This window comes from Parambassis ranga, chromosome 4 (assembly GCF_900634625.1).
Source record: "Parambassis ranga chromosome 4, fParRan2.1, whole genome shotgun sequence".
Lineage (NCBI taxonomy): Eukaryota > Metazoa > Chordata > Actinopteri > Ambassidae > Parambassis > Parambassis ranga.
The window spans coordinates 18,984,631-19,096,773 of NC_041025.1; the positions used below are offsets into that span (position 1 = coordinate 18,984,631).

Here is a 112,143-nt window from a genome sequence, read left to right on the forward strand (position 1 = left end):
CTCCCTCGCATGTCGTCTTGTGTAATGAGATAGTCACAGTAATCCTGATTAATGATTAGAGTTAGAAAGTGTCAGGAGGTCGTGGATCCTGCAGGCTATATCTAAAGACAAACAGATGAGCAGAACAATATATTATGTGAGTGTTTTCACACGGAGAGAACCATGTTTGAGACTGCAGGTGCTGGACTGGTGTCACTTTCACAAAACTCATATTTGCTGTCATTTAGTAAATTGGAGTAGGAATCAGGTGCACAGCGCATTTGATCACATGAAATTGAAAATTAGCCTCAATCACAAATCACATATTTTACACCAATTTCTGTCAACATTCTAACACGATTGGCTGTACCTGTTTGGACCAAACACTTAAAAGTTCCTGAGCTGGAACTAAAAGACCACTCTGAAAAGTTTGATGTATGATGACAGCAGACTATTATTGCTAATTTATATTTCCTGTAATTTCACAGACTCAAGCTTTGGGACATATTCCACAACAGTCAAATTTGAAATTCATGCTTCTAATCTTTTATCTGTGTTTACGTTACGATTGCCGTTAGAGCTTTTAAGGCCGATCGGGAGCCTTCAAACGTGCCGTCTGGTGCATTTGGGATGTATAACTGTGCTAAACAGTTCCTCTCTATTCCCTGAGGAGGGGTGGAAACCTTGTCATGCTGCATTGTTCAGACCCTGTCAGACTGACATAGTGCAATGCATAATGTGTTCCTCTTGTTTGGCTGGTAATGGCTTACAGGCTGTATTTGAATTGGCTGTCATTACATCAGGTAATCACAATAAGGCTTACATTAAGCTGGCCTGGTCTACAGCTATTAGATGTCCAAATGGCTTTCTGTGGAGCTGGCATGGAGCCCTGTGTTTTTTAGAGTAGTCTGTTCATTGCTCTCTTGCAGGAAGAGGGCAACACGGCAGACAAAGACATCATTCTCAAAGTCTTCAAAGTAAGGAGTAAGGAAGGCAGTGAGGTTTGACTCCTCTGGTTCTTGTGGTTCTGTTTCTGTTGACAACATGTATGATGAAGTGTTACGAAAAAGGAAGTGTTCATAACACCAGACTGTAGGAAACAATTTTCTTCTGGTCTGTCTCTTCCAAACTAATGATTAAATTCCCATTTAACATTGTTGTGTACAAACCTTGGTCTGTCATTTTTACGTTTTATGTTTAAGATTCTGGATTTTATAGTTGATACATTTAAATGTCTGTATAAAGTCTTTTGTGTGGAAATGGATAAAAGGCCTTTTGTTGGATATATTACAGTGTCTACTGAAGTAATTAAAGCTATAAAACACGTTCTTCTCACAGGGTAAGGCAAGATTCTTCAAGCAGCTTTCCTGGTGCACTAGTGGGGTATAAAAACCTGGAGATTCATTCTGTTTTCATTCATTCATCCGTTTTTATGTAGCCTTGCTGAGGGACTAAAGCCCCAGGCTGCAGCCCTGTCCTTTGACCATTTAATAAGTTATATGATGCACAAAAAAGCTTAAAATTCATTCCTGTATTTATTTTTTTTCCCTGAAAAAGGTTAAATTATCCTTCATTCATGTACAAATTGTAAACCTGAACTAGAAAAGAAAAAAAGTTTGATTGCTGCACCTGAAGCATTGCTTTGAACGCTGATGTGAAGGATTGCTCTGAATTGCTGGAGAATCTGCAATCTGAATTTAATTTGCTGAAACACGGTTAAGAATTTGAAAAGATGATGCTCTTATTTTGAAAAGAAGAAAATATTAATATGAAGATATGAAACAGACACTGCTGAAGAACAGTATGAAGTCATGACCTTAAAGAATAGCCTGTGAATATACCATATGAAAGGTCAGAGGCTGGAGTAATACCATAAGATTATAAGAAGCACAGGTGCAGGCCTGAGCGCAGGTTAGAGAGATTTTTTTAGGCATCTTCTCAGCCTCTCTCCACTCTGAGTGATGACATCATCCACTCTGCCTTTGATCATTCCACGCAATACACACTAATGTTAAACTCAGAGGAGACCTCAAAAACCACTCCAACTTTCAGAGCCTGGCGTGCGGAAACGATTCGGAATTAGACAATTATGAATACAAGTTTGATAGAGCAGGATCTCATGAGCGTTTTAAGACTAAAATGGAGTCTGTAGCTTGAAATTTGTAGGAGGAGATACATTTGGCAGATGACCCTCGTTGAAGGGCTCTCTCATAGACTTCAATGTTAAATGGCTTTTGAATTTTTATTAATATTTTGAAAACGAAACATATTTGAACAAATCTGAATTCAATAGCCCTTGAAGAGCTGAACAGAGTGATGTTTGAATGGTTTCTGTAGCTGAAAGCATGTGGAACTAGTTACATGTCAAAGTTGAAGGTGGTTTTGAAGGCTCCTCCATAGACTCCCATGTTAAAAATGGCACAGAAAATGCTTAATATTTGAAAAATTATAATTTTTTGAGAAAAACTTCAAGTTGACACAGAATGTCCTATGTGAGATGAACATTTTGATAGATGAATGGCTGAAATCAGTGAATGTATGCTGAAGATACGCTGCGCCAAAAAACATACGGAAGAATAAGAAAGAAGCCTTGCAGCAATCAAACTAATGATGCCAAAAGCAATAAAACAAGATATCCAAACTCTATTGTTAAACTCATTAACTAGATGTGAACAAGCTTTGACAAGTTGTGTTAAAAAAAAAAAAAATCATGGACAATTAAAAAAAAAAATCTGGCAGAGGCACCACATGAGTCACTGCCATCTTTACGCTCTCAGTTTTCTGGCTCTGGAGACGAAGCAGCACAGGATGATGTGTGAGGTCATAAAAAAGTGTTCAAGAACAGGACAAGATGGACTAAAACATTTCTGAGCACGCAGTTAAACCAGGCGGTGTGGAATACAGGCTGAACTGAGTCCAGTGTCCTCCTTCATGTTATCGTAGCTCTCAAAAACAAACTCTCCAGGAGACACTACACTTACATGGCCCATTATCTTGTGAAGTGGATGTTTGATGAAGAGTTCTGGACCAATACTAAAAGAAAAAGTGGACATTTACAGAAGTACAATATGTGTTTTTTACTGTTTTAGTTTGATTTATCAGCATTTATTTTTCATGACACTATATCTGCTCCAAAATACAAACAAACATTTTATTTTATGCACTATATGCATTCAGCAACTCTCTGTTTATTATTATTATTGTTGCAGGAGTTCATACTAGATAAGCTCCCTGCAATTGACTCCAGTACATCCAAACTCTAGTAATCAATATTGAGGGTTGTGCTATAGAAACAATATGCTATTATATCATGTCAGCTGTTTAAGGATGTCTAAACTGTGGCTGAGTACTGGTATGTCTGTGTGCTGACACATTTTCAAAGTAATTATTAGTGTCATGAGGATATGAAAGAAAAAGAGAGATTTTCCTTCCATCAGTCTCATCCTTTCATTCTCTTTTATTGACCCATACGTCATTGCCAACTCTGTAACAAAGAGTCTCCCTGTCCATGTGCTGTGGCCACAGCAGAAAGCCTCAGGGATCTTCTCTTCAAAGAGACCTTCAGAAGCCAATCCACTCCAACATGAAAGTTAGATGACTTTCACCCTGCATGGTTGCAATTTTAATCATCTTATCCAACTTTAGGCAAAATGAAGTTGATAGACATCAAGGAGGAGAAACTAGGCCGATGTCAGAAATAATCTGACTACGTGATTGGCTCAGTGGTGAGTGGTGAGGTCTCTTACAGAGAAAAACCACCTGAAACACACACTCTGGTTAAATTCATCTGGCTGCCTAAACAGAAAACCTGAAAGGGTGCTTCAGAGGGAAACAGAGCTCACATGTGATGTACATCACCTCACACGTTCATCCAGACGATAATCAGTCATGCCCAATTTCTCCTGGTTTGACAGTTATTTAGAGTTACTTTGTTTGAATTTGCTCTCCGTGTGATATTACTGAAGCACAAAAGCCCCCTTTGTTGTGTTAATTGAAATGTTATGTGAAATCATGCACATGAGAACACCCACAGTTTTGGTATGTCTATTTTTTTTTCTCCATGTGGTCACCAAGAAGCTGTGATACAGAAGTACCATAGGCACTCAAAGGGTGTACATTCCCTTACAATTAAAGCCACAGTGACAGTGAAGGTAAATACACACTGAGAGGTCAAATCCGCTGATGATTCACCAGCTCACATCACAGAATTGTGGTTTTGAATAATATGAGAGAAATAACAGTCAGTTCTGTAGCTTCTCTGATCAACAGTTCAGCTGTGCTAACATAATTTCACAGGAGTTTTCTAATCATCAATTAGCCTTTTTAACACGATTAGCTAACACAATGTACCATTAGAACACAGGAGTGATGGTTGCTGGAAAAGGGCCTCTGTATACCTTTGTATATATTCCATTAAAAATCAGCCTTTTCTAACTAGAATAGTCATTTAACACATTACCATGTATGTCTGATTACTTTAATGTTATCTTCATTGAAAAAAAAACATTTTTTTTTAAAAAGTGACCCCAAACTTTTGAATGGTAGTGTAAATGTATGTCGTTCAGCAACAGACTCCAACTCCCACGATGCACCACTGGGAGTCACAGGAAGTCATTCCTGCCTGTCTCAATCAAACTACTGAACTCTAAACTGTAACAGTCACTCAGACATTCATACTAGTACATTCACGTCATGCTCTTTGCTATGTAAAGGTTTTATGCAGTAGTAAATATGTTTCTTCTTCTTTAGACACAACTCAGGGATTTAAATGCTATCTAGGTATTTAGATATTTATTATATATTTCAATTTCATACTTCAATTTATCTTTAATTTCTATTGTCTGTAACAAAAAAGAATTTCCCCTCAGGGATAAATAAAGTAATTCTGATTCTGATTCTGATTACTCACCACTAGTGTAGCTCCTCTTCTCTGTAGAGCACTGAAATAAGCTCTCCAAAGAAAAACAGAGGAAGGTCACAAATGATCCTGCTTTCAGTAGAGAGGTTGGTAATTGGTAACATTTACTGCTCATAAATAACTGATCATTGGACCTGGACCACCTTCTTCCTCTAAAAGCCAAGATTCATTTTCTTTAATTATCTGGAGCATCAGAAACTTTTCTTGGATGTGTCCTAGATTTTCCATCAGAGGCTCCTTGTTTCTCTAGTCCACTGTGTCTCTGTCGCTATGGTTACTCCACCTCCTTAGCTCTGGCGAACCAGTGATTGCTGGTTAACATAAACACTGTTTGTCAGTCACCACAGATGCCAGATTTGAAACTTTGGTTTACAGTGGTTCAGCAAGGGTTTGAACGTTTTTACATGTAAATGTCGTGCACTGTAGCTTTAAATCAAGAAATAATCACTTCTCCAAACTTTTTCACTTCTTCCCCAAACTCTGGCATAGAAGAATCATGTCCATTGTGTTAAAGTGAGACCGAGCATTCACTCATCATTAGCAAATGAACTGCAGTCTGTATTTATATTTTAAATTGACCACAGCCCTGGGTTTGATCAGAGCTTTTGGCAGCTTACTCTGCCTGCTGCTTTGTATCCCTCAACCCTCATAATCACCATATTCTTAATTTCCTCAGCCACTCGAGTAACGGCAAACACTGTGCTGCAGAGATGTGCTGACATACAGCGTACAGTATTAGAGGAATTCAGCACAGGAGACTGTTGAATGAAATGTACACACCCTTTACACTGTTTTGTAGTTTACAGGAAGCTTGGGCAGCGTTATCTCCAGACTCTCTCCAGGGATGGGTATGGAGGAAGAGGAAGGGGAAGGGAACACTATGAGTTATCCCTGGACCATGGCCTGGACTCCTGGGCCTGATGAAGACCAGAGAGGGATATCAGAGGTGAAGCTCTGATGCCCGTGAGCAACCCGCTTTACATTCTCTCGGGTCTTCAATTTAAAATAATCCAGTCTGGAGAATTATTCATGCAGCCTGTTCCTTTACTCTGTAACAGTTAAATCAAAACATACTTCAGGGAGGATGATGTTTCCCTCTAATGAGCAGAGGTAGGTCACAATATGGTGGAACCGGAGATGCTAAATTGCTACCATTCTTTTCCTCCCCCCCCCTCCATTATTAGTCTTTTAAAGTGCTCTGTGTGTTCATGACATACACGCAGAGACAAAGCATGTGTCAAAATCCAGAAGTGAGGTAAAATGAAACAAGGTGTGGAGTTACAGAGGAGAAGCGTGGTGGGTTCAAAATACTGTACACCTCTGGAGTTAATAATTGTGTTAAGGTGTGTGTTGCTGCACAAGAGACCTTTGTCTTTTCTTTTCATGTTTCCTCCTTCCTTCCTTCATCTGTCTTTGTAACGCATAGAGGCTCACCAGGTTAAACATTTGGACATGCTCTTACTCCATCTTGATAAAAAGAAAGTTTCTGCTAGACAGGACCAGATGGATCATTATCAGATAATCCAGAGAGGTCAGCTCAGATCCATCAGCCAGTGTTTATTATTTCACTTTATCAGTATTTTATATTTGCTTAGGTAGCAGCATAGGTTGACTGATGCACAGTTTTCTGACAGTCCATTTAGAACATCACACAGGGGGAAACACATGAGAACTATTATGTATGTGCAAAAACAAAATGGCTGCCCAGTGTTGCCCAGCCTGTGGCGGAGCTAAAAAGGCTTAATTTAGGTTACTACATTCATATTTGTCCATAAATTAGGTATGTATTCAGAGGTGAGATCAGTCAAGCTAGAGCTGTTGCTCCTACACAGTTAGACGAGCCAGCCGATGTGGTTCAGGCACCTGATGATGATGATGATGATGCCCCATGGGGGCAGAGGCACCTGGAATGAGGTCTGTTACTAACTGAACTGTAGCTAAAGGATGAGATTGAAAATTACCTTTTGACCTTTGACCTGACGTGAAAAGTGCAAATCATGCAGCCTCAGACGGGGACAAGGTCGTGAATTTCATGCATCTTAAAAATTCCTATTAAACAAATTTTGCAATAATTAAATTAAAAGTTGAAGACACACACGTCCTTATGACGTGTGCAACAGAAACTTTAAGTGCAAAGCCTCTTCCGGGCCCGTGTAAGTTCCTGAAGTGAACACACGGTGGCGACACTTAGCCAATCAGAGCCATGTGGTTCCTGTGGGCACAAGCCTTGCAGTGAAGTTTGCAGGAAGGATTGTGCGCTCAGTTAGGACCAAGAGAGACAGAAGAGGGGCAAAGTAAACTGGGTTCAAGCGAGGAGGACGGAGACAGAAGCAGCCAGCAAAGACGGAGACAGCATTCAAGACTCTTTTTTTAAACGTGAGTTTAGGTGCGCTTTGAAAGAGGGCGCACAATTTATCAAGGCACTGTGCGCTTTTTGGAGGGGCTCGAAATTAAACTCTGCGTGTAGTGGATGTGAGCAGCGGGCAGACGGTTATCACAGAGCCGGAGGAATGTATCCATCTCGGGCAGCGGCGAGCCAGCGTCTCTGGAGATGTCCAGCCTGCGCTCTGTGGTGGATTGCCCTGCTGCTCCAAAGTGTCCTGGACATCAACGCGTCTGGTGAGTCCTGATAATTTTTTTTTTCTTCCTCCCCTTGAAAACTATTCCAATGTTTGCCTTGCTTTCCTGTTGGCTTGACTCACTTGCGGTTCATCCCCACACATGCGTAAATTCCACTCTGTAATCTGTCAACGGTGACGAAAAAATACTGTATGAACTTTCAGCAGTGCTCAATTTATTGCACTTTAAAGCATGTTTAAAGCTATGCTTAAAGTTATATTGGCTAAGTGTGTTTTTTTTCATCTCATTACTGTCCTCACACTGTTGTTCCATCTTTAATGCAGAGCTGCAGGCCATCACTCAGCCTCTCCTCTCATGCAAATGATCTTTGGTTTTTAGATTATCGTCCTATTGTCATTGTGAAGCCTCAGCACGGGTGAAGACTTGACTCCACTGACAGACAATGGGGGGTTCTTAACTAGTCAGCTGGATATCCATTGTAAACCTCCACCCACAGCCCTGTGGATCAATTTAAAGATAGGGCTTATTTAACATCTATTAAGCTGTTGACGAGGATGCATGGGTTACATGGACTTTATGGAAAAGTTTATTTGCATTTTGCACAAACACTGAAATAACTCCTCATTTAATTTGTATGTGCACTTTAGTTTGCTTCACTGTTCCTATTGCTTTTTACTGCAGCCTGTGTGGTATTAACTTCTTAAGGAGAAGATGGCCTGCTGGTGTATGTTACTGGCTTTTGGTTGACTAATATAAGTATGATTGAATTCAGTTTGAATTCAATTTGAATTGTTTATGAGGTGGCTTATGGAAGGCTTTCTTATTTTTTTTTGCCATTGCCTCTGAGTGCAACACCCCTCCCTATACAAACTGGTAGTGATGAATTATCTTCGGAAGGTTCTGCAGGTTTTGTTTGGATTATCTCTGTCCTCCTTAAATGCTTTTTGCCTTTTATTTACAGCAGAGATGTACAATATATTCTGTTTTTTTTCTTTTGCCATTTCCTCATTCTCTGTATCTGTGAGCTCGTCTCTTTCTTTGCTCTGAGGCAGGGAGAAATTACTTAACTGGATGAGTTAGCTATGACTTCTTCAAGTCTTCATGGAGTTTAATGGTTGAATATGGAGTGGAGGGGAGCCAAGCCCCTGTTTCTGCAGCTATAGAGACTCAGTGGCTATGACTGCATCAGTTTTTTCTACATCAGCCGCAAAGCTAAGAGGTAAAATCCACCCAGAAAATTAAATTTCATATGCTAATAGTGTTATTCACGAAGCAAAACTGATTCGCTTTGCACTACCGCTGGTGGAAACTATAAATCTGCTGCACGAGAAGCTTCAGTATGTCAGAGACGTGCTGCAGCTGCTGTGTAATGAGTTTTATTTGACTTTCTCTGTATGTCCAAACAAACATAGCCTCCCAGTTAACGTAATCATTACGGACACGAAAACGTCTTCCTCCTCCTTCGTGTCTACAAACTTGACCGATTTTTCACCTCCTACTGAGCAGTCCCAGGATGGTGTTTGTAGATGATAACACTGAGAGACTTGTCTCCTAACTGGCTCTCTGTAATGGGACAAGTCAGAGAGGAACAACAGTGTGGTTCAGCTGTAATCAAATGTGAGGGAGAAGAGCAACCTGTGATCAGCAGCCAGTGACTGTAAGATGGAAGCAAGTGAGCAAAAAGAACACACTGATTGTGTGTCTTTATTTGCTGCTGTCTGGTTTGTTGGTCAGTGTGTGTATGTGTGTGTGTGTGTGTGCTTCCGGTCAGAGGTCAGAGGTCACCAGTCTGTCACTGTGGTTTAGATGCCAGCCTTTCCAGGAACAATCAGGGTTTCCCCTGGACACAGCAAGGGAATGCGGTTTATATGGCCGACATGACAAATGATACGTCAATTAACAACGAAAACATACGCTGACTGTGCTTTTTTTGACGTGTCCCAAGTTGTCTGATCTCACTTTGTGCGTTTCTGTCCACCCCTCTTTTCTCCCCTCTCTTTGATAGTGTTGGCATCACTATCAGTCTTCTAGATGCTAGGATGGAATTAGGTGGAACAGATCTTGAGATTTTATTCTAGGAGACATTGCCTCACTTCACAACTATCATCATGCCAGCTGGGTTTATTCACACTCATTTAACCTGGCATTGAACCCAGCGTGGAAATCAGATTTTAGAGAACAATCAGATCACAAGTTGCATCTTCTCTCATTTAAACACCAGATAAGCACGACATATTTTTTTTTTTTTCAAAATGGTCCCTGCCGTTCCTATCTATCATCCACTGCCCTTTAGCTTATTAAGTAATAATCTGTGACACGTTCATGAAAATAAATCCACCACAATGTTTTCCATCTATATAAACTGTGTAAATGTTTCTGAACGTGGGACGTTCACCTCTGGACATAAAAGGTCCTCTACAGGGCAGCAGCTATGGGAAATCTGTTTAGAGTTTCATTTAGGCCTTTAATAACAGTCAGGAAGGCTATAAATCACGTAGGGTGGAACTACCTCAGTGCAGTTTTCACCGGGACACACACTGTTGACAATAAAGGCACTTCACCCCTGGAAAAACACTCAGGCTGAGTGTGTAGGAGCTTGTCTCTCTCTCGCTCTCTTGCTGCTACTGAGATGTCTATCTTTGCTGTTATATATCTTGTGGAATTTTCTCATATTTGGGCAGCAGCTATCAAAATCTATGGTTGCTTTTCTTTTATGCGTCCTTGTTAAATTTCAAACTCCTTCTGGTAAATGGGGCTTTCACTGTGCTGTATGTGTTACATCTCTTTTTAGGTAGATGACTCTATGATGTTTAAATTTCAAATCTCACAGTGCACATGATGTTAACTCCCACAGCGCCTGGTAGAATGTGGCAGGAACTGTGTGATACAGATGTTTTTCTCCATTTATTTCAGACTCTATGTTGAGTGGGCATGAAATGGGTTTAAAAAAAAAACATTAAATTAATTAGCACATGGTCATAAATCAGATGCGCTGACCTTTTTATGTCACCGATTTAAAACATTGGTGTGTAAACTATATTGTGCACTGACAATTACCTACTTCCCACTTGTTATTAAGCACATGTGGTTGCCAAAGCTCAGTGTACCTCAAGGGCAAACTGTTTGGAGAATATTGTGCGCTAATTGTTTAACTGATGTATAGCCAGCAGGCAATTTGGTCTAAATGATATATATAAAAAACACGTATATCAAATAACTGCATTTTTTCGGACTTGTGGTTGTTTCCTAAAACACAAAATGAAGGATTCAGAGGAGGTTTCCTTATGTTGTGTGAGTGGGTTCACTTGGAATTTTTTGGAAGCAGAGCAAGATTTAAGTTTTCCTTGCAGATTTCATCTCTGCCAAGTGGAGAAAAGGCCTCTCTGTGAATAGTGAGACGTGTAAATTTTCTGAATTTACGTAATATTGGCAGATGAATGCTCTTATCCACAAAATTGACCCCCCCCCCCTTTTTTTTGGTCCTTATAAAGGCAGCATTTAATCAAAGGCTGAGTGCACTCAGGCCCTCGTTGGAGACGTTTGATAAAGTTTCTGCGGCTACAAACCGTAGCCGAGTGTGAAAAAACCTTTTTCCTGCAATTTACTGTCTGCACAGGAGGTCAGCGTGTTAGAGAGAGAGAGAGAGAGAGAAAACCTCTTTTACAGGGTTCAGGGACATGTGGCGGTGGATTAAGAAAAGGAACAAAAAAAAAAAAAAAACATTGGTTCAGGTTTTTAATGCTGCAGCTGAGAAGTCGGTGTGTGTCGATGACAGTGTGGCACTTCAATGGATTTAACAGAGGGAGAGTCTGGACAGAGCAGGGGGGAGTGAAGCAGCGCTAGTTTTCTCAAATTTGTACAGGATACTTTAATAGGCAAAAAAAAAAAAGATGTTTGCCCTTTCCATCCATTCACCTCCAATATAAATGTCACACTACAAATTACATACTTTTCTATACCTTCTATTGAACATGTTCTGTGTTGATGTCTTTCGGCTGCCGCCTGGAAGATAAATTACGGCTGCCACATTAAAAAAAATGTTCTCTGCTGTACTTTATACACACACAATACAATGAGTCCTTTGCTGCAGTTGTAAGGCAAGCTGTAAGTGCGAGTGCGTGCTGATGACAAAGTGACACTTTAATGAGTCTAATGGAATAAGCCACACATACTGCATATCTAATTTCCCATATGAACTTGGCACAGTTTAATGTAAAGGGCTGCAGGGAATAGCAATTTACACACCTCTAAATTTTCATCAAAGTTAGATCAAAATAACTGCATTGCTAGCATCCTCCTCATGCTTAATGTGTGGAAATCACACTGCATTTAACTGAATTGTTGATAGGATGAAACATGGCTTTTTAAATCCTCCTATATGTGTCAGACTAAATCTGTTTAAACCATGTTTGGACTTCAGAAAGTCCCAGTGCAGGCAGACAGGCAGGTCTTTGTGCAACAGCTCGCTCTCTCCAAAGTATTAAATACCCCAAACTTTATGGGCTTCTCTCCCAAAAATATTATTTATTAGAGAGATATTTTCACTTCATCAGCTTTGCTACAAAAAAGATGCCACTGACAGGTTTGTGTTCATATCATATCAATCAATACTTTCACAGACGTTCAGGGCTGTAACTAATGTTTATTTTCATTATTATTTAATTTGATGATTATATTTTATACACTATAAAAAACAAAAGCTGCTTGACTCCAACACCACTGTGTGTTGCATGCTCTGCTACAGGCATGTCCAATCTAATTCCTGATCATTACATCAATAATATAAACTGTGTGAACAGACAGTGTCTGAAGAAAATACATATTTTCATATTTGTCCTACGTGCTGTTTGCGGATGCAAATTAAGTTCAGAGAATTTGTGTACATCACCAGTTTTACTACACACACACACACACAGACCTACTTTCTTTCTCTCGGAGATCAGAAAATACTCAACCCCTCCGTCACCCCACCAGCATGACATCAAGCCTCCTTGGCACTCCTCTTATCTGGCTGGCAAACAAACACTGAGAGAAACGCTGGCACTCTCTCCCAGGTTTCTCTCTCTCTCTCTTTCTCACTTTCTTGGCTGTGTTTTCTCTCTCCACACACACACTCAGTGTCTCTTTCCCTCTCCGTCTCTTCAGCTCTCTCTGCTCCCTCCACTTGGCCCTTTTGGCCTGGCCCACTGACATGCTGCTCTTGGCTAAGCTGCATGTGTTTACTCAACAATAACTGAGAGCGGGTCGGGGTGGCTCCACAACAGCTTCTGCGCTCTTCAGCGACACAAAGATAACGACTCATTCAGGCCTCTGGCAGATGTTTGTCAGCATTTAGCGTCTTTAAGTTGACCGAGAGGCATCTTGTGCTGTCAGCTGATATAGAAACACTTCATACTTTCACTGCATTCATTGTGGGATGATAATGAGAAGGATCCTTTTCCAGTCTTGATCTGCGAGGCTCCATGTCTGGCTCTTTTGAAAATGTGGTTATGCTGTGAAAGCATTGGACCATCAGCTCCACAGAGACTTTTGTATAAACGTATCACTCTGCAGTTATTAATAGAACATTTAGTTGTGTGTTTTTACAAAATCAACGTTGGCAGTTCCATCAACCAAATCTTTATTCTTTCGTTCTCTCTTTTTTTTTCATGCTTCCGTCTCACACACACACAGTACTGTGTAATGCTGAAAGTGCTTAACGTACAAACCTCACTCATCTCCTACAATAAGCTGTGTGTTCCTGACCTGCTTATCAAGGCTAATAAAATAGTTTGTTGTGTTATTCTGATGTAGCCATTAAAGGTTTTATGTTTGTGTAACATGTATAACAAGTGTGTTTATCCTTCTTTAGTCCTGTATTGCTTTGTATCCACAATTAGCAGCTACAGAAGCTACAGCATAATCCTGCTGTAGCCCCAAGTTGAGGAATTCTGCCTTTTGAAGATTAGTTCCTTTAAATAGGTTTTAGCCGCTGGTTTAACAAATCTGCTTACACACCCAAGAGACTGGAGTGTCTTTTAATATAATAACACTTAAAATTTGTAATGTCTAAGCCGCGTTTCTCCTTTCATTATTTTTATTGTGGGATTTATAATGTTTTATGACCACTTTTTGAAGTCATAAATATTGGCACTCGGCATTACACGCGTTAAAAAAATGCAGTTTTTATACATTTGAGTCAGACAATAATCTAATCTTTTGACAATCTTATAGCATAGGATCTGCTTTTTAGGGAAATCATGCTTATATCACGGTTTTATCTTGCAGCAACAGTGTGACTCAAACATTGACTAATCTTTTCAAAATACCTGCAAATAGCACTTTTAATTTTCAGAATAAGATCTATAGACTGAAGTAAAGAGCTTTGTATCCACACAGTCACATTCATAACGTTTATGGGATGATTTATTATTTAAATGGTGGCAGATTTTTCTCATCGTCCCTTTCCCATCAGAGGTAGCCGTGGGCACTGACTTACTGTCAGTTGTGCAGTAGGTTTGTTTTTTTCTGCTTCATTGCAAAAGTTTCTGCGGGCCTGTGTTTTATGTGTGTTTCAGCTATGAGCTGTTGTTGTTGCCAAAAAGTCCCTATACCATGCAAGCAAAATGAAAAAAAATTCCCAGAGGTCTCAGTGCTGTCAGCTGAAACGTATGCTTGTTGTGCGTTTCCCAAAATAAGGTTATTAAATAAGTGTATGAATTCATTTATAGCTAGCTGGAAATTGAAGCGTGTTTCCTGTGTGCTGCCACGCTGCAGCCACAAATGACAATGTTATGCATGCAAAGCCATCTTGTTTGTGACAGCATAAATACAGACAGATGAAAACTGTGTGGTCAATGACAGGAAGTGAACAAACGTCAGACAACGATGTTTTTTCCAAAGGTGTCTGTGTTATAAAATGAATGGAGAATTATGGATACGCCTTTTTTAACTAGATTGTCAGCTTCATGACTGTCGTGTGTGTGTTTAACCAAATCCTTAGTTGCATTGTTCTCTATGCAAGCACTCTGTTAACCAGCAGCTTGTGTTTACCCAGCCACTTGATTCACACAAAAGACTTAAGAGGGGGCTGCCTTGAACCGGTGGTGCGCTCCTGTTGTCTGGGGGGGATCTCCGACTTTCACATTAGGTTCACAAGTACTGCTAATAATCCTGCTGGTGGAGCAAGCCAGCAAAGAAGAATCGCCACAATTTTCCAGCAACAAGATTGCTGCTGCAGTAAATTGGGCTGGTTTGAATGTCCAGTAAGATATGACAACAGAAACGGGCGACCATAAATTGAACTGTGACTTAGCATGAATAGCAAAAAGGCACAAACGAGCATAAGAAATTTGGCTTAAATGGAAATTCCTTTTCTATCCGTGGTAATCCTGTGTTGACCACACTGACCGAGGAATCTGGAGTTTTAAAGGTCTCACTGGATGTAATTCTGAAGTTAAATGCCCATTGACCAAACCGCTGCTGCTAATTCAGCACCGAGCAGGAAATCACTGTGTCAAGCCTTTTTTTTCATCAATCAGATTTGATGATAGGGAAAATATTGAATTATTTGATCAGACTTAAAAGACGATTAAGATCATCCACTTTGGTTTTTGTTCAAGAAACTATAGCCGAGTCTGTTTTGGCACACCCTCAAAGCTTTCTTCACAGGCGTCAGGAGAAGCTGTTACCATACTTACACAATCCCCATCAGGTCCATTTTGTCTTGATGGCCTCACCATAAGGCACAGTAATTGATTTCTTTGTAGCCCTAAGCATTCAGATTGTGGGCCTGAGAGTGAAAAGAATGGCACGATAGAAGGACGCAGTGCTACTGACTGACCAGATGTGTTAACCAGAGGCCTGTGGAATCACTAAGGGAGGCATGTTTTTGATGTTGGAGCAGTTGTGTGTGTGTGTGTGGTGAAATCTGCTGGAATGGTAATGGAAGGGTATGGTATAGTCGTAGAGCTAGAATCTGTCTTTGTGTTACTGTGACAAAATGTATGCCATCTTTTACATTCTCTAAGCTCATGTAAGGGGAACGCTGTGTTTAACCCCTGGTTGGGTGGAGAGGGATCGTGTCAACTGAGACACTCCTGATCAGGAATTCATACATCCATCCTGTGGGATGGCGAGTGCTTCTCTGCAAAATCTGAAAAGAAAGACAAAAAGGGGGGGGGGGGTGTTGAGGGGAAAATTGAGTTTGCCCATTAAAGCAGCCCTCCTGTTTTTCATATTTCCACTTTAAACAGTTATTTTATTTCCCAGCAGATGTTTATCAAAGCTGACAGTGACTTGGAGCCAGTCCGTGTTTGGTTTACGTACTGTTATTGGCCGTGTCCTGCATGCCAACAGTGCTCTCACACCTAACTCTTGTTTTCCTGTCTTTCTGTATATCTGTCTCTGTCTTTCTTGGAGTCTCTACCCCCTCTGCTCCTTCACTCAGAGACAGCATTGATTTCAGCAGGGCAGGAAATGAAACTACATTGCCCTGCGACTCCCAGCAGGAGAGGGGGGGACCTGGGGAGGGGAAGAGGAAGAGGTTCATACAGTTAAAGGGAGTCCAATGCTTGTTTTTTTTTTTTTAGAAAGGGATGAAAAAGACTGATCGTCTTAGGTGGTGAGCGAGGGATTGGGATGGACCGGACTCCGGGACACAGAGAAAACTGAGAAGCCTAAGAATGTTATATAGATGAGAAAATATTTTCATAGAGGTGTTTGACTGACAGCAGGCTTAAATGAACTCTCAGCTAGTGCTATCAGTCAAAAATACCAGAATGATTTGACTCCTGAGAGAAACTCAACAGAAATAAACAGCAGATGAGCAATAATGGTATGAAAGGGGGCACTTATAGTCCCAGACCTGGTGGCCCCTCTATCTTTAACAACTCCTGACCTTCATCCCTCTATCAGAAGTCAATGATCTTCTCCTCAGAGGGGTCTATATAAGAGGCTTAGACCCACGTGATCCCAGTGCCTGTTTGTTTAACCTCCGCGAGGCTGCAGTACTGCTAGGCTTTGCCCAAAACAGCTCATTACGTCTCAGCCCCTTAGTATTTCATCCAGCCATTGTAGCAACTGGAACATGGATTTAAGAGCCCCTGATTGTGTTTATTCAGTACCGAAAATATGATGTGATTATTTAAAAAATATGCTTCAAATATAAGTTTAAACCTATGTCAACACTTACAATCAATGCCTGCAAAATGGTAACGTTTAATGGATTGAATTAGGAATTGTTGAGCATGCAGACAACAGATTTCTGCATTTAACTGTCCCACAGTAATCCTTAATGGAACATAAAACCTGTCATGTCATTACAGCCATAATTGGAGCAAAGGAGAGATGGCATAGCTTCAGCTTCTTTCCAGACATTTACCCACAATGCCACTGCACTTAAATCGAATATTTATTGAGCTTTTCATTGAGAAGTACAACTGTTTATGCTGTTGCATGCATTGTGTAATGATGTTTTGCAACAAGGCTGCAGCCCGTCTGTGTGATATTTGGAAAAAAGCTACGGGCTATTGTGGCTTATTATTCCTGACATGCTCAGTTGATGTGCTGTTTTGAAATGGGCCGGCGCTGATAATTCGGAGCGAGACCGATCGCTGAATTATGGCGGCTGTTTGAGTGGGAGTTTGAAACAATAGTGGAGTTGGTTTTTCTCTGCTGGTACGGTTCAGCAGTTTGGACCACTGTCAGCTAACAGCAGGGACCTGCGGGAGTGTTTATCTGAGCTTTTCCCTGCTTCTTTTTTTTCAACATTGTCTACATCTCAATCTCTTCCTCTTCTCCCCATCCTCAGAAAGAACACACTGTGTTCAGTGTTACTGCTATTTCTTCTGTGTCTTCAGTCAGTGGTGACCCATTGTCCCTCCCTGGCCTTGCCCGTGCACCCTCGGATTTGTTAGTTCAACTCCAGCCAGCTGACTTGCTTGACCTTCAGTCATGATGTTGCAGAGTTTAGGAGTGGACACTGTCCTTTGTTGTGATTTGTATTTGTGCGCCTCCAACTCTTTTGTACACAATATAAACACATTTGCAAAGCAGCAGAGTTCTCCTTATATATTACTGCAGAAAAACAACTGACATTCAGTTGTGTGATGCAAACAGTGTTACACTCACAGTCAAGTGATTCCTGTGTGATCTGGAAAGAGTTTGTGATTGACCATTTACCAGTTCAGATCGATTTAAAAGTACAAAGATGTACCTCTAGCGATAGTAGATGCTTACAGGAATAAATTAGACTTAAAGGTAGGGTAGGAGATTTTGAAAACTCAGTGAGAGTCACCCAGATTTTGAAAGTAAACACACGCCCCTTTCTCTCGGAGCTCACCCCGAAGCCACGCCTCCCAATCACATGGACGCACATTACCTGAAGACGAGCTGTGGTCTGTGACTTCGGCCATCATGCACGTACCTCTCTGGTGTGCGCAGAGCAGGAAGAGAGTGACAACCAGCTAATACTCCGCGCAGGGTCCACCTGGAGGATTGGTGTTTTATAGCTTCCACAGATGATTCATATTCTTCGTTTTAATGCGAAACTGCCGAACTAATCGGTTGCTATCGGATTGTAAAGAGAAGTTACACTAATTTAACAAAAAGAGCATCAGAATGAAATCTCCTACCCTACCTTTAAACACGTTTTGTGCATCACGATGAGATAAGCATTTAACCTAGATTGACGTGTCAGACTACAGTCGAGATATATTTAGACGCTGCCTCCGAGCTAGCTGTAGACATGTGAGATTGTTTAGGGAAGGAACCATTTTCCTGCCCACTGCCCTCCATGTTTAATGGACACAAATTGCTAATGAGTGTACCGTAAGCTTGTAAATGTGTTTAGGAAATCCCAACGCTGTGATACTTTTTGAATGAGTTACATCACATCGGATGTGTAGTGAACAGATTTCTTACTTTGAAGTGACATTTATGCATTTATTCAAGTTTTCTGCTCTAGTAAAACTTGGGAAATAGTATTTAAACAACAAAAGAAACAAGAAAGTGTTTTCCGGCAGTTGGCACATCAGATAGCAGCCTATAGGTTTTCCCCTCGTCCTTTGCTTTCACAGTAATGTAGCCTTAGTGTGATTGGCGGTATGCATTTGCAAAATGTGCACGCCCCATGTCCCTGTGTTGGTGGTCTTGGAAAGCCACCAAGATCACCCGGCTGCTCTGTAATGTGAAAGCAATTAGCAGCCAGCGGTTTTACACAGTGCCGATATGCATTGAATAACAAAGGGGAATGTAGGTCAGCAGTGAGCTGTAGGTGCACAATGTGGCCATCGCATTTCTTTGGATTTTGTGTAGTAACTTAAAACTTACAGATAATGTATTTGAGGATAATTTAGTTTTCATGTCAAACAGTATCATCTTAAAAACTGTAACCAGCCTCGTCCTCTATACCAAGAACAATGACTTTTGGATTCTTGTAAGGATTCAGTCAAATTCCTGACAGAAATGGGTTTGTAGTAAGTTTAAACCCAGATTTATTCAGGCCCCTGCATACCTCTTTGATGTCTTCACCCTCTGTCTACTTCATCTGACGTTCCTTTTAATGAGACCGACCTGCTCTCGATAGAGATTTGCTTCTAACCTCATGTAGGAATACAGAAAATCTGTACCACACACATTCCATCGGGTTAAATGGAGTCTCTTCTGTGTGTGATTTCTGTTTTTTTTTTGTTTTGTTTTGTGTGTTGACAGTGTGTGAGCAGGGTGCGTGCCCTCTGTCACATCTGGCAGCTTGTGGTTTTTTTCATGAACTGCTAAATGAGGGGAAAAATACTCCCAGCTGCCCTCAGGAAAACTCACCTGGTGTTGCCGTCCTTGTTTTCTCTCTCGCACACTTTCTGTGGTTCTCATTGTTCTCTATGGTTATACACGCACACACTTGCAGAAACACTTTATTTGCCTGCTTTTTTATGTGCACACATACACAGAAACTCACCCATGACCTGGCCTGAAACACGACTACACTCTCAAGTAAGATACTTACGTCCCAACATAACCTCAGACGTCAGATTGAGACAAGACAAGAAGGACAGTTTGGCAGGCTTACATGCATAGCAGGAGCAACCACAGCCTCTTCACATGGTAAAGTCATTTTCACCTCGGCCTCTGTGGGAAGTGGAGGCCAGGAGCAGCACCCCCCCACCTCCCCGCCAACACCACCACCACTCACCTCAAACCCCCCAGTCGGCATATTTTAGCTATCTGAGGGGTTCAAGAGCTGGGAGATATCAGTTCTGACAGCTGAAAGGCAGCTTTTGTCTCAAGCGACCCTCCAAGACCTCTGTCTGCCTATTCTATCAGCGAATAATAAACCATATAGCACAACTAGAAACACAGGAGTGCACAGCAAGAGAGGGAAGAAAACAGAGCGGAAAAATCAACACGATGAAAGGCCTAAAATGAAAAGTAAACAAAGCCGAATGGTTGCCAGCTTTAGATCAAACAGCTTTATAACTCTGTGCACTTTTTACATTGTTGATTAACAGTGACCTTGACTGATGAGACAAATCATGGGACGGCTATGGCTGCATGAGGGTGTACAATAAAACAGAAAGCTGTTTTCAGCTCCTATCACATGTTGAATTTAAAAGTTCACTCTTCTGTATTATTTCTTCTCCTTTCCTTTTTCTTTTCTGTATTTTGCTACTTGATTACCTGTTTTGTCATTTCCCTTCACTCCCACTCCTCCTCTTTTTCTTGCCCAGACAGGAAGAAAGCCACCTTAGCCGGGGAGTAATTTTAGGCACCGTGTCTATCAAAGCAAGGCTCACATGTCAGATTTAGAAGGCTTACCGCCTTTCACTCTTAACCTGTCATTTCAGGATTTCCAGGTTTTACACGAGTTGGACACTGGATAAACAAGGAAACAGTGCTGCAGGCCACAGCTATGAGGAGACAACACTGTAATCCCACTGACATGTATGCAGATATTCTATTTACACAATGAAAAACCTTACCTATAGTATGCCAAGCAGTGACTGTACTCTCAGCAGACAGGAAGGATTTGACACTCTTTGTAAAGGTACCCTGTTTTGTTGCTAGTTCAATACAATTTGATTAGTTATAAGATTAAAACCGTGATTACATCTGCATCCTCTTGTGGTCATGTGAATAAGATGATGCTGGCATGTCCAGAAAATGTTTTGAAAGTTTTTCTTTAGACCCTTCAGATTTACATGCTGAGGCAGATGTTACTTGTTACAGTTATTTGTTACAGTTGTACCATTATGTGATAATTCACTTCTATCTTGGTGTCAGGCTCTGCAAGCCATTGAAAATGACACTTCTATGGTTATATGCACCCGAAATCCTGGCTTCATCCTGCTGTTTTTGTTCCCTTATAACACCAAGGCCACAAATCTGCAGCTCCAAATGGCATGTTCTGCCTCTCTACTGCCTTTTAGAAGTTTCAACTAAAATATCTACAAGTTGATCATAATGTAAGTCATCAGAGTGCTGTGTACTGTAGTGAGTAGGAAAAGTGAGTAGGAAAGTCCCTGTTTAACCACAGGGCCTGACTTCAAAAACCTGTGTTGGTGAACACCCATGCCTTAAACAAGACAGCGAACGCCTACCAACCCTCTGAGAGCTCTTCATTTACTGACCCTGCACGCTCATGCCCCTGCAGAGCAGGAGAAATGAAAAGAAAATGTCTCTGCTGGGATCTGTAAAATATATCATGCACATCAGTACACTTCCTCAAAATCTGACTTGACCTAGTCCCTGAAGTACCCGTGGACCACCAAGACTACAGTCAGGCCTGCTTTTTGACATGACAGAAAATACACACAGTAAAAGAACATGTCTCTCAAAGGCATATCTCATTTTGGACACATGCAGTTTTCTGATTGACATTTTCCATAAATACTTCAGGTACGTGCATTGATGTTTAAAGATAGTTTTTGACCTATGTTTCACCTGTGTTGGTAAATTCCGTGGAATTGAATTAGCTTGTTACTTCAGTTTGGCTTACATTAAAGCTTTGCACGAGTCAAAAGGCCAAGGAGACAGGCAGCCATTGTGACATTTAAAAGAAATGATCAGACGAACGCCAATGAAATGTTCGCCTGCTCTGTCCCGCAGCTGTCAGGTGATTCACTACAATGGAACACAATTTGACTCCACTTGGCATCAATATTTTGAGCAGTTATGTCAGTTATTTACAGGTCCCCAGCTCACACTAATTCTTGTCCACATGGCAGCTATTTTGTGTTTTCGTCAGTTCAGTTTTTAAAGAAGTGGTGAGAGACTCACAGGACATTAAAAGGCCACTGAACCATAAGTCAGGCAATGATGCATGTAAGCAGTAAAAAAGATACGAGTGCATCTTTGTGCTTCTATTTTAGGTTATGCGTTGGATAAAGCACCTTTGGGAGACCTACTGTAGAACACATCGACGAGGGCCAGTGACCCCTTAAGCTCATGTTGTGTGTGTCTTGCAGAGACTAGTTCTGAAAAGAACAGTGCGATAGGACATACAGACCAACTATAGATATGAGGCTAACGGCAGGACTTGATCTTTAGTTACCATCCATAAATGGAAAAAAAAGATGAGGCCAGCAGAAGGTAAAGGAAAAGGGGGGCAGCCAGACAAGAGAGGCGAAGACAGAGTGGGAGATGGCTATAGGTAGTCATTTAAGTATTATAACATCTGGTTGTGTTGATGTGCTCTTGCTGACTGTAAGTTTCATTGAACCTAAGCAGATGGGTGAATGAGTGCTTGTGAGACGTAGTTAATTGAAGATTTGAAGTGAATGAGCAGGATGGGAAAGAATGAGTGAGACTGAGCAAACAAGGGGGTGAAAGAGAGAGGTGGCAAATCCTTTATGAGGCATGGAGAACGGGGTGAAAGGAGCAGAGACGGGGGGAGTTGATCCACACGGTGGGTCTGAATAGAGGTACCCCATGTCCTCTTCAATGTTAAATGAATAACTCCTGACCCGACACAGGCTTTTAATTGGTGGAGCCACCAGTTGGATGTGGAGCGCTAGGTTGCAACAAACATGTACAGATTTTTTTAGTTTTATTCTGTCAGCATGACAATGATCTGAAATGTACAAAGGAGCAAATGTGCCAGATTTAGTAAAATGAACATGGTAGTTAAAGATCCAGTTTTACCTACCAACACCTCAAAAAGACCTTCCTAATTACACGATGCCTCTTTATTCTCAGCCTATTTGTTTTTCCTGCAAAGCTTGAGTTCACACCGTCTGTCTACGAGCGCCACTGGAACCATGCAAATCCCTGAACCAAAACAGTCGGCTGAAAGGCAGCAAAAAGCCACAGTCTTACATTTTGGTTATTTTTCGCAGCTGTAAGAAGCCGCTTCCTTGCTTGCTGACTGGGTGGCTGGATGGCCGGTCAGGCCCCCAGCTGCAGGACCCTCCCATGTTTGGGGGGAAAAAAAAGAAAAAAAAAAGGCTGTGAGCCCGCAGGATACACCGAGCGTGAATGACGGGGCAGAAGGAGGTGCTGGGGTAGGTGGAGAGAAGATGGCTGAAAGAGGCAGCTCAAGCAGAAAGAGAGGGAGAGGGGTTAAGTGGAGGCAGGTGTTCCATGACAAACCTTACCACCCCCCACCTCTTCTTTTCTCCAGTTCACTCCAATAACAGTGGTCCACCGAGAGTTCGGAAAACTAACCCAAGAACGGACACTTGTTAGTCTTTCTTTTCTGCCTTTTTTTTTTTTTTTTTTGTGTTCGCCCTTATCCAACCACCTTATCCGTCTGATCTAATCTATCCCACCAAATTGCACCCTTTTCCTTTCATCCCAGGTTTCTTTCCATGCTCTCCCCTGTGTGCTTCCCCTCTCTTTGGTTTAGGACCACCTGGCTTTGTGGTTTGAAAATCGTATAAAACTCCCATCGCTTTAAGCAGACGGACAGTTTTCCCACCACTCAACATGGCCTGACCCAGCTGGCAAATTAATTTAGATTGGATTGACTTAAAAATGGGGCTCTCTTATCGTGTTCCAGAGGTTATTAAAATCCAGCTCCAAGACTGAAGCTAAATAGTACACAAATCCAGTTTTGATTGCTGGAAAAAAAAAAAAAAACAGGGAGCGCATGATTGATGTCATTTTGTAATTTTGTTAAATGAAATTAAATCAGTCTCTGATTATACATTTTGCCCTTTTAAATGTAATGCAGTTACCATCTCCTCCAATGTCTTTTGTTTTTGGCACATCAGCATTGCTTTTTTTATTTTTTTCTTAGGTTGATTATGTGCTGATTAAAATGCCCTTTTCTGGTTTTTCTATAGCGGCATCACTCCATCTGTCAAACACAATATCTTAACCTTCTGTGACTGGATTTTGTTACGTGGAAACGTAAGTCATGTAGAATTCACCATTATGTTTTATTGCCTTCCTTTTTAAGACATAAAAAATGTTGGAGGAGGTAGGTATAGACATCTGATTCATGACCCTGCCCATTCTAAGGACCGTTGTAATGTTTTTGCATATGTCTCTGCACAGATGAGTCAATAGGGATCCTCACTAGCAGACAAAATTCTCTCATTTTACCCCTCTACTTTTAGCATGACTCACAGAGCCTCCATTGTGTGAGTGTGTGGGCACACTTAGTGTTAACCGGAGTTCTTGGAAGTTGTTATGACTGACAAGTGTGTGTCTTTTCAAAGCACTGTCAGTGCAGACAGACAGGATGATTTTTTTTAAAAATACTACAGTCCCTCTGTGACTGATTCTTGTTGTTGTTGTGTCTTTGCGCGACTTCAGAGAACAGTCAAACATCTGGGAAAAAAAACATGCAGCTGTTTTTTGGTCTGAATATCTGAATCATTTATCATCACACACACTCCTGTCTTGTTCAAATAAAGGAATTTAAGGGATTCATGTTCATGCATTTCATTACCAACTAACCATAATTCATCTTTTTCCATAATATGTTACAGCAACACACACACACACACAGTTAAATCCATGTTCAGTCAATGAACGCTTTCACAGTGGTTGTCAAGAGTCTCCGGTCCGCTCCAGAATAGAACAACACTGATAGACAGAAATGGATAAGAGGCAGACTCAGAATAGAAACCACCACAACAATTCACTGCACTTCTTTTTTAAGGCTCTAATCAGCACCAGTGCAGAATTTCCCATAGTCCACAAACACCATCTTCGACTGTGCTATGTATTGTATTTATTTTTAAAGCTAATTCCAGCATTTCATCAACTAATCTGATTGATTATCCAACTATGGTGTGATTGTAATTAACACATTCTGTTTTGTATCAGAGGGTTAGAGCCTTCTAAGATGCTGTGTGTTTTGGCTGGCCCTTTTCTCTTCCTCTCTCCCAACACACATACACACTAAGTGCCCCATAAACACACATCAGGCCGTGATAACAGGGTCGCCACTTCATGGCTCCTGCACTACCCTTAACTGGTGTCCATGTGTGATAAAAAGCCAGACCTTATCAATATGTTATCACCCACAGGAAGAACGGCAACGTGCCAGAGAGCAGTAGTTACAAAAGACGGGGGGGTTATGTTGCAACCTCTGTGGCTGAAAACTGGTGCTAATGTAGAAGTGCCAAAAACTGCAGTCCCTCAAATGGCCACTCAAGGCTGCCCCCAAAAACACATCAATCCCCACATTCCACCCTCAGAATCAGCCGGTACCCGTCAAAAAAACTTGTGCTGTTTGATGAAAAATCAAGGAGTATTTGGTCTGGCTTTCCATCCTTGGTGGTGTATTTTTATTGTGTGTGTTTGTGACGGTGGATGTAATTCCCACAGAGTCGTACTGCTGCATGTGTGCAGGATTGTGTAAGTGCTGGTGTTTTATTTCCATACATTTGTGTAGATTTGACCCCTTGCTCCTGTGGGCCAGTAAGTAAGCCGTACAATAATAACATTACATGAAGCTGGGGAATAAAGGAAAGTAAGAAAGTCATGAGAAGACAAAAGAATGAAAGTGCACAGCTGAGGTGATTTTCATACAGAAATCTGAGCAGCAGGAGGGCAGGAGGTTATTGGACTGCTCGGGTCAGATCCAGAAATGACTTTTCCATGACTCCAGGTATGTGATCCTGGCTGAGCCCGGGGATATCCTCTGTTTATGCTCAGGCAAAGACCCGCAGATTTGGCGGCCTGGTATTCACCTGATTAAAATGACCTTCTTGTGTAAACTAAGCTGGCGACTCGAGAGCAGCGTGCACACACATGCACACACACATGAGCTGAGGGTGCTGTGTGTTCATACTGCTGTGAAGCCACATCACTATGGAAATAAAGAAGAAAAATCCAGTGGAAAAATTAGTGGTACTAATAAAATGATCATCTTAGCAAAGTGTTAGCTGCTGTGTGGAGCACCAGGACGTACACAGTTGTTAAGGCCAGGTTCTCCCTCTTGTCTTTTTTTATGTCTGTTTTATGTCTTAAGGTCAAGTAGCGTGGATACACTGATTTCAGCCTCTATTAGAATACAAAGCCCATCTTCTGTCTGCATGCTTGCCAGTGCAACATGTGCTTTTCAGGTTTGTGTGTGAGTGTATGTGTATTTTCATGCAGGGCCTGACATGATCCTGTTGGTATATCTTTTCTGACAGCTGTCATATTGTTATAATGCAGCATCTTCTTTGGAAGCAGCTGTGGTGTTCTTATTCCCCTTCCTGTTGTAAATCCTTGCTCATCTGAACCTCACTACATCTTAGTATCTGCTAGTTTCTTGCCAGATATTAGAAGGTATAATGTTAAAAAAATTGACATAGTGATGTGTTTTGTGTGCTAAATATCGCAGACTACAAAAGTAAGTAATTAGACTTTAAGTCAAGAAAGGTCAATAGTTACAGTAGCTTGAAAAATCTGGAAAATCTCATTGCTTTATGCACATAGAAATCCAGATGCTGGTGAAAGAAGACTTTAAACATTACACAGTTTGGTTTAATCAGACAACTCTGTTTGCCAAAGGAAATGAAAACACTTGATGATTTCATTGCTGTCAAAATTTAAAGGCTCTTGATTTTAGATTTCCTTCTCTATCATTGGCCAACGCTGCTACAGAGTCAGAATTATCCAACAATCAGCCTGCATGATGATCTGTCGGATGAACTGTGCAATCTTGGCTTGGTGCAGGGCCCTCACGCTTCTTCTGAAGGATTCTTAGCCACTCCTTGTCCTGCTAGGGGGCTTGTTCCCTCCAGTGAGACCAGGGTCAGCCCAGTTAGTGGTGGCCTGGACAGCCCAGCTTCTCTGTTAACTGGTAAATCAAGTGCTTTGCCTTATAGCCACATGATGGTATGTATTGGGGCTAGCTGATTTGCATGCTCACTTCAACATCTTTGCTATGTCATAGATGTGTTTTTGGTTTTATGTTGATCATTTTGAAATTGACAGTTACACTTTGCACCTTTAAGTGTTTAGTGGATTTTCCTGAGACCAGAGGAAAACTTGCTGTTTTATTACTTGTGGTAAAATACTTATGTTACATTTGCAGCTTATTAGATCTCCATAGAGTTGTTTAGTTAGTGGTTATTAAATATGATAGTTGGTTAAAAGGTGACAAATGAGAAAATGTGTTGCCTAAACTTTCGTTTCAGCTTCACTATAAACACAGAAATTGGTGTAATAGGATTAGCACATGTCTGAAACAAATGCTGACCTTTCCTGGAGGGGCACACCAGTATGCAGCACAGCTCCATTCCATGACTGACTGTGTATCAGTTATCTTACCCCGGTACAAAACCTCACAGCAGGTAGCCGGCAGTCCAAAACTGATTCCAGATCAAAGTCACTATGAGGCCACCCCCCGACCTCGAGTATGAATCGAGCATGGCTGCAGCACAGTAGGCATGACCCTGTCTAAATGTTAGTACAGGACATTTGGCAGTGGAGCTCTCTGCACCACTTTGACCTGTGACCTAAACCTCTTATGGAATGTTTAGTTCTTGTATTTAAACCGTAGCTGAAACTGGTTACATTTTGGGGGGAAAAGCTGTTGCCAGTATATTGAACAGTTGGTCGTCCGGGTTGGGCTGCAGGGCTGCAGAGGACACTGGGAGGAGTGGGAATGTCAAGACAAAGACTACCAGTAGAGAAGGAATGCTGGTGTCCTGCTGAGCTAATCCCAGCTTGAAGAAAGGAGAAAATGTGGAAAGCGAGGGAGAGAGGGAGGAGACGAACTGATGGCAAAGGAAGGTCCCAGGGTTTGTGCAGAAATGGAAAGGGTTGCATAAAGGGGAAAAAAATCCTCTTCCCATTCACTGGTTTTTCTCTCTAACTTTCACCTGCTTTCCCTCTATGGCTCTAGGGTGTTCTCTTTTTCGCTGGTGGTCCAACTGGTCTCTGTTCAGTTATCGAGGCATTTGGAGTTAATGAGACAGCTGTACTATTTGAGAGGTGAAGTCCTTTAGATCAGCTTTGCGCAGTCTGCCATGGCCCAGTGCTCTCTTGTCTTTCTAGTCCTGGGGGGGAGCGAGAAATGCCACTTTCACCCTCAAGGGCCATTTATATCGAAACAAACACCTACCTCAGCCTACATTGTCTATGGCTGGGTGGATGATTTCAGATCAGATCAAGCCTTTTCAGTCAATTAAGGACTCCTTGTGCATGTTTAGGAGTGTGTGCTGAGAATTTTAAAGTCTCAGAAGCATCTGTTAGTTGAATATTTGAGAGAAGCATCTTTCTCTCTCTTTGGAAATCAGTTTTTTTTGTTGCATATATGGGCATGTAAAGATTTTATGAATGTGTTTGTAGACAGTTATACTGCTGTGCTTGCGAGTGTGCATGAGCAGTTATGTTTTCAATCTAAGCATGAGAAGAGACAGAGAGAGTCTGCTCCATTTGATTTAAAGCAGATCTTCAAAGCCTCTGTATGAACGCTGGAGAAGACTGCAACATCACGTTGACCCCCCAAGATAGGAACCAGACCAATGGGAGCTTAGGAAGCATTGACTCAGACTTAAAATGATCTTTAATACCAATGACATGCTAACTTTTTGATCTACGGTAAGTTCAAGCAACCTCCTAGAGACAACATATAAGATGGCCATGTCATGATACAGCCAGTATGCTCCAGTGGATGAATCCAAACCATTTCCTGTCCAGCTTCCTTTGCCAGGCCTCCTGGTTTTGTCCTGTCTGGTCCAAGCTTGAAGCAATTACAAGCGGCTCAAGGGAAATCACCTCCCTTTGCTATGTGCTCTGGCTCATTTTTCACAACACGACATCTCTTTTAAAGTGTTGACAGAGACATTAAACACGAAGGCCTCCATCACTGATGGAGGCAAGTTTATATCAGCTGAAAAAATCATGAAGATTCTTTTTTAAAAATCAGTTTTTTAGCATTAAGTTTGGCATTCTATCCTCTGTTTGCGTAGCTGTAAAATACATTCACCACACTATATTTCTATAGAAGAACAGTTCTAAAACATTTAACAACAATCCCTTGACTTATTGCTCACATTAGACTGCAAGTTGAGATGTTCAAATGGATAAACAGAGAGTAGAAAGTGGAGAAATATGATTCATGGACAATCCAGTGTTTGTTGTGGTGACTGGTCCAGACGGATTTCCACAGTGGATGGAAACTGAAGACAGGATTTTTATGATCCTACTACTTTTCACTCTTCGCAGCCCATCTCACACAAACCAGAGGTCAGCGTTTCCTTGTCCCCGCTGCCTCTGCTTTTCTTTCTTCTCTCTTCTGCCTGTCTTTTCAGATTTCTGCCTTTCTTACCATTTGTAGCTCTGCTTTTTTGGCTCAGGAAATTTGTCTTACTCACATCCAGAAGGCTGTATGAGTTACAGCCCTCTCTTTTACTTAAGGCCAAAAGCTTGTTTAATGTCCTGTTCTTGATTACCTGTAGGCCAGAGAGAGGATTTAAAAAGTAAGTGCAGTTAGCTGTTAGTTCTTTTCCCTGGCTGCAGCTCTAAATACTGGGTTTTTCATGAAATCAATGAATTCCATAAATCAATACTGGAGGAATTATCAGGAGAAAACACCGAGAGAAAAACAGGAAGAACATCAGAGGTTGAGTAAAGGTTGGTGGGACATGTATTTCATTAGTGAGTGATCCGGCTCAGGGAAGGAGGGCATTGTTCCGCTCTGTGCCCTCAGCTCAGAGCTCCTGCCATGGGCAAGACTTGTTAGAGAGACAGCCTCCTGTAGAGGTGGCTGGACAAGGGTTATCAAAGGACAAAGGAGCCTTTGGTGTGCTGACAGGCGGACAGGTCAGACGCTGTGGAAGGGGGTGTCAGTCAGAGAGGGGGTTGGTGTAGTGTATGTGATGATGTGTGGGTTTGTTCACTGCACAAGAATTCTTCTGTTGTGTGTTACATGTTTGTTCACAGCAGTTAGGACAGTGTGAATAGAAGACTGTTGATGGGAAGCTCTCCGATTGGCTCCCAGGGGGCACAGTAGTCGTGCTACGTGTGCATGTGTGTCATGAGGAAGCACTGATCAAAGCTGCGGGGTGATAGGTGTGATGGTAGGAAAAAGCAAACCATTGTTTGTACTGCGAGGAGCTAGGATAACCTGTTGGTATACCATAGTGTGCCTGACCATTTAATTACATAGAGGTTGCAGTGACTTATCAGCATGTGACTAGTGGGTTGTTAAATAATATCGCTTCAAGGGCCAATTCTAAGCAAACAAAACACACATAACAATTCATTCAAGTGCCTATATGCTAATGAAAAAAGATCAATTATGCATTCTGTTGCTCAGTGTTTCGATATATTCACATATTGATGGCTAACTTAGTAATTTGGCTGTGTTATGTGGTCAGGAAACATGCAGTGGAGTTTTTGGAAGAGGTTTGATGAATGATACCAGAGACGGCGAAAATCATAAACTATACAAACATGGGAAAAAAGAACAATTTTATCCTCTTCATCAGGGCAGCTGACTTTACATACTGCAACAAGAGCAGCTTGATTCACGACTCGTATGATCTAAGGTCGAATTTGGATCCTATTGAAAACCTACAGAGGGATCACTGAAATTGTGTAATGTTCATATTATCATTTCCCCATGCGAGATATTAAAACCGCAGGGAGCATTTCATCTCCTCTGCCTCTTCTTCTGCCAATACACAGTCCTTCACCTTCTCCACTAATCCTTCTCAGTATTATCTTTCCTACTTATTTTTCCCTCCTAAATTATGTGTACCTGCTCTTTCTCTTTGCCATCATCATACATTTTTATTCTTCTTCTTCTTCTCATGTTGGGATTCTGCTGTTCCACTGCAGATCTAGGTCCTGTAGTCTGACCCCACCAAGCTTATCCACATTCCAGGAAGTGAACTGACTTTTAGTAATCTCATTTGTTTTTAATTATGAGTGCAATATCCTTTTTAATTGATTTGTGGGTTATGGAAACACAGTGTGTGTGGTTTGTTTGGAATGCTGCTTTGTGGTACTGTATGAAATGCACATTGTTGCATTTATTCATGAGTTTTTGGAAAGATGTGTCTTTGTTAAGAAGAAGAAAAATGAAATATATTTGAGTTATTTGACAGAGAGGCTGGGCTTTGTACTAAATGTTTGATTGAAAGACTGAGTGACAGTAATGGGATTATATATGATAATCATGAGGTAACCCTACGATGGTCCTGGCACACTATACAGGCTTTCAACCCCACAAAGCTTTCATTTGCCTGGGTCCTGTTTTATTAAACCCTCCATGCTTCCAGTGATGGCAGCCCCTCGGTGCCGGATGCTGGGGCACCTTGATGGATTTGGTATGTTATTGCTGTAGACACAGGGTGTTACACCTCTACCCCTCCCGCCACTCACATATACACGTGTGCCTGTTTGCATGAGTGCTTATACTATGTGCTGCTCTCCGCTCAGACACATGCAGCAAGCAGCTTTGAGGATTTTTAATGTATTTGATGAAGGTCTGTTCAGTTTCCACATTACTTGTTTTCATATATCCCTGTCATGTCCCACATGCCGTCTTTAATCCTTCATCATGCTGTTTTACACATCATAATTTAACTGCACTGTGTTTTTTTTTTTAAGTGCTGGATGTATTTATTTTTTTTATCCAGATGTTTTTTTTCTTGATCCTGATTTAGTTCTCTGTTTCCAGTCCCTGCTGAGTTTTTCTTTCTCTAAGTTACTCTTCCATAACGGACACATTATTGTATCATCATTTACCTTATAAATTACATGATGATAACCTGAATGGCCATCCAGGAAAAAAGTATTACGGGATAAAAATACCCCAAATCTTCTTCATTAATGTTACTTTCACATGATGATATCGCGTAATTAACATACAGGAAGACACAGTGGTTGCTGTGATGTCCACATTAGAAAACAGTCTCCATCTGGACGGCACTACTTTCTCTCATGTGGTATTGATGTCAGAGTGGGATGCTACACGATGCTGGAAAGGAGATTTATCTGCAACACAGCATTCAAGAGCTTCAAGCGGAGCTGCTGGTCTTGTTCCGCTGCCCCTGCTTCATCAGAACTGATGACCTGGATGATGGAGAATCTTCACATCCGGCTTATTTTTAAACCAACATACAAAATTACAATTACAAGCTAATCTTATAAATTATCACTTTAATAGTTTCCAATGCCCTGTTGGCAACATCTTCAGTCATTCTGATAAATCATGGTGCTGAGATGTGGGTATGCATCATTGCTGCTGCTTGGCTCCTTAGAAAATGTGGAATGAAAAAAAAAAAAATCAAAGCCAGCCACCAGTGTATTTGGAGGTTGCGGGTTTGGTTAAGAGTGCTGTATGTTTGCAGATGTTTAGTTTGAGGGTGAACGCCTGTCGTGATGTGTGCAAAGTTTAAAGCAGAGGTTGAAGTCCTTCCTGTTACTGCATGTTGTTTTCCAAAACCCCAAAGAAAATGATCCACAGAGGGGACATTTGCAAATAAATTTGCCTCAAGATCAACAAAAAAAATGTGTAAGATACAAGTACATTTTTTTCTTTTAAAAGAATTGAAACATTAACTTCTGGTGACAGTATGATGCCTGTAATATGATTTTGCTCAAGGGGCCACCAGCTTCAGTAAAAAGTTTTTTTTTTTTTGCTGGAACAAAAAGGACCACCCATAGTCTAGACACACACTCACACACACACACTTGCCTATCTCAGGATTTTCTCATTGTCCAGAATATACACTGTGGCATTGATTTAGACAAGAGTACATGAGCACTGATAAGGCTGGTGGTGTCCTAAATGTACAGACAGACACATGCAGCGTGTCTGTTCACACATACACGGCCGTGTGAAACTCAAATACAACATCATATATTCAAACATACACCCCCATATAAACAACTTTTTTTTTTTTGCTGATTCTTTATAGCGACTGTTTGGCTCGCCTGCTGTTGGCAGACTTGTGCATGCACAATGTTACTGCATGACCCTACATGCAGACTCAGTGCGGTTTTCCTGTGCATTTGAGCTGCAAAGCATTCAACCATCACTAAAATTCACTCGAATCACACAATCAAACAAAAAGCTGTTTTCTTTTAGGTTGTGCTGAGATTCTCTAATCATGTTGCCCACAACACACACACACACACACACACTCTCACACACACACACACACACACACACACACATACACACACTTACTGAGCATCACAAAGCCTTTCAGCGTGCCAAGCGTGTTTCAGTGTTTAATAGGAATCAGTAAGAACTGAGTTTTGCCTCATACATAAATGGTACAATACATTAGTTGCCAATGACTCACAAACTGCATGATTTGATTACACAATTGTTTGCAGAAAGCACAAATTTGACTGCAAATGTGCAGGCAGGACAGAAAAGACACAGTCAACAGCTCCTAGTAGTGCTTCCCTTAATGACTCTTCTCATCTTTGGTTATTCTGCCAATTATTTGCTGGAAACCATGATGGAAACAATTCATTGGTGATCAGACCTGAATCCATTGTCTGAGTTATTTATGCAGGTTTTGAAACTGGCATCCAAATATGAGTGGAACTCCCCAATTTTAGAAATAAAGTCGTACATTTACACAAAGTTTCTGGTATATTTGTAGTATCAGTTTCTATTATAATTACTTTTTGGCTTCTAGCTTTAGCGTCCTGTCACAGACTGTAAATAAAGATGGCTGAACCTTCCCCTTGTTGGAGGAACCTTTAGTTGACATTGTAACAAGCTGAGGTGTGAGCCCACAGCTCAATAAGAGACGTCATCCGGCATGGTCACGCCCAATGTTATGTTCCTTGAACGCAACATTTACGTGTCAGTTTCAGTAAAAAACAATAGATAGTAAAATACAATTTCAACTTTTTCCCACTCCATCTATGAACTAAAGTACTTTAAGCTGTATATACTCAGCTTCATCCATCATTGCTGCCATGTCGTTTTTGCAGGTTTTTGCTCTTCTTTGTTCTTTCCACCCCTATTGGCCGTAGCCATCATGTAGAGCTGTCATCTCATCACACTGATGGGCAAACAAACACACTATAGAGCTGCATGTGGACTGCACATGAAGTCAGAACACCTTCAAACCTCCCTCTTTATGTCTCCCAGTCACCCACTTGCCCTCTTCATCTTTGTTCCAGGGTGCTTTTGATGGTGTTTTTTAAAATAGGCGTTATTGACATTGAAGCCCTAATCAACTGCAGGCATCACTGGCATAAGCCATTAGGGGGCGGAAAGGATTGGGGGGGTGTTTGGCTTCAGCTTTAAAAGGAACAGAAAGATTTTCAACACATGCTGGTCAAGTGTATTCCAACTACAACACTGTTTTCAATTGAAGAGGCGTCATATTCATGTTGCAGAAGGAAGTTATTGTCTCCATCACGCTGAGCATTTGTTGAGTCCTGTGGGGGAGAAATGTCAAACTATCTCTGGGGGAAAAATATTGAACAATTCTGAGTATTTGGTTTTTATTTGCAGGTGTTTCACACATGGCTAAATGTTTTATAATGTTTTTTTTCTTTGTCTTTTTTTTAACTGCATGTTGTGACTTCAGTCCCTGGCTTACATTTTTCCTAAAATGCTTTTTACCATGTACCATTTTGCATAATGCTTTGTGTAGGGCTGCAACGATTAGTTGAGTACTCGAGTAATATTCGAGGAAAAAATGCATCGACAACCAATTTTGTACTTGATGACTTGTTAGTGATGTCATTGCATCGGTATGCAAGTGCTACACATTTGCGGCGGAGAATGATTCTCTGGCTCGTGGTGTAGTGTTCTGATTGGTGTTTTGGGTGCAAGAGGCCCTGGGTTCGAGACCCGGATGAGCCGTTTGCAGGTTGGTGTGGAGTAAGTGTTAAGATTTGGCGGTAATGTGTTTCGGGTAGATGTGGGAATGGGCGAGCGGACACACAGACACACACACAGTTTTAAAGAACGAGGGTTTTGGCTCTAAGCATGGAGGTGGCTGCAGATGAAGCGTTGACAAATTAGCGGTCCAAAGTAGTCGTCCACTACCGAAATAGTCAGTAGTTGTAGTCGTACTTATGCGAAGTTACGTCATTTTCGTGTGATCCGATTACTAATAATATTCGCAAAAATAAGTGGGGACTATGCGATTATCAAAATAGTTGTTTGTGGCAGCCCTAGCTTTGTGTGTTGTTGAATCCAGTCTTCTATATATCAGTTGTTAATCTTCTGTGTAAATTGTGCCTTATTTGCAGAGTATGTCAGAAGAATTCACAAAAATGTCTTGAGACTTTGCTTTCAATCTTGTGTCAGCATGCTAATTTGCACTGTTTTGATACCTTGTTTTGAGGTATGTTTTGATATCTTTTACAGTGTAAATTGACGCAACATTTCTCATAGTCTCTAAATTGTGTTTTTGTCCTAATTGTCACTTTCTGTCAGGCAACAAAATCATGCCTTGGATGGGCCAACTCGGTACTCTCTATACAACCTCACTTGATAGGACTTGTCACCACCTTCCACTCATTAAAAATGATGCAAAAGTAATACCTGCTGTGTTATATTATATATGACACAAGGCGATGTTCACATTCCAGGTCACATTGTTCAGTTCAGATTTTTTTACACATCAGTTTTGGCTGATATGTGGTAGTCTGAATATAGCCTAAGTATCCATATGTGTCTCATCAGCTCACTTAAATGTGAGAGTCACTCATTGACATTCTGTTAACTTTGCATACAACCAGCTGCAGTCGTGCGTGACACAAACCCCTTGTTTCTCAGTCTGCTCTTCATCTCCAGAATATTTTGCTATTGAGGGTTGCCTTTGCGGTGTGTTTCCTCCACACAGTGGTGCAACCCTTGGCAGAGCCTCGCCGAAGAGTGATTTCTGTTCTAACCCTGCTGCCTTTATGCCTACATTTATTGTTTTGCAATAAATAAATAAATCTAGTCTTTAAAACTTTTTTATTGACTTGGTTTAAATAAACTCCTAACAAAGAGAAGTTTCTCTTTTATTATCTTTTTATCCTACTTTTAGCAAAAAAGCAAATGGCCATTCTGTGATATTTTGGGTGGGATATGTCACAACAAAACACTGCATCATGCACTATGCATCTATCCTCCTACTGTTCTGGCTTCAGTACAACTTATGTTACATTACAGCATTGCTTTAGTCAGAACATGATAGTGTGAGACCTGACACTGTGAAGAAGCCCAGTCATGAGCCGGGTTGTAGACGCACCAAAACCATAGATCCAATCTAGGCCCTCTCTGTTTGGTTTCGCATCGTCTCAGTTTATTGACATTGCTACGCAGTGTGCTGCACACACACTGCTGTTTTTGTTGGACTCTGGAGTCTGAGACCTGCAGTGTGTCATTGCAACCATGGGAAGAGAGAGAGAGAGAGAGGGAGAGAGAGACCAGGTGCATTGTGTCCCTGTGGGAGAGAGAGGTAGAGGGAGAGCCAGATAGGGTTGACCTTGTGTATATATGTGTTATTTCCCATATTCCCAGTCCTGTCTCGGTCAGAGAGCACATCGAGGTCTCCCATACAAACTGATCATTCTCTAACTGGCTTATTGGCCAGAGCTGTAGGAAATAAGACCAGCATTCATTAACCATTGTAGCATTCTGTTTTATTTCACTCGCAGCTTAGTCATGGAGACTCCCAGTCACAGGGGCCTGTGCAGAGCATGTGCTAAAGAACTGTACATAAAGGATGGTGGTAGCCACTGTGACATCACCCATTTAATTAACCACCTCTATTCTGAAGCCACAAGTTTTACACGTTGGTAGTCAGTATCTTGAAACCTTCATGGTCATATTTGGATGAGAAGGAGAAGCTGTAGAAGAGCAGCATATAGCAGCACAAGCTGGCAATGCACTGTGTTATTTATGGCCTGTTTTTGTTCTAAACATGACCAGAGTGACCAGAAAAACAGAATTGGATGACCACCCATTGATCTCAATGGCTAGCTTTTGATGATCAGAGGAATTCTTCCTGATGGCCTTTAGAAAGAATGCATGATCAGGCACTTTTGGATTGTTATCCTGTTATATACAGTAGTTAGATAAGGGTGTGTTTTATCCAACTGATTTTGGTTGGAAATACCAGTTTGAACAGAGAATGTGATAAAGGCCATGATCAGGACTGGACATCAAAATAGTGTCTTAGCCTGCTCAGTGTAAAGCCTCAACATTTGCAGGAGAAAGTTGCACTTCAAAAATAAACCACACATAACCACATTTAGAAGCCACTTCAAAAAATGGTTCACATTCTCCTTGAATTAGAAGTTGTGCTATTTACTGCTACTTACAAGCAGTAGCTGTTGCACAAACAGTTGTTTTTTCTTTCTTCTCTTTGGTTAGGAATTGCCCCCAGCATTGAGATTACCATTGAAAGGGAATGTAGTGGGAGTACCACAGTTTTAGTAACCACACGTACACAAATTCCACAGCAATGCATTTACAAGCTGTGATTAAAAAAGAAAGAAAGAAACCGCTGCACAAAAATGCACTTTCACTTTTCAGACTTAGGTAAAGAAAGTAATGAGTGTCAGAGTGTTGCAGCTCTTCAGCAAGCCAAATGACAGGGTGGCAGCACAGGATGACAGCAGGCCATTTGATAGATGGGTTGTTGATGAGAGGAAAGCAGGACTAACGCTGGGGAGCAAACCTCTAATGCCAGACTCACATGAGGGACAGCAGAGCTTTGAGAAACTTCCCCTGCCTTTGCATGGGAACTGCAACTAAATGCAGCAGCACAGGACAGTTAATGAAGTCCAGAAAGCAGGCAGAACATTATGAATCTACACATAGTGTAGAAAATCAGTCTTGAAGTGCACTAATAGGTCGAAGGATGAGGGAAAAACTCCCACAGCCCACTCTTTGGGCTTAAATGAGCATTTTCGTAAGACGAACTATGTACGCTTTGAATGCCTTCTCCCACATTTGGTAGTATTAGAAGGTAAGTGATTCAACAGTGTCCTCCTATATGATTTAAGCCCCCCCTCCTTTATAAGTGAAGGATTGTACTAAAAGTTGTTGTTTGAAACTATGGTTTAGGGAGCTGTGCTTGGCCTGTGGCCTACCTGTTTTGGGTCCCTTCGCTCACATGACGCGTACAAAAATATGCTTTCATGGTTCTGGATCAGAGGCAAGAGACTAAGTGTCTCCTCTTGGTTGCAGACTGAAAAAAAAATTTAACAGCCCTCGTATTAAAGGATAAAAACTGTATTTTAGCATGGTGAGAACCTGGCTGGGACTCAACACTGCAAACCGCAGTTCGATAGAAGTGCTTATTCTCTTTGTATTATGAATAAGAACTCAGTTTAAAAGTACTTTGTTAAATGATCTGTTATTGGAACAGATTACTTAGTGCTTGGAGGTTTTGCAGGGTGGAAGCTACTCATTTGTTGAATCTGATACACTTTCTGGCAAAATACATCACAGCATCAACGACCTCCGTCACTAGAATGGACAGGCGCACTCTATTATTCTGACTTACCTATACCTTGTACTCACTCTTATGCCTCTTACTGTATGTAACCACAGAGGCCCCTTGCTTGCCTTCACAGTCCACTAATTCACCCCTCCTCTAACTTTCCAGTTCCCCCATTAAATAGCATAAAAAAGACCTTTGGCAACATTTTCTGGCCTCGGTCCCTCTCACTGCATGATATGAAATCGTAAAATGTTGATCACTTTTGTGTGTGTGTTTTTTTTCCGTTTTTGCATTGGAGAGTAACACAATCCCAAGACACATTCTCAACAGTCTAAATAAGTTCCGTATCGTTTTTCTTTTTCTTTATGGCAGCGTGGCACAGAACAACACAGATGTTTAGCGCAGGACGGGGGAGCCTGTGGGAGGACGGGGGAGCCTGTGGGAGGACGGGCTGGTCGTCTGTATGTTTTCATGGTGTTTGTGGTTGTAGCGTTGACAGGGGTGTCATCTGTCCCTCCCGCCTTTAGAGGAGGCCTCTTGACCGTCGGTCACAAACATGCTCGCTGTCTAACAGAAGCCCCCATAAAGAGCGCGCCAACACTATCTTTCAGCGAAAATATCTATTAAAAGCAAATCCAAATTGTTATTCTGCCAAATAAATCTTCCATGATGGAAAATAGCAAGAATGAACAGCAGAAATGAGCGTGTTTGATCAATAATTTCCTGGAAAGAATTCATGGAAAATAGTTAAAAGCTGAAACATATTAAGTCCATTACTATATTACATGTAAAGATAACAATTCAGCATTTCATCAACTGAAATATATTTACCCTCAAGTAAATGAGGAGTGGCATTTTACCTGCTTTTACCATCCAGTGATAGATGAAAGAAACAGGAAAAACTTGCACTGACAGACAGCTAAAGTAGGTGCAGAGCAGATGGAGGATATTTGTCTTCTTATTTTGTGGCCTGGACCTTGTATTTGCATGTCATTACTAACCATACACTCCACAATGTGTTCATTCATGCTGCGCTGCACTGTTGGTTCCCTCCACCACTACCTTCCTTTAAGCCTCCATCTCCAAAAACCACCAGGCCCAAAGGCAATTAGTTCTTACTTACTTAGTTCTTTTTACTCAAACTTATCCGCTTGTTTTCCATGGGAAAAGATTATGCGAATTTCCTGTCCTAAATCATTGTAGATTAATACAAAATTGGATTTTTGAAAATGTAGAACGGTACTTTAAATATGTCAAGGGCAGACAAGACAGAGGCAGGACAGGGTTGATATTTAAAACAGCAAAGGTATGATCTTGACAGATAAGAGATTAAGTTGTACATGTCCTGTTTTCTGCCTAATTGCTTTCCCAGCTCCAGAGACAGCCAGTCCCTAAACACCCCCCCCCCCCCCCCCCCCCAAAAAAAAAAAAAAAACCCCACTGAACCATTCACCCCACCCACCCACCCATCCATCTTTATATTAACTGTCCTTCATTTTTCTTCCACCGCGTTTGTGTCCTTCACTGACTCCAGTTTTTCTCCCTCCTCTCGGCTGATGGTGTACGTAACAGCTGTCATTAATGAGTCTAAATCTGGCAAGGGGCTAGCCCCTCTTAGCAACTGCCTGTTGGCAGGGAGGGTATAAGGTAAGAGTATCTAGTTAGCATGTCAGACTTAAAGTGCTGAAAACAGGACGGCTTAAATAGTGCCTTAGATGAAACTCAACCCACTTCACACTAATACAAATAAGCTGAACACACACCCTCATCAATATCAAGTGGTTGGCAGCACTGGTGTGCTGAGTTAGTTTGTGGGTTGGTGAAATGGGTGTGAAATGAAGGTGTGTGTGTGTCTGTGTGTGCAGGCCTGCATGCTGACGTGCATCATGTGTGACCCACATTCCTCGAGGGTTGACTCATTCACATGCTCTGCCGTTTAGCAGAGTTAGGGTTAGCGCAGATGCAATACTTCAGCGCCTAATGAGTCACATAAGTCAAACTCACATCTGAAGAATTGTATATTACAATGCCAATATAGGGCCCCTGTGTTTGCAAGTTGCATGTGTTGAAGGCCCAAACATGGGACGCTGGGTATGAAGTCACAGACTTGTTGCATTTGCTGTAAATGTGCATGAATAAGAGAAGAGGTCAGGCAACGTGGCAATGTTGATGTTAACCAATTGACATCACTACTCACCTCAAAAACACCCTGAAAGAGCTCCAACAGAGGAAGTTCCAGTGGTGGTTACACACATATGGGTGCTGGCTAGTTCCTGCAAAACAATAAATAGATGTTAAGAGGGTGGTGCATTTGTTTAGGTTAACATTAATTTTCTGGCAACAATAAGAATAGAAAATAAATCCGGTGAACTTTTGAGAAAAATAAAGAAATCCAAATCCTGGCAATGAGAATAAGCATTATTATTCACTGACTAAGAACATGTCTGATTCTGACAGCTTGTCTTTTGCCAGAGAAAGAAGAAATTTGATGCTTGCATGCAGTACATATCGTTGCCACACACAGGGATGCTTTACTGTACAAGTTCTCACATGAAACGGTGAGAAAATGCAGAATTTTATCAGCATATTCTGCCTCCTAATTCCTTTTCCATTCCTTGTCTATAATTAGTACATTAGTGGTTCAAACACGCATCCTGCCACTGCTTGACCCTGCCAGGTCATGGGGCAGTAACACTCAAGGACTAATGAGCTTTTAGTCACCCTACCCAGAGTCAGTAAAGCAACCAATTAGAGTTCCCAACAAGCCAACCTGAGCTGCTGCCGGCCAATTAGAAAGCTCCATACATGCACAGCTGCACACATGGAACATTCCACAGGCAGGTGGCAAGAGGATGACTGTGACTGTGTGTCCAACACGCTGCTTCTCAGTCCGGGGCCAGCTGGGGTGGATGAGAGGTACAATGTTGGTGTATCAGGTCACTCCACTCCCACTCAGGCCCTTCCCCCCACTGGCACAGTGTGGAATAAAGCTTTGTGCCTACGGCTGTGTTGGATTCAGATGTTTTTAGTAGCTGTGTGAAATGTAGCTTGCTTGGGTAACGCTGCGGAGCAATGTTTGGATGTTGTCCTTAGGGGGCTCCAGTATTTTCATACTTTCTGCACAATCCCAAAACCAAACTTGTGTTTTGTCAGACAAAAAAAATGACCTGTTGTAATGTAACCAAGCTGAAAGCCTATGTTTATGTTAGCTTACCCTAAAAAGAACTAAAGTTTGGACAACATACTGAGCATACATTTAGGTCTACACACAAAATTGTCCGGTTTTTGCCTATAATTTTTCAGATAAAGACAGTAAAGACTATAAAAAAGACCCAATTAGTGACATAATAATGTAAAACATCCCTTAGTCACTTCTCAGTTTTAGTGTGGCAGCCCTGTACTCGCATAGCCTCACCGGGAACATACCAGGACTCAAATTGCTCTTTACCTATACACCGTTTGACCTTTTTTTATTACAAAGTCCAGAAAATCCAGAAAAATAGGACTGTTTTTATTTATTGCTGTGCTGGAAAGTCAGTTAAAATAGCTTTATTCAAGGTGCACTTTTTCAATGAAACATGAGCTCCTATAGGTGGATATAGAGAATCATAAATGCTTATTAAAAAAGGGTTGTAATGCAATAAAAAACTGAAACTGTCAGCACTTAAATTGAACCAATATAGGAAGTCAGAATGGAGGGAAGCCCAGGTAGACCGCTCTCAGGTAAAGGTGTGAAGGAAAATAGACAGTAATGGTGGAATATATACAGGACAGATACATGATGTGAATCCGGGCCTGTGCTGCCATCTAAGAACTGGATCTGAGTCAGGCACTCTACACCTCCCTTGGCATCTTTTTACCTGCTTATCTTGATATGATGTCAAATCACCATTTATCAACATGATCTCAAGACAGCACTAGGCTGAACACAGCCCACACATCATCTGAAGGGAGGAGGGGACAGGATGGATTATGGGTAATCAGAGCGGGCTTTAAGATGGGGACCAAGGATGTGCAGGAAAGGAATGCAGGAGGGAGGGATGAAAAGAGGGGAAAAAAAGGAGGGAGAAAGGGCTGTCGGGGATAATGGAGTAGCTGCATTTATCAGGCTCTGGATCTACGTGTAGGGAGGGAGGTACAGAGTGGGAGGGAGGGCAGGACAAGTAGATGGATATATGGAGAAAGGGAGGGCACCTGATGTGGATGGGTGAGTGAGCAAGGCAACACAGAGGTCAGGGTGCACTGTAGCTTCAGTGAGCTAAAGAAAACTTACTGCACATCCTTAATTTGGCCAAAAAAAGTCTAAAGCTTGCAGATATTTAATTTATTTGTGCACTGAAAAGGAAGCACTCGCTACACTGATCCACAGTAATATTCTTACAATAACAGCTTGAAAGATGGGAGAAACATTTGAGCTTCAAGGGAGAATCCTTCCAATGCAAACCCTTGATGACCTTTTGTAACTGACAAATAACCTTATTGTGACATATTTTAATGTGATTATTGACTGAATACTTATAATAAACACATTAAAGAAGCATCAATTAAAATGTTCTCACACATCCAGATGTCATTTGGAGCCCATACAGCTCTTGATTTGATTATTAAAATTAGACATCTGAGCGGATGTCTTGTGGAAGATGGTTAATGATAACTTAATAAAATCGCATGGAAGCTTTACATCTCAATAAAGGAAACAGTAATGCGGCTTCTGGTGCTGCAGAGCCAAAGGAATGAATGTGGATGAGTACAGTGAGCATTTGGGAGGTGAAGGATGAGATGATGATGATAGATTTGGTGGTTGGAGAAAAGGGAGACAGGCACACTGAGAGACAGCACAGGAATGTGGGTGAATGAATGAGCGAGCGGAGAGGGGAGTGACTGATGCTGACTGTGTTTTCCCAGACCTCTTGCTGTCCCCTCTGTTCGACCCCGGTTTATGGCTCTTTTACAACCCTTGCATACTGTAGCCATCCAGATTCTCTTCTCCGGGGGCTCTGTTCACCTCGTCAACCTCAGTCTCCAAGCCTGAGGCAGAAGTCAGCTGGCCTTTTAAACACTGCCCCACCAGCACCAACACCAACCTCCTGATTTCCCTCTAATTCACTCCAGATCACACATGGGTTCCCTCACTTTCCCTCCATTATTTTTAAGCAAACATCTGTGTCACACTTTTCCACACAGTCATCCATCAAAACTCGGGCCATTAGAAGAGAGAGCAGGTGTTTCTCGTATTTTGTGTGTTAGTATGAATGAATTGCTCAGTTTACACTTTAGTAATTAGGGACATTTTGGAGTTAACCTCTTTGGTGCGTTTGAATTTTTGTATTCATCCATTATTTGAGACATTTTTTGGCTTGAGAAGAGGCAGCGGTGGAAAGCATTCGTCAAGTACTGTACTTGTGGAATGCTTGTACTTTCCTAGAAAATCTCATTTTTGCTGCTTCACTACATATGAGAGAAATATTTTACTTTATATGTCCATGCCATTTGAGACACAAAACACAATCAACTTACTTACTGTAAATATTCATACTAGAGACTAATGCATAGTCAGAAAAGCTGCACCTGGTCTTAAAATGTACTTTATCCAGTGCCAACTGATGCTCAGTCTTTCAGGCTTCTTTTCTGCATTTGCAATCATAGAGATAAAGATGTTTGGGTGCATTTTGAAGCAATGTATCAGTCCCCCCCCCCCACGTCTTTTTAGTTTCCTGTGCTTTTCTCAGCCTGAAGCCTGCACTCACTCACTTACTGGAGATAATTTATGATCATTTTCCGTCACTGAAATCTCCTCAGCTCACAGTTCAACTGAGCGGACCTGGATCTGGAACAGTCCACGGTACCGCTCTGTGTTTCCCTTTCAAACGTCTTTAAGAATTGTACATTGATAAATCTAGGTGCTCACAGGATAATATGATCCAGCACAGACCAATGGACTGTCCAGCACTCTCTTTACACATGTGTACCGGGGGTTTCTGTGTGTGTGTGTGTGTCAGCATCCGCTCATATTTATCCCTGCCATTTTTCAGGCTAAAGAGAGAATTCCCTGTGCACCATTTTAAGTTATAGCCTGCTCATTTTGGGCCTCATGGAGTCTGGTACTGGATGGTCACTGATCCAGTCACACTCACAGGCGAGGATTACCAAAGCTCAGTGACCTGATCGTTACCTGTAATGTACCAGTTTGAGTTCATGCAAAGTTTAAAGTCAAAATCAGTGTTTTAATATCACTATCTCGTCAGCTTCCCAGTCTCCTTAGGGTAAACATTTAGATATGCAGAAATAAATATGACCACTCTAGCTGTGTCATGGGAACATTAAAGTAAACTCCTAAATAGAGGGAGGCGTTCTCTGTGAGAAATCATTGTGCTCTGTACAGTAACGGTGAAACGCAGCAGCAAATAACCTCCATAGGGCTATAATTTCTCCCAGGTGACCTTTATTGTACAAACACACTCCATACCAGGCCTGCTCTGTGCTCACATTTAATAAGGTGAAAAGTGGTGCGGAGAGAGGGAGAAAAAAATTCTTCTTTTCCTCTTTAAAATGAGTTTTCTGAAAAATATGGTGAGCGTGTTGTAAATTATGCTAACAAGGGGACGCCATCCTCTTATCCTGCCTTAAATCACTGCAGGCTGTGTGAGTACATCCTCAGTCCTGCTCTGTTTTGAGTTGCGTGCAGAATTTCACCTTTACAAACAGGAACTCTGGGAACGAACCAACAAATAAATACACCTCAGCGGGGAGATAACTCATAGCAAACCAGAGAGGAGGGAGACACACACACAAAGACCTTTTTAGCTGCACAGTGCATGTGGGCGTGCAGAGGAGTACATGGGGGCTGAGAAGCAATGCTGACACTGGATGAGCTGCAGAGTTAGCAAGGCCTAACATGATGCACTTATTATGCATGATATTAGGCATGTTTGCCACAGGAATAATGCAGTAAATGAAGGAGTATGTAGGCCTATAACGGATGGCAGTGCTCAAGGTTTAGGTCTCCTTATTTTAGTGTTATGTAACTGGACTTCTTAGAAGGCCGAAATCACTCCATGTTGCTTTTTCTGCCATGTTTATTCTCTTATTTTCTGTATTTAGCTTCTCAAATCCACTTAGCCTCCCGTTCTCACTCTTCCTCTTTTCCTTATCTCGTCTCCTTTGCTCTGCCTCGATCCTCGATCCTCTCTAACCACTGAACTGTTGCTGACCCCCGTGCTCATGTCAGTGATTGATGTCACCCTCCTCATCCCATTCAGAAGAAAAAAAATCCCACTCTTACTGGAGTGATAGTTTTCTCCACACCCGCTGAAAGAGATGTGAAGTAGAAGAGATAAGATTTGCTTTTTTTTTTACAGTTGGTTTGCTGCTGTCACTCCGAAACTGAACTCATTCTGACAAGAGGCAGAAACATTAAGCTGTGATGTGTTATAAAAGTGTATTTTTCTGTGTGATAATTTTGAAATATCTCAGTTTCACATCAGTTTTCTATCAATCCCAGTCTTCACTTGCTCTGATCTGGTAAAATGTAATGTCTTTCCCTCCTACCATGCTTGGAGCTGAGGAATACCAGACCACCTGTTGGCTAGATTTCAGGCATGGAGACAGAGCCTGCCAATAAGTAGACATGCACACATATTATACATAAATACAGACAAACAGATGGAATATCAGCATGTTTACCATGATCCTGTTAACCCCAAAACCTAAGAAGGTTAGGGAGGGTTCAACTTCTTAAGCATCTGTCTACTACAAGGGAAATGTATAGCATGCATAGTGGTCACCATTTCCATTACCTCTATGATTTAGCACTGCTTTTGATAATTATGTACAATATATGATCCCAATATACAACTTAAAAATCGGTATAACTCATAGGTTAATATAATTAAATGGTAACTTCTAGACTAGACAGAAAATGCGTCTGTCTTCCTGACACTTCTGACACACAGCAGAGCAAACGTGGTGCAGGTCTGTCCAGTACTAACAATCCCAATGCTGGATCTCTCAAGTTTACATGCTTCATTAATATATTTACCTCTGTGTATTTGTCCTCACCAGGGAAACAACGATTGTTCAGATTCCAAGGGGACTGAAATGACCTGCCCTCCTTATAACTCAGACTATGACCTATTCTTAGTACTTTCGATGCCTAAATGTATATCTGGAATCATATACAGTATATATAGCAGGTGACAGGGAAATTAGATGCCTAAAACAGGAAGTCCTTGACATCCTGTCCCCCAGACCTCTTTGCTAACCTGCTCCGATGTTTCCCTCTGGCCAGAGAGTTGCATCTCCCCCACCTCCACCCCCGGAGTTTGTGAATAAGGACTGTCTGTGTGTGAATAAGGAGTGTTTGTTGTGCAGGATGGACGTCTCCTCAGGAAGAGGACTGAGATAGGCAAGGGCAGATCATGAGGACATGTGGAAAGGAGAGAGGCATATGTAGCTCTACGACTAGTCATGCCAGGGATACTATGTGAAGATACTATGTTAGGTTTAAACATCAGTACCATTTGTTTGATCAGCTCTCAAAATTCTTCACCTGTTGTGCGTTCCACAAAAAAATATAAAGCTATCTGTCTTAGAGATTCATCATATAATAACCATGTCAGTCCACCCATGATATCCTCAGATGTTCTAGCTCCAAACACCACTTCATCAGCTTAAAGTCACAAGCGATTTCAGCTGAGTGTTTGTGCAGCTGCACACACTGGATGTTGAAGGTTTTCCAGGGCAAAGTGAGTAGAAATGTCTTTTACAGCGTGCAGACAGACAACACCAAAGGTGAAGAAGACTAATTTGCTCTCAGCAGGGAATCGATGGCTCATCAAATCATGCATGTAAACGCACACACACACACACACATATACACGCACACACTGTATCAACATACAATAGGCATACCCAGTGATGAATGATGCTGAAAGCATGGAATCTCGTGCACATACAGCCACACTTAAAACCTCCACCTCCATCCCTCACTCCCTCCATCTCTCTGTGTCTGTCACCACCAGAGGATTATACAGCGGGATACCTTACACTCCTGTTGCAAAAAAAAAAGAAAAAGTATCCTGGAAAAGCTCTTCTCTAAGCGAAAACACAAGCATTTATCTCCCTCTGTCTCTCTGCTCTGCTGTTGTGTGCTCACCATTTCCCCTCTTTTTGTTTCTCCACACTTTCCTCCACCACATTGGAAAACCCTGACCTGTTGTTTGGAGCTTATCCGTTTAGTTGCATGATAATACTGCTCATGTCATGGTGTGGTTATGTGGTAATACAAAAGGGTTTTTGTTCTGAAAAGAACCATATTAACCAATTGTGGTAAAACAACTCGATAAATAGCATCGATAATTAAGATAATACACAATTTCAGGCTGGATTTTCTCATTGCTCTGCATCGCAGCTTCTCTGAAAGGGATCATGTTTACTACATTTAAACTGGTTATAGGGCTGAAGAATGAATAACAACAAACGTGGTGGGTGGCAACACACTGTCGTAGCATGTCGGTGGAGATGACTAATAAGAGCAGGACGCACGCATTAAAAAAATGAGACGTTATTATTCAGAGCATCACCGGCTCCGATCAGAAGTTCTCCACAGTCCAGAGGCAACTGTGTCCTGTTAAGCCTGGAGGATTTTTTTTTGTCTACAAAAACATCAAAAACAGCATGCAGGATAACTGGCATGTGTTCACGGCCCAGATCTTCCCTTATGTTTGCTTAATAGTGCTGTGTCCTCACCTCCCACTCACTGAATTCTGCCTATTTAAAAACCCTGGGGGTAGATTTGTATATTGCCTGTCTAATCTGTGAAATCTGTCTCACAGCAGTAAATCAAAGGTCCGTGTGTGTGTGTGTGTGTGTGTGTGTGAAATCATATCCGACCCTGAGGTGCCATCTTAGAGGCGTAACAGACATGTCTGTGCATATGTCCCTCTCGGACTTTCACACAAACATAAACACACACCGAGCGTTCTTCGTTTCTTTCAGTTTTAATCATTTAAGTTTTCATCTATACGAGAACAAAAAAAAGGTTGAAAATTTGTCCATGATGAGTCAAATTTGGATGCCTTTCTCTCTCGGTTATGTAATGTCTTTGTATGGAATCCTTGTGGTCGGACAAAATGAATAGCGAGCTCCACTTCACTGATCCACCCGTCTCTACACCCTACATCTCACCTCAACACACACACAAGAATGCCAGGTATGCCATGTCCATGCAGGCCGGAGAAGAAGAAGAAGAAGAGCTCTGTGTATGTGATTGAAGCTGTCCTGCTGCTCTGGGCTGTGATATGATGAGCAGATAACAGCACTACTAGATGAAAGCCCTGAAATGTCTTTATCTCTTCTGCTTGTTCTTATCCTACAAGTCTTTGTTCCTGGTTTCCACTCAAGCAGTGTGATGAAAATTGTTATGTCATGGCTGCGATGTGGATGTCATATGGAAATGTCATGGTTTTTCAGCAGTACGATATTTTGTGCATGTAAACTCAACGTGCCGATAGAAAGACATATATCGTGCACAACAAAGAAAGCAGAGATATTATCTGCTTTGCTTTGGCTCATGCAACACCTTCAGTAGATTTTTTTCCCCTCTTCACATGGTCTTAAAGGGAAACATTTGACCCCTGCTTTAAAGCTGTGACCCAGACTGAAGCTGCCTGACATGAGAGAGAATTTCTGTCACGGCTGTTGGCGCAGGACTTATATGGAAACTGAACCATACGTCCTATAGAAACCTCACCCCATCCAACCTGCTGCTCCCAGATCTGAATATTAAACTAGTGTAGCCAGACTGTACAGAAACAGTTACTTGTAAGTGAAGAACCTGTTTTATACCCTCTCTCCATGCTCCTCATTCGTACCCCCGCTGACTTGTTTTTCCTCAGCTCTTGCACGTTGGCCTGAGAAAGTTCCGGTGATGATTAACCTTTAATTAATTGAACATCATTTCTGCAATCAGATGGTCTGGGGGCTTGTTTTTTCTGCCTCCTTGCATCCAGATGCTTGTTGACTGTATCCAGCTGCAGAGAAACGACCTCATTTCCTCATCTGCTTTGTCCGACCAAACGATGTTGTAAGTGGCCCATGACTGAACCCATGGCATACTTTGTCATGTGGTGGAATGGTGGCCGAATGTCTTTAAATCCACAGCACCGGTGATACATATTCTTACCAGGCTTGTGTACTCACCCTCTGATACATCCTCCCCTGGATACTGACATAACAGGTATCTGTTGCTGAGTCTTATCTGGTTCCCTTTAATCCCTCCAGACTTACCTCCCAGGTATTCAGACTGTTGTTTGACTGGTCAAGCCAACAAAGCAACAGCTGGGATAGAAGCATGTGTGGTAATCTTCAGAGATATCTTGTAACCCTGCAGACAGTGCAGAATTTCTAGTCAAGCCTTTCTACTGGGGGGCCTGACCAGAGGAAATGATTCAATTGTCCTGTAAAGGATCTGAAGTGTGGATCATGGATGGATGGACAAATCCTCTAATGCTACACGTCTTCTCATCGCTTCAGTCTAATCTTCTGACTAAGAAACATTGAGAGACCAAGTGAGGCTGTGCTGGCAGCCCATGATGATTAAACAAATTGGTTTTGAAGAAACACACAATTCATAGTTCAGTTTCTGAGTAAATGTCACACATGGTGCATTCAAGGATCATTGGAAAGTTAGAAGTGAGAGAATTGCTCTTTTTTGTATAATTTTGGCTTTTTGAAGCTATAAAAATAATCACATTTCAATCAAAATATCCCTAAGCCCACTTTCTCCACATGTGTAATGTAGCGTAGCTGTTCCTCACTCCGGCCAAATGCTTCACCTGAACCACAACTGGCTATGTGATTTCCCCCTTAACCCTCCTCCCCCTTGCCTCCACCAGAGCATCATTCATTCATGCTTCAGTATGATGGAGAAAGGGGAGAGGATAGGAGGAAATAATGAGAGTAGAGTACCCCGCGGTGTGGTGAGCCAAAGCAAATAACATGGATCATGTGTGTTTGGATTCCGCCTTTGACCCATGTTGCCTGATAACCTTAAGTCTTCCACCTGTTCTTCTGCTTTATCCTGCATGTAAATAGAAGTGAATATTCCATTTGTGCACCTTGTTTTAGTTTCATCTGTAACACGCGTCAAAGAAATTACATGCCATCTAGTGTAAGATATGCATGTCCTAAGGTAGAAGGAGATGAAGCATACTTCCAGAAAAATATGGGATTCCTGGATCAAAGCAAAGTCTCTTCTCATTTTTCAGACAAAGTCCAGCAGCAGTCCGTGGAGGGATCACATGAACATTCATGCAGATTTAATAGAACTATATCTCCTGCCTTGGCAGAGAGATCTGGATGTGCATAACACACCCCTCCACAAACTATATTGTACATCAGGTTGTGTTTATGTGTGTCTTTTAACTGATCCTAAATCTGGGAGTAATTTAACAGAGCTGTAGAAACAGGAGTGGTCCTGAAAAAGATGGTAAACGCAGCATGGCACAAAATTACCACCAACCACACACATGCTGTAGATAGTCTTTCACACGCACACACACACACACATGCACAGCCTCTTTCTGTATGTGAAACAAAAAGGGAGCACAGAGTTGTATTTATGGAGACCAGGAACACACTCTCACACACGTGTAACACGCCACCCTCTCTGCCCATGCCCATCTGTCCGAGGTTGACCTATTAGGAGTGACCTTTCGACCGCCTGGATGCACGGATGCAGTCGGCTGTTTTATTAGAAGGTATCAATGTCACAATCTCACGCAAACAGCCTCACAAGCAGATATCGAATGTCCAGTTTCATGAAGACTTTGGACCTGGCTGTGTGCTTTCTCTTTCAGTCTGTTCCAGCTTGCCTTTATTATGAAGGGCTGTTACCACACTGCATTACAATGGGCCCATTGTCTTGTGTGTGTCAATGTGTGTGTATGCATTAGTGAGTTTGATAGAATGAAACATTGTCATTTACACTGTAGTACACTTGTGATGATGGGAGTACAAAATCTCTTCATTTGTGTCATAAATGGGATTTAAGTATGATATAGTTGACGATGTGTTTAAAATTAATCAAGTTTATTTGTTGCACTGCAGCACAGAGGCTGGTCCTTCATCAGGACTTGATGTTCCAAGGCTTCTAATGAATTAAGGTGATGAAAAATATGTGGACACCCTGCCACCATTTTTCTGGTTCCCTGTCCAGGCCATTAAGCATTTGTAAAGTCCTGCCAGGGGGGTTAGAGGTCAGGACAGACAGGTTCTTCTAAATGCCCATTATAAGCTCTAAAACTGCAACAATTGGACAATGAATGGAAGTTTGGGACTGTTAATCTGGAAACACAAGCACTTTTGGGACATTTTCCAGTGATTAAACATAAATCAATAACATTTTGCCACATTTAGCTCCAAAGAAAAGAAGGAATACATTTTAAATGTAAATCCTAAATCTTTAAGTCCTAATGGAGATTGCCTGTTTGCAGCTGAACATGTGATCGGCTGCTTACTGATTTCCAGTAGATGAGTTTAATGTGATCTTTGCGTTCCTTTGTTCAGTGTTCAGGGAGTTTACTTATGGTAAACAAATAGCAAAAAAGAGCACAGTGTACTCTAAGAGTTACAAATGACTCCAATCTACTACATATTAAGTAAATAAGGAACTCTGTATTCTGAATTAGGTAAAAAACAGCGGCGTCGCCACTTTTCATTATGTAAAGCACCTAAATGCTTCCTCCAGCCATGTTGAATGTAAAACTGGAGACACATCTGCAGCAGACAATGATGCTGCTACTAAAGAACGTATTGTTCTGAGTCTATAGGACAGGATTCTTGGAATCTGATGATCCATTAGCTGGACATCAGCTTAACTTAATTAGCTTGGAGTTGACGTCACAAAAAGTGCATTCAGCATCAGTCTCCAGTCCTGCTGTCACTGGTCTGTGTGTGTATGTGCTGGCAAAGAAGGCCTATTGTTTTCTTTCATTATGAATTACCCTCCACCTCCCAGATGTGAAACACCATCTTGTTTTTGTACATTCTTCCTGTGTCTAGAAGAAACAGAAATCCCGGATCGACAATTAATAATAAGTTGCTTTGCCAAGAAAAAGATGGAGCAGGGGATAAACAGACAGATAATGCAAGGGTGTGTAATTTCCATTACTTTTCTGTTTTGTGTTTTTGTGTGTGTGTGCATTCAAAGCAGCGGCAGGCAGAGTGAAAATGTCAGAGGCTTCATTTGAAGGCAGCAGAGCTATTAGTCTAGAGAAGGTTGTAAAACCAGCAGGAATTTTGCTGCTGGGTCCTGCTGTGAAGTTTGGAATCAGGGTGGGAGGTGCAGTGACAGTGACAGGGGTTCCCCCAAAGGAAAACATGGAGGGAGAGAACAATGGCTGAATGTGTGCAGGATGTGCAGAGATTAGACAGATGATATATCAATGAAGATGATTGATCAGGGAGCGGAACTTGGGCCAAAAGATGGCGGCCGCTAATGTGGCACATGTAGGGTTTAAAAGCTGCCAAGTAGAAATATTTTAGTCACGTCTTTAGTCACATTCTCTCCTGTCCTCTGCTGTTAGAAATCAACAGGTGTGCTGATAAACATGATCCGACAATGATCGTTCATTTACTGTGAATAATTTGTCTTCCTTCGCCTATGCCAGCGATGTGTGTTTTTTTACAGGTGTGACCAAAAATGGAAAGAAGTGTTTGTTTTTCAAGCCTTAAATTCACATGATGCATTGGAGTAGATTTTAAAGTCCTTTCTTGTAAATTTGACTTCTTCCTCCCATGTTGGACTGACCTCCCACTGCATCGACTAGCACATCTAGTGTTAAAATCTGAACAATAGGTGTATGCACAGCTACCCATTTAGCATGTTACCTTCAGCAGAGATCTAACCAAACACACAGACTATTTGCAAAGAGACGGAATGAGATGGACACAGATAGAGAAGATGAAAGAGGAATCTTGTAAGACCACCTTTACTACACTTATCAAAGTAGCAGCAGGGAGTGGTTACAAGAAGCCCAGCAAGCAAGGCAGTAAATAACTGTCTGATTGGCCCTAGTCTGACAGGATCATTGGTCACCAACAAGACACTCAAGATGTCTAGACAGTTTTGGATAAGAGGGAGTTTAAACTAAGATGTTTAAATGCTTTCATGTTTGGTTGCGTCATTCATAAATCAAATCAAGCAGTTCAGTTTTTACGAGGTGACGCACATTTCTGGTGTCTTGTATCATCCTGGGTGGATTTCCCAGTAGTACTCACAGGGAGCACAAGAGATCCAAAGTGAACTGATGTAGAAGAAGAAGTAATTATCTTGTCAATCATGTCTGATCTGCGTTGGAGTGCTGTCTAGTGAAAGCATAAAGCTGCCAACTCCATTAAAACCTCAGATTGAACCTATTTTAATCCAGATTATTAGCAGAGAATGTACTCTAATCTGGCCGATGGATTTCAAATTTTTTTTGCAACTAAAGCTGGGGTAGTAAAACACACACACACACACACTTCCTGAAAAGCAGACAGACGGTAGAACTTAGCCAAATTAGCCACATGCCAACCAGAACAACTGCCCGAGGGGAGAGAGAGAGAGAGAGAGAGGGAGCGAGAGAGCGTGCAGAGGGCGGAGGTAGGGTGAACTTTCCAGCTGTTACTGTATCATGTTTGACATCAGTGTCTTGTCCTCCACCCACCAAAGAGCCCTCAGACTGACACACACCACCAACAGACACACAAATGGATTCGTTAACTCTGAATTGCCCTGAGGCTTTTTGTGTCTCATATACACACACAGAAAGTTAGACACACACACACACACACATGCAGCCATGCAAAACACTGCTAGGGTCTTCTCTTTCTCTCTAACACTCCACATCCACCCAACAGTGTTCCTCCTACCTTGATCTCGACTTTGGAGCATGAAATTATGGGTTAGTGGAGAAGAAGGAACTTGTGAGTCAGCATTTTTTTAACTAAATACCACCAGAGAACAATTTTCTAGGCGGCACACACACACACACACACACACAGATCTGAATACAAATGCACATGAAGCACATCCCCTCCTTAAATACCACACAGCTCAGCAGCTCTCACTCACTAAATATACTTACCTTGACACGCCTCCTGCTACATGCTCACATACACACACCACTGCAAGCATCAGCTAACACATGCCTGCTGTCTGTAAAAACCGTGTTCTGTTTGTAGTAGTTGTAGTTTAGTTCTTTTGCATCATTGCTGCTCAGGAATGGGCCTCACCTCACTAAGCGGGGGTCGTGTGCTGCAGTAGGATGTGGTTGCCTGGGGCCTCGCTCCGGTCCCGTTTACTCACCCGCTTCCCTGTTCTGCCACAGCAGCTTGTAAAAGTCAGGGCGAGTGTGAAAATTAAAGGGATGCATGCTGCTTTTATAGGCTTTCTTTTACTTTTTGCCCTCTCTGTTGGGTCCTCCTTCCCCTCCTCCCTCCCCGGCTGTGATGGTGAAAATCCTTTGTGACACATAGTTTAGTTGGATTAGTCATTACAATCCTCTTTTTTCTTGTTTTATCTCTTTGGCTTTCTCTGCCATTTCTTTGCTCCTTCATTGGTCTATCCTCAGATATGGTTTTACAGTTTAGAGACCGCTCTGTCTCAATTCTCAGATTCCCTTTTTAACAGGCCATTAAACCAACTCTGCAGTACTCAGCCTGGACTAAAACCGACCTTGTGACAAAGTCCCCTAAATGATGTGAAAAGCTCCCTTTAAAGAGATACAGTACGTCTGATTTTACCCCAGAGAACAGGAGAGCCGACGTGTTGATCGGCTAGAAAAATAGACTCATAAATAGGGATATACAATCACCCTCAGATGGCACACACTGTCAGCCACCATTCATAAATCATCACAGGAATGACCAGCCGTTCTCAGTTATTCCTGCCTATTATTTGCAGTTATTCCAGGGCATGGCATTTCTGAAGGCCTCCGAGGATAATGACAATGTTAGTAACATGCGTAAACCCTGCAATCGGATCCGGCTCCACGCTGGCCCGGCTTTGCCAGGCTGTACGTCTACGTGTACGAGATGGATGGGGAGCGATGCCAAATCTGTTAGCTTGAAAGGCGGTTCTTTTCCATAACTTGGGCACCTCAGACTGACGATTATGCCCTCTGCTTTTTATAGCAGTCTACTGGAGGAGTGACACATTTTCAATCATTAGTGCCACTCAGCAGAGGCTCAAGTGTAAAGTAGCCTTGAGTGCAGTGACATCAGCACTAATATGTCTGCTATTTTATGTGCATTAAGGGTTGAGGTGCTGCCTTTTTTTTTGGTAGTTCAATGGTAATTTCACAGTTTAAAATAAATTGGCTTATACAATACTGCCAAGAGTCTAGCTACTAGGATAAAAATATGTATTCTAGGGGTTTGATTCTGTGAAATATCGCGATATTTTATTTGGAGATACTGGTATCGATTTAAGTTGTGGCCAAATCCATTTTTTATTAATTATTTATAAGTAAACATTAATTTCAACATCTTACTTTTGTGGTGCACACTGTCTCTTTCAGCATAAAAACAATTCAGATGAGGCTTTTCAAACAAGCTTTCCATACTCAAAAATATGTATATATGAAATCGCAATATATACCGTCTTTGTTCCAGTATCGGGATATATCGTATATTGTATTGTATCATGACATGTGTATCGTGATATGTATCGTATCACCCAAATGTATATATGTATATGTATACATGTATGTGTTAATTATTTAGAATTTTTTACAGTAGTTACAATAGTCTGAATAGTTCATTGTGAAATTTAAAAGCAGTTAAGTTGATTAAACTCTCTCGTTTTGATCGGCAGGTCTGCCATTTGGAGACCAGCCAGTTTACAGCATACTTTACATGATGTATCATATATTTTTGGACTATTTTTTCTTATCTGATATATGTAGCTACCAAAATATCTGGAAACCTTTTACAGCTGTGTGAGGATGAAAACCTTTTGCTATGCACGCCAGCTTCCTCATTCTGTGCTGCACCTTTTTAGGATTATTTATGTTACTCATTTTATGCTGTGTGGGAGGATTTTACTCTAAAAACTGCAGTGGAATAAGTGGGCCATCACACTGTCTATAGTGATATCAACCAGGTGGTTGTTGCTTATTCGATTGACCGATAAAGTTTCTTTTTTGGCCCTAGGGTCAAGTGACTGCTGCACAGAAACAAGTAAAGGACTGGGTAGTGGAAGCCAGGCGGTTTTCAGCCAGTAAAAGTTTAGGAGGCTCTCTGTATGAGGCAGCACTGAGAACTGGTACTGTCCCTGTTGGAAAAAAAACCCACCACAGGGCAGAGCTTGTTGCTATCACACCTCGCTACTACTACGAAAATAAGAAAGTTAGTTTGTTATAAAGCTTTATGATGTCGCACATATATATAGTAAAGAATGGTGTACGCTGAGATAAATCAACATGACACACATACACGGACACATGCATTTTAATAGGGCTGCAAGCAACACCAGAAAATATCCTGGGCACAGTGAGGGGGTAACGTGAGGGTAGAAAGGTCCTTTGAGCAACATTAACAGCCTGCAATGTGCTCAGCAGTCCCAGACTCAGTAAGTGTGTGGACTGCTTTTATGGCCTAACTACCTGTGTTTGCCTGCCACAAATCTATATTACCTAACATCATATAGGGAGCCGAACCATTTTTTTATGACCTTGTAACATCTGGCACTGGCAAAGATACATAAATAGTGAGATCAGTGCTCAGCTTTTAAATGGTCCAGGTCTTCTAATGTTACTGGATGAAGAGTTATGAGTGGGCGAACAATTGGGTGTAGATTACTACAGCACCCTCATTATGTGCAAGTATGGTTTCCCTGCATACAGAAGGAAGGTTGTATTACTGGAAACCAGTCTGGATATTTTCTCTGAAGTCTTGAATTTGCAGATTTGCTGTTGCAGGGTATTCTAGATTCTATCTGAACTAAATACAAAATCATTTAAATCAAAATAATCACCATTATTAGACCTAATAATTAGATGTGGAGGGACTCTGGCAGCCCTATATCACACTTTTTTGTGGTGTGTCACATTCCAATCCACAAATGTAGCTCCGGAAAATGTGCAATCCTATGATTACGTGGTCACTTTTTTATATTTGTAACTGATTGTATTTGACTGAGCGGTTGACTATTATCAGCTATTATCAGTTGGTTATTCTTGGTGCTTTATATCCAGCATGAGCCACCATACTGATACTCATATGGCCAGAGGTTACAGCACAGAACAGTACATCACTGCCCTCCAGAGAAGCCTGGAAACTATTCAGTTTCTTCTTCTGTCATCACTGTATGAATGATGTGTAAGCAATGCTTCACAGAGAACAATAGCTGACATTGTATTGAGTAAACGTAACAATGGAGGTGAACTAGAACAGAGGCCGTACCCTTTCCTGTGGTGGACATAAGCATGTGTTAGTGGGTCATTTTTTTGTGTGTTGGATGTATATCAGAATAGATCTGTATAAACTCCACCAATGATCTCTGGATCTCTGATTTTGGATCCAGGTTTTTTTTTTGTTTTTTTTTGTGTAAATGTGAGAACATGAGAACAAAATATATCAAGAAGCACAGTGTTGGTCACTTTCCTCACAGAATAAATACAAGGATTGCTGTTTTGGTCACCGAGCTGAGTTATGGAGGCACTTTGTCACGGAGAAAACACACACTATTAAGTAGTCATATTAATGGCAGATTAATTTAGCACAGATGCTTGATGTGGAACGATGACCATCGCTATAATGGGAACAAGAAAGCTTTGCGGTCAGGCACATTAAACTGAATAAATACGGCAGCAGAAGTTAATGTAGGCGCTGTAGTACAGATGGTCAGCGGGGCAAAGGCCAAGGCTGATGACGTTCTAATAACACACCATCATTTTGCACTTGATGACCGTTAATGGTGCGAGTCCAACGCTGTTAGTGTTATGGCTGGTGTTTCTTATTGCTGGTCAGGAACCCAGTATGGTCTGTGGGATACATGATGACCATAGACCGTTATTTTATCCTGATCAGTTTGTTCATAATGTTAAGCATATTTATCAGTCCTCATTAACTATAAATTGTTCCTAGTAGCATTAAGTTAAGAGAAAAGAAATGTCTTTTTATTGTCATAATTCTGGCTTTAAACTGAAATAAAAGCTGTGTAGGTATAAACTGAGTCGCAGGAGAATTGTCTTTCTAGACGCTGGACTAGCTTTGTGCTGAGCAGCCCAAAGAACAACACAGAACTGGATTTGGCAGCACAGATAGCCATCAAAGATAATGAAAAGTAATAACGTGTGTGTGTGCTGAATGTTCGAGTTATTTTATGTGTCTGCATGTGTGGAGAGAATGAAATTCGTTTTCGGAGCCTCAGTGTTGTGTGTTTTTTAGTCCTTCACGTTCCCCCTGCAGGATTCATAATATGGCTCCTGTCTTGATGTTGGACCGCCATCATAAATTTACAAGTTTTTCAAATCCTTAGGATTTCAATGTAAGCGACAATTTGCAGCCTAAAGACTAAATGTCCAACATAAAGGAATAATAATAATAACAGAGAGGTGGGTTTCTCCTGAGAGGATTACAGTGCTGAAAAAGGAGGAAGCAAAGCCGACGCACAAGAAAAATGAGGCATGAAAGGTGTTGGGAAGACAATATAGTTATAACAGCAGTGCTGCAGACATTCAGCTGCATGTGTTTCAAACTCATTTTAGCATGCAGCAAGAGAGGGTTTTATTCATTCACTTATCTTATTCAAGCAGCGTTCTTACCCCCACTCATGGTCAGCAGAAGTTCAAATCTGTGCCACGCTGAGCAAATACTGCCTTTTTTCCCCACAACTGTGTCAGATTTACTCCTGCAGTTAGAAACATCAGATGATGTAATGACAAAGGAAAACATCCAAGATGAGAACAGTTGGCTTAAAACAGGAATTTCAAGTAAATATGTTGAAAGACATTGAACTACGATTAAACAAAACACATAAGAAGAACATTTTTAAAAGTTTGAAAAATTAACCTGATATCGACATCAGTGTTCCTGCTTTTTTTAGCATTTGAGCAAGCCAGGAGAGAATCAAGATGGAGTTAAATTTCATGAAAGGAGAGGGATCTCCTGGGGTGAACTGGAATTATACTTTGCTATGTTTAACCCCTGCGCAGGGATTATTGTCAGATTTAATGCAGACTAGTTTATTATTTAAAGAAGTGCATGATGGAGGGTTGGGTTTCATGATCTTGTAACCTGCTGATTAAGAGAGTGGATTATAAGGACAGTGTGAGAATATCAGTGTGGAGAGGTTTGATGGTCGGGGTCATGTGATCTCACCAGTGCCCTATATGGAAACAACATGGATCTCAGATGTATCAGTAAATCAAGCTGACTTGGCCTTCATATTTCCCATCATTTTCTCATCTATTGTTTTTGTGCACAATCCTTTCCTTGTTTGGCCCTTTGTGTTGTCTGTTCTCGCTGTGCGCCTGCTTTGGTTGTCTTCTTAGTACTTCTCCAACTGTTGGAGATCTTCAAAGACAGCGAGGGCATCAAAGGCTTTGGCCCCGAGTGGCCTCCTCCTCCTCCTCCTCCTCCTCACATCCTAGTCCTTCCCTTCTTCTGTCTTTCAGTCTCCAGCTTTGTTGTTCCTCCCCTCATGTGCAAGTGATTAGACGACAGGGCCGAAGGAAAACACAAGCTTTGTTTTCCAAGCAGAGGGCACGCTCAGAATTCCAGTGGATTTATAGCAGTGAGGATCCCTCAGATCCTAACTAGTTAAATGTTACTCTGGAGAGCCTTCTTGCTATCCGCTAACACCATCTAGGTCACTGCTTTCCCTCTGTTTGCCCTTCTACTACAGGCCTTTCTCTCCAATTCTCTTGTTCGGTTTTTCCAGTCATCATCAACCTAATTTTGCTCTGCTAGACAGAGGAGATGACACAAAGGTCTATTCATACCCTGACTGACTGCTCATTTTCTCAGTTCTTCCCAGCTGTCTTGACTCACTGTCACTCTGGTTCTAATGAAAGGTCAGATGGTCATGGATGGTACAGTTACTTCCATTGTGTCTTTATAGGCAATGGCTTCTGTAATGTCATCTGCTCTGAAAGCAAAAACAGAGTAGGCTGGGCTGTAATATTAATTGGTCTCTCCTTGCTGTGACCTTGACAAAGACTGGATTCTCAGTCTAGCTGGGCATTACAAAAAGCTACAGGGGCCTCCTGGAGACCGCCAACTGAACGAAGAGGAAACTATAGTAAGATTGATCAAAATGTTCGATGCTACAAAAAAATCAGACAGTGTATCTACACAAGCTCCTAGGTGTTTGTAGCCAGAGATACTATTTGCACCCATGTATCTGTAGCCAGTGATTAGCTTTTTGAACCCATGTGTCTATAGACCATCATGCTATTTTCACTTAGGCAGTAATGCATTTTACACCCATCTGTCCATAGTCAGTCATGCTATTTGCATCCAAGTGCCTATAGCCTACAGTGCTTTTTGCATCCACATCGCCAGTGGTGCTCTTCACACCCAGGTATTCATAGCCTTTAATGCTGTTTGCACCCATGTTTCCATAGCCAGCAATGCTTTTGCATCCAGGGATCTATAGCCTTTGATGCTGCTTACACCCATTCTTCCATAGTCTAAAAATGTTATTTGCTTTTAGGTATCTGCAGCTTGAGATGCCATTTGCACCCATATGTCTATTTGCACCCAATGCTTTTTGCAACCAAAGCCAGTGAAGCTTTTAACACCCAGGTATCTGTACCCATCAATGCTGTTTGCACCTATGTGTCCATAGTCAGTAATGCTTTTTGCATTCTGTAGATTTTGATGCTATTTGTACCCAGTTGTCTATTTACAGTAATGCCATGACACCCTGCTGTCTATAGCCTGTGAGGTAATTGGGATACATCGTCTGTAGTTAGTGTTGTTGTTGGCAGTAAGAGTGAGTCAATATGGCTATTTAAAAACTGGTTTAGGGCATGCCAGGGACCCACATGCAGGTGTCAGTAGTCAACAATGTTATTTACACCTGTCAGAAAGGATAGGACTCTCTAACATAGTGAAGGGGTGTTAAATAAGTTGTATGTAGCTAAGTATCATCTGCAGATCATGGTTTGTGAAATGTTCCAGTAAATGTAAAAAGTTGATTTGCATCGGTGAACACTGAAAAGGGCCGCCACATACACCAACACCCTCCCACTTAACAGAGCCCCAGGCATGCCACACCAGAGAATGGCAGAATGGAACTTCTGCCAAAAACAATCACAGTAAGTGAATTGTGGATCATAGAGTTGTGGCATGCTTGTGTGTTGACTGGAAAGTAATGAAAGAATGTGAAAAGGCTCAAGCTCAAATCACGTTCCAGTCAAACAAAGGGGAAAGCTATGGGCCTGCAAGTGATTTAAATCAGGGGGCTGACAGCACAGCACTCTGTGAGTGTGTCTGTGTGATTGGGTGCATGTGCTGGTGCTGGTAGATATATATATGCAGTGCATAAAGGTTCTGTTATCCAGAAGCAATTTGTGTGCCTGAACTGGTGCATGTTTGTATCTTTGCATGTGCTTGTTTCACAGCCACTTTACCGCATTATATGGTTTTACAGACCCCAGTGTGGTAGTTGTGTGCGTGTGTACACTCATGCAAAAACAAACAAGAACATACATACGCTACCCTGCAACAATCTGTGTAAAATCGCAGCTGCCGCGGTTGGCTGGTGATATGTGACAAGTAAACTGTTTTCAGATTTCTGTTGAATTCTGTTCAGCTTCATTCATCACATGTGGGAATAATAACTGTGCTCTCCCAGTTTTTATTCCAAACATTTTATTTTGTAGATTCAGTTTTATGCAGTGTGATGTACAAAAGACTGGTCGTTGATTGACTTCTTTGCATTTATTAGACTACATTATGTCACATGTTTGTGTGAAATAATAACACTGACATGAAATCACTGGTTTTAGAGGACGTTTGTCAAGCCTAATTTAGTCATTAGAAAAATTAAAATTTCATTTCAATGATAGTCCTGAATGCAGCCCTTTTCAGGTTGTCTGTTTGTGCCCTGTTCTCATGAATAAAATATCTTACAAGGGCCTTAAGGAAAGGAGGACACAGCTTAATTCTGATGGTCAAAGGTCACTGTGACCTTATATTAGTCCCATTCTTTTGCAAGTCAGGAATCCCTGGAAGGAATTTGGTTGCACTTAGCACAAAATGTCCACTTTGACTAATGAGAATCTATTGGTCAAAGGTTACTGTGACATTACAGTAATGTTTTGTGGGCCATTTGCTACTGTTCACAGAAATGTTTACCATATTCAGTTTTTTCCTCTGCATGGATGAACTGCCTACCTTTTTGCTAGTCTTTGTTTTTGCTGACAGCCATGTGACAAAGCTCTGTGTATCAGATCCTTCAAGGGTTAACCCAAAGCAAACATGTGCACATTAAAGCAGAAGATACACTTTATGGTGGGCTGTTTTGTTTGTGTTGTTTATTTATCTCACCAAAAAACGGCTGAGTGGGGCTGTAAATGCCATTAGTGCTGCTCTGTGTCTCTGCCTGTGCTTCAGATCACCGGCTGACGAGCCTTGACCCTGACGTCAGCCTGGAGATCCAGAAAAGTTCATTTCTAGCTTCAGAGAAAAGGGTTAGGGTTAGGGTTAGGGTTAAATGTGCAGCCACAAGGAAACAAGCCATGGATATGTGATACTGACCTCTTTACTATATCGCATAATCATAAAGATGTTTTAATTTAACCACTAAGTACATACAATGTTCAGCTATATCATTTATTGGTCCAAGAATCAGGGATTAAAATGAGCCATAAAAGTCAACACACTTAAATATTTGTCATTTTTCTAAACCGTTTTTACACATTTAAAATTCTTTACATTACATGAAACAAGCCTTTAAAATGTTACTGTGGGGATTTAAATGCATACTAAGAGTCTAAACGATCACTGGGGACAGCTGGACTAAGTCAGGGTAGAAACAGTATAAGGAGCTTCTCAACATGCTGCCAGCCTCAAGAAACCACCCCCCCCCCTCTACATTCTCGTTGTGAAGCATGTTGATCTTATGTATATTAAAATCCATTTCATCAGGACATCAGGGCCTCTCCTTACAAAGTGTTGACAGCAAGGAAATGTTGCTATGTTCAGCTAGACTCCATGTTTCAGTAAAGCAAAACAGGGACCTCAGAAATGTAGTCTGTAGGGGCAGCTTGAGTTAAATAATGTGGTGTATTTGGATTAAATGATTAGTTAACATCTCTCCCTGGGATTTTCTCGGCTCAGGATGCACCTTTGGATGGGGTGACTGCATGTAATCTATACATTTTCCTGTTGTTTTGAACAAAAATGAACGGTTTGCCTCTCCTTTGGCTCTGGCTCCAACCTCTTTGCGGGTGTTTTTTGTCCATCACCTCCACCTTAGACATCAGGAACATGGATAGCCTTTGAAAGTTAAACCCACCTGCAGCTTTCATGTTTGCATTCACATGCATTTCAATTTGGAGTAATTGTGCAAAAAGTTTGTTGCCAGGGTACAAGTTAGTTAGCACTGTCTGAATTTGAACCCATCCTGACACCTGATTTGGCGCCCTCAGTGGTTGCCATATTCTGGAGGCCTTCAGTGTTGGCCTTATATGCTCCATATATGCCATTGGACTATGTGTAAACGACGGGCGGGGACTTTGTCAGAAAAATAGCTTTCTAAATTTGACTCATTAGATTTGACTTCTCCTACATTTTTTAAAAAATGAGAATATACTCCTGCAGTTCTTCTCTTTCCCTCTCCCTACACCTGGCTGTCACATTGTCTGAGGAAAGTGAACATACTATACTGTCTCTTTACAACATGAAAACACTTAGTGAGAAAGAAATGCACCCGCTACTCCTTTCTTTCTTTTCTTTCTTCCTTATTTTTTTAAATCAGGATTTGACCCTGTGTGATGGAGCCTGGTGATTGTCAGCAGTGGCTGCTCAGTTCAAAGGCTTCATCCTATATAATAATAGGCAGACAGACGGAGCTAACAGAGTCCATCCACCAGATGTGGAGTATGACACACTCCAGTGTCTGTCTGCAGCCTGCAGCGATACAATACACACTCGAGGGGCTAGAGGGGCTGCGTTCATACATACATGCATACATTCACACAGGCATAGATTAATACAGCACGTCTACACTTCATCTTTCTGTCTCAATTTACCTGCTTCCAATCACCATCTAAATACCTATTAACCTAATACACAAGCCCTTGGCTTCCTCCACCTCACACATCAGTTCATACCCTTCATAACATCTCAGACACCAGTGAAATCATTCTGATGTTGCTGAACTGTGTGCGTCATTAAACAGCAACTGTATCATCAAAGACTTGGAAAGAACTCGGAAAAAATCCTCCATCTTTTTCCTAAAGTAATGATTAACCGTTTTGTTTTCCTTAAAAAAAACACACAGCCGCTTTGATCTGAACTATTTTTAGTTGCACATTTGCCATTGGGGATCATAAATGAGTGGACTTTCAGTAGCCTAGCAGCCCATTCCTCAACCTCTGTTTCTCTCTGCCTTTTGAAGGAGGAAGAGGAGGGAGGATTGTTTATGTTAGTGTGAACCAGACCTGAGCCCATCATGGCTTTATTGCTTTGAAAAGGACCCAGGACACTGCGTAGTGTGTACAGAAGAGAAAGACACTGTGTGTACAGTGTGTTGAATGCTGGATTCCTGCAGAGCTAATGACTTCACATTCTCCTGCTTAGAAGAGTGAAAAGGCGACAAATAGAAAACGACAGACAATAGAGCTGTTTGATGAGACGTTTTGATCCACCAAATGAAGCGCCACGATAACATCAGGGCCCAGCGATATTACTGTAAACATGTTCCATATGGTCTCACTGTCTCCACATTTGTCTCCTGCTTTTTCCCTTTCTGCCCGTCTCACCCCATCTCTTTTGATTTCCCTTTCTCCTTCCTTCTCTTCCCTCCTTCTCTCCTGCTCGCTTGTTGTTTTATTGAGGAATGCTCCACCGACAACGAGAGCATTTGATCTCACTGCCGCTTTGACCTAAAGATGGCGGGAGGGTATATAGAAGACAGGTTTAAGGCTGCATGTGTCCCCAATTACACCCCACGAGATGGTAGTGTAATTTACCATTCCATTCAGAGACTGGTGGACGGCAAAGAGACGCCTAATCAAGGCCAGAACGCTCCAACCTGCTGCCAATTCTGACACATAGACACTGCACATCCAGGGACTCACTCAGACACACACACACAGGCTTGCACATGACAAGAGTGTGCGCATAGCTCACCACATTTGGAGGCTTATATTGCACACATTTTCTCACTCCACCCTTTCCCCGCAGAGCCAGATCATAAAAATCAATAAGTAGTCCATGTGACATTGATGTCAGTGAGATTCAAACTGAATAATGGAAGAAGAAACTATTCTTTTTAAAGTAATGTTTCCCTGTGTTGCAAAATAAACTGTAAATCTGGTTGGTGGTGCTAGAAATGAGCCATAAAACCCTTTAAAATTATGTAAAAGGTGTAAGACTCATGTGTAATACACCAAGCCCTAGTATCTAGTCTGCCTTTAGTCCATATACCCAGAGCGCCATTTTGGCCATGATACAGAGAACAACAACTGTTGAGCAAGATTAAAACTAGAATCAGGTTTGTTGTTGACACCAATGATGGAGACCTGGTCCCTTCAGGTTCTTCAGACATTGAAGTAAGTCAGGCTTTAGTCTGACTATCACTGTAAGTATCCTCCTTCTGGCTTTAATGAGTTACTCAACACTTGCTGTCACACAGATGTTGATATTAGAGTTTCCCCCAAACGATCTTCATCTGTCAAAAGATGCAACCGCCAATTGTCAACTGCTTTCACTATTAGTGTAAAATGCCTTCAGTTTCACAGTAATTGTGTCTGCTTGACACCACCACATTTAACCTTTTACACAGAAAGAATAAAATATGTAGACTCACGTGCCAAATAATGACATTTCTGAAATCCCCCAACTTCTTCTAAAAAGCCTATAAGACAAGTAATGAACTGAGCAAAGCAACAAAGTGTCAGGTTCAAAGGTCTGGCAAACGGAGTCGTCAGGAACAGAAATAAGGTGCCTGGTAAGCTGTAGGATCCTGTGCTCAGAGGGATCTAACAGATTTCATCTCTGCAACCTGGGAGATCTGGACAGGAAATGAGGTAATACAATAGACATCTTTGTGCCTGAAGCACTCCTGTAACACTTTTTTCCCCTCTCTGTGCCGCCATCTGCCTATCCTCCTTTCCGTCGTCTGGGTACAGAGGCGGATCAGTCATGAAGTGTTTGAATAAGCTCGGTTTATGGGAGGTGAGGTGAGACTGTGTTTGGAGAAGCGAGCTGGGATGCTGTACGAGGTGTGCTCGGTCAGCCCCCGCAGCAGTCAGTCAGTGAAATGAGATGGAAATTACAACAAGCTTTGGAAATCTAAGCGGAAAGGCCGATCGTCTTTGTCTCTAGTGGCAGATTTAGTGTCTATCTGGCATTCTTCTTCCCTTCTCTGAATTGTGCCCACTCACATAGAATCCAGGCTTTGTCTAAATCCCTGCAGTCATCCCCAATCCCTGGATGTTTTTGAACTTCTCTGTGCTAAATCTACAAGGATAAGTTTTGGGTGGAGGTGTTTTGCAATGCATCTTTGGGGCATCATGAATTGTCATCTTCATAATTTCCTCCTGGGTTAAATTACAAATCAGCGAATGAGCATTGACTTTATAATGTATCCAGATTTAGGCTCTTTAAATGATATGGCATGACTTCAGCATGGCGTCTTTTTCCATGCACTTCTCTATCTCTTTCCTTTTTTAATATTTTTGTTTGTATGTTTTCCTCTCCTTGTGCCATGTTGATTCCCAGTGTAGCTGAAAAAAATCTTCCAGTCTGTGTTTTCACTCTTAGAGTTTTCCCACATTGTCAACTTTACCTCAAATCATCCCCACAGCCTTTCATGGCTTACATCTGCTGGACATCTCTCCTTTGTTCATATGTTGTTGTTATTATTCTGTATTTTTCACTAAATTGAGCAGATCCGGAGCAGGTGTCTCCCCCTCCGTCTCTGCCATCCCTCCTGTGACGTTCAGGATGGGCCGAAGGGGAACCAGAATGAATCCTGGGGAGTCTTCCTCTCTAACACGGACATACTGTCTACACACATAAAAACACACTTTGTGGTCCATCTGTTTTCTTGGCTTGTATGTGCAGAAGAGTAAATTTTATGAAACAAGAATCCCTTTTGACAAATCCTTCCTTTTAAAGGAGCCTTATGGGCCCCTTAATCACTTGAATCTTCCCCCTGTATCTATTAAAAGTAACGTTTTTATTTTACTACCCACACAGATTTAAGTTGCTGTTTTGGAGTCCAACACTGTCTACTGTTTACTAGTATTTTGCTGGAGTTTTACATAAAGTGTCTTTTTGGGGGCTTTTCTCAGCTGATTTTTGTACTGAGGACACAGTGAGCAACTGAGGCAGCGATGGGGGATTATGCTCATCCAGCTGAGATACCTGGACTCTCAGTATGTTGATGTCATTACTCATCTCTTCAGCCCGTTTCTTAGATCAAACTTAGAGTTTCTGGCAGTTACATACTGCTCCATTTCAGTTTAATATCATTGAAATGATGGGAATTACGTAGCACTAAACATCCTGCTACATTGAAAAAAATGTGGTTGCGTGAATCAGTGTATGTAAAAACTCCAGGTCATGGTTGACTTGTCACCATGGTAGCAACCTCACCAAAAAGAATTCCTTCATGTGTGAGGACGTGCTGGTATTTGCACTCAAATGCATCAGTTTTTGGACATGCCATTCTTTGTGTATAATTAAAGTTAGTTACCGTCACCATCCGGTTAACATGGTAGGACAGTTAAGGCCTTAATTTCACATACTGGGATGTATGTGAAGTCTGTTTTTTGTGGTATGGCATGTGGAAATACTCCAGTTCAATTCCTTCTAAATGTTTTTTTTGTGCAGTAGCGGAAAGTGTTCTGGACGCCTACAGTGTGGGTTTGTCTCCCTGGCTTGTTTTCAGCGGTCTCTTTGGGGACACAAATCTCTCACGTCTCCTTCCTACCGCTCATCCTCCTCATCCTGTCCCATTTTTTTCTCCCCCCTCTCACCTCCATCCTCCTGTCTTCCTCATCAAGCTATATAGCTTTTCAGATGAACAAGTGGAAGAATGCTGGAGCTTATTTTTATAACCTGCGACAAGGAGACGGTTCCTGTAGAACATGTGTGTGATTGACAGGGAAGCATTCTGGAAACGCTCAGAGGTACAGCGTTTGTCTCACTGCTGGCAGCTGAGACTTGCTCTCCGTTCTAGGGCTGGAAAACCAGAGAATAAGAATAACACTGGAATGAAACTTTTGTCCACACACATTGTTTTTCTCACACTTTCATCTCTGCAGTCTCTCTATTTTCATATCTCTGTTGCACTCTCTCTGTCCCTTCTGTCACACTTTCTTTCTGGCTTGGAGTCATATTTCTTGTGGTCTATCCAAAAGCGTCAGCGACTGGGCACTGACTCAGTCATGAGTTGATGGAGACATGATGTCTCACACCCAGTTTCCCAGACGCATCCTAAAATTATTCAGGGGTGCTTCATCTTTATCTGTGCAGGCAGAAGCCAGCAAGCAGAGGCCTGTGCAACTCATTACGACTATCAGTCCAGTACAGTAATATTAAAGATATAATGCACAAACCACATTGGTGGAAGAATAAATTACAGCCGCCAACTTTAACCTTGCAGCATAACATGGTTGGAGTCCAGATGAACAGCTTTAAAGTGCTGTAGAAGTACATATATCATTTTGTTCTATGTCAAAACCAAACTGACCAGATTGTAACTCTCAACACTGACAGTTCAGCTCATCTGGTGTGTTACGGTGGTTGTATGGGTATGTAACCTTGAGCCACTGATGTCAAGTCATAGTCTTTTCAAAAGAGGCATATCCATGGCTTGTATGGCTGGTCTGGCTAGTGGTGCTAAGCTCACCTCTAAATTCCTTATCAATATTTTTCTCATTCCAACTCGTTAGGTCTTCAGCACCAAATGTGGCTGATGTGAAGTGACATAATTGAAGCAACTCATCTGATTTCATGCAGCTCTTTCCTTGCACCACAGTTTTCACATGAAATTCTATCTGCAAACAATGCTGGACAGTGGAGTTCCCATCTGAAAAACATATGATATGATTAATAATTAATTATATTTGTTCCTCTTGTATGTGGAAACACAATCTGTGTTGAATTTCACTATTTGTTTGCATCTGTTTGAATTTATTTGTGCCTCAGGGTGAAAGCATCCATGATCATCACAGCCTGATTGAACACAGACCTGGCTAATAATGCTAATGCTTTCCAAATGACACCATCGCTGTGTTTGACGTGTCATTTAAATCAAACCCTCTTAGCTTGAAATGGCCACGCTCTGCATGTCATTAACAGTATCTGGTCTTAAATACCACCATCTCTCATTGATTTAAGCCTGGCATGCCTATACGTTTCAGTCATCGTACAGCCTCCAAACATGAGAAACAATTCACCCTGGCAAGTGAGGAAATACCGTCAGACGTAAAGAATGGTTTTTGGAATGGCGCCCAGCTCAACTGTAGTCACATGATGTCTAAATCCGAGTCACGTTTGAAATCCGGCAGCATTATCCTGGTGGTCCCAGATTCCATTTGCTGGGGGCCTCTCCTTTTGAATCTGTTGTCCTCAAAGTATCTGGGAATGCCAGCAGTGAATGTGTCCCTGGGTGCACCTGAGCACTTACAGGGAGTCATGTAACATGGCATGTTTCTCATACACACTGTTGGCACACATGATATAGTATTAAGGAAAAGTCACGTACCAAACGCCAGGCAAGATGACTGCATTCATGTCAAACAGACGGACAGCCTGCCTGACTTTGGCTTTGGGTCTTAAATCATACAGTCCTCTCATGATCTGTGACAGACCGCAGCATGAACATAAACCCGCGCCAACCTCTCATGGTTAAATACGTTGCTCTTTTCTGCACAATGACACACTAACATGCAGGTGTGATGACTCCATTCACATTCCTCGGGCAGATGAACAGACAGGCTACCCTCCGCAGATTACGTCAAGGTCTCAGGGCTCAGTCAATCTCCTCGGAGAAGCGATCGGGTTTTCCAGAAAGCTGAGCACTTGCACACACACACACACACACACACACTTGTACCCAACCTGTCAGGTGAAAACAGATGAGCTGCACAGTAGGTGGTAACATGCAAGTGCACATTCCTCACTAGTCTGCTTACACCGCTGGTAACCGGAGCTGAAGGGGGGCCTCACCCAAAATGGACTAACCAGACCTTATAGATCAGCATGGTTTCCATTGCACAGCCTCGCAGGGACAGCAGGGGCTTGTGCATCTGCCTGTTTTAACCCCCGAGGCAAATACAGGGCCAAACGGATCTGCAGAGCCATCAGCACAGCTTGACATTATTTAAGAGCAAATGTCCTGTCATGAAAAAACAGACAAATGTGTGTGAGGGGCTGTAGATTAATAGAGAGATTCATAATGCAGCCAATTCTTCAATGTATTGTAGATGGAGACGAACCATTCGGAACTTTTTATTCCCAAGCTGCACTTCTGTCTCTCTACATACATGCAGGAGCTTCCTTAGTATTCTCAAGTTCCCTCCCAAATATGATGAGTGATAAATAAGTAAGTGACCTAAGGCTGAATTTTTGTTTTAAAAAAAACATCGCACATCTGTTTTTCAGCATATTCCCCTCTGACATTTACACACTTAATCCTGCAGACCTTCCACTGCTATGCTGATGTCATTACTGTCAAAATGACCACTGAGCTCTTCATCTCTGCATCCCGGTAGAAAGTAGTAGTCTGTGAGTGCCAAATCAAGTGAATGGACAACAAGTTGATATGAAATCTGTATAAAAATTCTTGTTTTGCTTGTCACCCTCAGAGAGGTCAGAGTTCAGGATCTCCAGCAGGTTTGGTGCTGGGTGTCTTTGGTTGCATTGCACACTGCACAGCCTGTGAGGTGAGGGGTGCTTGGTAGTGACAGTTGTTGATGTGACAAGCTGCTGGTTTATCTCAGCACTTGCAGATCTGTGTCAGCTTCAGCTCCTTCATGGTGTGGTCAGGTTTCCTCTGACGTAGCTCTGCAGTAGTTTAACGACCATCTGAGGTCTTTGAGAGTCACAAATTTGATGTGGTATGAACATAAAATGTCTTTTCCTTTAAATAGATGTTAATATGCAGTGCACTTTATCAAAACATGTAACACAGGGTTAACTTAAAACTGTTTTTTAGAGGGGAAGATTTTTTTTATCTTCTTAAGTGTTTTTCATGTTAGACCAGTGTTCTTTGTTCTATTGTTCTAATCAAGAGAGAGTCCTGTCATTTGCTCTGCCTCTTTCCTCTCTCTCTCTCTCTCTCTCACCCGTGGTCTTATAAGGTTACAGAGCAGGACTTTCTTAGGTGGTGCTGGAGTGTGTGTGCATGTGTGTGTAGTTCCTGTGGTCTTTGGTCCATGATGTCCTCAGGTGAACACTGAGCCTGCTTTTATTCCTCTGTATATGCTTCAGTTGAGCCTAAGAACAAACACCTGTATGCTCACACACACACAGGTGTACAACACACACACAGATTCTCACACTCTATCCTTCTACTAGCTCCACTGACTTTTCCTCTCAGTCTCTTATTTCAGCTTTGGTGTCTGTCAATTTCGGTCATTGTTTCCATTTGTAATAGAAAATAAAAGTTTCAACTGTCAAACATGATACATCCTCATACATAAATGACTGAGGTCAATCTCCAGTGATTCCCACAACAACATATGTGCTTGTTTGAGTTTGTGGCATTAACCCAGCTCCACACTGTCACCAGAGAGAATGAGGTTTGTGTCAATTTTTTAATCATTTAGTTATGTCTGTGGGGAAAGATCATGGGTTCAGATAGATTATAGTGCAAAATAAACCAGAGTTAACCTGTATTTTCTCCCTCTCACTTCTCTCCACTGAGATATCCATGTATGACCAGCTTAACAGCTTTTTTTTCTTTCTTCCTTTTTTTTATATCTAACACAATGATGGTGTATAAACTCTGCAGCCAGCATAAACTTGCACTCTGTTCAATGGGACAGAAGCCCAGTTCTTAAAAAGCAGATTTTTACAAGCGCCTCTACTCAGACTTTATTTAGAAGTTTCTGTCTTGCATTTTTTTTTCTGCTCACTCACATTTTCCAAGTCGTCTTCCCTCCATTTATCGCCAGTTCCACTCACCACTCTCTTCCTTTTGGCCAAGAAAAATCTTTATTCTCACAGATCTCTGTCCGTCCGCCATGACTGTAACGTTCCGCTCGTTTTCTAGACTTGAGGGTAATTGTGCTAATAACTCATTATGGCAGTGTGAGCCTTACGCTGTACCAAGACTAACTTTATATGCACGCTACACAGAGGCATTAGCTGCTTGATTTACTCTTCTCTTTGTCTCGTTGTTGACATAAAAACTTAAACTACTTCCTTTAGTCAAGTATGCAGGGAGGGAGGTGAGGAGAAATCAGAGCATTAGTTAAGTAGAAACATCTCTGCAGTGAATGGACATGGAAACAGAGCGCTGATGAAGACAAATTGGAGAAAGAAGTGGTTATCATTCCTACATTTTCCTTTTCTATGCATCATTATGCGTCTTTCATCTCTTCCAGGCAGAAATATGACATAGCTGCACAGTGAAAATGGTGGGGTTTGCCTTCCTTCCAGATAACCTCCAAGTTAGGTCAGTTTTCCAGCTAATAGGGATAGAAGAGGACCTTGGGAGAGGCCCTAATAACAGAGCGGGAGAGCTCATACATCAGTCTCACTCACCACACCAACCACCCTGGCTCCAAACACAGCCCCCAGACCATGTAACAGCATATTAGTTGCTATGCCGAACTGCTCAAATTGAACATTTCTGATCTGGTTCAGCTTCATCCTTTTAGGCTTCCTCTGTCTAACTTTAGCTTTTCTTGTTACTTCTTTCCTTTTCCTCATTCCTGCGCCTTTGAGTTTGAAGTCGTGCACTAATAAAATCCCATATGCCTCAGTCACAGCATACAGTCACACCAAAGTCTAAAGAGCCTTATAGGGGTTAAGCTTGTGTCCCTGTGTGATTTTTATCATCATATGCCAAATACAGCTGGAGGGGGATCAGAGGCTGCTCTCATGGAACGTTCTCTATGGAGATTTGACGTCTGGATTTCACACAGGCACCTTCGAGTTAACCATTTACTGTATGTATGTGCCACTATAGGAGTAGCACTCAGTGGTAAATGAATGAAAAGGTTCCAAAGCTTTGTTGGACTGAAATGTGCCAAGAAGGGAGAAGTGATCCAGATTTTTTTTTGATGGTTTAAGTTTTAACATATCACTGCTGGCATGCCATGGAAATATGTGCACAACACTATTTTCCAGCTTCCTATATAGCTTGACTTTAGAGGTGCTTCAGTAAAAGGGAAATTACTATAAAATAAGCGTGTTTAACAGTTGAGATAATTGTCACTTTAATAAAAACCAAAGGGTAGAGATGGTATCACAGAGGTCTGGGCAGCTGGCTGGAGTGATGTGAAATGACAGAATACAAAGGTTATGGATCCAAGCAGTCATCACAGCATGTTTGCAAAGCTCAGCTGCACCTTTGCATATACCGGAGAACCAAAATAGTCACTGAATTCAAAGAGAAGCTGGGTACAGAGGTCTTTTACTACTTTCATGTGTACAGTTCGTCTTTAAAGGAAAACAAAAACAACAAATGTGCAATGACTCAGTGTTTGTAGACATTCCTGCAGACACAGATCTTCCATGCATGAATGGATCACCTCCTCCTAGTGGACTAGAAAGTATTTCAAATAAAAGTGTAATCCCAGCAACATGAGAGACAAGAATTAATGTGATTAAACATCCAGTTAACATCTGGTCCAATCGGGGGGCCAGAACCACAACTGCAAAAAAAAAAAAAAACCCACTGATCTAAACTGACAGAGGCAAAGGTGCCTATTTTTAGGCCCTCCTCATTAACAAATGGGCCCAAAAACAATCGCTTCCCTCTGTTGCTGAGAAACATTAGAAAGCTAATCTGAAAATTGCTCTGCAATTCATCCCACATATTCCAGATGATTGTCTCAGTGAAAGAGAACAGATGTGACCTAAATAGAGGACAGATAAGGCGGAAGAGAGGGAGAGAAATGTTAGGAAAGGATCATGTGCCACTGTTCCTGCACCAAATTTACTTCACCTAGAATTATCACATTTCATCTTCCATGTTGTTTCTCTGAAAGTCTTACCCCCTCCTCTCCTTTTTTATTATTATTATATACCCAGCCTAGTCCTATTAAACTCTCACCTTGCTACACTTGGCTAGCTCTGTGTTAGTGAAGCTAGTGAGCTGCAACGTCCCCTCTCCTCTTTCCTTTGTAAGCCACAGAGCTCCAGGCCTCTTAGAGTCTATCAGCACAGAGTACAAAGTAAATTTAGACTCACCTTGGGGCCCAGAGTCAGGACAATACACCGTCATGTTAGGAGCCACCTGGAACAAACCAGCATTTTTTTTTCATTCCCACACTGTGAGGATGGGGTGCATGTGAAATGCAGCTGATTTTTTTATACATGCACCCTCTGGTTTTGCTAAATATCTGTGACTATCTTACCCATAACTCATCAAGCTGCCAGCCTGTTGCTATAAGCCTGTTGCCAAGCCTCCAGACTCCCCCCCCCACTAACAGGTGCAGAGGCCCAAAGCGCTGCTCATTAACACAGTTCATTTCACAAGCACCTCCACAAACTCGTTACCGTCCTGACACAGCACGTGTGAAACAACACATTATCACCCAATTAGTATGACCCTGTGTGTCAGGCTCCTGACTGCTGACTTTCTCTCCTCTTGCTGCATGACTGTCACTTCCTCGCATGCCACACACGTAACAGGAAACAATTTAGATAATTCCAGACTGTCACACTTTTAGTGTGTGAAATAAATTTAAACAAAGTATCTGTAAAATTAGGTTTGCAGGAAAATCCCTGTGTACAGCCGTGTCAGTGCACATGCTTGCATTTTTGCATGTGGTTGCGACTACAGGGTGCTTGCCCCTTTGTTGGCAGCCAGCCATTTGCTCATTTATCATGTTAAACTATCCCAGCTTTGCACCAAAAACACAGACACAGACGCACTACTGCGGATGCTTATAACTGTGGGAGGATGCGTGATTGTCTGATAAAATGCTTCATGTTCCCTGTTACCGCTGCATTTTTTTTTCCTTTTTTAATTTGTTGGGAATCACCTACAGTATGACCTGAAGCACTACACACACACACACAAGCCCATTTTCTGTCTCCTCTCTCCTGTAATGAAAAGCAGAGGGCGGCTCTGTCGTCAGCTGGTAATAACAGAGCATTAGGTCCACATGGCGTGTTGATAGGCTCCCTGTTATACATTCAAACCTTTGATCTGCACTAGAAAATGCACAATGCTGTCACCACTGTTGTTTTGCATATAAGAGGTGATGTGTGTGTACGCATTGTTCGATATCAAAAAGCATGTGCAGGAGTATGTCCTTTTTGCTGTTGATGTTTCAAATTTAAAGGCCACTAGCCGGAACAAAAGGTGTGTGTGTGTGTGCATAGTCACTGTTTTTTTGGTGACCACCTGTTCACACAGAAATCGCACTATAAAAAGACCTTCTCTTGTTGCGCCTAATTTGCAAAGAACAAACATTGCATGCACATTTTCAAAAGATATAGTTCCAGGATCACAAAGGTTTAATCCCATCTACTCTCTGGAGAGACACGGTACCGTACATTTCAGCATAGTCGAGCAGCATTTTTAAAGTGTACACAGCGCGACTATGCTGAAATGTACGGTAAAGCACACAGAAACTCTACGGCGCATTCAGATGTTACCACGGTTCTGCAGCCGACATATTTCATCATCATCTGCTATTAAAAAGCACAGATCTTGCCCGACTTTCAGAACTCTGGGATTTGCTACTTTAACTTTTACTTTAACTCTAATGGTTTTCTTCTGTAGAAATATCTTTACATCATCTGTGCTGCTCTGCACTGTGTGTGTGTTTCAACATACAACCAGCACACACTCAAAGTAGACATGGACACACACAGAGAGGACAGACAGAGGGACCAGTAAATTACAGCAAAATTCTTACAATGATGAAAATGTAACAGGAGCATATGTTTAAAGCTAGATACTGTGCCAGTGGTCTCCAATTTATATTATTATTTATGAAAAAATGTGGCCCTTTGCTTTTCTTATGGAAGTCTATGTGGCCCTCGCAAAAACATAATTGCCCACCCTTGTTCTAGTGGGATGTGTGTCCACACCATTGTCTTTACCTTTTTCTAGATTGAAAGCTGGATGGATGACGTAGTTCTGAACCTTGCTAATAGTCTTCTCCGTTTCCACCGTTACAGAGTCTCCCCAGGACCCCAGTGTGCTAGCTGCCACTTCATGGAACACCTCTAGTGATGGTAAGTGCACACACACTCCCACAGAAAGCACGGATCGCCTCCACATCTGTATTTAGCAGAACACATCTGTTACAGGCAGCAAAAATAATGATATGTTCACAGCGCAAATTAACATGTGCAGTGTTGAACTGTAACCCCACATGTGTTGTTGAAATTAAATTCAACGAAGTGTTAAAAGTGACACATCCTCCGAGTGGTCACCTGCAGTCACAGAGACAACACCCATTGTCCCAGCGTAGGCCGCTCCTGAGGATAATTAATGGAATTAAATATAAATCAATCTACACAACATGTGGGAATATACAACCCCAGGTGCACAGCATTTCTCACATTTCTACTGACCTACTTCTACTAGAAATGGAGCTTTGAATAATGCTGTTACTTTTTATACATTTTTTTTGCACTTTGCGTTTTTGTGCTGACATCTCTTGTGTCTCCCTACTTCACCCGCATGCACAGTTACACAGCCTTTCTGGTACCGAAAGGTTCCTGAAAATACAGAAAGTGTGTTCACTGGGAAGTCAGAGTTGTTTGCAGATGTGCTATAGGGGCAGAAGAGGACAGAGTTGTCCCAAAAAGACAGACACACAGGAAGAACTTCCTGCTTTCACTGCATGCCCCTCTCAGCTCCACCTTGTATTTGGATTAACAGGGAGTTTAGGTGGACTATGATTCCGCCAACATGTCAGAACCTCCCACATTGACTCAAAACAGCTCCTCAGAAGCCTGTGGCTGACATCGCTGATGGTCTGTCTGTATCTTCTACAGTCTATGGACTCACCTGGTCGGCTAAAAACCTCCCACAATGCTTATGGAGCAAACACATTTGTCAGGCAAGTTGTCAGGCAGGCAGGCCCGACAAACACATTCATTACCTGTTATTTAAATTCCTACAAGCCACGCTGGAAGCCCCCATCACAGTGTCTGTGTCCAAAGTCATTAACAATAGGAATCCAGATTTTTAGAAAATAAATTAATCAACAAGTCAAATTTAGTATGTTCCCCACTTGGTCCAAAACCCCATGAAGATGGACTGTGTGGGTGCAGTCTGGGGATGAAATTGAAAATTACAGGCTGCATGGTTACATACATAAACATGGTTATTTGTTCTCTTCCTTGATCAAACAGAATCCTTGCTAGTTGTTTAAAATAATTTATTTTGTGGTGAGAAGGGTCTGCTGCAGCTGTCCAAGTTTAGATCAGCAGATTCCGACCAGAGGAAGCACTTAAAACAGCTGTTCCCCTGTCAGCGCTGCAGGAACCGACTGACTCAGATCCATATTTTTTTTTCGGGATATTTTCTCAACACTGCTGCCCAGAGTTATCAGTTAAATCTCACCTTCTTTCCTCAGTTTCCCCTAAGCTCAACATCCGCCTCATCCACCTTGAGGAAACCTTGACTTGGAAGATCTTTCGCTCGAACTTCACCTTTAATTTTGTCAAACTCTCCCACAAGATACCTTCCCACAACAGAGTGTGTGTGTGTTTGTGTACACACAAAAAACACAGACATCATTGAACACAGAGGCAGGAACGAAGACAGTAGTTTCTGGACATGATTGAGCAGTTTAGTGAGGATAACGATTATGGTGACCAATCAAGGATGTTTAACAAAATCATAAATACAATGAGGAGTAGATCCAAACAAATCACAAAGACAGCTTTATTTTTCCACAACATAAAATATGAAAGAGTATCTGTGTGTCGTTTTGTGTTCAGCCCCTGACTAACATCTGTTTCTTATCTGATGGATGGATGGTGATTGCACCACTTGTTTTGTCTGCAGGCAGGGAATGGTTTTGATTGACCGAGCAGACAGCATTCAGGTAGCGTGGTTCTATCAGTATGCATCAGTAGCAGGAAGTTATCGTGCTGAAAGAGGCTCATTACTGGGCTGAAATCAGGGGTGATGATAGTTTACTGAACTCGTTTTCCCTCAGGCTCTCTTTCATTCTGTTTCTTTGTTTCGTTTTATGCAGGTTTTTTTTTTCTTTCCTTACTTCCTTTCGCTCTCTGTTGGAGAGTGACCCAGTTTTAATGAAATTCACCTTTAGCTGGAAGTGCCACGGTCCTCGGTGTATCTACTGTGTTTAGTTAGCTGTGCAGCCTCTCGGGTTTCTGGGCCAGCATCTTGCTGAGAGAAGCCCTGCTAGCACAGCCTGTCATATATAGCACACAGTGGTAAAAATGAGAAGGTATTGTGTAACAGGTCTACTTGTATAGGTTTCTGTGTGTGTGTGTTAGCTGCGGCAGGGTGGGTGTGCCCGTGTTTACGTTTGTGTGCCTGCATGTAAGCGTTTGATTGTGCAAAACCTCTGCGAGAGAATGCAGGCTGATGACAGGGCACCATTTAGTCGCCTGCCACATTAAAGGGACAGTCCGCAACAAGGGTTTGAGTTTCAGCAAGCTCCTGGTGCCAAATACCACAACACTCACCACGAGACAATTACACACAGACACTGACAGGACATCTTTCTCCTCTTCTTCTCTTGTCTTCTCCTCTTTTTTTTTTCTCCACTTTTTTTTTGTTCTGCTCCCCGCTGCTTTATTGTCTGTTATTATAACAGCTAATGAAGTGTGGAGACGCACAGCTCCAAAAACCATTTTCTTTTCCATCAACTCAACTAATGAGACGGTGATAAACTGACTCATTGTGTTTGACCTTTCTGCCTTTTGGCAAAACAGTTGCGTCTCAAAGAAGGAGTTTGTTGTTTTGGTCTTGGTTTTAGATAATACGGTCACGTTCAGACAGTGACGTGTTGCATCAACATGTAGGCCGGATTTGGTCCACTAAATTCATAACACTGCAGAGGCACGGATTCTCAGCAGACCTCCATGGGTTTGTGTTGATAGTTTGGAAGTCAAATCATAATAAAAATATTCAGCCACACACACACAGAAATGGGCACAGACAGACAGACTACCATTAAGATGAATGTGACACCCAGTAGAACTGACCTGTATTCATACCCCCTCTGTGACTGGAGTCAGCAATACATTTGAGATTTTGTGTATGAGTGTGTTTAAGTGCGGTTTTCAGAGGTATTGACCTCGGATTATAGGGGATGTTGCAACATTTTTCACAAAATACGCACACTTACAATTGTGTTCGGGGATTTTTAGTAAAACCTTCAGGAGCCAAGAGGGGTGATGGTAGCTGGTTCTTTACCAGAGCTGGCCGTGTGGATGACTTTGGGTAAAAAGGAAAAACAACATAGGTACAAATAATCATCTTGAACACACACATTATTAAAGTGAGGGGCTTTCAGAAACAGTAAGATTGGATTGTGTTCTTCTAAGCCAGTGTCAAATGTGTTGGTCAGGGTGGGACCGATCAGCAGACTGCCATGAAAACAAACTTTTTGCACATTGGGTCAGATTTGCCTCATTCAGTTTATGAACGTTTTCTGGCCTTTATAGTTCATTATGTCAATTCCATGATAGAAGCCACCCTTCACAGATGTTTCAGATGTCCCCCCACTGCTCCCTGCAAGTGCATTGCCCTTAGATCGACTGTTTCCCCACACCAGGTCTCAACTTCTGGGCTCCCTCTCTCGGCTTCCTCCACCAGTTCCCTGCTTTCTTTTGTTTGTTTAAAATGATACCAAAAGTTTGAGTCGATTTTCCAACAAAGCCTTTAGCCTCCACATTCAGCTGGGTGGTTGTATGGCCTCCACCCTTCAACTTGAAAAGACTTAGGTCTAATATGTACCTTTGGAAACCTCTTAGTCCAAAAATGCAGTGTTATCAGGCAGAGGACAGTTTTCTGGATGCTTGCTCCATAGTAATAGACCGACTTATACTGGAGGCTGTGACATGTTTTAATCTTTTGGACATGTCAGCTGGCTAATGCAATAAATCTAGTGTACACACCACAGTAGACTTAAGTTTAATGAGAAAATATTGTGATTTGATGGCCCTGACAGAGATGGAATGCAATGCATGCCCAACATGTCAGTATTTTTATTGCTGTCTCATGACTCTCATGAAAGTCATTACAAATGTTAATGTAATCAGACTTGATAAATTAAATTGAAAAAGAAAAACAAAACTCAGAGTAGCAAAACAGCTGTGTAAACAAGCTATGAAAACCAACAAGTGACACAAATTAAGTGCAGAAACTGCTCCTCTGGATTTTTTTCTCTGACTCATTCAACCTCAGCGTTCAGTGTGTGTCAGGGTACTAAAAACCTGGGAAATAAAGTTCACAGTTAGTGATGTCATGATGTAATGCACACACACACACACACACATACACACACACCTTTGCAGTGATATAGAGACACAGTAAGGAGGACAGATAAAAAGTAGGTGAGAAGGGTGAGTGGTGGGGTACTAGGTGGTGGGAGACTCCTCGTATTGTCACACACTTGTTAGTACCATATTGCAGTGTTAAGCCTCTGGGCTTCATGGAGGACTGTGTGTTCTGCAGCATGCTGGGCTGCACACAGACAGGCTGCATGCCACCATGAATGTGCATACAAATACTCATTTTACACACTTCTTCACAACATGTTGGTTGTTTGGTGTCACGTGTAACTGCAAGGGTTGCCGTGGCAACAGAGTAAAAGGACCTGCAGGCTCAAAAACACCCCATAATCCCTTATTATGGGTGATTGAAGCTGAGTTTCTGTAGCTGAAAACTGAAATTTAACTGTCTAAAGAATGAGGAGATAAGCTTGTTGCATTGTGTTACGGCAAGACCTGAACAAAATACAGCCTGCAGACCAGAACTGCACACTGACTTTGCCACAACAGCCCAACCTGCAGAGTCACACATGTTGAGCCCAGTGTGCTGGTGTTGTCGTAATATTTGTCTGACAGCTGCTGTTGTGTTCACTGGGCTTATTCATGCCAATGATGAAAGTCTGTATTAAACGTAGATACCTCAGTACTAGTGTTAGTAGTAGCCAGAATATTATATATATCACATTCTATAATTATTTATTTAGCAAATTAAAAAATAAGTTAACCTAGTGGCTCTTTGCTTAATTCCTAGAGTTTGACGTGGCCCTTACCCTGCTGCTTGCTTGCTGTATGATGATACACATAAGAGTGACAATCCCACGGAAGATCAGAAGGTGTTCTGATCTCTGTCCACATTTCCATCTGCCCGGCCCGTTGTAAACTCTGTCCTCATATTCCCCCTGCTCTATTTCATTAAAGCCTCTGTCCTTATCTGCCAAACGTCTGCTGACTTCTTTTATAGGTGTTTTCTTGGCTGTCATCTTTTGTGTGTGTGACGGACACTGTTCAAACCAGACCTGACCTGGTGGGATCGTCAGGAGGTCGACTACAATTCTCCTTCAGAAATAACGCCAACACAGTCAGATTAAATGTTTAAAAGTCTCACGTCTCAGACTCTCAGGCACTCAGTCCCATGGTCCTGCAGCCTGAGAGGAGCAAGCAGCCCGACAGGTCAAATTATGATGCAGAAAACATTTGAAAAGTATTCAGCTTCTGTGAAGTTGATGCTGATTTGGTGTAGTTTAACAGCTTTCTTGAGATAATTTCTAGCGTACCGTGTAATTAATTTGCATTGGGTGTACTCATTTACTTAAGTGCGTGCCTCTATTTTTACTCATCAACCTCTCAATTCAAAAATATGCATCTGATGAGTATTTGAGATTCCCTTGTGCATGCCGTCCCTCCTTAGTTTGTTTTGGCCCGTTTGTGCAACCAGCAGCATTTCTGCATACCTAAGATGGGTTTTTGGGGTTGAGGAAACTTTCCAGAGGTTTTTCATGACATTAACACCAATGTTTTTCCTGCACATTAAACTCTTAGGTGGCCCTCCAGAACCTTTAAATTCTTGTTTTTCCTCTGTCTTTTACCGCGCTTTACACTTTCCCATACAGCGCGGTGTTGTGCCGGGGTGTTACAGTACACCGCTTTGGCATCGAATAACCATGATGAAAAGTGAAATTAGGTGTCATGACAGTGGCAACCACAAAATAACTCACAAAATCAGGCTCTGGATATGTGTGTCTGAAAACACAGAGTTGTTTTAACACATTTTTTTATACTACAGCATGTTCTATTTAATATCTGGCTCTGTTATAGTACAGTAAGTGTTATTTGATTTATGTCTTTTGTTCTTGGCTGCCTGAAAAACAATAGCTTCCGCGTGTTTTTATTTCAGATTTTCTTCTCAGTTGGCTTCTTTTTTACCACTTCTCGTCCATGTTATCCTCATTTTCCTGAATTTCCCCCATCTATCTATCTATCTTTATCTTACCCACACTTTCTTTGTCTTCCAGGGCTGTATTTCATTCGTCTCGAAGCCCCAATGAACAACATAACCACCTCTTTGGGCCACACAGCCGAGTTATTCTGCCGAGTGTCCGGCAACCCGCCACCCTCGGTCCGCTGGTTGAAGAACGACGCCCCCGTCATGCAGGAGCCTCGCCGGGTCTCCTACCGGTCCACGCCGTACGGATCACGCCTCCGCATCCGCAACCTGGACACTACAGACACAGGCTACTTCCAGTGCGTAGCCACCAACAGCCAGGGCACTGTGTCCACCACAGGTGTGCTGTTTGTCAAATTTGGTAAGTCAAAATCTACAATTCTCTTCTTACCAGAGATCTGACTCCACATAGCAACACTCTTCTCAGCTGATTCTTCTTGTAGCTGGCAGCTTTAAGAGAGAAAAATCTGGGAACAATATTGTTTATCCTGTTGTAAAAAAAAGAAATCTCCTTGTCTTCCTTTCCAGATCCACTCCCTACACCTCTGCCAGGAAGACCAACGTAAGTTGCCTTTCCTCTATCCATTTTTCTCTCTGTCAGTCTGGTCATACTGTGCTTACCACACTGCAGTACAGAGGAGGGTTTCATCACATATTACAGATTATTGTGGTTTGAAAATTACAGGAAGATTTGTGTGTGTTCGACAGAATATTGACATACTTGTGTGTGGGTTGCAAGTATGTTGTCTGCTTTGATTTGTTGCCATCTATCCTGACAATCATTTGTGGGCATGTTTCCATTGTGTCTATGATATAAACACTTGGGGTAAGAACCATATCAAATGTGAGAAATGTTGCTCGATTATTTGTTTCATAATGAGACAAATGTTTTCACTACACAGCCATGCTGTTGTAAATCGTGTGGAGTGTGGTTTGTATTGCTGAAACACACACTCTGGATTTCTATCTAACCAGTTTTCGTCATTAATGGAGCCTAAGGGTCCCTCTCCTGGTCATGTTTCGGACCTTTTGCCAGTTTGTTGTACATGAGCACTGCTGGCAGACAGGAAGAAGGTTCCTGCTGGCTAGCTGGGACCTTTCTGTGTGGAGTCTGGACGTCCTCCTCCTCCCACAAACATGTCCATTTTAGGTTAATATGACTCTAAATTGGCTTTATGTGTAGAAGCAGGCACGAATGGTCATTACTGTTCAACCCTGTGATAGACAGGTGACCTGTCCAGAGTGTTACTGGCAGCTGGGATTGGCTCCTGTCTCTCTGTGACCCTAAAGCATGTTATGAAAATGCATGGATTGACCAAGCAGTGCCATACAATGACCAGCAAGGAGCACCACACCAGTGAGTGCACTGGAGGCAGTGTGGGTAAATTGCCTTGCCCAAGGACACACAACAAGGACTAGGGAGAAGTTGGGATCGAACCACCAACCACTGAGCCACTGCTGCATCTTTCACCACAGTGATTCAGTGCTTGTTTGCCACTCTGAAAGGTCCCATAAAGAAAACACTCCCATCATAACATGGCCCGGTCGGTCATTTTCCATTTTATCAGTACAGGTCTCAGTGCGGCTTCATGTACACTTAATACAACATGTGCTTTTCTGCTTTGCTTTTTTCCTACTCGGTCACTGACGCTCACATGGTTCACATTTGAATATGGAGTCTGTATGCGTGGAATATGTACCATGTGGATAAAGTAGACACTGGTGCTCACTGATACAGCGTCTGTACAAACACACTGATCCTTATAATGGACTCCTATTAGAAAGGATTACTCAAAATGTTAGAAAATTCAAAACCTGTGCCACTCATTCAATAATGAGACCTCTAATGTGTAATGAAGTTGTTTAATTAGCTGAGCGACTGCTGTCTGAAATGGGCATGATAGAAAAGTGACTCCCATCTGTCTCTGTGGTTTCAGTTATATAACCTTTTATAGTCACCCAATTAGCTGCCAGCTGCCTGAACGTACACCTAAACCAACCACCAAGCTCTGATCTCTCAACACGAACATGCACATCTAATTAAGAAGAGGGGTCATCAGAGCAAATAAAACCAAACCACTGTCAAAAATAAGCACCACTTTTATATTTTCATGCAGTTGGCAGTAGCAGTATCGCTGCCCCAAACCATTTTTTTTGTTTTTTTGCTTGAGTCTGGCGAGCTCCCTTCGCTTTGTTTTGACGTCTCCCCGGTGTTATTGGATAAAAACTGGATGAACTTTCTCAGTTCGTTTGATTCCCGCAGGATCAAAGAAGTTAAGTTGGATGATTTTCCCCAATGACATTATGGCGAGGCTCACTGCCATGTTCCATGCTGCGTTCTGTGAATCAAAACTGCTGGCACAAAGTGGGTATCAGACACGTAGTAAATCCACTCACACGCTGAGACACACACACACACACAGTCTGTGCAGGATCCCTCTCAAACATCTGTTTCTGCCGTTCCCTTTGTTTACATGTTTTTGATTTTTCCAAATTATGCCTTGTTTCATAGATGATATTTGGCTCACAAACAATGTGGAAAAAAATCGAGGGAAATATCAATAAAAAGAAAAATCAAAGAGACTTTTTCTAATGGAGTCGTGCAGGGTTTTGGATCAGAATGGAAAATTAAATGAGGATTAGATGAGGAGGATGTGATTTTTGGCTTCACATTACATGCTGACAGGAGTCATTTTTAGGGTGACACTGCCACTAATAATTCAATTTTTGATATAAGCAGAATGAGTTCAAAGAACTTTACAAAATATAGCTGCAAAAAGCGAAGAAGGCTGAAGTAACACAGTGTAGTTAAGTCAGAGAAACAGTCTTTAGCACTCCGAGGATTCACGACCCAATTCCACAACATGTCGCCCTCTAGTGGCCAAACTGCACCAGATTGGTTGTGACCCCTTGGAAAGGGGTCAAGGATCATGTGACCAAGGTTGGTTATGATACAGCAAAGCGCTGCCATGAAATGAGCTCACTTCCTGTTTGGTGGCTTCGCCATAAAATTTGATTGGCCGTGATGGCAGCAACGAATTCAAGTGGTTTCAGCAATGGTCTGAAGATCATCTGTGCATCCTGCATTGGCTCTACCTGTGCAGTGTGGCTGGGAGATTTTCTATATTTGCTGAATGTAGCGGTACATCCGGTGAGAGCTGGTAATATTAAACCCAGCACGCAAAGCCTGCTGATGGTTTCGCTTATTCGTTTATCAGCCCCAAATCAATATCAGTTTGGAGTCTTTAATGCTGTGCATAGGAAAATGCTTGACTTATCTATGGTATGGCTTAGCCATAGTTGAAAGATTCAAAGTAACCCTTCTTTTACTTTACAAATTCAAATAATTCAGCTTCTCCTTGTGTTGTTTTTTTCCTTCCTGCCAGATTTTTGTACAGGAAAGCAGCTCAAGCAGAGAGCAGCCTGAGCTCCTGAGTCATTACACTCATTACAGACTTCATTTAAATAGACAGGGGCCTCCTTTGACAGCGGCCGAGCTGCGGTGGTGGTGGGCTGATCGTTACTGCTGCTCATCATTAGTGTCACGGCCTGCTTATTAGCTGTAAAGTTACGGTGGCAGCCGTCACGAAGACAAGGTCACTTAATGATGACATGTGATGACCTGTGCCCGCTTACCTCATAGCGCAGCTGTTCAAGCATCAGAACGTCTGCTTCTCCTCGAGGCAGGTTTTGCTACAGAAGCTTCTCAGTTTTTTATGAAACATATTTGTTGCCTTCCACTCCCGCTTTTTTTTTTTTCCTCCTCTCACTCCCCATCGTGCAGAGTGACTTCCGTATTCTGGGTGTAAATGAGCCACAAATATTACTCACAAATTTTTTGCCACCCACCATGTTGAACCTGAACTTTGAGTCCTCTGTGTTGTCTTTGCTCCGGTCTCTGCTATGATTTCCATCCCCTCCACGTTGAGCTAAAGTATACACTCTGTGCTGTACAAAACATTACAGTGTGTGTGTGTGTGTTCATGTGTATCCTGAGGGTTGGGTTTTTGAGAGTAGCCACAGGCCAACTAAAAGCTGACAGCCTGGAGGAATCATCTGACAATCCAGGCAGCTTGTACAGTAAAGCAGATCTGAACTACAGAAGGCCTGGAAATATGAGAAAATATTGTGGAAAGTTATTATAACAGTAAAATTTTCTTTTCAGATCACGAGTTAATAGTGTCGAGACCGGTGTCTTTCGGTATGGAAGGTATGCAGTTATCTGTCAACCCTATCTGTGCTTTCTCTTTATTTTTTTATTGTTCCGGGATTTTAACCAGTCGAGACTTTAAACCCCAAACATTCCAGTGAAGTCAAGTCTATATTAAACGAACAGTTTAACCTTTTAGGGAATGTCTTCATTCCTGTGCTGGCTGAGAGTGAGATGAGAAGATTGATACCAGTCTCAAGGCTGAATGCTATCAGAAGCATTGAGAAGCATTTAGGGCAGCAGTGGCTCAGTGGTAGAGCAGGGTTGTCCAATAACCAGAAGGTTGGTGGTTCAATCCCAACTCCTCCCTAATCATTGTTGTGTCTCCTTGGGCAAGGCATTTCACATCTCACTGGTGTGTGGTGCTACTTGCTGGGCAGCCTTAAGCAATTTATTAAAGTATTTCAACAAAAAAAAATTGGTATTAAATCTAGTGACTCAATATTCAAGGCTGGGTCTGTCCAAACAGAATTCTGCTTAAGTTAGTCATTAGTAATAACTTTTATGCTCTTGTTTCTTCAGTAAGTTAAACTACATCTGCACTTTTGTACTATAAAAATGGACAAAGCTCACCCAGAGGCAGCCATGTGTGAGTGTTTGACACATGGGCATTCTTGGGCATCATTTTTTTAGCACTGTTAATACTGTCATTGCTATTACACAATCAAAACATGCTGTATCGTTGAGCACAATGCATGGTGGTACATATTGTGCATTTCATGGTGCATTGTGGGATACATTGAGGGCACTATATATGGTTTAATGATTCTCTCTACACATTCAGACTACACTACGGACACACACACACACATATATAGGAGAGGATTTGGACGGCATGGAGGTCAACATAGACAGATTTCTGACCACCAGAGGCAACTTGTGAAAAATGCTGGAATCCCTGTTTATGGTCTGGCACATTATCGCTGTATCTCAGTTCACGAGCTGCCCTGACTACACAGCATGTTTCACACTACTGTTTTTTTTTTTAAACCTCATAATAAGTCCATGTCCCAAAGCCAGTGCTGTGAATCCATAGAAATCCTGAAGTGTTGGAACAACTGAAGAATGATTTTACAACCTGTGCTTCTCTGTGCTTCGAGCTTGTATGAAGTGGAAGCGTTATATTTACTGCGGTCAATGTTCCCTAGGAAGTGTTCTTCCCAATTTTTTTAAATAAGTCCAACACAACAGACTAAATTAAGCCAACCAGTCTTTGTGATGGAAGTCAGATTTACATTTAACTCTCATATTTCACTACAGCAGCTCTGATTCTCTTGATCAGCAGTTATCACTAATTAGGTAGCACATTATTGTGTCAATGCTCCCTCTCTACATTCTTCTGCGTCCACCTTCCTCCTCCCTCTTTTTTCTTCCTTGGAGATGTTTTCATAGGGCCAGAACAAACACAGGGTTATGGGGGGAGGAGGAGGGAGGGGGGGGGGTCTAGCTGCCAAAATTAGACCCCCAACTTTCTTTTGCTTCCCTCTTTTTCTGTCTGCGCGCTGCCTTGCTTCCTTCATTTGCAGTAAAAAAAAAAAAAAAAAAGGGAGTGAGACGGCAGGGTGAAGGGAGTGAAAGAAAAACAGTGTTAGCAGAGTGGGAGGAGGACGGTACCATTAACACTCAGGGGTGCATGTTTTTCTTTGATTCCCAGGTCCTGCAGGGTCGGCGGCGCTCAGGTGTGATTAGCTGCGTGAGCCGACATGAGGTTTAGCTGTAAGCTCAGATCAGTGATTAACTCCTCACACACTGCTCACACTCTGACAGGGCAGCACAAGCCCATCTGTGATGTAACCATATGCTCTGTGTGTTTTTGTAATAATTTGATCAAAGCTGGCAGATTGGACTGAACCTGAAGAATAATGAAATTAGTGAAAGTAACTTCATTTCATTCAGGCTTCACATGCATGTCGGAGGTCGGTAAAGCCTTACATCTGCTCTATAGGTTGAAAAAAGACCTATATTTGAGTTTTAAAGTATGATTTTTGTAGCATAAACAGACAGTTCTCACTGAACTGTAAAATATTCTGGCCTATATATCTAAACAGACCAAAACAAGGCTCAGCAAAGACAGCAAATTGACATTAAATTGAAGGTTTCTCTTGCACCAAAATACCAGACTTATCACCTTCTTGGAAAAACAGCAGTTTTTATAGGTACGAAAAATGTTCACTTAGTGGACATAAGACGTTTTTAATCTGACAGCAGCCATAAACAGACTTTATGCAACACGGCGGCTGATCCCCAAGTCTCTGTCTGTGTTTATAATAGAGGGGTTTTCTCCCTGTTTAAAAAGATTAATAACACTACACCCTGGCTGTCGAGGCTGTTTAAATTTCTCCAAACTTTCCCCAGCACCTCTCTCTCTGCACCGGCAAAAAAAAAAAAGCAATTACAGAAATAGCAGCTTTTTGCTCTCTCCGTCTCTCTCTCTCTCTCTCTCTCTCTTCCCTTCCCTGTGCCTCCTCTCTCCTCTCTGTCCACTCTGAAGGAGAGACAGGTTTAACAAAGAACAGATTCTCAGGGTGCTTCACTCACCTTTTTTTTAGAGAAAATGGACGGTCGATGGTGTTTTCATTGAGTGATGTTGCTCTTACTGTTTAAACATGCATACAAACGTTAAATGTTAACTTAAATTACCTTTGACTTGTTAATAAGCAGATTTATGTGAATATGTACAGCACGGCTTTATTTACTTTGTCTAAGTTTACAATTAATTTGCCAGTTGAGATCTTGTTTGGGTGAAACTTGACGACTCAGAATGATGATGTTTAACTGTAATATAGTGTAAACACACATCAGTATTTAAGTTTTCCCAACAACATATATATGTATATATACTGTATATTTCTGTAGCTGTATGGCAAGAAACCAACCAACACATGCACAGCGGATGGCTCTGTAATTAGCCAGCTGTCAACACATTGGATTAAATTGACCTTGGGAGCTGACGTGACAACGGCTGTGAGGCCCGCGCTGCCGCCGTTACCACGCTGGCAATCCAATTATACAGTCAGAAGCATCAAAGAGTTAAAAACAAAGGCGTAAGCTGACTCTGTATAGGCAGGACTGTAGCGTGTATATGTGTGTGTGCGTGTGTGAGAGCAGTGCAGGAGTTGATTGACAAATTGGTTTAAGGAAGTAGTTTCCAAAAAGTGTAATGTCTTGAAGATGTCACAGTAAATTGATTCTGATGCTTGCTCGGGCTTGTTCAAAGGTATTAGCTGCTCAAATACGTGTGTACAGTAATCATAATAGATTGATTGATACCCTAAGATTTCTTCTTTTTTCTCTCTTTCTCATTTACAGCAGCTGTTTTGAAAGGCTTGTACTTACAACGTCTATGTAATTAGCATATGATTTATCAAGACAGCTGGTAATTACACAGGCAGTATGTGGCAGGTCTGTGTAGGATGAAAAAAGGTTTTATCTGGCAGAGATCTTTCTAAATGAAGCCACAATAACACTCTCAGGCATGATGATTATTTTAGTCAATCTATTACAAGCTTTTTGCTTGCAGCTATTTTTGCATCACACTTAAGATTTAAACCTGAAGGCAAACCATAAAGCTGCTCCTCCAGCAGGCTTAGGCAGCAACAACGCACCGCAGTCATCGTTTCATCAATATGGTTTAATTGCTGCAACGCATCAGATGCTCAGTGAACATTCCTTTCAAGTTGTGAAATCACAGGCTTGCAGTCTTCAACTAAAACACACGTTAACTAAATATTTGCCTCCTAATACAGTCAGTTTAATCAACACAGACTCTTGCAGTTGCAGATTTACTAAGGTACCATCTTAAAAAGACATGTCACACATATCTGCCTGCTAAATATGAATCCACATCAGCTGGTTAGCTTAGCTTAGCGCCAAGATGGTTTATAAGGGATACATGCCACTCTGACTCAGTCTAGAGCTTCTTCCACATTGACACGTTACCCACCCAGACCTGCAAACCCCTGGCTTTTGTCTTATTCCTGCTCCAAATGACTTTGCAGTAGTCACGGGTGTTTATCAGTTCCACCTCAGACCTCGCCCCTCTCTGGTATGCATCCATTGCCAAGTTCTATTTGAGCAGTGCCTCATTTTTTCAGCACTGACTTTGGAATAAAAGAAATTAAAAATTATCAACCTCCTCTATGTTTTAGATTTTGTATAGATAGCAGCCTAAAGAGTGGTTCTGGGATCTTCAGGACTGTTTGTAGGTTTGTTTGGACCGAGCTGGGCATATTCCCACTGTTTTAACTCAATGCTCCATACAGACATTTAGGTAGTAACCATTTTTATAACTAATAATCTAAGAGACACTGTGACAGCACAGCAGAGTAGTCCTTGTTTGTGTGTACATATGTGATAAATGTTAACCCCCCTGCATGTGCAGAATCTGATATGAAGCCCGGACGCACAGTTGAAATCCACCATCCTGTCCTCTTACCCACCAGCCCCGCAGCCCGCCGTGCAGAATTCTTGTTGTTTTTGGTCACAATAGCCTCTTAACTCGGCCTGTGAACTTGTTTGTGCTGCACGGAGAAACTCTGGATTTCGGTTTCACTTCTGCTCACCTCAGTGCCAGTGTCAACACCGCTGTGGTTCTCAGATGCTGGCCAGGACCAATGATGATTTGCTCCACACCACAAGGCATCGCACCCATTCAGACTTGAGGGGATGACAGGCCCACTCAATTTTTGGATGCACTCCGCCTTCTGCCACATGCTGATCCACTTTAGCTCTCTGCATCAGGCTAACACGGGGTTCTCTTGAATTTTTTGGGATCCGGTTAAAAAAATATGTCTTGCTGTTGTGAACCTGCCAACAATGGGCTCTGTGCAGAGACTTAACCCGTAGTTTAGGAAAAGAATAGGAGCGATAGCTGTTGCAGTAACACCACATTGCTTAGTATGTATCTGCCAAACATAGAAAATGAAGTGATGAAACTTTCTTGGCAGAGGGAATAAAAAATGGCCGCCTGTCTGTTCTTGTATTCAATTTTGGACGGTGTTTAAGTGTGTGCCCGACCACTTTGAAAAACAAAGACATCCTGCTGGGACTTTTTTCACCTCTGTCCTTACTTTACATGTCCGGAGTAGACTGGGGTTTCTACCCACACGCAGTTCTGGAAGCGTATACACTCGCAGTTGCAAATAAAACACTGCACACACAGTCACTCTTACAGACTCTATCTCTCACATATGTTTAGTTAAGTTCTCGGCGGGGCTTAATTGCTGCCTTGTTGTGGATTCTTTTTAGCGCAGTGCTGATTGATTGAGGATCAGGGCCCTAATATGGCTCATTGGGGATGGGGCCTTTGACATGGCTCGGTCCCAGGACACTGGCACTGTTTGAAACCAGAGATTCCACCACAAGCCCCCCTCCCACAAGCCTGGTTCTCCTCTCTGTTAAATGCTGCCCAGGTCAAGGGGCTTCTCACACACACACATATTTAAACCAACACACACTCTTCATGATGTGTAGACTTATTTAACCATTAAAGCAATTTACATTATTAGGTCTTAGTGAGGCTATAAGTCTGTCTTTACACACATTACCGCACACCATGAGTTTCATTATGAACAGAGCTTTCACATTCAGCTTGGACAAGACCCACTTCCTGTTTCCTGTTTCCCAGATTCCCTTGTGTCTGTCTGTTGGTGATCCTGTTGGCAGGTCTGGTCAAGGTCAGCTCTGGTAAAGTCTGTGGTTTAGGAGACTGTGTGTGTGTGTGTGTGTTTTCTAAAGCATGGTTTCTCCCTGAGGGTTTTAATGCCTAGAACTGGGTATGTGGGGTTTCCCTGAACTCTGCCCTAAACCTCCATGAACACGCAGAAAAAAAGAGACCTGTATACACAGAAAGTGCTTTTCTTTGCCCTTGGTAGTGGCGTTGGACTGTGTGTGTGAGACACAGTGTACCTTGAGTATTTCTTGGTATAAATAGAGGCTTTTGTTTGTAGTTTGGACCTGTATCCTGCAAACCAGAGCCAGAGGATTTAGTCATTTGTAGAGCTTAACAGGATCAATGCAGTTTGATGTCAGGAGTGTTGATAAAGGACGGCCTTTTCTCCTTTATCAGATGAGGTCACTTTATCAATCCGTTTTGAATTAATTAGTCCGGGCGCCCAACAAATTGCATGCATATGACCAGAGGGACATGTTGGGTTGTGATAAAACAGCACTCTCTGGATTTAACTCCAATGTTCTTCCACCAACAGGAAAGGTTTCATACACTGAGCAAACTGATTAAATGATACTGTCTGTGCTGTCTGAAATTACTTCAACAGAAGACATAAATAGTTCTCATTTCAGCTGCTTATTTTGTTATGTCTGAGGCCTTATCGGACCACACATAACACCTTGAGACCACTGACAGTAAAAAGACTATATATAAACTATATCTAAATACAGTTGAGGCAGGAAGGTAGTTGCAGAAGTCTGCACTGACTCACTTTTGGAGCCAGCTCCAAGATGCTGCAGCCTGAACTGCAAATTTTATCACTTTGCATTGGCATCATGTCTGAGCCCTGGAGGTTGCTGCTTGGTTGAGACTCACAGGCCACTGAATCACTGAGATTGTGCTCATGATGGCTATAATTTGAACTACATGAACGATCATAGTCTGCTAGACAGAAACATTTTTATGTGTTGAACTACCTTGGGTTGGTCATAGTTTGCATGTACCGGTACTCTTTTAACATCCCTGTGTCAAATGTGAGAGAGAGAGAGGTGAGAGAGAGGTGAGAGTATGCATGGGGGAGAGATGCCTCTATGGGGGACCCTATTTTGGAAAAAAGTATGTAGAAATATTAAAAGATAACTAATTCTTCTACTGTGACGAGGCCTTTAGTTTTATTATCAATTAAAAACAGTGTATGTTTTATAAGTGTATGTGTTACTGCTGCTTGTATTCTTTTACTCTTCTCTCTTCCATCTCTTGATCATAAATAAGGCCCATATGCTCACACACATATATCGAGTACATTGTAAATATGTGTGACAACTGGGAGTGTGTTTGTCTGGCTCACTTTTACCAAGTGAATAACGTCCTGGTTTGTCCCGTTTGTCTTTAAGAGGGCACAAGCCAATAAATAATCATTTTATTGGAAGCCATATCCTCTTTGGACTGTTTTAAATAAAACAGCACAGTCAGCAAAAAGAAGGGTTGTGCGAGTCCTCTATGTTCTTATATCCATGTCTGTTTTCCCCGTAATCCTCCCACAGAGGTTTGAGGACAGGATTAGTGTCACTAATATGACTGAGTGGGTTCTTTGGTTGGTTTCTGATGAAGTGTTGTGATTTACCTCTCTGTTGTGCCCACATTCTTTCAGCTTGGTTTGTCTGCTTGAGTTTCATCCTGAGATATATGTTCTTAGTGCTCACCCATAATCCCCAGAAAACTTCCAGACAACTTGTCTGAACTCACCGAATGTCAGATGGGGGTTTTATATGGAGGCAGAGAACATAATAATAACAATAATAATAATAATTCTCTGGGTGCATGTAGCAGAGGAAGGTTTTCCAGTCAAGAAAAAGTCATCAGTGATTCATGCAGACGCATTTCACTGTGGAATATACAGGACGGTCTCTGTGGAAAAAAAATCAGTGTTAAGATTGAAGTCAATGATGATTTATATCTGCAGACATAACAGAAAATTGATCAATTAGACAAAGGCTTACAACGCATGTTGTCATTGGCGGATTAGCAGCTTTATTGGAAATGTGTTTTCTTTAATCTACCTTAATCCCATTTGGCTTGTTTTCCGTGTCCTGCAGACACCTCTGACAGCAGTATGTGTAAAGAGGGATTATTTATGGGCTCTACATGCGACAGTGTTTTCTCTAAACCCACAGTACACATCTTTAGTGACTCTTAATCATTCTCATCAAGGATTACTGCACTTTCCTCAGGAAGCTGCGCTCGTGTTTAAACGTGTGCCTTCTTGTTCCTAAAGCACCGTCAGTAGCTAGTCAGCCAAAACATGTGTCCTCCTGTCTTTTTTTAAGTGTCTGCCTTTGTGTGTTCAGATCGGGACCTGTGATCAAGGCAATATGTTGTCGTAAATCATGCGGCAAAGAGAGAGAGAGAGAGAGAGAGAGGAGGGGTGTACGTGCTGTCTAAATCACAGAAGTAAATTTGCTCTTGGCGATCTCTTTCCCCCTGTTCTGTCTTTTTCTGCTTTCTTTGCTTTTCCTGTTATTATTATTTCCACACGAATGTTTGCAGAGAGCCTGGAGTTAATTCAGGGAATGTCGTTAAGGGAAAAGTAAAGACAGGAATTTTTACAGCAACCAAAAAATGAAAAACAATGAATCAAGTTTATAATACTGCTCCAGAGGGGGAAAGACAATAATTGATTGTGAACTCATATTCCAGTGACAATACTGGAGAGTCATGTTTTAATATTTGCTTTAACCTTGTAACTGATTTCATAACACACACATTCAAGAGAATATGGCTATATCCATGTTGCCATGTAATACAATGATTGTTTAATACATTATGCTGTAACGCCATCATCCATTTAAGGAAACATCGGTACCTTAGACAGCAGCATTTTGTTGCTAACGCCTGCTAATGTTAACTACTGTTGCACACTGGGAAAGTGGTTATTGGAGTGATTAGTCAAACAAACCCCCTCCTCCTCCTCCTCAGCCACCTCTCTTGCAGTTAATTCTACTAGTTGACCCCTGTCCCCTCATTTGTTTGTGTGTGTATGTGTCAGTCTAAACACCACCAGTCTTTATGTTTAGCTTTTAGGAGACATATTGCCTCCTGTCCCTTTAAGTGACAGGCTGATTGACACGATTTCTTCACAAATGCTCCCCTGATACGCCGCAGTCCTCCCGGGAAGTGATGTCACCGGGTCAGGAGTTTTGTGCGGAGTGACGGGATTGATGATGAGGTCCTTTCCTCCCTGCATGTTGAATTACCATGTATGTGCTATAACCCTGTTATTAAAGCTCCTGAGCTCCATGAGTTGTTACTCTCAGCTTGTGAGGGCAAAGTCTAGTAATTCGTAGTCAAAGTGTGCTACCTATCTCTAGAATGGGGAAGCTATTGTTCCTGTTAAATAGCTCTAAGATACTGAAGCTATTGCATGATGACGTATAAAGTGCAGACATTCATATAAACAGACTCTTCGTACTAGGCTCCCCTTACCCTATTTACTATAGTGACACACTACAAAGACAAGAAAATGATGATCCTTTGGTCTAGAAACACCGTATTACATTATATTACGCGCCATATTATCCAAAGCATCCGGACTTAGTGAGACATTGCCGTTAAGCTGCAGCGGAAAACAATGAGGTCATAACTTTCATGCATCAGGAAATGTGATGTCTTCCCATCAAGCTGATCAAACCATTCAAATTGAAGGTTCCTGGAGCAGCAGTACCCTATTTTCTTAAAGATTTTTGTTTAAGTTTTTTACTATTTTATTATCACCCCTCTTTCTGAGCTCTGTTTTCCTCTACAATTGCCATAAAGCATTACATTCTATTAGACATAAGCCATCTTCCTTTGAAAGTTAAAATAAGAGAAAACCCATCTCCCCACGTTCATCTCTTAAGTCTCTTCTTGCTTCCTTTCTCTCTCAGTAAGCCCTGAAACTCCCTCTCTCTCTCTGACAGAAGCCTCTATTGTTGCAGTCATTGAGCAGTAGTAACATGAGGACCCAGAGGGCCCGCTCATTCTCCATTGTATCCTAATGCAGCGCCTCGGTTGCCCTCACTCGCTGTTCATTCGCAGTGTGGTCATGGGCCACCGGCAGCCATAGATCCCAGTCAACCTCAGCCTCTGGTGGCCATTTTGGCTCCCTGTCAGTAAGAGATCGTTACACTCAGCATGTGATAAAGGAACTGGACTGTCAGTGAGTGTACTGAGTGACTCCCTGCCCTGTGGTCACCATTACAAATATGATATTTCAGCATTGTCCAGATCTAACAATAAAACGTTCACAACCTAAATGATGTGTGTAGCTGAGCACTAATTCTGTGGAACCTCTCCTAATTGTAAACAGACAGAATAATGCTGAGCAGATTTTGTTTTTTGATCTTCTTAGTCAGAAATATTATTCAAGAAAGGAAAGAGTCCTCTGAGGACAGGGATTGTCTATTGTTTTCTTCCTCTCATCCTCTCTGCCCATCTGTTCTGTTCCAGACTCACAAATGCCTTCAATTTGTTGCTGGACACCTTCCCTTTAATACAAGCACACACTGTTACGTGCACAGACAGTAGGGTTGCAGTGATCATGTGTTGGTGTTAGAAGGTTTGTCGTACTGTTCAATGGGCTGTTATCACTTGTTTATAACTCCAATAAATATTGATTAGAAGTGTTTTAAAAGAAAAACCCAGGGAGAGAGTCTTTAAACGTGGGCCATCCCCAGTCGGGATCCATCAGCTTGTGACCTCATGCTGCCTGCAGCTCATCCCCTCTTCACTCAGCACCCACAGCAGCTCCTGGAAACCAAAGCCTGAAATCTAAGATGTCATCGGGATCCGCCCCTCGCCTCCTTGCACTCAAATCCCATCCTTTTCTCTGTTCCCTATAACAAAGAAGTTTCACATCCCTTTTAAGCCCCAAAAACTCAACACGCAGTCGTCATCACAGCCCGCAGATTCTTAATGGAAAAATACCCAAGTTTACACCCTTAAGATTTAGTCCATAATCAAAACCGCTAAAACAAAATTCGAAACAGAAAAAAAGAGTTGGGTTAGTCGGGAATAGATGTTTAAGCACACACTCAAAAGTACCTAATAGAATAATGCAGGATTTAGATTTAGAACATAATAATGATGAACATTGAGTAATGCTTTTTTATCTGGCTGTCATCAGTCCTATTCTTTGCCTCATTGTAGAAAAATTGATGCAGATGAATGTGACGAGAGTTTGTTGAGAGGTGGTTTGGATGTGTGGCTCTGTCTGTGGTGATAGAGAAACAAAAAGGGACACTTGACATTTTGATTGATTATGTGTTTTAAAAGAATCCAGTTGTTTTGTCTTTGGTGCCAAAATCCATCTTCTTCCAGAAGATGATCAAGCCGACTGCTCCGGTTTTGTGGGCTTAACATTTCATAAAAACTCTCCCTGTCCTGCAAATGTTTCATTCGTCGTGCTTTCGCTTGCTTTTCGTCTCGGGGATGAGGGCTGAGCCTGTGTCGTTATATTCATACATCAATGTTTTATAAGATAAAGTAGGGCTCATCTGAAGACTTCAGGCCTCGGACGGGATGCAGCACCTTGAAATTAGGCTCAAACTGTTACAACACGGTTCATCTAGACGGTTCATCTAGCTGCATTATTATCCATACATTGCTAGGATGCTAATATGCCAGACAAACACTCACAAATACTCAACTTATTAGCATATTAGCTCAGGTTTTAGTAGCAATTGAGAATGCTGACGTCAGCATTTTCACACTCTTGTCTGGTTTCATGATGTTTCAGCTCATTCAGTTTTCTATCAACACTTCATGTGAGTCAGAGAAACAAAAGATTATTTATGTCTGACAGAATAAGGATGTTGTTAGTTTATAAACAACTGAGCCAGGCTTTCCCAGCACCACCCAGGTGTGAATCTATGTAAGCATATGGCTGTGAATAGATGGTGGGTGGTGGTGGTGGGGGGTTAAAAAAAAAAAAACAAAGAGCATGACTGCTTAGCTAGCGCTTCCCTGAATAAATAATGAGACTGGGAAAAAAATTATAATTGGACAATGAATCAATGTCCTGCATACCTTGTTTAGGTTCTGTGGTGAGGCTCGCCTTTCTGTTTATATCTGGATTATAGATCGAGTCTCAGAGAGAGAAGCCTTCCCTTGTAATTATCTGTTATAAAACATTATACAGAGGGCCCGTGGCGTTGGTGTGTAAAATAAAAGGCCTGAACAGCTATCCACTGTTTACACAAATAGCAACCACACTTGGCTCTCCATGGCTGGGATAGCTTACACACACACAAACACAAAAATACATGGATACAGAACTCAATGATTTTAGGAAGCCCTCAAATGTCTCACAGTCATAGGGTTTTTCTACACATTTCCCTCTTTAGACATGTTATAAGTCATTTTTGCTGCTCTGGACATGATATAGACATTTAATCAGCCGCTCAGACACGGCCTTGATGTCGATTTTTAAAAGAAATTAAACTTCAGGAAAGCACCGAGGGGTGATTTGGGATTTGGGCTGAGCTGGTTTGGTTGAGGGCGTTCGGACTGGCCAGAGTTGTAATTTACCCACGGGGATCTGGCTGCATTGTGGTGGACCGTATCCTCTCCCTTGTCATTTACTTGTCTGTGTGTGGCTTCATGCTAGTGTGGATGTGTGTGTGTCCACCGTCCTCTGTGACGCACAACCAGACTCACAACCTCTGAGCCGCCTGGACGCACTCCAGCCCCATGCTTTTCCTGTAGTTTCACATTGAGAATGGTAACAACCCATCAATCAGCTGTACGTCAGATTATTCAACCATTTTTCACAGCGGTAGCTTTTTTTCTTCCTTCATAACTTTAATAACAGGCATGGGTTTTTCACCTAAAGAGAAGAAGCTCTCCACCAAAGGGAAAGAAGATGTTTGTGGCTCGTTGAAGGGGCACTAAGCCTTCTGCAGGCGCACCGCAGCATGAAGTCATTATTACTGATATCCATATTTTAGTAGGAAATTACATATTCAAAGGAGAAAATCTGCTTAAACCTGTATTAAGCTGCAATGTTAGCGTATCTCTGTGGAATCGGCACACCACTCTTTTATAGCTTATGTGTGTCTGGAAAGCCCATTTAGACCTGTGCAGACAGGGGTGGAAGGATCTGACCTTGGCCTTTCAGACACTTAACACTCCTCAGAGAGGGGGAACCTACTGACCCACACCAACACACTTGAGTGTGTGTTGTGTGGTTGCGACCACATGCATTTGTCTGCACCATTGTCACCTTGTTGCATCCTTTAAGTGCAGTTTAGAATGTGGACTAATTAGTGTAATTCACAGGTTATTACATCCCTCATAAAACTGGCTGCCTCTCCTCAACAAAGGCCTGTTCGGAAACTTAGTAGAAGCTCTGTATAAGGATAGACAGCATGCATATGTACATGATGGCAGGCTTGTGCTTGTGACGGCATTGACTGGATGTAAACAATAATGGTGTCCTCCACGGTTCACCATGACAACATGTCTTCTGTGTAGTTAGGATTAAAATAGTTCCTGGTGCATGTTAACCGTCTGTGGAGTGGACTTTCTTGAGTAACTGCATCATAATTTCTGGAAACAGACTTGGCTATTCGAGAGTTTCACTTTTGTTTTTTTGGCACTTGAAAACCACAAGCTGATTGCCTTTTAGTTTTTTTTTTTATATGTGAAAGAAGGAAATGATACTATATCTCCAAAACTTTGCAAGTCACACCAGAACAATAAAAGCTAGAGGAAAAAATTAACAGCAAAAAATATATATAACAATACGATATGAATATAACCTACCTTATAATATAATGTATTACCTATTTAAAAGTTAGGACTGTAGTTTCAAAGTGAGACCTTCTGTTTGCCATTATTACGGCAGCACCGTCTGAAGCATGAGGATGTACTTTATGTCAGCCAGTGATATATGTGTCTGTGTGCAGTGGCATCATGTACTGCCCTATACTAAAGTATATTGTGGTTGTTCCTGCTCTTAAAGTTCCCATATGGCACGACTTAAAACACATGATAGTGTGATCTCACAATGAGCGAGTAGCCTGCTGTGGCTGTCTGTGTGTGTGTTAGTCCATTTGAGTAATAATAAGGAGAGTTAGAAAAGTGCCCAAAAGTCTTGATTCTCTCTCTCTCTCTCTCTCTCTCTCTCTCTCTCTCTGCATGTGTTTCAAATTATGTCTCTGTCTGTTATGTTTCTGTCATCTCTCTGCCATGACAGAAATTAAGTCAGCCAAATATCAACTCAGACAGAAAGCAGTTTACATCAGTGCTGAGAACTGAGATGTGCAAGTCTGTGTGAGTCTGTGTGTGTTTCTGCTTTTGACATGAGTCTCATCTTTAGCCAAACAAGAAACGGCCTTTCCCCTTCACTTGAAGCCTTGATTTTTGTGTGATGTTCAAAGATAGGCTGACCTCTAGTGGCGTTTCAGTAGATCTGCAAGTAACTCATGTTGTGCCTTTCTAGCAGGAAGATGTAAAGACAGTATTAAAATGTTCCTCCTCGTCTCTTCTTTGTGTCCTCTCAGGGAGGACTTTGATGAGGAGGGCTTTTGCCAGCCGTACAGAGGAATAGCCTGCGCTCGCTTCATCGGTAACCGCAGCATCTATGTTGACTCCTTGCAGATGCAGGGAGAGATCGAGACTCAAATCACAGGTGAGAAATGCCAGTATGTTTATGTTTAAGGCCCTTCTGCCTCAATATCTGAGAAATATGCTTTTACTTTTATCATTGTATTGATTATAACAAACAAGGACAACACTTCAGTTCAAACTTTTTTCTTACAGAGACATTTAGTTTCTTACTCTTTTGTTATTTTTTTCTTTTTACGTGCACTTATCCTCGAAGGTCAGTTTAATCCGGCTGTTATTGATTGCATCCATGCAGCTGTTCAGGGACAGAGCGGCCAGAGGACAAATCTCAAACATCAAGGATGAAAATTAAGATTTATGCTGCTGCAGAGTCGTAATAATCCTACAGTAGGGACTGTAAATCACAGCCAGGACATCCACATACAGCATCTTAAATTTAACGTCACCTTTATTGATCTTTATGATCATTTTTATTCAAACAGCATGTGCCGGAGGAACGTTTGGGTCGGAGCCAGCTTCACTTATCCACTTTTTATTCGCTTGTCTTCTTTTCCAAACGGCACATAGCATCTTTATTAATAATGACAACCACAAAAAGGCATATGTTTGCAATAACTGTACAGTATTACTATGAGTCATACATTTAAAACTGGAGCATTTGCCGTCAGTCTCCGGCTTTGATCTCTTATACACGTAGATGCTAAAAAAAAAACCCAGTGGAGACAGGATTGTGTATTTATGAAACAAAGTCAGTATCACAGATTAATTCTGATGTGTGACTATGAAACCTTTCGCTTTCTTCTTCCCAGCCGCCTTCACCATGATCGGAACCTCCAACCATTTGTCCGATCGCTGCTCTCAGTTTGCCATCCCCTCGCTCTGCCACTTCGCCTTCCCAACGTGCGACCGCAGCTCGGGGACGGACAAACCTCGGGACCTTTGCAAGGACGAGTGTGAGATCCTGGAGAACGACTTATGTAAGACAGAGTACATCATCGCCCGCTCCAACCCGATTATACTGAAGAGACTGAAGCTGCCGAACTGTGAGGACCTGGCTGCCTCTGACAGCCCCGAGGCCGCCAACTGTCTGAGGATCGGGATCCCCATGGCTGAACCCATTAACAAGAGTAAGACATACTGTACAATTATGCTCTTTTACTACTGGTAAATACATTATTATTGTCTGAAGATGGGGGCCTGCTTTACAGGTAGTTGTTCAACTTTTTCTTTCTCCTAGATCACAAGTGTTACAACCACAGTGGTGCAGACTACAGAGGGACCGTCAGCATGACCAAGTCGGGGCGTCAGTGTCAGCCGTGGAACTCCCAGTATCCTCACAGCCACACATATAATGCCGTCCGCTTCCCAGAGCTGAACGGGGGACACTCGTACTGCCGCAACCCGGGGAACAAACACGAGGCCCCCTGGTGCTTCACGCTGGACGATGGGGTCCGCATGGAGCTCTGTGACATACCTGTCTGTGGTGAGATACCATATCAGTCGTTGTTTGGAACACATGCATATGGTGCTGTTACACTTATGACTAAGTCCTCTGCCTCCCTTCATCTCTATAGACTACAAGGACAAGTCTGGCGGCAGCAACATGGAGATCATGTACATCCTGGTTCCCAGTGTGGCGATCCCGTTGGCCATTGCTTTACTTTTCTTCTTCATATGTGTGTGCCGCAACAACCAGAAATCTTCCAGGCCTCCTCCGCCGCGCCAGCCCAAACCGGTCCGAGGACAAAACGTGGAGATGTCCATGCTCACAACAGTGTATAAGCCAAAGGTAGAGAGCACACAACACGTCGTACTGTCATTAAAACATCAGGTTAGAACTGTATAAACAGATAATACATAGATATTTTTGACATAATATCTTACCTGCTGTTTCTTCATATACTTTGAGCTGATTGTTTTATTAGAAGAGGCAATGCTATATTTTTATATTTAGTTTGATTGCTGCTAGGCATACATTGACTGATTTCAGCCATTCAACTATCAAAACGTTCATCTCACAGACAAAAAAATATGTTTTTTTCAAATATTAAGCAATTTCATCATTTTTAACATGGGAGTGTATGAGAGAGCCCTTCAATGAGGGTCATCTGCCAAATGTATCTCCTACAAATTTCAAGCTACAGACTCCATTTTAGTCTTAAAACGCTCATCAGATGCTGCTCTATCAAACTTGTATTCAGAATTTTCTAATTCCAAATCGTTTCCTGCCAGGCTCTCAAAGTTGGAGTGGTTTTTGAGGTCTCCTCTGCTGTTACCATGGTGACAGGCTGACATACAGAGGCATACAGAGCTCTAAATTGCTCCGATTCTCCAGCAATTCAGAGCAATCCTTCACATCAGCGTTCAAAGCAATGCTACAGCTGCAGCAATCAAACTTGCATTTTCTTCAGGAAATGCCCTTTTGTAGTTAATATTTAATATTATATAAGTGCACTGCAGTGCTGACGTGAAATCCTGGAGAGACAGACAACAAGTGTAGTAATTTGTGGATCATTATAAATTCAATAGAAAAACCCCAGATTTGACCTCTACTTTTGAATGTTTTAAACTAAAAACCCCAGAACTCAAAAGGAACCCTTAAGGTCAACCTATTCATGTGGCGCAGCGTGTCAGACTCTCCTGTAGCTCTCTTTGTTTGTCTTTCTTAAGTCATGAGAACAGTCTGCAGAAGGAGTCAAAACACTGGCATAGCACCCTCAGTGTGTCAACTGGGATACGCTGCTGCATGCTGGGGTCGCTGGGTTTTGTGTGTGTGTGTGTAAATGACCTGTCTCAGGCAAAGCTTCAGATCTCTCTCATCAGATCTCAGCAGGTCCAGGAATGTTTGACTGCAGCTCTTTCCCTCTCTGTTTATTTCTCTCTTGTTTCCACACACCTCTCCCTCCTGCTCTGCACTTAATCCATCTTTCTTTGTTGCTCTTCTTCAGCCTCTCCCTCCATCCCTTTTACCTCTGGACCTCCCCCTCCCCCCTCCTCACCCTCCCTCTTTTCACTGAACCCTCTTTGTAATGTAGATCATCGCGCTCCTGCTCTCCCAGCCAACACATAGCTCATGTTAGGATCTGTATCATGTTTCTTTCAAGGTTGCACACTCAGTCATATCATGTCTGTTTATCTTTTCCACATAATTTTTGGTGGTTGAGGTAGACGGGGTGTGGGGTTGCAATCGAGAGCTGATGCTCAAGGTAACGTGTATAACATTACCGTCAACAGCTGTAGAAGAACCCGCAAAATGTCACAGAAGCATCAGAAGCCATTAATATCTCTGGTTTATTTTGTTTTTTGGATTGGAACAAATGTCTCACTGACCTAAAAAGGGAGTCTCTCCTTGCTGTGTTTGGATGACGACTCGTATCTGCAGAGAGTCAAGTTTACAGCAGAGAGTTTTTCAGAGTGACAACCATGCAGTTATGGAATTATACAGTTGATTTTAAATGGTCTTTGTGGACAACGAGGTCTTGAAATGTGTTCCACACATATCAGATCACATCACCATCCATTCTAAGGTTTTACAGAAGAGCAGTTCTCATCTGTTTAAACATGTATAATATGAATAAATGAGGATTTCTGTGTGAATCCTATCTGTTAAATCTATTCGATGAGTGGTAAATCCTCACATATTTAGACACTTAATTGCCACGTCAAGTGTCTTTTTTTCTAATTCTCGTGATCTACAACTTTGGTTTTAGGCAGCTACCCAGCAGGCTTTGCTGCAGGGTCAACCAGAGGCCACTGCCTGTGACAATCCTTTTAGACACACACACAAACCTGTGGTGGTGTGAAGAGGATCTGAGGGTTTGGGTGTGGGGAGGAAAGAAGGGGTGAAACAAACCCATAACTAAAAACATCTGTGTGTCTTAATATACAACACACACTCACCACCGACACCCCCCTCAGAGCTCATACAGACCTGTGTGTGTGTGTGTGTCCTGCTCACAGAGGAATTTCATTATTCATCTCAGAGTTCCTGGAATCTGAAAGTCGTTGCCAACCTCTCTTCACCTTTTATCTTCTCCCAAGTATAGCCGCACACACACACACACACCCTTACTGCAGCTCCCTTTTTTCCACCCACATAGCTTGACACCCTCACTTCAACATGCATAGTCTAATGGGACTAAAAATTACATATTGACATTATTGTTTCCCCAGATGAAGATTAAAAACTGTTTTTTATTATGTGTTTGTTTTGTCTGTTTTCTTTATTAGTTGATTTCCCTCTGCCTTTCATGACTAAGTAAATACATCCATTAATTAATTAGTGTCATTTGATAGACAAACGTCACTCATAAAAATAAGTTGTGAATGGTGGGAAAGGATTTTTAAGTAGCTGGTAGGTGCCATCTTCTCTGTCTTTACTTTGCTGCACTACTTCTAAAGGGCATGCTAATGTTCTGAACCATTAGCATGCCACCATGCCAGGTCAACTAGATGGTAAATGAAGAGCTTGAAGCAGGGCAACAGAATTTCTTAAAGATGTTGCGCTGCTCCTCCAAGCAACTTTATCATCTGAAGATGAGCTGGATCACTGAGAGTCTTCATCAACAACAACACGGTGTGCTTCTTCCACCTCTGTACCTAAGTGAACTAAGACTGGACATCCTCACTAGTCAGTTGAAAATGAAGAAGCCTGTTAGATGAGCTTGCCTATTCTTTCATTTAGACATGTAGAGGTGCAAACCAACCTCCAGTCTGTCTCCTCCACAGTGGAGTTTTAGTTGCTTAATGTTACTAAATGCTGTTTAACCCATCAGAGTAATGACATTTTTAAGCTGTGGAGGATGTGTTGCCAGATTTCACAGCTTTCCCACATCCCCTGAGCTGATGTAATGGATTGGGTCTGATTATGACAATTATCAAGTCTCCGAATTTTTTTTTTCACAAATCAAACATGTATGTTGCATTAGGCAGTTTGCCTGCATGGAATTAGAAGCAGCAATGTAAACTGCATGTCAGCATTTCACTTTTCCACACAAGGATGACAGCGAGGAAAGAAAATAATGACCTAATCTTTCTGTCACGCTTTTTTTTTTCTTCCTCTTCCCCGCAGAGTAAAGCCAAAGAGCTTCCCCTGTCAGCTGTGCGCTTCATGGAGGAGCTCGGAGAGTGCAATTTAGGGAAGATCTACAAGGGTCACCTGTATCTGCCGGGCATGGACCAGGCACAGCTGGTAGCCATAAAGACACTGAAAGACATCACCAGCGGCCAGCAGTGGTCTGACTTCCAGCAGGTACAGAGTGGATCACAGCCTCCAAAGATTTAAGTTTATAAAGCCACACTATATAAAAGAAAACCTGTTACTAAAATAATCTAGCATCATAAACTACAAGAGATTATTTTGTCAGTGGAAAGAGCTCTCTTCCCACAGGATTTGAAGCATGTCTTGTTATATTTCCACAGAAGGTAAATGTGGCGTGCGATTGGACTGTATACAGCTAAAAATCACTGAACTGTGGATGAGTTCACTGGAAATAGTTCCAAAAATAAACTGTAACGGCCGGCAGGTCGTCCAGACAGATTTAGATTGTAAGGAACACTGAAGTAGATGACATGTGTAAAACAAAGAAAACAGGGCAGACCTGAGCCGCCTGCTTCCAAAGTCACACTACACCTAGATTTTTCAAATCCAAAATTAATTTTAGCCCCTCAAGTCTTTAGTAAAAAGCTTAGATATTCTTTAGTATGTGTTTCTGCTGGGGTTTCACCATCATCTCTCTGACATATTCGGTCAAAGGAGGCAGCAGTGCTGACGGAGCTGCAGCATCCAAACGTGGTGTGCCTGCTGGGAGTGGTTACCCAGGAGCAGCCGGTGTGTTTGCTGTTTGAGTTTATGCCACAAGGGGACCTCCACGAGTTCCTCATCATGCGTTCGCCACACTCTGACGTCGGCTGCAGTAGCGATGAGGACGGCACGGTGAAATCCAGCCTGGATCACGGCGACTTTCTGCACATATCCATACAGGTAGGGTCTGAAGCTCCCCTTTTTTTTGTCCCAATTCAATTTGACCAGTTTTGTTTAATCTAATTTCTTCTCAATAATCTGAATTAGGTGGCTGCTGGGATGGAGTACCTGGCCAGTCACTTCTACATTCACAAAGATCTTGCAGCTCGGAATATTTTAGTCGGGGAACAGCTCCACGTCAAGATTTCTGACCTGGGCCTCTCCAGAGAGATCTACTCCTCAGACTACTATTGCTTACAGCCTAAAACCTTGCTGCCCATCCGCTGGATGCCCCCCGAGGCCATCGCCTCCGGCAAGTTCACCACAGACTCAGACATCTGGTCATTTGGTGTGGTCTTGTGGGAGGTCTTCAGCTACGGCCTGCAGCCTTACTACGGCTTCTCCAACCAGGAGGTGATGGAGGTGGTAAGAAAGAGGCAGCTGCTGCCGTGCCCTGAGGACTGTCCACCAAGGTATGTTGTGTTACAAACCCCACAACAATCTGTATCCTCACATCGCACTGGCGTTTATGACAGACAGATGCAGAGAGACACTGAATTAAACGCTCTGCTGTCTTTCAGGTTTTACGGTTTGATGACGGAGTGCTGGCAGGAGGGACCCGTGCGGCGACCTCGCTTCAAGGACATCCACGCCCGCCTTCGAGCCTGGGAGGGGTTGTCGTCGCACGCCAGCTCCAGCACGCCTTCAGGTGGAGGGGGAAACACCACCACTCAGACCACCTCGCTCAGCGCCAGCCCTGTTAGCAACCTCAGCAACCCTCGTTATGCCGCCGCTGCTGCGGGGTACCTCTACCCAGCTCAAGCTATTCCCACACCAGGGCAGATGGCTCCAATCCCAGCCTGGACACCCATGGCTGTGCCCCAAACCCACCAGCGCTTTATCCCGGTCAACGGATACCCCATTCCACCTGGATACGCCGCCTTCCCCGCTCATTTTGCGGCCCCAGCTCCACCTACCAGAGTGATCCAGCACCACCTGCCCCCACCTAAGAGCCGCTCTCCCAGCAGCGCCAGCGGCTCCACCAGCACGGGTCACGTCAGCGGCGTGCCTTCGACCACAGGTTCCAACCACGACGCCAACACGCCTCTGCTTTCCCACTGCATCATGCCAGGGGTCGGCGGCGGGGGGCCCATTCAGGGGTACGGACAGGTTTCCCAGAAGCTGGACCACGTGTCACAAACGTCAGCACTGCTCGGCCCTGACTCTGACGTACTGAGGTACAACGACTCGGTCATCACCGCAGACCTGTAGATAGACAGAGAATAGTTATTTTTGTTTGCGATGCACATGTGAGGAGTTCGTCACCTCTCACAGGGACTCGGCGTCTTAAATCTACTCTTGGTCATAGTGAGACCCAACCGAAACAGGCCTGTGTGTGCAAGAGACACACGCCGCAGCTACACAAGTATATAAGCAGCTGTCTGACTGTGTAATGCCTTACTGTTTAAAGCAAGTGTACTTACTATCATGGTTTGAAAATGTTATTTTAACCTCTCTGTAAATACGGTACATAGCCTAAGTCCTGAATGAATGAATGAAATACAAAGATATATATTCAAAAGAACCTTTTATCACAAAACGTAGCGAGTTCATCCTGATTTCAAATCTGTGCAGACCACCCAGTCAGCGGACACAGGCGTTCAGGTGATGACCTTCACGCTGTGACCTGCTCGTCCATGGACGCATTAACACAACAGTAAAAGCGAGCGGGAATGGAACCAGCAGGTGGCTTTTATTGTGAAGATCAGCACACACACACCTGCTCCACCGAAACAAAACTTTTCAAATCATTCTCAGTTGCATGCGTTGCAGCAGGACAGCTAACAGCTTTGTGACTGCCTCCCAATCAAGCAGCTGGAGTGGACGTCAGCTAAAATACTCATCCAGGAGAAATCAGGAGAGTACGTTTTTCATCGTTACACACAATCTCCTTTTGAAATGACAGCTGAATGTTATTGTTTTCTATCTGCGACATGGACACAGGCCTCTTCGCCCACTGTCCTCAAACGTGACAATGCCGATGCCCTTCATTTCCTCTTCCTTCTCTTCATTTGGCTGCAGAGAGCGCCCCCTACAGATTAAAGAAAAATAATAATAATGTCGCCCAGCATTCACACCCTGATCTGGACCAGACTCAGGGCGAACACTCAAGAGCTGGAGTCAGTTTTATTGTCTGTAATGAAACCCAATATTGCAGTTATGGAATGGTGTTTTAATATTAATGTGTTTGGTTTTGAAGGAAGGATTTAAAGATGTTCATCTTGTATTGTGCAAAACACACACACACACATTTCAAGACGTATCAGTAAAGATGGCAGTAACATGGAGAATGTTTTTCCTTAAATACGACTTCATGTCATTAGACTGTGATAGACTGTGATGTGCATGGTGAGACTGATGTTTGTGTATATGGAGATGTTCCTTTAACATGTAGCTGACCATGTGCATGGTTTTAAAGAACAAAAATCCCTATTTGCCAGTCTTCTTATTACAACATGTCGAGTGGCAGGTTGCTGGTACAGGTTTGATCATCATTATAACCTACTGTCTGTAGTCGACAATCATCTGTTCCTACATTGTGTTGCTTGCTGTATGTTGCACTTGGCTGCTGCTTACAGACTATCAACACCAATCTTTCGGCACAACACAACATACAGCCTGGTGTGTATATTTTAATGTTTTAGTGGAGTGTTTGTGGGCTGTAAGTAGAGGAGGCTGCTCAAAAAAACTCAGAACAAATCCACTTTTCTATGATATATTTGTGTATTTTCCCCCAACAGAGAAGCTAATTCTACATATGAAGGGCTGCTCCTGTTTCCATCTTTTAAAAGGGATTTGTTCCTTGTGTCAGTCCAGTTATTTTAATCATTTGAAGTAAATTTTCACATCAAGGCTTTTGAGTGTGTGTGTGTATGTGTGTGTGTGTATGCTTTTTTTTCTTCCCTGAAGCTACCTGGGCATCTGTACGTGTGTGTGTGTGTGTGAGACCTCTGGCATGTAAAGGATGTTTGAGTACTAATACAGCAAAGCAAAAACCACTCGTAAACAACACTGTGAAACTTAATTGGTATTTTTTTGTATTTGGCAAAAGAAAAAAAAATCACATATTGTGCCTTAATTTTATTTTATCCTCCATCTTTATAAAAACAAAAAAAAACATGACCATGCTAATACATTTCTAGTTCAGTACCCATTATGGAAGGTTTACATGCGTATTGACCCAGAGAGGCCTTGTCTTTGTATTTTGTCTGAATATTTTTGCACAGATGTTTTGTATTGCAAAATCATTTATTAAAATGATATTGTTTGGTTAATATTGCTGTCAGTTACATGATTTTTTTTTGTTTTTATGCTGATTTATAATAGCAGTGTGCGTCCACTGGGTGGCAGCAAGTCTTTTACTGTGGATTCTGTTTGACAACTAATCGCAGTGGCTGTTAGTGACCAGAAGGTGTCGCCCTTTAGCAGTTTAAGGCCTTAGCTTTGAAACAGCTGGAAATAATATTAGTCCAGCTAGAGTTTGGCTAAAGATGGAAAAATAATGTTCATCTCTGCTTAGTTGTGTGCATGAGTGTGTGTGTGTGTTTGTGTGTGTGTGTGTGTGTGTGTGTGTGTGTGTGTGTGTTGATTCTTTTCCTGCTCCAGCTCTTATTTTGCATGTTAAATGAGCCAAAACGGATTAGAAATGGCAGTGACTGAGCACTTTAATGCCACAAAATGACATTTCAGCCATGTTGGACATCCTCTTCCCTTTCCCTTGTTGTTTGACTTAGATGACTATAAACATCATTTGCACTAGTGCTTCAGTAGTGACAGCTTACCATGCAGTTTGGTTTGATTTGTCCTGGTTTTGAGAGTTAAGGAAGTCAATCCAAATGCTGGTTTCCAACTTAAAAATGATGATTAAAAATAAATGAAAATCTCATAGACTAGATAGATCACCCTCTCAGTGTGAATCTGCCAGACATCCATTAGCAGACCTGAAAACAGTCTCTGCTGCTGTTCTGGAACAGTTTGTTTTTCCTGAACGTGTTCTGTGAGCAGCAGCAGCAGAGCAGCTGAACTTCACAGCTTCTTCAGAAGAGACTATACTTGATGTGATTTCTGCCAAGGCAAGAACTAAAATAATTTGCTGTGCAGTCAGAGAGGGCAAGAGAGGAGAATGAGGAGAAGAAATGAGGCATCTGTAGTCTGTAGAAACAAACATCTGTGCTAATGTGAGGTGCAGGAACCTGTCACACTGCGAGCCGCCCACAGATGTGGAAGGCAGTGTGGACGTTCCTTTTAAACTTTTCAAGGTTCTGAAACACCCCCTCCTACACTTCAGTGTTTAATACAACCGTAAATTGTGATTCATTTAATTATTGATAAATCTGTAATTTGCTTTCCTTTCCTTTGCCAAAGTAGCAATTAGTATAACATCGTAGATAGTAGTTTTTTAGTAGTTTTTAGGCCGCGTTTCTGGACATCTGGTGAGTCTAGTCGTATATATCCACACACTTTTAGTTCTGTTATTGTTCTTGAGGGAGACATCTGGCTGTATTAGCTGCTAAATTTAGCTGCCAGACAGCTAAACATGAGCTGAGACTCACTATAAAGCACGGAAAGCTGAGCCG

The 112,143-nt window shown here is 42.1% G+C and overlaps 1 protein-coding gene across 1 annotated transcript; it reads left to right on the forward strand.

Moving 5' to 3' along the window:
• Window positions 1–7,185: 7,185 nt before the first annotated feature.
• Window positions 7,186–110,685, forward strand: ror1 (receptor tyrosine kinase-like orphan receptor 1). Its single transcript, XM_028404665.1, has 12 exons — window positions 7,186–7,516; window positions 76,816–76,872; window positions 83,133–83,423; window positions 83,591–83,624; window positions 101,481–101,608; window positions 102,354–102,671; window positions 102,782–103,027; window positions 103,119–103,333; window positions 106,616–106,795; window positions 107,300–107,527; window positions 107,615–107,979; window positions 108,088–110,685. The coding sequence occupies exons 1-12, from the start codon at window positions 7,408–7,410 to the stop codon at window positions 108,776–108,778; spliced, it is 2,862 nt and encodes a 953-aa protein (XP_028260466.1). The 5' UTR covers window positions 7,186–7,407; the 3' UTR covers window positions 108,779–110,685.
• The last annotated feature ends 1,458 nt before the right edge of the window (window positions 110,686–112,143 follow it).

What these genes read in the sequence shown, in the direction of transcription:
- ror1 (XM_028404665.1), top strand. Translation starts at nt 7,408, where the DNA reads ATGTATCCATCTCGGGCAGCGGCGAGCCAGCGTCTCTGGAGATGTCCA. An exon ending in ATGGAACACCTCTAGTGATG is followed by an intron (nt 76,873 to 83,132) that starts GTAAGTGCACAC and finishes TTTGTCTTCCAG; the next exon opens with GGCTGTATTTCATTCGTCTC. An exon ending in CCTCTGCCAGGAAGACCAAC is followed by an intron (nt 83,625 to 101,480) that starts GTAAGTTGCCTT and finishes GTGTCCTCTCAG; the next exon opens with GGAGGACTTTGATGAGGAGG.